Source organism: Melospiza georgiana, chromosome 3 (assembly GCF_028018845.1).
Source record: "Melospiza georgiana isolate bMelGeo1 chromosome 3, bMelGeo1.pri, whole genome shotgun sequence".
NCBI lineage: Eukaryota > Metazoa > Chordata > Aves > Passeriformes > Passerellidae > Melospiza > Melospiza georgiana.
Window position 1 is genome coordinate 86,145,459 of NC_080432.1, and position 144,179 is coordinate 86,289,637.

The 144,179-nt window shown below is 41.5% G+C and overlaps 2 protein-coding genes across 2 annotated transcripts; one reads left to right on the forward strand and one right to left on the reverse strand.

Annotated features, from left to right (window-relative positions):
• Positions 1-2,837: 2,837 nt before the first annotated feature.
• Positions 2,838-116,235, forward strand: LDAH (lipid droplet associated hydrolase). The gene is made up of 7 exons (XM_058020106.1): positions 2,838-2,927; positions 17,345-17,497; positions 35,530-35,664; positions 51,340-51,509; positions 76,395-76,635; positions 100,669-100,751; positions 113,159-116,235. Exons 2-7 carry the CDS (start codon positions 17,350-17,352, stop codon positions 113,348-113,350), a joined length of 969 nt encoding a protein of 322 aa, XP_057876089.1. The 5' UTR covers positions 2,838-2,927; positions 17,345-17,349; the 3' UTR covers positions 113,351-116,235.
• An 11,092-nt stretch (positions 116,236-127,327) lies between these two features.
• GDF7 (growth differentiation factor 7) lies at positions 127,328-131,020 on the reverse strand. Its single transcript, XM_058021246.1, has 2 exons — positions 130,693-131,020; positions 127,328-128,250 (listed from the first exon to the last, which is right to left on the reverse strand). The coding sequence occupies exons 1-2, from the start codon at positions 131,018-131,020 to the stop codon at positions 127,328-127,330; spliced, it is 1,251 nt and encodes a 416-aa protein (XP_057877229.1).
• Between the last annotated feature and the right edge of the window lie 13,159 nt (positions 131,021-144,179).

The window sequence follows — 144,179 nt, forward strand, 5'->3', positions numbered from 1 at the left end:
AGGTATTAGAAAGCATCCAAAGGAGAGCTACAGATATGGTGAAGGTCTAGAGGGAAAGCCGTATGAGAGCAACTGAGGTCACTGGGCTTGTTCAGCCTGGAGAAGAGACTGAAGGGAGACCTCATTGCAGTCTTCAACATCATCACGAGGGGAAGCCAAGGGGCAGGCACCAATTATTCTTTCTCTTGTGACCAGTGACAGAACCCAAGGGAATGGCAGGAAGCTGAGCCATGGGAGGTTTAGGTTGGATGTTAGGAAAAGGTTATTCCCCCAGAGGGTGGCAGGGCACTGGAACAGGCTCCCAAGGGCAGTGCTCACAGTACCAAGCCTGACAGAGCTCAAGAAGCATTTGGACAATGTTCAAAGGCACATGGTGGGATTCTTGGAATGTCTTGTCCAGAGCCAGGAATTGGATGTGATGGTACAGTGTTATAATCTTGTTGTTGTATTTCTAAAGTCCCATACTGTTGCAACCATATTACTAAGGTCTCGTACCTTCTTGGTGATACCTCTTGGGGGCAGTTCTTCACAGCTCTGACTTCTTCTCCTGCTTGTTGGTCCTTCTTTGTCAGGACTCCTTGTCAGCTCAATTCAACTGGCCAACCCCAGCCCCTTTTATCCTAGTTATCTTCACTAGCTACAGCTGCAGCCCAATTAAGGACATCGCAGCTGCAGCCTATCAAAAACAACCAGGGCTTATCAGGGCAAGGCCTATATACAAATACTCAATATACAATACAGATATTTTACTAAGACTCCTACTATAGTACAGATGTGTCCCTTCCAGCTCAGGATATTCTATAATTATATGATTCTGTGTTCACTGGCCTGGTTTGCCTTGGCAGATGAGGTCACTTGACTCCTCCAAAGAGTCACAGAGATTTCTGAGGCACCATGCCCCTCCACGGAAAATGAAGCCGATAGTTCTCAAGGGCACCATATCTATTCCTATTTCATTTCCACTAGTGTTTGTTATTCCTACCACTGATTTCATCAACATGCATACCAACTTCAGGTTTTGGCTAGAGGCAGTACTTCCCAGTCCTTCAACACCTCCTGTAGCATGTGATTACATAGTCCAGCTGCTTCATACCTGAATCCCTGTGTAAGTCCTGAATAAACATCATCCAATCTTGCCAATTTTTTACTATTCAATTTACCTGCTACCCTGGCTTTTACTGGAAACATCTCTTCCAACATTTCTACCCAGAAAGCAGCATTTTAGCATGAAAACCTCCCTGAGCTCCTCTCTGATAAGCATGGGGTTTAGTTTATTCATTACATTTTTTCTGCACTCTTTTCACACCTTACCCAGCAGGCATGCAGACTCTGTGTCAGGTTCCTGGTGCTTAGGGAAAAAATTTACTGCTACTTTTATTATCTTCACAGAACCACAGAATGAATTAGGTTGGAAAAGACCTCTGAGATCATTGAGTCCAACCTATGACCTAACAGCAGCATGTCACCTTGGCCATGGCACAGAGTGTCATGCCCTGTCTTTCCTTAGCACCTCCAGGGATGGTAACTCCACCACCTCCCCAGGCAGCTCACTCTGAGGTCTAATCATTCTTTCTGGAAAGAATTACTTCCCAATATCCAACCTAAACTTCCCCTGGTGCAACTTAAGACTATGTCCTCCTGTCCTCTTGTTAGTTGCATGGTGTTCTTTTGCAAGTTGATCTTCAAAACATCATTAAAAAAAAAAAATTAAGTGGGGAGGAATGTGTGCACTTTAGTGTCTTGCAACAGTCCAGGTGCTCTGGTCCAGTTTCCTCACTTAGATGCAGCTAAGGGAAACATCCTTGGGGATGCTGGATGACAGCCAGCTCAAAATGAGCCAGGAACATGCCTAGGTGGCCAAGAAGGCCAATGGCATCTTGACCCATATCAAGAACAATGCTGCCAGCCAGACTAGGCCCTGGTGAGACTGCACCTCCAGTAGCGTGCTCAGTTTTGGGCTCCTGATTTTAAAAAGGTCATTGATGTGCTAGAGTATTTTCAGCAAAGAGCAACAAGGCTTATGAAAGGTCCGGAAAACATTATGAGGTATTATGAGGAAAAGCTGACAGAGCTAAGGGATGACCTCTTTGCTCTCTAAAACCACCTGACAGAAGGTGATATTGAGGAAGGGGGTGGTCTCTTCTGCTATGACTACAGTGAGAGGAAATGGCTTTAAACAGACTGGGGAGATCCAGATTAGATACTAGAAAAAAAATTTCACTGTTAGAGTGGTCAGGCATTGGATTAGGCCACCATTGGGGGTGTTTAGGAGGTGTCTGGATCTGGTGCCGGGTTGATGTGGTTTAGTGGTGGTTTTGAGGTTGCAGCAGCAGCAGAGGACGGATGGTTGGACCGGATTACTCCACCTTGGTGATTCTACAATTCTAGCCCTCAAACATACTGAAAGATAAGCCTGCACTTCGCTACCCCCTCCTCTGCCATTTTTTAGGCACCCCAGCTTATTTTGCTCTTTCAAAACTACCTATTCATTTTCTCCTTTGCCAGAATTTCCAAAGAAACCGTGACCTGTGAGAAAGAGCGAATGACAGGCAGGAGGAAACCCCCGAGACGCGCGTCCCGGGATGACCTCCCTCTTCTCCTGCTCCTGCCATTCCCAAGCGGGCGGCGGGCGCCGGAGGCCGGGCGAGCACGGCTGGCTAGGAAGGGCAGGGTAGGAAGGGCAGGGTAGGAAGGGCTGGCTAGGAAGGGCTGGGTAGTAACGCTGGTCCCCTCTCTCACAGGGGTCGCAGCCGCCACCCTCATGGCGCGGGCGGCGGGGGGCGGGTCGGGCCCGCCCTCAGCGCGCCCCGCGGCCCCGGCGGAAGGAGCGGCCCGGCCCCTCCTCGCCCGCTGCTTCCGCCCGGTGTCGGCAGAGACAGCGCCGGCCGCCGCCGTGCCGGGAGCTGGAGAGCCTGCCAACGGGGAAGGTGAGTGCCGCAGCGGCCCTGCCCTGCCCTCCCCTGCCTCCCCTGTGCCGGGGCCGAGAGCCGCCCCGAACCCGCGGGCCGTCCCTCGCCGCCGCCGTGCGGGGCTGACCCGCAGCCTCGCCCAGCAGGGAGGTGCCGCCAGCCCGGCTGTGCTGGGTGTCAGCTCTGTTACGGACCCGTTGCAGCGAATAGCGCTGGTGATCTCTAGGCGTTTGCTTGAGGATGGACTGACACATCCCATGCCGAAAGAAACGCTTCGTGCGTGCTCCCTTGACTTGTTTTGTCATGGAGAAGACTTCATGAAACGAGTCCTAAGTGGTGTCTCCTTTTCCAGAAAATAGCTGAGGTGATGCTATTCGTGGTGTTTATTTCTGTGTGTTAGCGCTTATTCCTGGGAAGCATCTCTCAGAGCTGAGTGATGCTTGTTATCTTGGTGGCGTGTTATAAAACAAGAAACGAAGGAAAAGTCTCTGACCTGAAGGGCCTATAAATAGGAAAAGAGGAAAATAAGATTTTAAATTCTTAAAAGCTAGAAGTGAGATGAGTTTTTCTTTAAGCAGAAAGAGGCATATTTTAGTAGAGGAGATACTGGTTTGGAAAAGCAGGGCGTCCTGCAGGCTCACACCCTCTTTCCAAACCTGCCAGGTTTGCTGTCACTGCTGCTTCTGGGGCATCATCACTGTCATCACCCACCTCCATGCCTGTATTTACTACACAGGAGAAGAGATGCCTGTGCCAGACAGGGTGAGAAGCAGGTTCAGGAAACAAGTAAATGCTGGAATGGAAATGTGCAGTGAAAGAAATTAGGATAATGATGAAGGGCTATTTGAGGCATGACAGTTGTTGAGAGCTTTCTTAGTGGTAAGTTTTTTGTTGCATTGCAAAAATTTAGAAACAAACAAAATTTAGCTTATTTTCTTGAGACTTAACTATAATAATAAAGCCTTGAATGACTTGGGTGATGCAGACTCTTATTTTTTTAGGTGTTGAATAGTCCTGGCCCTCTGGGACCTTATGGTGCCCAGTTGAGGCCTGAGAGTCCATCCGCATGGGCCTGTGTCAGAATCTGGACATGAATCTGTAATCTGTGTGCCTCAGGGACTAGAAGCCTTCAGTTACTGATTGTGATTACTGCAGCTTCCTATTTTCTTGTGACATTTGCTTATGATGTCGATGAGGGAAGTTTACACGTTTACAGACCTGGATAAGCGGTGACACTAAGACTTTATACCTTCCATCATGGAATTACTACAAGGTTTATGTCAAAGCAGTCAAAGTCAGTGAATTTTTATGGATCTTGGACAGTACACTAAGCCAATGCCTGTGAAACAGGCAAGCATGTATGGTTCTTCTTTATGTAGTTCCACACTGAGTATCCACTCAACTTGCAGTAAGGTGCAGTCCAGGAACTTTCTGGAATAGATGTGCTGAGGTCTTAAAGAGCCACTGTGGATTTCTCCATCAATGCATCCTTGCCTTTCACTCATAGGTACCTCTGGTTTTCCAAACATTCAGCCTCAAGTAGTTCTGTGGGCCAGAAATCCACTAACTCGCTAACATCTGTTAGTTTTTGACACACTTCCTGCTACTTCTACATGGCATTATCTATTTCATTTGATTCACAAGGACAATTACAATAAATTGTGTATGTGTAATGGTAAAACAAAATTTCCAATATGACTGGCCAAGCCAAAGAACTTGTCAGTAAATTTGACAAAATTTACCCTACAGCTTCCTAATTGTATTGTTTTCAGTGCTGTTTTTTGGTTTTTTTTTTTTTTGTTTGATAGCTTTGATTTCTTTTAAATGAAACTTTATTTTCCTGTTCTTGGGGTTTGTTTTAATGAGGGCACTTTGTCTGGAAAAAGGGGTGGTCCCAATTTTGGATGATGTCTATCTCATTTTTATTGAGTATTAGAATTAGAATTTCAAGGTTTCAGCTTTAGAGCATGCTATGTATGCATTTGTACATAAAACTTGTTTGCAGGATATGAAGACATAGTTTTCCCTTACTTAATTCAGGCATGCTCTTAATAGCAATGTGACTGTTTTTCTGCAAGTGACAAACTGCTGTGTAGACACTGAAATGTTTGACAACACTGGATTCCAGTTTACATGTTGAATGATGACATTTAGATGTCTTGTGAGGCTTGTAAACAACTTATACTGGGGGAAGTAAATTATTCTGGTAAAAAAAATTCATAATAGGAAAAAACCGTGTAATACGAAATGTTTGAGCTTAAAGAACAATTAAGTGTGAAACAAACGGCAGTTTTCACACTGAATACAAGCCTGAGTATATAATCACTGGTGAAATGAATGAGAACTGCTTGTTTAGCTCGCTGGGGTTGCACAACCACCTCATGTAGTGTGACAGCACCTTGTTACCATATGTTAGGTAATCCTGATGTGTCAGAACAATGTCTAACCAGTGATGCTACAACTTCAGGTTTGGCAGGGTTTCTTTCATCATTATCCTTGTTTCTTTCTTCTATTTTTGCTTCCTCCTGCTGCTACCATGCTGTTCACTTGGTTCTTTCTGTTTTCCATCTCATCTCTAGCTTCTGTTTAGATTCTGTTCCCATTGTCTTTTGTTTAGACCAATTATTTATTCAAATCTTTAGTTTGAAAAAAAAAACCAAATCACTTGCGATACAGACTTTTTGCAGAGTCTGAAATTTGGAATGAGTATCAGGTGATAACTAGATTTTTATTTGAAGCTGTGATGAGCACAGGCTTTGTTCTTGTATGTATTTGTTCAAAGTCATGAGTTACGAGGATTTAGCAGAGTTATCTTGATGGGAGGAGCTGGGCTCTTGTGCAAAATGCTGTAATAGAGTAACTAGAAAGTTTCCTGGTGTGGTGAGGAGCAAGCTGCAGTTTTCCCAGCGTGGTGAATTGTCTTTGGATCCTCCTGTGACTGGAGCTGTAGGTCTGTATGTCAGAGCTCTGCGATGTGTAGGCCTTCTGCAGCAGTGGCTCTGGAGAAACCTTCCGGCTCCTGCTCCACTGTGTCGAGCCTGGCTGTTCAGTTCCCTGCCCTGCCCTCCTGATGGCCAGGGCCAGTGCTTCTTCCTGGGAAGGACTCGGACTCCAGGCCTCACATCAGTGGTACAGACAGTTACATTGCTGTAGGGACTTGGAAAGGGATCTGATGCTGCTGTTATTCGTGTCCTCTGATCATTGCTTCCTTCTCCTGTTTGACCTCTGTGTCCTTTGCACAGAGCTCTGTACAGTTTGCTTTCATGTCTCTGCTTGCAGTGCCTTCCTAACCTGTTGGGGTGAGGGGATGAGTATCAGAATGGACAGCTGGGTTGAGAGGTTACTGAGAATGCAGCTGTGACTAGTAAGTTGGTCTACCACGAGTTGATGGGATTTTGACTAATTCTTTTTTGTCCTCATTAGAAAGGAAGAAAACCAGCAGCAGCTGGAGAGCTAAGCTGAAGGTGGGATAAACAGTTGATGTAAGAACACACACAAGTTGAAATAATAAAATGAGAAGAAAACGGTGTTTAGAATTTGGAGCATATTTTTGGTTAAAGGAGAATAACTAACCTGGAAATATGGAAGAAAGAAAGAAATAAGGGATAGTTCTGCACGAGGATTTATGCTGAGCAGCATAGGAAAAGATGGGGGAAACCAGATCAAGGGCAGTGTGATGCTGATTGTACTTGTGGACTTTATTTTCTTTTTAATTTGATATCTGCTTATGCTCTTTGAACTTTGCATTACTTGACAAGACAAAAGGAAGAGTAGTGCTGTCCATGAAGTGGTGAATCTTAATCTGTGATAGGAGGTGGAGAAGGAGTTATCAAACATAAGGGGAAAGAGATTTGCTTTTTTCTGCTTTTTTGCCTGTTATTATTGCTGCTGAAAGATGAATGTTTCTTCAAATACTTAACTTCTGGGAACTATGGTTTCAGTGAATATATAGGTTGCTGTTACTTTAAATTTTTGCATTTTTATGTTTCATTGAATGTTGGGCAGGTTACCTGTATTACTTAAACATCTGTCCAACAGAAATGTGGGACCTGTAGTTCTTTTGATGTAGGAGAAAAAATATGAGTACAGAACATATGGTTGAAGAGCCAAAAAGTTTTTTGGTGTTTTTTTTTTCTTTTGAAAAGTTCTCATTTTCCTTAGGGATAGTAGGAACCACATGGTAAAGAAGCATCATCTTTGTTTAGTGAGCAAGTGTTTTTTTCTCAAACTCTTAGACCACAAGCAGGCTTATTTGCATGAATGTTTCCTCTCTCTCAATGCTATCTTCAGTTTCTTCTTGTCCATGTGTCCTTGATAACCTGTACCTTCATTCTTTTTAAATTTTTTTTTTTTGCACCATATTTTGATATTTCTCTCTCTCCTTAAAAGCAATATCCTGTGAAGGGCCATGTCTTCTTCCCCATAATTCACATTTGTTCACTTTTGAACATGCTTTGGTTTGTGTGGTGATTTGTGTTGAAGTTTAGAGGCCAGGGATGTTTCTTCTGTATCCAAACATAAGCATGATGGGTTCTTGTTCATGAAATGTAACATTCCCACCTCTAACTTCAGGCAAGTTTTAACCCAGTCTTCAATCGTGGTGTTGCATTTCAGTTTTGCCCGCTGCCTCCCAAAATACTGATGTTCCACATAATTCTAATAAACAAGTTGCATACTTTGCAAACTTTACTATATTTGTGACAATGTTTTTTCATGCTGTCCATTCCAAAGTGATTTATTCTCCCTTTGATTTTCTGGGAGAGTCTATTTACAAGATACTCTTGACATGAGTCTGCTGTCTTTGGAATTTGTTGGTCAGAAGAGACCTGGCATAGTTTTGTTTTTTCCCTGGAAACCTTTCTTACCATGTAGACATTGTACTTCAGCAGCAACTTTTTATGTTCTTTCACGTAGATACTCTATTTGACTGAGGTCTTTTGCTAACATTGCAGTTTAGTCTCAGAATATAAAGTATATTTATTATACCTACATGTTATTCATGCCTACTACCTTCTGTTTATTCCCCTGTGAGATTTCAGTTTTAAAAGCCCTGTTTTTTCTCTGGATCCAGTACTTTAATGCAGTATTTGGAGGGAAAGAGATCTTTGAAAGTTACTTTATTTCACTGATAAATTTCAGTACTGCGTACAAATGAGCAGCTTTTTCTACCTTTAAGACTAGAAGGTTTCCCAAAACCCCACTTTCTGTTCTGGAAAATGCTTCATACTACACCAAATGAAGCCATCCTATTTGATTTCATGCAAATGAAACTATCATTACTGCCTAGTGTAGATTTGTTTCTTTAAGCAGCAGCTTTCTTGCTCATTTCATTTTAGGTCATGGACATTCTTAGTTTTATCATCAGGCCTGCACTGACTGGGAAATTGGGAATTTGCTGGGAGAATAGCTACCACTTTCTTGTGATCTGTGGGATTCCCAACCTTAATTTTGCTTATGAAGTTACTTAAGGAAAAAACAAACCAAGACAAAAAACTTGTACTTGTTTGGGGTCATTTTCATGTTGGTAGCTCTCAACAGTTCACAGACAGTTCACTTTTGAAAAAGTGAAAGTTACCATCTTGTTGTGATTAAATAGAATAGCAAGACATGATATGTAGGACCTCTTCCACTGTATCCTGAAATGTGTTTGATAAAACATGCTCCACTTTTAGAAAGTCATGTCTTTATACCTTTGCAGACATTTGAGGTGTCTGGTATTGTGTGAAGCCTCAGCGACCCTGGGCCACACCAGAGTAACTTCCCAGGGTTTCCTCCCTGCTTGCTCTCACTCCAGTGCTCTGTGGTCTGTGTTTCTAACCAAGTGTTAAACTGTGATAGCAAATGGAGGAGCTTTGATCTAGCTGGTAACCAAGGACATGGACTCTGCTCTTGGAGCACTGGGCAAGCATAACTGAGGTTTTGTGACCTTTGTTAAGCTGAAGGTCTGTGATTGCCATAGGAGAAAGAGACCAGATCAAACTTAGAGCGATGTTGCCAGAGCTGTAGTGAAACGTATCTGCTTGCGGTGTCAAGTGCTGTAGACCACCAGTGGATGCTTTCAGAGGTGTGGCTGCTTTCATAAAGGCTCCATAAAGGTTCATGAGTGTGCCTGATCCCCATGGAAGTCTTTCATTTGCTTTTTCACCTTCTTGAGAGTAGCGAGGAAGTCAAGGCCAAGAGTACTGTAGTAGTTCCATTATGATAATTAGCAGAAGCTCTTTTTTTTTTTTAACTCATTAGTACATGCTGAACTTTTCAAAGCTAAAACTCGCAGTGACATACAAAGATTGGTTGCAGGTTGTGATGGGCTTTCCTAATCCATTTTCCCAGGGTTTTGATCATTTTATCTGTTGAATAATTTTGTGCCAGGCCAATGTATCATTGTAGGATCTGAAAATGTTTTCTGATTTCTTGATTCCCTAACTCCAAAACTCTTTGAAATCATTTCAGAGCAAAGCACCTTTTTGGAATAAGGTTGGTGGAAAATGCATCTGTTCCTGATTTGAGTCCTCAAATGGATCTTTCTAAGCTAACAATTTTTTGATTTGTGAGTCCTGTCCTGCTTTGATGAATAGCTGTCTCCATAATTGCATTTATAATGTTTAGCAGTGATATGTATACCTTGTCTGGTAGAAAATGGATACCCAGAAGCTATTTTCCCTGCATCTGTAACAGCGGGACTGTGTGCACACTTTTTTGGTCATTGCTACAAGATTATTAATGGTAGTATCATGTTACAAGGTCTTGCAGGTAGATCCAGTTCTTCAGACTAGGTTTCTCCGGTTTTAGGTCTTTGCACAGTCCCCCATATGTTGTCTCTGAACTAGGTTCAGACTTGAGAAGAGATACCAGTTTTCATTTTGCACTTCAGCTTGTTATCATTACAACCCTAAACATGAGTAATATGTACCTCATTTCCACATGTGTGACTGATATTTTTATACAGTCTTCAGTGAAATTCTCCCAGCAGTTTTACTCCTTGAGGGAGTGGCATGGGGGAATGACACAGGAACAAAACAAAGTGAAGGCCTTGTATTGCTAGCTCAAGTGATCGCTAAAAACAAGGCTTCCTAATTACTTCATTGGTTTTAGAGGAAAGCACTGTTATTTTGTATAACTATGTTGCTTCGATTGATGTGTCTGCAGTGTAAATTTTTTATCTTTGTTCATTTTTACAAATAATGCCTAACAGTTTTTATTTACTAATTCAGAGCTAGTGTGAAAGGGACTTGTATACGACTTTGACAGAGAATTGCGCTGGAAAGTACAATGAAGAAATGTTTCATTTTTATGTGCTACTGGCTGCTGCTGCTGCTTTTCTTACACAGAATTGGTCAAGATTTGTGACTGATGTCACAATGGCTTGCAAAGTCTTTGGCCTGTGTTTATTGTTTTCCCTGAGAAAATCTGGCATCCATTGTTTGTTGTTTGTCCAGATAAATCTTTGATGAGATCTGGGCATCGTGTGTCATGTCATAGCTCATCTCTCACATCACGAAATCCCCACTTCCCTTGTTCCTCTCTTTGCAGTTTTCTTACCAGGTCGCTCTGTCCCTTTCTAGTTCCTAGCTACGAGCATGTAGGTTCCAGTCTGCAGATCAAAGAGCTTACATCAGGTCTGGATGATTCTCCTGTGGGAGTAATGTAGAAATTGTCAGAGCCTTAGTGTAGAAGGCAGCTGAAGGAATTTTGCTGTTTTTCCAGTTATTCTTTTACATTCTAGTGTTGAATTCAGTCACATAAAATCACCTATTAGGGCAGGGTTTCTTTTTTATCTAACCTGGTACAGCTAATCAATAGAATACATCTACTTTAGTTTCCTATATTTTGGGGGGACTGGTCCTGTTTGGATTCCTTTTCTCTGACCTAAATACTTAGTTATTGTCATGGACTGTGTTCATGAAACTCTGCATTTACTATGGTACTAGAAAACTTGTTTGAGATCCTTGTTTTATCTCCTGCTTTTTTTTTTTTTCTGCTGTTTTAGGGCCATAAGAATTGTAAAGTGTTGATTAGTGGAAAACTCTGGAGAAAACTTAGTCTGTCTTTCTGTTGAGATCAAAATTACATTTTGTCCAGCTGAGTCTTAAAAACCTCCAAGAAACATTCTGCTGCCTTGCTAACCAGCATCCATTGCCTTCTTAGCAACTAGTTTTTTATGATGCCTTGGGGTGTCAAGACACAACTTGTGGCTGTTGCCTCTTGTTTTACCACCTTCCATTGCAGAGAAAGGTTTGGCTGTGCTGCTTTTGCTGGTCTCCTTCAAATGGCTCTAGGTTGCAGTTTGATTGCAGCACGGGAGACTGAAAAAGCACAGTTCACAAAGCTTTTCCTCTAGCCTAGTTATTTACTTGACCCTTCCAAGTTTCCTTGTGTTCTTGATGTGGGGGGCTTGAACAGAGCTGGGCTCAGTGTTGGAGGTATGTTTCTGATGAAAATCCTGAGTTTTGTAGGTACCAGTATTGACCCAAGATTACTTGACAGCTGGCAGAACAGTAGTTGATTATCTTTTAAGCTTGTTCAGTTACTTTTCAAACTGTGCAAGTCAGTTTATTCAGCCTGCATTTCCTTGGCCTAGAAAAGAGAATGCAGTGGGAGACAGTGCCAAAATTCTTAATAAGGCAGTGTGCATTACATTTATATATTTTCTTTCGTTCTTGTGGCCAGGTATTTTATAATTTAGGGCAGTTGCATTGCTTAGTATGGTTTGCTCATGGCAGACTGGTCTCTTATTCTGTTTTTATGTGATCAGAGGAACTTACACAATACATGCTCCTGTGGTTTTTCCTGTGGAGTCAGTTGAGCCAGAACTACCTGTAGTACCTTGGGTGCTCTTTCTTGCCTTTTCTGCTGGAAAATAGCTATGATTTTAAATACCTTTTCATCCTTAACCATCAAGACCTCCAATGATTTACAGTGGTTTTTGATAAACAGTATCCTTGCAATAGACACTTTATGGTGTATCTAGTCCAGTCTCATGAATTTACACGCATCCAACTTTGTTATCCCTAACATGTAGTCCAGGTCCTTTCTCAAAGAGGTCAAAGCAGGTCATGTTGCTGAAAGCATTGTCCAGTTGGGGACTGTCCTGCCTTTCAGGGCAACTTGCATTATTTCATAGTCCTAATTGTGCATTGGGGGAAACCTTTACTATTGGAATTTCCTTCTCTGCAACTTTTGACTATTTTTCCTTGTCCTTTGGACATACATCACACGCTTCAGCATCCATATCATCTAATTGGCTTTCTCTAATACATTGATGTCTTGTTTGTCTGAGGAGTCCAAAACTAGACACAGTTCTCCACATGCAGTCTTTCCATTGCCAAGCAGCAGGAGATACAAACATTCCAAGATTGCAGGCTACTCCTTGTGCAGCCTTGTATACACTCCAGCTTGATGGTTACAGGGGCTCATTACTGGCTCATTTTCAGCTTTCTAATAATTTGTGTCTTTTTTTGGAAAGCCACTTCCTAGCTTTTGAGCCCCCAGTCTATTGCTGCATTGGGTTGCTGAACTCTTGGTGCAGGACTTTCTCTTTGCCCTTGGCTTTCATGTAGTTCCCACGTTTCCAGCCTGTCAGGATCCATTTGGATAGCAGCCTTGCCCTCCAGTGTTTCAGCTGGTTTGTCTTCCTCCCCCTGACATTTTGCAGGACCCTTCTGAGAGAGGCTCCTGTCCTGTGTGCAGGTGTTCAGTGGAGACATTGGACATTATTGCCACTTGAAAGACATCATTGGTACATTAATGCTTGTTTCATGTTCTTGGGTACAACTTTGAGTGGGATTTATTTTATTTTATTTTTTTACAACTTTCTGTGAACTGAGATGAGGTTGACTGGCCTAGAGCTCCCTGGACACTCTAACCACGGTGGTTGCCTTTTTTTGCAATTTCCAGACATGTTTTCCAATCATAGAATTGTTAAGGTTGAAAAAGAGCTCTAAGATCATAGAGTCTGACTGTTAACCCAGTACTTCAATGCTCATCACTAAACCATGTCCCCAAGGGCCACATCTACACATTTTTTAACGCTTCCAGGAATTCTACCACTCTCCTGAGTAGCTTTTTCCAATGTCATTGTAACTTACCAGAAAGGATAGAGAGTGGCCTCACAGTAGCCTTTACCATGAGCACCTTGGGGTGTGTCTCTTATGATTTTGTGGAACCTTTTATGTCAAATCTGCTGCAGTTGTTCTTTCTCCTTTATTTTGGTTTCTCCGTTGTTTTATGCAAGTTACCTTTGCCCTTGTGGTTATGATTACATGTTTCACTACAGCATCTTGCTTCAGAATAGGTACACCAACCTGTTTGTCCTGTCTTGTGATTGAATAGTTTGTATGCCAGATATCCATTTAATTACTCTGATTACATTACATGGTGTTTGTCTGAGTTTGTGATAACTCTTTTTATTGAACACTCTTCAAGTGTTGATCAAATTTTGTTATTTCCAAGTTATCTTTGAAATAAAATGTCAAGTCCAAGTAATAGTGTAGGATGGAGCAGTTACAATATGTTCTCAGGAAAGAGGCATAAATAATTATCCCGATGCTTGCAAAGTTCACTTAGCTTTACTATCAGCATTTTACTTTGGAGTCAGTTGAACCAAAGATGAAAAGAATTGGTCTTATGGCAGAGGTAATCTGCCCTTTGTGGATACCTCTATTTCCAGGTACTCCTGTCAGAAAAAATGACTGCAGGTGGCTTCTGGATCAGTAGGGAGACACCTAAATACATGTGTTGGTTTGCAGGTGCACCTGCATGTCTTCATATGTTTTTACTATGGTCTTTGTTAACCAGGAGAGGATTTTTCTAATCTGGAGGTGGCAACCAAGAAACTGATCCCACAGTTATTCCCCTAATCAGTTCATGTAGTGACACCTAAGGCTTTGTATCCTGTAACAGGAGTTTGTTTTGTGGTAGACACCCACGTTAAGGGTGTGTTAATCTGGAGCTAAAGCCCTGTGAATCGAATATTTCAATAGTCTAACAGAAATTTTTACACTAGATTAAGCATTCTTGGCAGAAGCTGAATTTCTTGTAATACTTTTCCTACATTAGGTTAGAGAATTTATGTGCAGGGGTTGAAGAGAAGGAAGAAAATACTTATTGGATGTAATAATGTCTGGTTTCTTAGGTAGATGCATCTCTTTGAGTCTTGTTACCTTTCTCCTTGATAACTTGTGAAACTCCCACCAGTCAAGTTTGTCCTCCTGTCTGCTTAACATTCTTGGAGCTGCTGTGGCACAAGCTGTGCTCTCTCTGTGGGCTGACAGAGGCAGTAGGAGCCTCATCTCTCGAAACCTCTGCCTGTTAAATCTGTTTGGAAATTGATAGACTGTCTTATGATATTTCTAGGGGAAATGCAGGCAACTTGTGCCAAAAATAGATGCCTGTAACAGAAATACTGTTCTTCAAAGCTTCATTTAGGAAGGAGGAAGGAGATCCAGAGGTATTTTTGGCTATTATTGATTTCTTCTTGAAACAGGTCTGAATAGTATTCTGGGAGAATATCCACTATATTTCCCCTGTTTTTCTCTTGTGTCCATTTTTATTACCAAAGGCCGTAAAGTTGTGAATTTAAACTTAACAATAAATTTAAAAAAATCCCTCAGACACTGCATAGAGTTAATACAAAGAAGCCAAATGGGATTGTCTCAGACAAGCAGTTTTTCAAATAACCATTTCTTCTTCTCTGGTGTGCAGTCGTCCTTTCAGGTACTGCAACACTATGTGTTTTTGAAATTATAAGTTAAAGACTGGACCAAAGCCACAACAACAGGTCTGTGTGAACCTGAAAATCCTCCTGTGCCAGTCCAAAATGTATTGCTGAGTTTTCTGTTCTCATTGCTTAACTTCTGACCTTAATGTTGCAAATACTTCTTTTGAATGAAAAGTTGCCAGTGGGATTTCCATTTAGATTTGTTATGTGAAATCAATTCAGAATGAAAATATGCAACAGATTTTATTGGTTGTGATCATGATCAGAAACTTTGTCCAAAACCTACTTTCTTGGGTAAGAACTAGTTACTTTTGCTTCTTGGATTGTAAACACCTCAGAAAAGGAGTGACAACTTATGTTTACTGTGGTTGTTGATGTAACTGGATTTCTTTGTTGAAACTGTTCTTGGCTTCTTTCACCTGTAAATAATGAAGAAATACAAGCAGGGATAATGCATTAAAATGTGCCTCTTTATCGTTTGGCAAAAATGACTTTACTTACATTTCAGTCACTACAAGTTAGATAATAACATGGCAAACAGTGAAGTAGTAAAGGTGTCTGCATAATCATTAAAGTATCTTTTTGGGGATGCTGGGGTGAAGTGGGCAGATGGGGGTACAAGGTTTCATCCAGAGAATTTTGCTGTAATTGGCAGCATTAAAGAACACTTCTCCCTTCCCTCCAAAAGTGTTTTCTGTTTGTACTATATTCAGGTTTGTTCATGGTGCTACTTGTTAGTTGAGAACAAAACATTTTCTGTCTTTTCTGCATTGATCGTTCTTTACCTTAAACCTTTCAAAACCTCAGATTAAAATTTGCAAAAGTAAAGAAATATTGTTTATTCAGGTGTACTTTTCTAATGTTGTCAAGTGTGATTACTTAAAATTTGAGTCAGATCTGTTCCTTTTAAGTTGTGCAGCACTGAGAATTTTTCAGTGACTATTAGTGAGGGTAGTGCCTCCCACTTGATAGTGCAGCAGACCTTGTAGATCTTTCAGGCTTTGGTTTACATGCCTGAAATTTCACAAACTGACTAGGAAATAGAAATTTCACAAACTGACTAGGAAATTTGTGTCCTTGTACTCAAAAATGAATAGTCCTTTTTCACTAAGCAAAAATAGTTGAAAACATAATGTTATTTTTACCTATGCTTTTGACAGTTAAAGAACTTGCAAGGACATTCAAGCACTAGTTATATTTGGTATTTTTTCATTTGTTTGCCTTCAAACAGCTTTTCAGATTAATCGTCTTAGTGAACAGTATTGTCCTGGTTTAGGGCAAATTATTATTCTGTTCATGAGGATTTGCTATTGGTGTTTCCTTGATTACTGATGGGTGCCTGCAACAACCAAAATATCACAGGTAGAGCAGTTATTTCTGCATGTAAATAATTTGACAATTCCAGTGCCTTATACAATACTGTGCAACAATGTCCTAATATTTGGCTTTTCAGGTTACCACAGAATTCAGGGAGGTCAGAAAATGACAGATATTCCCATTATTTTTGGCTTCTCAATTGATATTGTCCTGGTTTAGGGCAAATTTGTTAAAGAATCTGCAAAGGAGGGCCCCTCCAGAAAGCAAAACCCACACGGCCCCTACCCCCAACCGGTTCGGGAAAAAATTCCTTGGAGGGAGGTGGAAAGAACCTGTTTATTTCAGGCACAGCACCCCCCAGCACACAAAATGAACAATACCAGCTGACACCGCTCTGAGAAGGATGACAAAATCAGAAAGTCTCTTTCGGGGGTGGTTGCTCTGTTCTCAGTCACTCCGGCGCTGGGGCAGCTGCTGCAGCCGAACAGTGCAAACCAAACCCTCGGTGTTCCCAGTCCCAGTCCGGAGCAGGTTCGAGATGGTCACAGGAACAGGAGAGGAGAAACAGTCCGGGAAGGGATGTGGAGTGTTTAGCTAGAGCTAGCTAATAAGCAGAGGCCAAAGCAGAGCAGAAGCAAGAGCAGAAAAGGGAGCAAGCAAAGCAGCAAGCTGCAAGCAAGAAGTGAAAAACAGCCCTATGTACTGCTCATCTCTGTGTCCCTGATAAGGGAAACCCAAACAAAACTTCCACTCTTCAGAGCTGGTCTTAAAGGCACAGAACAGATGAATGGGGATACAAGCATCATAACGTCACCCCAGGACATTCCACCCCTTATCCCCATATCATCAACATACTACAACACATCATGCATTATTCATACAAAATTTCCATCTGTTCCCCCAAAATTACAAGCAATACCCATCATGCCTTCATCACATCCCCACACTGGACCACTGAATCCAGGCCCTATATTACAGAGCTGCAGGATTCCCCCTTTTTCACTTAAAGCTCCATCTATCACTTGCTCAGACCTTCAACACTTACACATTTCCTTCTATCTCATGTCTGTATGGTTTAATCAGGACAAGTATGAACAAGAAATTTAAAATATTTGCCTTTAAGGTAGAATAGAGCTTCTTGTCCAGTTCACCATTGTGTATTTCTGAGACAGAAACTGAAAGATGATGCTTTCTCTCATATAGTAGCAACATGTATCACCTTCTCCAGCCCCTTCAAACATCAAATACTGAACTGGGCCTTTTATTACTGGATATGACAGCTGTTGGGGGAGGGGTGGTTTGGCTGGGTTTTTTTGCAGTTATTCTGGGGCAAGGCATAGTGACAAAAAGGCAGCTCTGTAAGTATTGACCTGTTATAACAGTATCTTATTCTGCTCAACAGCAAACATGAGGTCAGAAGAGCCAGTGCCCTTACATGAAGAATTTATCTACTGTTGTGGAGCTGCTACCCATGTCTTAAAGTGTGGGCCCTGGAAAGACCTCTCAAAAGATGAAAGTAAAAATCTACCCAGGCTCTTGTTCATGATTATTCCTGGTAAGTGTCTTTTTTTTGTGTTTGAGTCTAGAAGTTTGTTGATGGAAAGGGGTATGTCCAGTTTCATTTTCAAAATTCTCACTATCTAAGTGGTAAATTCTGGCTCGTGCACATGGCCAGTAACTCAATAATACTACAGTGGTGAAATTTCTTTGTTACATTTGATTGCTACTGTTACCTTTATTTTTAACAGTGCAAGAAGGCAGCGCTTAGAAATTAAGGTGTCTTACTCATTTTCTTCGTGGTGGTGGTTTACTGAGAGCATTGTGGGCTTTTGTTTGTTTTCTTTGCTCTTCTTCTATTTATCTCTTGCACCTTGAAATGTTACTGCAATGTCAGCTGTGTGCCAACTGACAGATAAAAGTTACAGTATTTGAGGAAAAATTCTAGATCCAGTTGTTTCTTTTAGTTTTGGGTTTTTCTAATAGGAAAAGTTTTTTAACTTAGATTTTTACACATGAATTTTTATGCTGAACTTAGTGAACTTAGTGAGTATTGTACAGCTCCTAATTATATTTAAATGTGGCTGTCTTAAAATGAGAGCTCTAAACTTGCCTTTGGCATATGTTAAAATTAATGGAGGTGTTCTAAGTTTGTTGAAGTCTACCAATGAACTGTAGGAATCCTGATCTTAGCAAAAGTAAAGCTTGAACCCACTCAAGCTGTGACTCTTTGACCACCTTACAGTTTGCAGATTTCTAATGCTTTCTATTGTTTATTTGGATGTTCTGGATACTGTTGTTATTTCTCCTAGAATGAGTGGTACAAATAATGACTTTTGTGAGTCCACAACTTTGGTTCACTGTTAGTGTACCTAGTGGCCATTTATGGGACTGTGTGTGGCTTGGTCTTTAGTGGTGAAAGAGAACACAGGTCAAATTTTTCAGGGTTTTTTTTTTTCAATGTTTTGGAAGGTCCATGGAATATTTTATGTTAGTTTCCTTGGGCATAGTGATTTTATGCCTTTGCCTCCAGGAACTGAATAGTAACTTCTTAAGCCAGTGACAGTGAAGTTTAAATTCTTTTCTTAACTGAAAAGAAGCCATCTATGAGTGCATCTTGTTCCTGTTTTGTGGGGAATGACCTTTTAAACCAAATACACTGTGCAGTATCTCTTCAGTACCTCTCTGGAGGTATAAGCCTGATTTCATGCTTTTCAATTGCTGCTTTCTCTCAGCTGTGGAAGGTTTAATTGAACAGCTAAGTTTAGAGTTCCTTTTCCCCACAAGTTCTGGAGCTTTCACCTGTCTTCAGACTGACACCTTCTGTTTGGGGTGATAGTAGAGGCTGTAACAAAGATAAATCTGTAAATCTAGATTATATCAGTGGAAAGATATGTAGGAGAGGAGCACAAAAGTCAAACATTAGCATCCAAGGCATGGTAGCTCTGCAAGGCATGTAATTATTCTGTTCAAAATGTACCAAGTCACATACATTGCATGGTCTCCATATTCATCACAGGAAACTTTTAATGCAAAAAAATGTAGTGGCAGGACTACATGGAGCTGATTTCTTGCTGAACAGTTCTGTGAAGACTCCTTAATAACATCTTAAGATAGATGTTCAGAAATAGACATCAGTGAAATATTCAGTGTACTTCTGTCATGGTCTTCAGGCTTTTGCAAGCAGCTGATTTATGGTTTTGCTCGTATTTCAGAATTATGTTGGTAATAAGCTGGAAGTTCTCTCTGCAAAAACAATTTAAGACCTCAGCAACCACTATAATGCTCTCTTCACTTTAGGTGCCCAAATTCGGTAGTGAATAAAGTTACCCAAGCTTCTTGCTGTGGCTGGCAGGGAGCTTAGTGGGACCTGGCATAACAAAGTGCAGTTTTGCTTCTCATAAAACAAATGGTGAGGTTGTTTTGCTGCTGTTGCATGCCTCATTTTTAGCTTTCAAGGAAAGGCTTATCTACAGTGCAAAAAACACAGCCTTAGGAGAGATATGGACATTTGGTCAATATGTTCATGTACCTAAAAATCAGGATTAGATAGCATTTCCCTTGTGCTTTTGTAAATTCCCGAGTATTAAATGTGGAGCCTTTCTGGAGTCCAGCCATTTTCACACTTGAAAGGCATGTATCCATGGTTGAGATTGTTTATGGAATGGGGGAAAGAGGGGCAGAAGGACAGCTTGGTACACAAGTCAAGGAAAGCAATCTTCAGACAAGGGCAGCTCTGACTTTAAAAAAAGAGAGCATGCACAGGCAAGTGTGAGTGATCTGAGCTGAAGGTGGTTGGTCCTGCTGCATTTGTTACTCTGTTCTGTGTATTAAACTGCTCTGGTACATACTTTTCCAGTCCTAGTGAAATTCAGGCATATGATTTTGTTAACACGTGGTCAAACCAAACAGAGTTGTGGGTGGGTATTGAGAAAGGTGACAAAATTCTCAGCTTCTGCTGGAATTGAATTGTTGCAGGAGATTTGAGAATAAATCCTGTGTATTTATTTTTGGTTTGTGTGAATTCCTCTCAGGTCCAACTTAGCTTTCTCCCTCTCCCCACTTTTTAAAAAAAATACTTCCAAAACATTCTTCTACTCTGAAATCAATGACTTAAAATGAAACAGGATTCTGCCTCTTGAGAACTGATAGCTCACTGTGCTTGAAGCAGTTGAAAAAAAGAGCATGCAGCAGTATTTAATCTCATTTAACTGCAACAAGCTAAATTTTTTTGTTAGTGGCAGTGTGAGTGAACTTACAATTTTAATAAAGCTTTACTTTATTAATTGAAATGTTTAATACACACTTTGTTTCATAGCATTTCTTCTTGTGTCCACAAAACCTCTGAATAGGAGTAATAATGTGTCTACTAAAGTAATGACTGTGTAGAAGGTCCAATTTTTCCTCAGTCTAGAATATATGCATATACTTGTTTGTCTTTCTGAAGATAAATTCTTTTCTGTTAAAATTGATAAGATTTACTCATGAGAGTAACATTAAGTGTGTACAGATGGAGGATCAGGTACGTGGTTTTCTGGATGCGTAGGTGCAATGGAAAGAACAAGAATTACTGTTTTTCCTCTTGTGTCCCAAAGGACTGTTTTCACTTTTACAGTGTTTGTTTAGTGTAAAATTAGCAGTGAAATACAAAATCTGCTACAGCAATATTTAACATGTCTTGTGTTCATTGAAAACCATAATCCACAAAGTGTAATGGAATATTTTTCTGTTTTAATAGTATCTATTTGTGCCTGTGTATTTATGAAACATTTAGTCTTGTAAATAAATACAAATTTTAAAACCACTGTGCTGTTTAGCTCATGACATTTTGCTTTTCATCAAAGTTTTTTCTTGCATTTAATTGCAGGGGTACATTGGGATACCTTTGTTTCAGGCTTCCTCATTTGTGTTACCGTTGCTGTAAACAAGGCAATTTTGCAATTTACAATCTTGTACTTGGTAAACATATATAATGTAAATAGTTTTGTTTGTTTTTTTTTTTGTGGTAAATCATGTTACACAAGTTTCATTCATTAATATACAGAAATAATTTCAGAATCTGGTTCTCTGGCCTGCATTCAGAGTATTCCCTATGCTTTGCCAAGTTTCTTGATCTGCCTGTTTGCAGTTGAATCACTGCTGGGTTTTTGGATCATGTTACTGTTTTACCAACTTATGCTGTCACTTGATGATGTTTAAGGGCTATGAGGACTTAAACACACACCTTTTTCGGGTATAAAGATATTTCTTCTGAACTAATTCTGTGAGTCAAGAATTGATTGTGCACAACAGAAATTGCATATTTGGATTCTCATCTCTTAGGAGTAGTTACGTGTACTTATATCAACAATACTGCTTCACTTGATGACTGCTGAACTATTTTTTAGCAGTGAAAGCAGAACAAACAATTTGTCTGGATTATGACAACTCTTTAGTATACTCTCTCTTGAGATGAGAGTTCCTGTTAGTTTTAAAATCTTTAAATTGCCATTTTTAACTGTAACATACGGACTCTAAAAAGCTTTCTGTACCTTGTCTGGCTTTGTCTTCACCTGCTGTATTACTTAAAGTCATCACCCTCAACACCTGCATAAGGAAAGTTAGAATAAGAATCACTATGTTAGAATACTTCTCAATAAAACTAATTGTATAGTCCTAAAGCTTAGTTTCTCTGTATTTTGTTTCTTTGGCTCCCACCAAACCAGTTTCTTGAAAGCTATTAATTTTTCCCTCTGCTCAGCTGTTACTGGAATGAATTGTTCTTCAGGAGGGTCTACTGCCACCACCGAGACCAAGGGGTAAAAGCATCTATTTCCTCATTCAGCAAACTGTATAAAGCATGTTTAATTCTCTTCAGGTTGGTTTTAGAATGGGCATACAAAATTTATGCGATTGAATGCCCTTGTTGGTACAAAATCTTCCTGTTGTAACTTGGTCTGCAACAACTGAAGTAGATGTACTGAGGGCTCTCAGTATCAGCAGATGAGCTTGCAGTGTGTAGCTTTTGGCAGCCTTAGCCAGGATATAATCTGGAATCCTGCATGGAATCTTGGCACCTGGTGTGGATGGGTCAGACTGTTTATGTGAGGCAAAATCTGATTTTGGAGTCAAGACCATGAAGTTACTCGGGGAAGGTACTTTATCTTCTCAGACACTGCTTTCCAAGTCAGCAGCCAGGGTCTCCTCCCCCAGCACATAGCAGTGTTCATGATTTGCCTTTGAAATGCAGCTGGAGGAAAGGGAATGTTGCTGGCAATGGACAGACATATTAGGAGGAAAATAGATTTCTTACCTCCTGGGCAAAGGGTGTTCTGGGTCATGTGTATTTTGTGCCTAAAGGCACTGACTGAGCTCCAGCAGCAATTCTGTGAACAAAGTTGAGAACCTGTTCTGTCTGAATGCATTAGGCAGTTTTTTCCTCTTTCTGGTTTTGTGGTTGGTTGTTCTTATTTGGAAGAATAGTACCAGAGCATCATCCAGGAAAAAAAGTCTGTCCTTGTGTTCTCTGCAGTTTTGTCACTACTAGCAGGCTTATGAGAGCTCTTAGGAAGTTTGGGTTGGGGGGGGTGTTTGTTTGTTTGTTTACTTTTTCTTGGTGATTTTATGGGTTTTCTTTGGTGGGGGGGGGAGGTGAGGGGTAGTCAAACTGAGTCCAATGACATGACACCTCGTTCAGAAAGGGACTCTAAGGCCCAATTTCACTCAGCCTGATTAAACAGCTAATTCAGATGCCGAAGGAAGGAGCATAAATTTCTGGGTAGTTTGTAGAACCAGAGGGTAGGGATGGCACCATGAGCATTTCTGCCTACTGAGGGGTTAGGTGGCTGCCCTGAGAATCTCCAGTGTGAAGGTAATAAAAACTTTGCTGTGTGTGCAGCCTCCTCTGACTCTGCATGAGCAGGGAGGAGCTGGACTCACATCTTAGATGATCCCTTCCAAATTCAGTGATCCTGCAAATGTGACCCCTGAACTGGCCATCCAGTCTCCATGTGTGGATTCTTGGTTGTTATTGGGATACTTTCAAAAGATAGTAAAATCTATGGATAATCTTAGATAGATACTTGATAAGAATTAGTCATCCTTTCAAAAGCTGTATTTTGCTTCACAGCTGTACTGAACAGTGAAAACCTTTAACAATGAAACTGGGTTTGTTAAGTGTTGGGAACCAAACAGAATTAAAAATTGGTAAGGAATGAAGTATGCTACTTAAATACAGTATAAGCAGAGGATGCCAGAAGAGGGAGCTGTTCTAAAGATTAGAAAAAAAAAAAAGTGTGTTTTGGCAAAGTTATTGCTATAATAGCCAGATATATCATACTACAGGCTTCACGTTCTCCTCTGAATGCACAGGTAAGCATTGACTGATTCTCTACTGTATTATTAGAAAAAAAATAAAATTAGTAGTTTTATAAGACCATGTTACAGTGATTAACCAGTTATGTTAGTTGTTGAGGGTCATACAAATGCCTTTTATTTGCATTAGGAGGAGTGAGGTAAAGCAAGTTAAATTAGAGCAGAGAATATAAGATTGGGAGTGCTGGGGCTTCTGTTCCCACCTTTCCATTGGGTTCCTTCTCAGTATATGGCCAATCATCCTCCAAAATTGTGTCCCAAAGCACCAAAAAAATCTTCATTCACATTTACAGTATTTGTAATTACACAATAACCTAAACTTCTAAGCTAGCATTCACAGCTAACACCAAGTAAGTAAATTAACATAGAAGCACAGCTGCATAGAGTGAGACAACAAATACTTCCTCTCTGGAATGTTTAAATCATTGACCAGCTCTATGGGCAGCTACACTCTTACTCACTGTAAAAAATTCTTGTGCCAGAGCAGGCATCACCTCCAATGTACAGCAATAAATAGGCAAAGGACATTAAGGAAAATAACTCATCACATAAAAGTACTTCAGGTCTTTTTTAAAGGAATCATTCATTTAATTTTGGATTTGGGGGGTTGAATTAAGTAACGCTTCTACATGCAATGAGAATTTTTAGGTGAAATTCTGAAAGTGTAAGTACACTAAAGTGTAAGTACTTATGTTGAAAAAAGCTCCAGAGGTCCCCTGTTCATACAATAACACTCTTAATCCTGTATCACATATTTCTGGTGACCTAAAGCTGAGGTTGTTTCTTATGTGGATGTTTTCCATGATATTAACATTGTATTTGATGTGTTTATCTTTACCTACCACTACTAGTGTAAGGTACAAGTTTTCATGAGTCCTATTGCTTTTCCTCATTCCTCATTTCCTCATCATGCCATCCCTAAGAGAGTAGTGCTTCTGTTGTCCATCTTCAGCTGAAACAATGGAGAAAAAAGAACTTTTAGGTGTTCAGAAGTGAAGATGTTGCTATTTTACACATCTGGTCCAGGGAATCAACTAAAAAATATTGTTTTGTTGGAGTCTTGGCTCTCTTGACAAAGCCTGTGGGGGGTTATGGAGCTCAGAATGGCAGCTAGTCCAGCTGGCACACTTGAGTCACATGTGGCTGATCAGCAGGAACTGAAAAAAGTCTGACTTTTGCATCTGATTTGTGTCCTTATTATATGCTGTTCATATCCAAACAGCTGAGCAGAATTCCTTCTGTGTGTGCACAAATACTCTATTTAGGAAGAATTTCTCTTTTACATTTTATCTTAGTTGCAGCATTCATCCATTCTGTGATATTTGCAGTGCTTGAAATTAAACTTAGTTCTGCAGATACTATGCTTGACTGGATTATTTACTATAAAACATTGTTCCTTACTGCGTGGAGAGGATGGCTGTGAATCTGCAGTGCTTTCCTGAAGAGAGGAAGAGAAATGCTGTGCTCTTTTATCATGGCCTCACCTGCAGCATGGGGATTGAAGCAACCACTTGATCTTTGAATGTGTTATTGGCCTGCTGGGCTGCTCATTGCACTGGCTCAGAGAAAACTACCTGGTGTTCCTAAAATTTTCAATAATGTCTTTCCCTGTACTCCACCTCTCTGTATTATAATCTTACATGATCAGCATAACATAGTTAGAATTTTCCTGGAAAGTCTCTACCATTACCTGCTTTGATTAGCAGGTAACACTTAAGCAATTGAACCTCTATTTAGATGTGGGTGGCTATCGAGGAGACTGGCCATTCATATAGCTCTTGCCTTCACACAGTTGTTAGAACCATGATGTTAGGTGTAAAGCAGATGTTCCTGAGTGTAAAGTAGTGTGGAAGTTAGAAACTATTTGTAGAGTGTTCATTAAGACTCACCAGACAATGGAAATCCAAGAGATTATTGCTTGGAGCACTTAAAAAACTTCCTGAGGCCATTATTTTGCAATTCAAAATGTTTGTCAACAATACTGGCATAAGGTATTCCTTTTCCCACCATGCTGTGCCATTCCACCGCTCAGTTATGCCAGAACAATACTTTGAGAGATCATGCTGTGAATTAAATAAATACATACATTTATTTCTGGGGTCTTTTTACAGCTGGAGCAGTTCCCTGTTTGGGTTCACAGCAGGGCCCCCACAGAGCTGTGCCAGTGTAATTCAGGGGCTGGTGAGCCGTGGTAGGAGGGTGGGAATGATAGGCAGGGGGGAAGGTGGGAGTTCCTTCAGCTTGATTTGTCACAGAACCTTCTGTTGTTAAGTTATGGTGTCAGTCCCCAGCACTCAGCACATACATGAGTTCACATGCTCTGTCTGGAGATCTTGGCAAGAGCTGGTGCCCCACCAGCCTCTCCAGGTGGTAGTGATTCCCTGAGAATGCCTCTCCCTTGAGCCATCTGCTTTTGTTTCCACTGCAGCCCCAGCTGAAGCTGCCAACTCTTTACATTTGACCCTGAGTTCTCAGATTCTGACACCGAGAATTTGTATTTTACATTGAGATGAACTTTTCCCATTTTTCTGAGTAAAAGAATTGGCTTTCCTACTCTCCAGTAACTGGTATGGGGGATGCAAAAGTCATCACTGAGAACAGACTACACTGTAGAGTTAAAGGTTTGTGCCCCATAACAATGAAGGTAGAAGTACATAGAGTAAGATAAAATGTTTTTCCCTTTCCCTATGATTGGTCTTCTTATCAGCAGGTAAGGAAGTAACAGCACAGTTTTTTATTTCAGTGAGACATAAACACTGCAAAACAGTTTTTATTCTTGTGCTTGTATGGGGTGTATGTCATTATATTTTGTGTGTTTGCACTTTGCACAGGAGCAAAAGCATACACACAGACACACAAAAATCAAGAAACAACCCACCCATATCTACCTGATATTTCCAAAGCTGCTCCTCCCTATTTTTCTAGCCATTTCTTTAGCTCTAATGCAAATATTCATGACTTAATTACAAGATCAGCCTTGTTTCCTCAGGTGATTGTGCATGTAAGATACTGTAAGCTGGAGTTGTTTGTGCATGAAAATTAAAGTATTACTAGCCACTGATTATTTGGTTTGTTTATAAAATTTGAATAAGTACCACATGCTCCTCCCCTTTACTTACTGAGGTAAATAGTTTGACTTCCTGAGGACATTATTTGTAGCAGATAATACTAATTTGTCTGTACCTGTTTGATTTCTGTTTTCAATCCACACAAAACTTTGAATATGTTAGTGAATTTTCCCTAGGCTTTTTCTGAGACATAGTGGATGCCAAAAGATAGCAAAATAAAAGCTTGGCTGAAGACATGCATGCTTGTAGAGTACCCCCTGAAGTAAAGGTGTGTGTTCTATCCCACATTATATATTAAAAATTTTGATTCTTAGGACACTATTCTTCATTATTTTTGCTGCTTCTGGACTACTTGTTTGTGACTAATATTTTAAAATATGCTGACAGTTGTGCTTTGTTTACTGCGTCAGCCCATGAGCTTCCATTGTCTTTAGAACAGAAAAAAACATAGTCTTTCATTAAAAATAAAAACTTCCTCATGCAGAGAGGAGCCTGTATGTCAGATCTAGGCTTGAAATATGCCATTTTTTTTTTAATTTCCCAGTGCTCCAGAAGTAACTCTGATGGGGGCTTGGCACAGTTGAGCTTGTTAAGTTTGAGAAGGCAGAGTAATGACAGGATGGTTGAATGTCCAGCTGTGTTTGACAGTACTTCCCTCCACTAAATCTGGGTGGCAGATGGGACTTGCTGAAGTGACTTACTGAAATTTCTCAATCCACAGCCTTCTTTTGGTGTCCTCTCCCTACTAATGAGGCATTTTCAGGATGGATCCTTCCTGCCTGGCTGTGTGAGCAGCATCAGGGGAGGAAGTGATCCCTCTCCTGCAGCACGCAGTGGCTTGAGTTGGCCAGAGTTATGGAAAAGTTGTGTTCTGGGGTATTTTTCTTGATTTGAAAATTTTAAAAAAGATCTGTTTCTCTTCATGGGATATCTGAGGCAGGATGGAAGAAGAAATTGCTTAGTGAAGGACTTACCTATGAAGGAAATCCAGTGTTTCCATGTGCATCATGTACAAACAAAGCATTTAAAGTGTTTAAAGCTACAGCAGCAGTGTATAATGTACTTACTTTCTGGGAGCTGATACCAGAAATACCTGAGCTACTATGAATTTGCCTTGATATTAAACATTTTGACTTAGTTGTATCTGAAAAGAACGAAAACTAAAAATCATCTTTCAGATTCTAGTTAACACATGGTCTTATTTCTGTCTGATAGTAACTCTTATGGATCACTGAATCAGTACTAGAAATAAATATGACCCATTATGTTCAATATCTGGATTATGGAAAACAGTATGACCAGAAACTCAGTTAGTCATAACTGTTGCTCTTGTTTTTCTGTTATGGGCATGGGAGATTTTGTTCACTGTCCCGATTTCCCTTTCCCTTGATTATCCTAGTTGGATTAAAAAACTCTCATAGGAATAAATAAATACATAGTGATACATAAATACTGCCTTCCATCTCTAAGTTTTAGGTATTTTTTTATCCATTGTCGCAGCCTTCTCTTAAGAGGCAGAAACTCTTGGCAATAGATCTTGAATGGGTGAATAAATGTGCTTGTGAAGTGATTTGTGTTTTATGTTTTCCTGAAAAAACTGTTTCAGTTGAAGTCTTCATGGAGCATCTACTTAGGACCAGTATTAATACCCCACCTACAAGGCCTTTTTCCTCAGTCAGAAAAGCAGTGGTGTCAATGCAAAGAGTCTGTTCCTAAGGAAGTGTGTTGGTAAACTTTGGTTTATCCATGTTCAGAAGAGTCTGTTCTTTTATCTTGCATTTCTGAAGACTCAAGGCAGATGCAAAATTAGTTCTCTAAATCATCTTACACTGTTGGTTTCAAATGCAATATTCTTGAAGTTTCAATACACAAAAATTGCACATTTTCAGTCTGTTTTTCTGAAATTGACTGTCTTGGTGCTCTCTGTTGCCATTTATTTCCTGTCTGTTACTACCTTGATAAAAGAAAACAAGCAATAGCTAAAACTAATAACCCCAAAGCACCCAAACCTGTGCGTTTTCTTATTTTTTTTTAATTCTTACCAGTGGTACAATATAGGAAAATCTGATACAGGTTTGAAAATATTCTTTTTGGTGCCTTTTGAGTGTATTGTTTCCTTTCTCCTTGCATATAATTCAAAAGTGATCAAATTTTCAGAGCTGTGTATCTGCACAAAACAAATAATTTGTGGTTATCTTGGGTTTGAATTCTTTTTTTCCCATCTTTGTCTTTTTCCTGCTGCTGTTGTCTCATCAGGGCGTTGTTATTCAGATGTTTCATAGGCTTTCTTGTGAACCCATTTGACATTAAGTCTCGTGTTCGTCTTCATGCACTTCCTTTGTTCTCCCTCTTTCTTTTAGGAGGTTTGTTTTCTTCTGGTCCAGTGCTGCTTCAGACCACGAAGCTGGCTGAAAAATTCCCACTGGCAATTCCAGACCCAGCACAGAACTCACAGTAGCCTCTCTGCCAGCATTGGTTGTAGGATGGTTTGGGTCAGGCCAACCACCTAGTTGTATCTAGTAGTTATATCTGTGTTCATCTGCTTAAGAGACTGTATGTGTGTAGGTGTGCACTAGGAGATCTAACTAAATGTTTTCATTTTTCATTTACTATGGGGAAAACAGCACACAAAAGTTATTTAATTGTAAGCACTAGAAAATTCTGGGTTCTACTATTGAAAAGTGTGAAAAACTGGCTATTCCATTGAGAACTCAATTATTTCAGTTTTATGTCTCAGTCTTAACTCCCTTCCAAGAAACATTAGTTTATAGACATATTAAAAAATTAAAATCAAGGCTTCTTTTGTATTTATGTACCTCTTTTGGTTGAGATGGCAGAAATCATTTTGAAGTACATCTGTGGACTTTATAACCCTTGCAATATTGCTTAATTACAAAGTTCAGTAGGTTTGCAGTGGATGAAATCAGCATTTTGGACTTCATATCTTGTCTGCCTGGATAGATGCTGTTAATTATTGCCATGGGAAAACCAGTATATACTCTCACAATTTTTAGCTGGTAATTTTAATTCACAAGCTTCAGGCATTCTTGTCACTTGGGCAAAAACAGCTGTGTTAGGTTAATTCAGGTTTATCAGACTGTTTGTGGGTTTTCTTTAGAGGTGAACGAACCTACATTTATCCTAAAAGTGAAGCAGCATTAGGGAACAACAGACAAGCTTATTGGCTTTGCAAAATATATACAAAGAATGTGTATTATAAAATCCTATATGTAAGTTTTATAGCTGTGTCAAACTAATAACAGTGTATGTGTGTAGGTATATATGGGGAAAAAATGTGAAATGTTCTTGAAAAATCTCTCTAATAAGCTGTGTTACAGACACCTGGCTGAATCCTTCTGAGATTCCCTATTTTCACAACTCAAGCAAATATCTTACAGTGCTTTCCAGCCAAATTCACTATTCCAGAGTTAGAGAGAATCAAACAGAGTTTTCACATGTGTTTCTGTATAACGTCCTTGTAATGTTTTGCTGCTTGGCTGATGCTGCTCCCCTAGAGTAGGGACTATAAAGGGATACAGGACGAGGAATGCCAGACCCTGAGACGTGTAAACAGGTGAAAGCTTCATCGACATGAGTTTATGATGGTCACTCCAATGTTATTTGACATGTTTTATATGAAATCCCTTGACCTTGCATGTCAGAGAGACCTGTGTGTTGCCTTTTAAGGCCTGCTCACCAGCCACGGTGTCAGATTCTGCACTTTTCTCCCAAGTGTGAGAACATCATTGTGTGTTCTGCATGCTCCATTTAAATTCTTCTGACATCTGCGTGGGCTGCTTTCCATTCATTAACATAGGGGAGTTGCATCTTCTTCCATGGTGGCTGGTCACATGCCAAAGGCAGATTAAGTTTCCTTGAGCAAGGAACTTGTCACTGAAGCTCTTCAAGCTGGAGCTGGGAGCTTTGGCAGCTCTCTGAAGAGACAGTGAGAATCATCACCACAAAAATGATTTTTATGTGTCCTGCTGTGCACCCCTGGATTTCAAATTTACTTTATAGCTGCTCTTTTTATTTTATTTTTCTTTTTAGAAGCTGCATTTTTTTTTTCCGTGCAAGAGACTATACTGTAAATACTGCAGCATACCCTTCATTCTGAAACTGTGGGTTATTTCTAAAATTACATTTATGGTAATTGCTGGCATATTTTCCAGTTCCTTAAAGTTCTCTGTAAACCCACTGCTGGCTGTGTATTTCCCTTCTTGTATTCATGTAGCTGCCTTTATTCTTTATGGTCCTGCTGAGGTCCCAGAGCAAGCAAAAAGCAACTGCTGGAGAAGTTCATAAAGCACCACGGCTCAGTGCCAGCCGCTGCTCCCAGGGATGGTTAGGCTCCTGGAGACACCACTGGGAGCACTGGGGAACATCTCACAGGACAGTGCATGGAACCCAAATGCTTCTTTCAAAGCAGGGTGAAAGAAACTTTGTCACTGTTTGGGATGGCTTAGTTACATGGCAATTTTTCATTCACTCCCTACCACTCTTGGCTTTTACTATATACTGCTTAAATAAATCTTTCTCAATTCAGCTATCCCTTCCAGAACTGCTAAAAATTACTTAGTTTTATGTTTTAGTCTCAATTTCTTTTGAGCAAGCTGTATATATTTTTGACTTACATTTTTTCTGCACAGAAGGCTTCTTTCTTGTTTTGGTGACTGTCTTCATTTCTAACCTGGAACATTTTTTCCATTGGGCTATCTAGTGCTTGTGTTCTCTTACCTGTGGTTTCCATTTGACATGAATGTGTTCTGTTGCTGAAGAATTCAAAATGCTTGGCAATTTGCAAGCCATAAAAGCTGTCATTGCTTGTGAGGAATGGCTATGGTCTGTGACTTTTTAAGAGAGCATGATGTGCTTGTTGTCTTCCATTCATAATTAAACTGATGGAGTTGCACTGACAGTGCACTGTATATAGGTTTAAATTTATCAAGTCTGAATAATTTCTCTTGTGGAAGTGCAGCATCTCAAATATTAGTATTTCATTTTAAGACAAGCCAAGTTTGACTTTGTGATGCATTACATAGGAAATAATGTGAAGTTGGGATAAAGGTTGTTCTTTAGAAGTGATTTCCGGGTAAATATTCTGTTTATAGAAGTTGTTCTCTCTCCACTGCTTAAGTGTCTTATTGAGAAAGCAGATGGCATTTAAAAATCTTGATTTGATGGAAAAAGCATTAACAGGAGAGTGTTTGAAAGTGAAAGGTAGGCAAATGCATCTTTATATGCCATGTTTGTATTTCTACTTATATGGGTGACTAAAGAGTAGTAGTTCTAGTTCTTGGAAGCCTGTATCTGCAGTATATAGAAGTGGAGAATATTTACCTCCTAAAATAGCTCTAGGTTCCACCTCTGCACTCGTGGTTGTTCTGTACTGTTTTGTGTTAGCTGTGGGTGGAACAGATCGGAAAAGGAAACAGTGGATTCCCGTCTTCAAATTAAAAATGGAAAGACTTTGAGCTTAATGTAGAATAGCTGGGTGAAATGTCATGTGTTACGGAGAGAAACAGGGAGTGTGGCAGGAGTCCTTTGCATATTGCAGCCAGTAGGCACATCAGATAACGTAGTCCTTCTCATTCACTGTGTAAGTTGTCCATTTGGCACAGTCTTTCCATGAAGTGCTTGGAAATCTTTTCCAAATCAGACAAATCCTCAGTGTATTACAGTCTTGATTCTTTTTCTGTTATGGTCACCATTTACAGCTATTGTTTAAAAGACTTCTGAAACAACATAAATGCTGTTGAAAATTAAGCACAGTTGAGAGTAACTGCTTAAGATGTGCTTCATGCTTCAGATGACTGCAATTTGAGATTTATTGGCATGCATGAGTGATTCAGCTGCCCTGAGGTGTCTAAGGATTGATGTGGTATTCAAATAACTGGAGTAACCTTCAAATCATGGGGGTTAACACTGCATTTACTTATGGTTTCCATTTTTTGACACTTAGTTGCTGAGTGATAGAGCATAGGCAGTTCTGGTTTACTGTACTGGGAAATCCTTTTAAAGCACAAATGAGCACTGGCTGGGTGCCCTTGCGATTGACCTGGTAGTTCTTTATCTATAAAATAAAATAATTTAATTGAACACAGATCAGTTGCAAAGATCAGCCTAAAACATTATTGATCACAGACTGCTGTATGTATTAAGTCCCAGTTATTTCTATTAGCTGTTACTATTACTCTGTTATATGAAGAAAATCTTAATCAGTCCAGGTTCATTTTTTTTTTGTTTCCTCTCATAAAGTATTTTGACAGCAGCTCAATCAAGAAGATATAAAATTACTTTGAAGACATATGAGATAAACATTATTCAGTCATAAATATTGTAGATGCCAGCTTTCAAGAGCTAGGACTGTTAATCTGCATTTACTTAGGTCACTGCAAATCTGGAATAACTCCATTGGAATTGCAAGTTCAATAAAGAATCAATTTATAACTGCTTTACACATGGCGATTTTTGCTGTAGAAATTTTCTGTAGAAAATTTTGCTGTTAAAATTCTTGTTGATTTTCATTCCCCTGTGTGCCAGCAGTTCTTATTCATACCCATTCAAGGCATTTTGAAATGCCAGTAGCAGTCCTAACAGGTCAGATCTCGCAGATGTCTCTTACCAGGGGCAGATGCTTATGAGGACTGGGGTTTCTTTTGCATTTATGGATTTTCTCTTTTACCTGCCTAAAAAGCACACCAAATTAACAGAGGATAAAAGTCTCCTTTCCCTGAAAAAAGTATTAGATTTTTTTAGGCTTTGTATAATATTTGATGCAAAGCCTCACTGTTCTTCAGCTGATGACCAAATCCTGAGCAGATTTTACATCTTAGGTTTACCTGCTGATGATGGAAAAGAGCACCAAGATGTCTAAGCTGCTGTCATTTCTCCCCATCCTTGGTCTGCATTATTAAAGGAGAAAAAAGTGCAAAGAAAAAATGCTATGATTGAGATTAATTTTGTGATTCCTAGATCTCAAAACTCCTAATGGTGTTATATTCCAGGATTAAACATAATGCAAAACATTATGATCGTTTGTACTACAGAAGACACAATTGATTTTGGATTGCTGCTACTTTTTTCTTCTGCCTTGCTGAAGGACAGATTTCCTCTGTGTAACATCAATCCAAGGAACTTGACAAATGATGTCAAGATTATGTTTTATTGTCTGTGGGGCCCTTCATGTTATATATTTTTGATGTATGAAAACGTGATGCAATTGTATGGATAAGTGAACCTTGTGAATTTTAAATTGTTTTCCTGGAAATCAACTTGCACAAATTTGATTGTGTTCTGGAGTTTTTACAAAACAAGTTTCTTTTTTTAAAAGTCTCCTTTAATGGCAAGCTTACAATGAGATGCTTAGAAATACATAATAACTGATTGTGACGTTTTGGGGTTGAGGATTTTTTTTCCCCCCACATCTGTGTGTGTAATCCAGTAAAAATAATGTTTGTCTAAGATCACTAGTTTTATTAAGATTTAAAACCCCCCAGAGACACTCAGTACATGCAAGTGAGGGGTGAATGTGTGAGATACATTACCTAGAGGGAAAGGCTCCCTTCCTGTGCTCATGCATCATCCCAGGGTGAGCTGTGGTACCAGGTGCCGTGCACGTGGCTCTGCTCCGGGTGGCTCTGGGTGCCTCGGTGGCACTGGGCTCAGGGAACCTCTTGGGACAGCACTGAGCTTACTGTGTGCTACCTGAACAGCAAAAGGGTGGAAGAAAAACAAGAAAATATGAAAATACCCACTACAGAAAGAGAAGAAGTGGAATAACCCTTGTTTTTATTTCCATACGCTGTTTTCACAGGTACTAATTTGATTATAGGTCTAATCCTTCTCTGTCACTATCAATACTTTCACAGCTCAGCTTCTGTTATTACAATCAGATGGATATAGAGGAGTTGACAGAATTTGAATGAAGGCTTTTTTGTTTTGTAATACACTGGTAATTTTGGAATGTTTTTGTCTTAAAAAATGACAGCCTTTTGACACAATACTGCTCATGCTGCCTTTTGCTGTTGATGATACCCAAACTAAGAATTGCCTGATGTTAGAGTTGAAAGACACATAACTGAGCAATCCCAGCCATGATGGTGAGCTTTGCTGGCATCTAAACAATAATAAAAAATCAGTGTAACTACTCTGGAAAACCATCAAATAACTAAATAAGTAAATATGAATTTTATGTTCTGATGTCTGTGTGGAATTTTTATGCATCCTGTGGAAATTAGGAAAGTTCTGCTTTGTCTTCATGTGAATTTCCTCTCCAATTTACATCACTAGTGATACCCAAACGAGAAAGAAAAAAGGAGGAGCAAAGTATAGAGTTTTGTTTGTCAATCCAGAGATCCCTTTCATAGATGTACTTTTATCTTTGGGACAATATTTCTGTTTCCACATCAGCAGTGATGTATGACTGTTGATATTTTCTATGTTTAACAGTGGATTTTAGAGTAGGGTGGTCTGAATTCCCAGGGCAAGCCATGGCCATTCAGACACCGGCCTTTTATGAGAAGCCCTCAAAAGCTGCTGGGACACCAGGAGGGAGGACAGGTTATCCCATGGTTCTAGAGCAGAAGAGTTGAAAAGGAAAGAGCTTCTCCACTGGTGTAAAAAGGGACAGATAAAAAATGAAGTTGCAAGCAGGAAAATATTTTTTTGGTCCAATGTGTTTAGGATAAAATCATCCTTTCTTTTAGGGCCAGGACAGCCTTTTTGTATAGTAATAATGCCACATACCTATTTTGAAGTGGTAACACTGAGATATTTGGAGAGCAGGCATCTGGATCACATGATACATGCTGTAGACTTTGTGATGTTTTAGTTTCACATTCCTGTAACTGGATGGGATAGATAAGCAAGCTGGTTGACCTCTCATGGAAAAAGAGGTTTTCACTTGTGTTGGACTTCAATTTTAGGTTTTGCAATTTTGAAGTAATTCTGTAAAATGCTTCCCATGAGTGCCATTGGTCACTGGAATTAAACAAGTTCAATAGCATAGGGGAAATGAACATAACATTGGGGAAATGAAAACTGGAAATGTACTAGAGAAAATAAATTAGCAAATTGCTGTGTAATGCTGTTTAGTTTGTTTTGAAGCAGATCGCTTGCTGTTGGAAGGTTATTATTGACTGTGCTTCTATGTTTTGTTTTTTGGCAGGTAACCCAGGACTGGCAGGTTATTACAGGACCTTTATAAAGGCCCTTTATTGTGGACTGAACCAGCAGTATCCTGTCTGGGTTGTGAGCCATGCTGGACACTGTAAACCTCCGAGTGGGATGGAAATGATAGAAGGTACAATACTGTAACCTGTGCATGCAATTGTTTATACTCTTCCAGTTTCAGCAGCAAAACTTGTGCTTATTGAAAACAGATTGACATGAGTTTTAAATGTCTCCATTGTATATCCACAGAACAATTTTCAGTTGTATGAGAAGAGAAGTTAGTGAAGTATTTTAGATAAATTAGATTTGCCAGACAAATATGTGCTTTTAGGAGAATAAAAGAGTTTACTGTTGGCAGTTTTTAGAGACACATTACAGTGAAGAAGGTCTAGAATGTGTTTATGTTGAGAAGAGTAGATAGAAAAGTACATTTTTAAATTAAATGTCCAGTTCAGAGATGGAGTACATCAGGAGAGATTTAATTATCTCAGAATTTAAAAATAGCCATACTAAATCAGTGAATTACCTGGATGTAAGTCTTTCTGATACTGGAGTATGGGGTGTTTGCAGGGGAGAGGTTGCTTGTGTATCTGTTAAGAGTCCTTTAACATGCAGATCTGCAGGAAGAGATGGTGCTCCAAGCATAGTTAGGTGGGGGAGCCTGCAGTGAATCCTGTCCTGAGAGCTGATAGATGTTGGAAGTCCTCTGGACTTGGTCAAGCTACAGCGACGTAGCATAAATTGGCATTTCTGATATTTTCTTCCTATATCACACTGTGCTGACACCCCACTTTGGAGACCACTGATTTAGAGAGTGCAAGCATATAAATTGTGCACTTGAATTGTGAATTATGCTGCCCTGTAAAGGGGTCTTAAATGTAGCAAACTACAAAGGAATAATATGCCTGATAAGATTTAGTTCAAGTACATTTTGGAAGTCTAATAAAGACTAAAGTAAGTTTTCCAACAGCAGGCATCAATCACAGACTACTTTCTAATTGACTGGAGAGATATCACTTAGCAGTTTGGAAACTGAACAAAGCTACACCCTTCATTTCTACTTCTGTATGATATCCTTCTTTTCAGAGAACTCTTACAAGCCCTGCTCCACAGAGGCACACACCATTAATTGAACATTTCTCTGCTGCACTTCTGCTCCCAGCAATCAATCCGCTGTGCAAAACTATTTGAAACCTAATTTTACTCATTGAATACAATACAGAAGTTATACCTCAGTTTCAAAGTCCTTATTCTCCTCATCAGCTTTTAAAAAGACATTTCTTTTGAACACTACTGTGAACATAAAACAGGCCAGCATCAATCCTTAAGTGTAGGCAAAATTACAAAAATGAGAACAGTTTTCTAGTTCTCTCTTATTTGATTTAAAATTAGCATAAAACATGCATAGACAGCAGGTGTACATACATAGCAATGCTTAATTCTGTAGACATCTGTAGACATAATTAAGTGGTTTAATTCTGTGGACATCTGCTGTGGCTGGATGAGAAATAAGAACTAGAACATTTCACACAGAAGTAAGTGTAGAATCTTGGGATCATTACATTTGGAAAAGATCAAGGCAACCAAATGCCACTGTACCCACTAAACCACATTATGTGCCACATCTGCTTGTTTTTTGAACACTTCCAAGGATGGTGACTCCACCACTTCCCTGGGCAGCCTGTTCCAATGCTTAACCACTCTCAGTGAAGAAAGTTTACCTGGTGTCCAAGCTGAACCTTTCTTGGCACAACTTGAGGTCATTTTCTCCTGTTGTATCCCTTAGAGACCAACCCCTGCCTGCCTGGCTACACCCTTTTTTCAGGTAGCTGTAGACAGCCATAAGGTCCTCCCTGAACTTCTTTTTTCCAAGCTGAACACCCCCTGGTCCCTAAGCTGCTCCTCATCAAATTTGTGCTTCAGACCCTTCCCCAGCTCATTGCCTTTCTCTGGACACACTCCAGTGCCTCAGTGTCCTTCAAGAAGATGGAAGGCATGCTTTTGTTTGTCCTTAGGGCTGCCAATAAACTACTTTTGGTAGAAAAGTGAGACTGAGAGTAAAGAAAAATTAAATCAGAAATAAATTATTAATTTATTTACCCTAATAGTCTGTGTTTGCCAAGTGCTACAGAAATATGGAATCCTGTGATTCATATCTTAATCAACTAAAGAGGCACAATTGATGTATTAAAATGTCATATACCTAATTAGTAGTTAGTCAGCATTCATTACTTAATGATACCATATTTGGTCAAATGATAAATAATATTAAAGATAAATCTCTAGAACTTTGTAAACAATATGGATGAGTACTGAGTTAGACACAGTCAAATCAGCAAGACATGTTTTTCCTTCTGAATGACAGGAAATTTTGAGTGGCATTCTTAATAATCAATTTACAAAATAAATTTCTAGTTAGATCTTTAATGTTCTATGGACTGTAGAAGATAATAGTGTGTCCTTTAAATCTGCTAAACTAGCCTTAGTTTATGGTTCTTGGTGAAAAAAGATAGGTAATGACTGGTTTCTAGTCCATCAAAAAGAGTGTTTCCACTGCTTGCTCTTTACACAGGGGGAGTAGGGCCTTCAGACCATTTTGAAACTGAATTACATCCTAAGAAACAGTATGGGAAAAGCAGAGAAGTGGTGAAGGAATAATAAATTATCTGTGAAGACATTGATTATGTGAACCCGAAATGTTAATGTACCATCAGTGTGAAGTTTTGAACTCAAATTAAGTTGTGCATAAAAAGAAATAAATTCTAGCGTTACAGGAAAAATTGGAAGTGGTATGTAGCTTAAATTTATTTGATATATTGCTTCTTGGCTGTTGTTATAATTCATCTGAATGGAGTTTGCTTTTGCAGCCCTCTGGCTTCTAATGAAACTGCAGAATTGGCTATGAGTGAGAATCTGCCTCTAGCTCAAGTGGTATAAATCCAGAAAAAATGACTGAAATTGTTTGGGTAAAACTGAATTTATGCTTCAGCAAGTTAATAATCTTGTTAATTGCTGGCTAGTTGTCCACCAAATGACAGATAGAAGTGTGGGCATGATTAGCAGATATGAGCCATAAGTTTTTACCATCATGATATGCTGTGCTGGCAGGAGAGAGCCCAAAATAGTAGCCTGAGCAAGACAAAGAGTGTGGTGTTCTGTAATAAGAGGTTATGAGTTATTTAGGACCATGATTCCCAAACTGTGATCTGGCTGATCAGATGCAATTGGCACTTTTGCTGCTTTCCACTTGCTAAGGGGAATGAATAGTAACTAAGAATACTTTTCCAATAGCACTTCTGTGTAAGCATTTGCTGCTGTGCCCTTGGAGATGTTGTACCACCATGAATGTGTGGTGCTGGCAAGGAGTGGGATTGTGGTCTCCACTGCTGCAAACAGGAGAGGAGGAGGTCATGGAAGTTTGGTGTTCCAAGAACTGGGTTCCTAAAAAAAGGGACTTTTCCTTGTTGTTGAGTATCACAGAATTATAGAATGGCCTGGGTTGGAAGGGAGCTTAAATGTGGTTTAGTTACAACCCCCCTGCCACGGACACAGACGCCTTCCACTAGACCAGGTTGCTCACAGCTCCATCCAGCCTGGCCTTAAACATTTCCAGGGACAGAAGTTACATGGACACAGGGACTCTGTGCATTTGGTAGTTTTTGCTGGCTTGTGACTCATTTATTTTAAGTAGAATAGATGTTTTTAGCAATTGCTGATGAGGGAAAATACCTACATTGCTGAATCAGGTGGATCAGAGATACTGGCAGTTTCTTTGGTCAGTACAAAAACACCTCAGAATTAATCTCTCTTGTACTCAGAAGTTTTTTGACCAGCAAATCCTTATCTATGCTTCAGCCCTATATGATTAGTTATAACAGCAGATATGTGGCCACACTGAGGTATGCAGTGATAGATTTAAAAAGCATTTATGTCTGGCATATTTATATATATGGGAGAAAAGCAGTAGGAAGGCAGCTGGGCTGGCATCTCACATACATACTTTAAGCTTATGCATATTTAATTCATGTTACATACATTTAATTCACATTAATTTCTATTTCAACAACATTTTCTGCTTCCTAGGCTTATCAATTAAAATATCTGAGAATCATTAATTATATTTAGTGTAAGTTCCTTTGAGGTTTAGTCAGTTATATTTCTGTATTACAGATGCAGAAAACTCTGTAGTCATGTTTATGGCCTAGAATACATTAAAATTCTGCTTAACTGTAATGCAGGTTTATATGACACAGTGTCTCCCAGTGTAGTGGTATCACACTGTAGATACAATAAAAACCCCAAGTTTTGAGCATGCCATCACAGTAACATTAATGCTGGTTTCACAACTATTTCATACCAAGTGTAGTTTTTTAATGTATAGAGAGGTGAAGGTTCCTGTTCACGGCGCTGGCCTTGGCACTGATGAATCCCATGGAGCTCCTCACGGGGTGTTTGTCAGCAGTGAGGGACCCCAGGTCAGGGTGTGCACAGAGGGACTGGCTGCTGTCACAGGATGGGACAGGAACTGTCACTGCAGCGCAGTCCTGCTGCCCCTCGTGATCCAGCAACTGCTGCTGCCCAGAAACCTTATTCCTTCCTTGGAAAAGGCAGCCTAAGGAAGGAAGCGTGTGTGCATGTGTAAAAGTTATTAGGAGCCATTTAAATGTTGAGGTTTTTGTCTTAGCCTGGTAAGATCTGAATTTTGCTGTATGGCTTTAATGCGAAGTGTCTATTTTAAGGAAACAAATGGTCAGTTCATCTTATGAACCCACTGGAATGCTTGAAATCTAGATGTGCGAAAAGTAAGCAGCCCTAGGGATGCTGCACTACTCCAGTTACTTTCCTTTAAACCACATTCAGTTAATTATTCATGGAGGTCCCGTAATCATGCCCATAATTATGCAAATACATCCTTAGAGTGATATCTTGGCATTTGGCATTGACTTTATCAGTCCTGCTTAATTTCAAGCATGTGTTTAAAAGTCTTGTTCCATTCAAAATCAAAACTAAGAAAATTAAAATTTTGCCATATATGAAATATTTCTAAGTTGCTCTTGTTGTTTTCTTTTCTGGCCATTCAAAATGTTAACATTTTTAAGTGTTTATATTATCATACCTTAGCAGCCATGTATTTAATTATAAAGCTCATTTAAACACTATTAAGCTCATTTTGATACCACTTAATGTATATCCCATTGAGTTGGATGGAGTAGTGACTAATTTTTGCTGACATTACAAGGACTAGGACTTTGTCTTTACATTTCTTATGGCTATGTGAAAAATAGGTTCTCTGCATTCTCTTATTTCTTTCAGGGTTTTCCACTAAGTCTGTTGACATAATATCTATTGGAATATTACTAAAAAATGTTTCTGTGGAGAGCTTTTTAATCCATTCTAGTATCTTATTCAACTAATTCCTTGGTAAAAAGAACTAGAATTTTTTATCCATACCTACAAATAAGAAAAATATAATTCTCTTTTTAATGATATTTGAAAAATGATACAATCTTCTGGATCTTTACCCAGAAAACAAGATGTTAAAAAAAAAAAGGCAAGAATTCATCCATTAGAGAGCACAATGTCTTTACTGCATTCCAAGAAACTTTGGATGTAGGCTTTGAAATTGTTTATGGGTTATTTTTTGCATTTCATCCCATGACACAGGTATGTTCTGATTTGATACCATCTGATACCAGCATTTCTGTTTAGATGCAGGTGGCTTTTAGTGGGGTGGGGAAGTGCTCAAGAATGTTCCACCTGGTTAAAAGGTAACAGTTCCATCTTCTGGTGTCTGTCTGAAGGCAGGTCACAGTTCCCTGAGATGAGCAGTGCTATGATGTTTTAGAGTAGCTTGCTTAAATGTTTACCATACTGTTGAAGGGAAAGTAAAAACCTAATGTAATTTGAAAAAAAATGCCACAATATTTATATGATCAGGTTATTTTCCCCAGGGAGAATATTTAGGAATCTTTTAACACAACTCAATTTGAAAGATATTCTTGCATCTGCTAACAGAATGACAATGAAGTAACCCCACAGAAGGGAATAATTGTTATGTCTGAAGGTGTAAGAGGCCTGGATTTGTTTTAGTAGTTGAGTCAAAAAGTTTATTCACTTCACAAGTTGGCTGCAGGAAGAAAAGCTGATCAATAGTTTAATTTAGCAATTCTAATTTATATTAGGGACCTTTGATTTAATTTTGATACCCACACAACTTGCAACAAGTGGTGCAGATCTTGATGGGATCAGTACAGTGTTTACTGACATTTTTTTTTTAATTGCTAGTGATCTACATCTGTAAGAGTGAGAAACCATCAGTAATGCACATCATCATTACAGATTCTAAAAATAATTGGGTTTGGAACATGGACTCTTTCTGGTTTTGTTTCAGTTTTAGGAATTTCCTTTCCTTTGAGGAGCAATGTATGTATCTCAGGAAAATACAGGAAACTGTAAGGCAGAGTGGGCAGAAGAAGTGACTGCAAATGGCCTCATTCTTAAATAATCAGTAATGAATTACTGTTACCTCTAGTGTATCTTAAATTTGTAAGATCTGAGTAGAGGCAGAGTGCTTGAAGAAATGACAAAGAACAAAATTATGTGGTACTGTGGATTCAGGTTGAATGAGTCTCATTGCTGCTTGCTGGATGAAGTTTTTCTTTCTTCTAGTTTTGATACCACGTGGCACTACTGCCTTTCTTTTAAGATAGACATATTCTTACCTTTCTAAAGGCTGAATTTGAGGTTTTGTCAATTAATAAATATATAAAAATAACCTAATTTACTACAGTTATTGAATTACTTGGTGTGGTCAGGTGACTACTTGTTTGCCAAGTAATTCCCCATTGGGTTAAACATTGTAGATAATTAAAATTCTTTGGCACTTTCCTTGTCACTTTTTTAAGAACAGAACTATGATTTCAAGCCTATTATTGCTGAGCTTGCTGCCACTTCCTGCCATGCTATGGTTTATGTGATTTGGGGGATTTTTCAGTTAATCACAAAGAGGGCAATATCAGTGTTCCTGAATACACTTCAGTATGAAAGTACAAGAGCATATTTGGAGCTGTTTGTGTCTAGAGTCCAGGTAAAACTCAGGGGATGTCTTATTATATAAATTATAGTGTAAAGCCTCAGGCAGTTTCAAAATGTTTGTATTGAGCTGTTGCTTCAATGCCTGCTGATGTAAATGAGTGAGGAAACCAGACTTTTTACAACCATGCCTCTAGAACTGCTTGTGGTGAACTGATTTACTTTTCATGAAGGATCTCTCACATGTGCAAAAGAACACCAAAAATCCCTCATTCATCCCCTACCATGGGCAGAGACACCTTCCATGAGATAAGGCTGCTCAAAGCCCAGTCCAGCCTGTCCTTGAGGGGTGGGACATCCACAACTCACAGTACAGAATTTCTTCCTTATACCTTAACTAAACCTGCCCTCTTCCAGTTTAAAGCCATTTTTCTTTCTCCTATCACTTCATACCCTTGTAAAAGTCCCTCTCTGTCTTGGCTGTAGCCCCTTTAAGTACTCAGCATCCTTTTGTACTGGTGGCACTTGAATCTCTATTTGACCTATCAGGTAAACTCCCAAGTAGAATAAAGCCATCACAGCAATACCTTGGACAGGTTGCCACGGTTGTATGCTGGGCATTTCAGGTGGGTGGCTAAGAAAGAAACCTTCAGCATTTTCTTCAGGAAGCTTAAAAAGGAAACTGCTATCTTGGTAACAGAGAATTAAAAGTTAAACAGTGTAACAGAACACTGGAGAAGAAAAGATAAAAATCAGAATTTAAAGCAGTCATTTCACAAAAATCTGTTTCTTCCGCAAAGATACAGAATTTGCACTGAACAGCTTATGCAAATGGTTACCTAAAACATCAGCAACTGATAAAGAAACCTGCTACATTTATACAAAGTACAAGGTGAAATTCTATTTGCTCTGCCAAGTTTTACCATTGATTTTCATAAATTCAGACTTTTGCAGGTGCTGTTTTGTCTGTTTCTCTTTTGCCAGTGGGGATCAGTGCTGGGAGTCACTGAGTCATGGTTGGATCCCTCTGCTGTCAGGTCCCACTTGTTGTGTGAGGAGGAGCCCAGGCAGAGATTACAAAGCTTTTCAAGGCAGGTTGGGAGTGTTGACTGAGTCCTGTGAGGTGGCACTGCATTGCAGAATATTTTGCAGACATGCTGTGCTACAGCCCTCAGCACTGCTAGCAGGGGGTCGTGTTCTCTGCTACCATAAACTGACATTTTTGCAGTTTTTGACAGCTCTTTGCAGTCTGTTCTGTGCTACCAGTTTATTCCAGCAGGGAATAGAAGATAATAATTCTGAAGGGTTCTTATAATCTATCAGTTTTGAGGGATACAGGTGAAAGATGGAAATTTGTTATACTTGCCTAAGTAGATCATTTACTCCTTAAAAAGGATGTTGTTGTTAAATAATTTACAATGTGAAATTTAACATTTCTATGGACAAATGAACATAGAAACCTACACTTTTCTTTATACTTCTATTGAAACAGTGTCATCCAAGATGAATATTCACAAGGGCAAAGAAAAAGACTAAGTTTATTGGATGCCATCCTAATGCCTATTATAAGAGCTGGTGAAACAGGAAGTGCATTACTGTTATTTTAGTACTATTCTGAAGAGTCATACTTAATTGAACATGTCAGTCTTGGCTGATACCACGCTAATGAATAAAATTTTGGGATAGATTTTCAAGAAAAATTGTGACTGGCCTGGCAAATTAAAAGTTACAGCTTGAATTCAGTAGAAGCATCACACACTTCAGAAAATGTCGCCCATCCATCTGTCCAATCACTGTGAAGTACAAATTCTGTATTGTGACTTGGGCTGTTGTATGACTGCCCCTCTCAACTCCCTGCTTTTTCCCTTTTCTTTCTCTTAACATCATGGTGTGCACCTTCTCATTTTCTTTTACTTTGAAAATAATTCTTTTTATTTCCTGTCTGTGAAATAACATGGGTTGTCTTACTTGGCCAGCTGTCTTACTCTGCTCTAAACTGTGGCTCTCCCTTGTTTGCTCTCAGTCCTTCTTTCTCTATTTGTATCTGTTTAAATTTCCCAAAGTTTTGAAGTGCTGTTTTCAATAGGTGTGGCTGTTGGACTTGCCTACTGTGGTGCAGCACCTCATTTGTCATAACCAATGGAATCAATGCCTGTGAAGTGATACTCATCTATTTTTGTTCCCTTCAATACTCACACAATTTCTACTGTCCTTTCCTTACCATCTCTGCTACACCTCCCCATTCTTGGTGGTGTGCAGAACATCATTCTTCTGGTTTTCTTCCATTGTTAATCTGTATAAAAGCAAGTTGTGTTGAAGTGTGCAGTTTTGTTTGTGTGGGTGAGTGGGAGGCGTTGACACAGCCTTGCCCTTGGCTTCAGAAACAAGAAACATAGCATGGACAATCACCTTCCCAGGGACTCACACCTCTTTGCTTTTTGCTCCTTGAGCTCATTTTATGTTGGAAATTCAGATCTGCTCCTATACAGGGATGGGTCTCTAGTTTGTACCCTGCAAAGTGTGGGGTTTTTTGTAAGTTTGTTTTACAGTTTATTTTCTCTCTTCATAATACGATGCTGAGAATTATTACAGGTTGCACTTCCTGCAGTTATTCAGCTTACTGACTATGAAGTGCAGTCATTCAAATACAGAGAACTTTACCATATACATTATGTAAATCACCCATATAACATCTGCTTTATGCTCATTAAAGTGGTTGGAATGGAGATGTTGATTGGTGTAGAACTGCATAATAAAACACTTCTTCATGGTGTTTGCCTTGCATTGGGGACAACCAACAAAATTCTGCTTCAAAGTTTGTACTGTTATTTCATAATTACTTGATAATAGTTACTCTGAACAGAGGGGAGCAAGACTGGAAATGTAAGACAAAATAAGTTTCTAAGAGATAATTTTAAAAGTTCAGAGTGCTCCTGTATACTTTTAATAAAAATCTGGGGTTTAGTACTTGTCATGTTTATTAGTTCATTCTGTCAGACTACTCCTGTACTAATTTAATTATAATATAGCTTCCTTTGAAAAACATATTAGGTGTTAAACAAGTGTCCCAGCAATAGGTGTGTAGAAAGCAAAGGAAATCAGTAGTTCAATTTGTAAAATAAGGCCTTGTTATTGTTCTAGTAAAGAAAATAATACATATGACCACTTCAGTATCTTGAGTAAATGATAATTTATTTGTGGAGGATACCTTTACAAAAAGTAATTGCTCTAATAAACAGTAATGAATGGTGTGTTTATCTTAAAAGTTGCATGAACAGTTCCTGAGGGTGCTAGGGCCAGACTAAGGTCTAAGGGTTAATCTAAAACACAATGCTTTAAGACCTGGTACTTAGTGTCAGGAAGAGTTCTTCAATATTTATTTAACATTCTTTCAGGGTTTCCATCCTATTTCTTTGGCATTTTATTGCTTGCTGATACAAATTATCCATGGTTCACTAATCAAATGAAAGTGAAACAGGCTTTGAGCAATGTATCTTTAGGGGATGCCCATACTAGACCCACAAACATTAAGTCTCAGTTTTTAAGCTTACAGTTCTATTTTAACACTTTCAAATGTCATGATTCAGTTTTGAGGAATTATGGTCTTTTCCTGTGAGGGAAAAAAGCATTCAAATTATTTATTAAATTTCCAGAATTAGACTTCATATTATGTACACCATTTTAACAGCTAATCTAAGTAATTCAGTTTTAGTTTCTGCCTTGTACTACATAAAGGAAAAGAGAAAAACTTTCCAGGTGCTGCTTCATCTAAACACAGATTATTGAATCAAAACTACTGCTGCTCCCACCAGTCTCTGTGTGTTTGTGGAGGAAAAAAGAGGTGGTATGTAAAGTCTAAAGCACTTGACCCAATATGTTGGTTTTACTTGGGTATTTGGTGGAGATGCAGAGGAATTTATATGTCCCTGAACACCCCACTGGTTCAGTCTCCAGACATTTACTTGTCCTTACCCTGCAAAAGGTCCAGTTCTGAAAATTCTTGAGCATGAGTTTATAGAACTCATGCTCATGAAGTTTGTCCTTAGCTATCCTGCTACCACTTCTTAGAGTCAATGGTCCATGGAAGAGGAAGATACAGTGCAGGTAGACCAGTGGTTTTTACCTCCCTTTCCTTCATGATGTGTAATTGCAGGTCACCTTTCCTCATGGTTCCTTACTTGTTTAGGAGTAATTCGGTGGCCTTGTTTATGAGCTGATCTTAGGACATACTTCAAAGTCACTCCGTGACAAGTGGATAAGTGTTCATATGTACTGAGCTCAAATACTCAGTCACCTGTTGTGACCAGGGCAGTTCAAAGTTTGGATATGTAAAATTGTGACATTTGGGAAGTGCAAAGGTGTGCAGAAATTTGAAGGTCTTGTTAGAAAGTCAGGCCTCTGGTATCTTTTTGAATCTCCCAGTAAAAAGAAATCTATGATTCAGCAGACTTTTTAATGAAAGGCTAACTTTTATGAATTGGCAGCCTCAAGTCTGCTCATATAACTGCTACACTTTTTTTCTGCATAAGAATTTCCCTTGCATACACAGCAGAAAAGCAAACAAACACAATTCTCTGTTATTTCCCTGAAAACCAAAGTCCTCCTTCCTAGCAAGATTAACTTGTTGACTAATCTTAGAACAAACACTTTATTTTAATCTGTCATTGTTTTCTGCCTGTAGTTTTAGCAGAGGTTAGAAAAAGGCATTCATTCAAGTGATGGCGCATTTGTTTTTCCAAAGTCACATCAGAAAATTAATGCTTTGCCAAAAAAAAAAAAAAGAAATACAGTATTTCTTTTAATGCACCTATAAATAAAGTCTTAAAATCATGTTTTGGCCCAGATGGGGTGTTTGTAGCATAAGGTACAAGTCGTATAATTTCTACTATCTGAAAACTGCTTAAAAGCGCTCTCCTTCAGCCATGGCGTGTATTCCACACCTGAGGTGAAGTCACTCTGGTCTCTTCTTTGATGTAGAGCCATTGGAGTGCTGACTGCCAGTGTGTTTGTGCAAGTCTGTTTGCTTATACAAAGAACTTATTTAAGCTTCTCCACCCAAGAAATTCATGTTGATTTTGGATAATCCCTGGGCGATTTTATTCTGTAAAATAAATAAATAAATCTTTCCGACTTGTGATGCAGCCCAGCTCTTGCACATTTTGGGCTGTTAGACATGTAGCATTTGTTTTGGGGAAACATGAAGTGACACGAGGCGTGGGCAATTTTATGTTTGTCCAGATGTCAAATAGGATGTCTATTTCAGTATTTCAGGGTTGTGTGACACTGGAGCTTCACCTGAGGAGTGTGGGGTTGGTCCATGGTGCGAGTTCTGCATGGAGATTACCAGACCCCACACTGCATGCTCATTCCCCAGTGTGGCTTCTCTAGGAATAGTGCCAAGGTGATTGGGTTTGGCAATAAACCACTATTTCAGAAGAAAAGGAAAGGTTGTACTGAACAGCTGAAACAGTTCTCTGGGGTCAGCCTTGGCTGTCAGGACTCACTGGCAGTCTCAGAGGGGTTCTCTGTGTGTGCAGCACAGGCCAGTAGCCAAGGGAATCAGAGCATCCTTGCTCTGAATGTGTGAGCAGATGCTCTGGGGGTGATTTGGCCCGCAGTAGAATGAGTGTCCATGATCATCATCAATCACAACTGACCCATCCATCCAATTAAAAATCACTTCTGCAGGCTCAACTCTCCCTAGCTCCCTTAAGGAAGCACTGGTGCACAGACTTGAATTGAGTGTTCTCAAGTCTGGACAAAAGCAAGGAGGTAAAAGCCATTGTTTTCACTTTGTTCTGAATCCCCAGCCCTGTCCTTCCTCAGGGTTCTTGCTCTGGCAACACAGCTGTTCTGAACAGGCACGTTTCTACTGGGGCCAATAGCTTTGGATATGTTGGCCAGAATGTCTACACTGCTATTTATTAGGTAAATAAACATTAAATTAGGTATGTAATGTCTTAGCTAATTAACTGTATTTGTCTAACATAGTTAATCTAAACTTGGAAAGGATTGAGATGGGCTTAGACTGTCTCTGCTGTGCTATTTATTAATTTCATGGCAGCAGTCTTCAGCAGCTCTTTTAGCAGATGCTGAATTCGTATACGGAAAAGCCATTAACCTCGTGAGACTGAATAATACAAATAAAAATTTGTCTTCTTTCCTCCTTGGTATTTGGGGTCTTGTCAACCATGAAAAGTTCTCTACAAGATTTATACACCTACTTTACCTTGTTTTCCCTTGCTTTAACTGGAAAATAAGCTGAAAACACTTATTTTCAATAATTGAAATGAAATGTAAAACATTAAAAGATGTGCTGATAAACTGAGATGGCAGGGCCTGAGTGAAACAATACAGAAATGATAGCAAATGATTACAAGGGACAATTGACTCACTCAACTCAACACTATATATGTTACCAACACATATATATTGCAATATCTGTTGTAATATAACTTACTCTTAATATAACTTACACTTTCACTTGTTGCTCTTGCCAATGGGCCATCATGTTTCTAGTATGCTGGTGATTTTTGTGTTACATATACCTGTAATTAGACCTGGGATGTAGACCACCAATTCCTGCATGAGGCTGAGCTGCTGTGTAATTTAATGTAGGAAAGGCAGCTTTTGCTAAAAGTAGAAACTAAATTTAAAACCAGTGTTTTTGCCTTAGGCTTTTATTTAGGGTTTTGGAAAATAGAACAAACTCTTTGTTTTCCATTACATGCAGAAAGCCTAATAAACAAAATATCGCTTCTCATCTAATTTTGCATTCCTTGGGTGTATTTTGCTAAATGCTTTTTTGTTTTGAATAAATTGCTCTAAATTATGCTGGGATATGACCATTGGTAGTTTTAGCAGAAATACTAGTTTAACTGAAGAACAACTTTGTTGGGACTTTGATGGTAATTATTTAAACTCAGAAAAGAACAGTCTTGAGCAATTATTTTGCTTCTAAAGGGTATGTTTCCTACAGATAATCAAAAAGGTGATGTAGTGCCAGCCCACTTGGGCTAAAAATTAGTTCTGTCACTATCAACCTCCCAATAACTTCACTACAGCAGTGTTAGTAATCTTTAGTATTTGAGGTTACTGTCCAGTTGCCATGAAATTTACTGTGTATGAATTAAAGCACTGACAGCCATAATTTGATAAATGCTGTTCACAGTCATAGGCAGTTAACTCATAGTTACCTCTTTCCTCAAGCAGGTGCAGAACAATCTGAAACAGAATATGATTCTGACTTTCTTGTACAGTCATTTTTCAATGCATTTCAGTCTTTTTAATGTATTTATCTTTACAATGTCTTTGCCTGATGGACCCTTTCTTCCACATCTATTTTTCACACAAGGGGACTGTAGCAGAGCTTGTCAGAAGACACCAAGTGGGAAGTTAAGCACCTTACTGGGCCAGCTGGGGCTGTGTGTGCACTCTGTTAGCTGCTCCTGTGTTGTTAGAGGTGGGTGGATTTTGCCAGCAGCCTGGGAGCCATCTGTAGGGCCATGGCTCAGTAACTTGCTGGTCCCCACTGTGTGTCCAAACTATGCTGCCAGGAGGTTTAGCTTACTTCAGGCTAAAACTGCACTGCTAGTCAGCCTGTAAGGAGCATAAAAGATCAGAGGTTTAATCTGTAGTGTGAAACTGAATCCTGAGATAATAGCAAAGATTTAAGAGATTAAGTGATGTTAGTAGCACTCCATCTTGTCTAGATAATCTAGGGGCATTTATTCCTTCATTCTTTTTGTCTCTTTTCTATTACTCTTTTTAGTATTACTTCTTACAGTCATGTGAGTAGAGTAGTCCACCATAAAGTGGAGTGGTGTATCCTTAACTTTGTTTAGTTTAGTGGATAAAGCACATTTCTAGCAGATGAAAAAGCTGTGAACCCCCTTAGACTGGGGAACTTCAGATGCATGTCACCCTTGTAATAAGCAAGTTAAAGATGCCTGAATTGCTGCATATTTTTACAGACACCAGTTCAATTTGTCTTGTTGACTGGCCAGGAAGCAAGGAGCCAAATCCTCATCATGATGGATTGCCCAAGCTCCTTTAGAAAGTCCATGGCAAAGCAGGAATGAAATTGTACTGTAATCTAGAACTTTGAAGCTCTAACTTGATTTTCCTCTTTGCAGCTGAATTGACAAGGAAAAGAACCTGCCTTAACAGGGATATTTTATGTAGGTACTAATGTTCTGTGTTAACATACAGGCATTTTCTCTTTTTCCTCATTCCATGGGACAGGACATTTTTGTGCAACTTTAACACAGGATATTTTTAATATCTGAAGGTTGCTAGTGCATGATGCCACATATGGTACCTTGTCTTCTGTGGGGATGGACTAATTGCTGGGCAGTATTGCTGTTGTAGGTCCTGATCTCTCAATGTAAAGTTGGATTGATTTAAGCTCATCCAATGCCCTGAGTTTGGTCTTGTTCTGAATGAAGGAGATGAAAATAGTGGATGATGTGCTATGAAATCTCCATGTGTTTACATACCTTGTGCTGGTTCCCAAGCTACACATAAGGCTTTACATCCCGTGCATGTGATTTATCAGTCAGTATTTTCCAGTGGTGGTAACTGAAAATTAAATTTTTAGGTCTGGTGAAGTTTGGGTTTTTGTGTGTTTGGTTTATTTCAGGTTTTTTAAAATTAATACATGTTTTTATTTCAGTGTTCTACAAAGAAGAGGGGCAAAAAAAAAAAAAAAAAGAAAGACCTGCCTGAAATTTTATTCACTGAACCAAAAGACTTCTTTTCTTTTATGTTTCAGACACAGATATTAAGGAGCTAGAGGATGTTTTTGGACTTAACGGCCAAGTAGAGCATAAGCTGAACTTCCTCAAAAAGAATGTATCAAAAGATATAAAGCTGGTACTGATTGCTCATTCTATTGGTTGCTACATCACTCTGGAGATGATGAAACGAGCATCAGAACTTCAGGTACATGAACCTTCTGGAGTGGGAGTTGCTTTATTAGCAAAGCAGTGCATGTGCTCAGCCTATGGCTAATGCTATGTATTTCCTGTGGAAACTCTATTTTGTTATACACAAACAAACAGAAAAGAAGGCTTGATCTTAGTTGCATATAATAAAGCAGACTGATGCAATTCTAAATCTGAATTTGGATCTTTAATGCCCTTGGAATATAAATAATTAATAATGATGAGACATATTTATGACTTCCTTGCTCTCATCTTTAAATAATTTATAAGCAAATCAGTAGATATTTGCCAATTGCATTACGTGTTACACCAAAAATTAAGAGTGATTGTGATTTTTATAGTGGTCTCTTATCTTGAGGCAAACAGATTGCTGGTTAGATGTGGGAAAATGTATGGGAATGAATAGTAATATAAATTATGAGGAGTACTACTATGAAAGACACTGTTTTTAAAATTTAATACAAATATCACTGCTTCTGCAATTCAGTCTTGGTTTATGTAACTCAATGGGAGTGAGAGCTGTAACTGCATGTTCTGTATATCTGAGCATTTTCCTTTGTCCCTGTGAGGCAGGGTAAGAAGGCTGAAGCAGGACCATATCCTTGCCCTCTGCAAGTGGCAAACTGTGCTCAGGACCAGCTGTCTGTTAGTGGCTGATAAATGGAGAATAGAGAGTTTTTATTCTTAAACATTCACTCTTGCTAAAATATTGCTTCTTCCTTTACTTTATAAAATCTTCACTGGAAGGAAGTTCCATGTTAGTGGTGACATGAAGTCTGGGGTTAATATATGCCTGTGGTTAATACATGTAATGTATGTGGTTAATATATGCATATCCACTGCTTCATAACCATTTCCACCATTAACTTCTTCCTTTAAAGGTGAAAGGAACTAAAAATGAGAAACATGAGGATAAACTGACACAAAATATGTGCATTAATTTGTTCAAACATGCCAACTTTTTGGGAGTCAAAATCTTTAGTCTTTATTGCTCGAATGATTTTATCTGCTTTCAATTAAACTAAAAATTGTTGAGTAACATTTTTACACCTGGCTCACTGGATGCTGGCAGCTTTTTGTCAGTATTTTGAAACATAGGCATCTTTGGGACCCTCTTAGACCTCACGGTGCACTGTGTGCATAAAGTTAATATATGGCAAGCTACATTTAAGATGCATTCAACAATAGAAAATATTTGTGTAAGCCAGAGTATTGTGCAATCTTTGTCCCTTTGCCAAAAATAAGTTAACTCTTAGGTTTTATAACATATGAAGTGTGATAATAAGAAACTTGTGTTTCCATCTCTCCCTTTATTTTTACTGGAATATTTGATTCCCACAAGATTTTGAGCACATGTGTATTTTAGTAGCTAGATCATTTGATTTTATATTTGTGTAGTTCTTCGTGATATTTTTTCATTATATGAATTTTGGGTTTGGTCTTTAAATTCTCTGCTTTGCTAAGAGCCTTTCATTATTTACAATTTATATTCTGAAATAGAGGTTAATTTGTTGCATTTTTTATTCAAATAATTCAGTAAACATTTATATTTGGATATATAAACATATATAATATGTTTAGCAGATTTGATTTTTAGAATCACACAGTCATAGAATTGTTAAGTTTGGGAAAGATCTCTAAGGTCAGTGAGTTGTTAATGCAGCACTGCTGTGTTCAGCACTAAACCATGTCCCCACAGTGCCACATCCACATGTTTCTTGAACACTTCCAGGATGGTTATTCAACCACTTCCCTGTGCAGTCTGCTCCAGTGCCTGACCTTGCTTCACTGAAGAAATTTTGTTTCACAATTTAAAGCTCTTCTGTAATCCAACCACATACAGACTAGATTGTCACTCCCTAAGCATGCATCAAAAGGAGAAAGTACATCCCCCTTCTCTCTCCTCCTTGGTTCCTCTCCAGCTGTCAGTTGTCACAGAATTACAGAATCATCAGGGTTGGAAGAGACTTTCAGGATCATCAAGTCCAGTCATCAACCCAGGAGCACCATATTCATCCCTAACCCATATCCCCAGGTGCCTTATCCAATATGCCTTTTCAACACTTCCATAGACAGTGCCTCCACTACCTCCCAGGGCAATTTATTTCCATGTCTAACCACTCATTCAGTGCAAAACCAATTTCTAATAACTAATCTGAATCTCCCTTATGCCATTTCCTCGTATGTTTTCCTTTGAGACAGGGCAAAAGAGACTGACACCCATGTCACTGCAGCATCCTTTCAGTTGTAGAGGTCTCCCCTGAGCCTCCTCCAGACTAAAAAACCCAGCTCCTTCAGCCACTTTCTATAAGACTTGTCATCTAGACTCTTTACCAGCTTTATTGCTCTTCTTTGGAGCTGAGTGCTGCTGCTATCTAGGGCCCCTGTGCTCTGCAGCTAAACGGAGTACTGCATTTTTTCCCTTAAACTTGTGTGAAATAATGCTTTCCTCTTTAATTAAGAGAAATGAAATAGGAATTGCCAATTTATTCCGGCATGAATTCAGTTTTGGAGCCCATCCCCATTTTCCCATTGATTCTCAGGGAGGCTTCCATTGAGTGTTCTTTCAGGAGACCCATTAACACAAACTTAGTCTTAGGTTGGTGCCTTTAACCAAGTCTGATTAGTAGAGAAGGGCACGGAGGTTGCATCCATACTCGTAACTGAGCGGGGCTATGGCACAGATTTTAGCACTGGCACAGTGATGCTTTAAACTTGTCTTTAAGTGACTCTGTGGCCCAAAGGAAGTAGCAACTCCCAGCAGCACTTTTACATGGTTCTGGGCTTGGCTGAGGTCCAGGACCGTTTCCAGTAGTTGGTTTGGATGCTAGCATCCTCTTTGGAGGCAGGAGACTCATCCATGTGAGCACAGACCATCCCATGCCCTCCTGTTCAGTGAAAAGCTCCAGAATAGTTCCTGGCTGCTCTGTTTTCTGGCTCACAAAAAACCACAAACACTTTCCAGTTGTCATGGTGGGCTTCAAGTCTTAAGAACATTCACCTCTCCATGGGAAGTAGAGCATCCAGATTTTGCCAGACTGCTAAAAAATTCTGGCACTTGGAAGGAAAAAAATCAGCCTCACTTTGTGAAGATGGAAAACTGCAGTAATGTACAGCTTCCTTGATACTTGCTCTTAACCTCATAATCTTCTTCGCTCTTTATTCAGACAACAGAACTGAAAAATGAAGCTCAGTGACAAAATTATTTTCTCAGTTGTTGGAACATGCATCTGACCCATAAATATGCTACATCCTCCAGGCATTCTATTCTAAAATGGAACTCCTTACTTGGAGAATTTCCTTGTACTTTACTGGCAACACTATTGAGTGTTTCCTAACACACTCCATTTGATCATTAATTTAATCAAAGATTGACAAGTTTCCTTGCTAGTGAAATTCATTCTCTTACAGCATTACTCTTTCATTTGCAGTGATGCTTTTGAAATGCTAACACCTTTGTGGTAGTAAATTAACTCTTGTTGGTGAGTACAATATCAATATTGCTCTTCCTGTAAAACTCATTGAAGAGGATGAGTTTAAAACCTCTGAGTATTATCAATTTAAGCAAATTAAATTTCTGTAATATGTAAATCAAACCCATGCGTTGCTACTGTGTCTCATGGTGTGAAGAAATATTGGGTATTGCTGGAATTTGTTGATTTCATAAATGATAGCTAAAACCACAGAACTTGGAATAGTTGTGCATAAAACAAGGAAACCCTGACACATCATTTCTGTGCACATACTGATTATTTAGTTTCAGTTGCTAAACACTTGATTGTGAGTATGGGAAGCACTTTCATAATGTTAGGAAAGAGAAAACAACCATGTTTTTAAATATGGATACTTAGGAAAACAAAGTTCTTTACTGTGGAACTACTGGAAATCTACAGGATTTGTGAGATTGAAGGAGGGGGATTTTTTTAACAGTACAGGAACTACTAAGCATGTCTGACCTTTGAGATCGTAGGGAATCTTTTCAGCAGGATTAAAGGAAGGGGGAAAGAATATATGAAAGCAGTGACAGTCATTCAGTTTCTGTTTTGCTGAGATTAGAACCTAAATATGTCATCCAACACTCATGGTGTCACCACTACAGAAAACACCATCTGAAAGGATAGCAATGTAGCAGGTTGTGACTAGAAGTTCTTGTGTTTTGTGGAAAGAGAGAAAAGGTGAAAATATAACCAGTCATGAGAGAAAAAGGAATATAATTTTTTATACCATATTTGAAAGTTTCATTTGATGTAATAGCATCTGATTCCAATGTTGATTACCTAAATTAGATGTCATGGTACTTTAAACAAAGTCAGTTTATATAGCTGTTGTCTTGGTGAATTAACTTCTGATGGTCTCACTGTCTATAACAAAATATGCTTAGCAAGGCATATTTTTAGCCACCTTGAATGCTCCTTTTCAACAGTAAGCTTATCTCAGATATTTTGAAAAGTACAGTGAGACTGCATAAAATAGACAAATATTATAGAAATATCTACTGAGAGAGGGAGTAATAAATATATGTATTTCTTGTTAGTTGCAGGCCTAAAATAAAAAGTGAAAAAAATCAGCATAAAAATGGGTAAAAGACTTAACAGTAACACAAACTCAGTGACAATATTTGTAAAATTATTATACTGGGGGAGAAACAGATGGCTATGCTTAGCAGACTTCGCAAGGGAATTGGTGTACGTTTCAGATAAATGTGTATCTTGTGAAGAGAGCTATGATTTTCTAGGCCATGATATAAAACTAAACTGGGTCTGGTGTTGTTTTCTTCTTCAGTCCATCCATCCACATACATGAAATACATATTAAAAGAAACAGCAAATGGCATTGGGCTCATATACACCCACCTTCATCCCCCTTTGCAAGAGGAAGCAAGAAAAGACTTACTCTGATACAATTTTACACAGATTTAAACATCAATATAAATTCAGCTGCCGTCAGTGAGACGAGTGTGTTGGTTTAATTTTATGGGTGTTTTAAGTGGGTCTCTGAGTTGGATTGTTTTTATGAGACACAGAGAGAGATTTGGCAGTTCTATCAGTTCTTGATGTATCAAGTCTTCGGAAGCATATACAAGGAAGCCCAGGCGGTCTGAGACAGCAATTGAAATAAAATTTGCTTTAGTTGACAGTTTACACATTACAGAGTCTGCAAAATCCACCTCAGAACTCTGGATAATGCTTTGGGCAGTATCAGTAATTCTGATGGAGCAGGCAGTAAAGCAGCAATAGGAACGTGGGGCATATGCAAACGTTCTGCAGCTCGCTCGCCTGGGAAAAGTGAGGGAGTGCAGATGATTTATTAAATCTAACCAAATAAAATAAATTATATATTGTAAGATACTTTATTAAATCTAACCAAATAAAATAAATAAGATACAAATAAAATAAAATAACCATCAAAGAAGTTGCTACAAAGATTTGTAGAAAGATTTTTTTTTCCTAAAAAAGATAATATGAAAAAATCTTCACATGAAAAGCTAAGGCAAATATAAAATATGCTCTCTGTTTGGGTGGGAGGCTGCAAAATAAGGAGATGGGTTCATGGCAAACAAAGGTTTTTAAGGGAAATAGTAACTTTTGACTGAGAGACTCATAAAAAGCTTGGATTTAAAATTTCAACAAACCTTGAAAACACCATCGGCGAAAGGCCGATAACTGCAGAATGAGGTTGAAAGTGTCAGCTCACCCAAGAGACTGCTAGCAACCATTATTTTCACTGGCTTGATGACAGACCCTAACCCTGAGTGATCCAGTTATATTCTCTTCTACCTTTCCCCTTCAAAAAAAAGCTTTAAAAATATAAGCTGTAAGAAAATGCAGCAGTCAACAGGCAGACGGCTCTTTTCTGTAACCCTCAATGGACACAGCCTTTGTCAGCAGGAGCAGGCACTGTCCATTGCCATGTGCTGTGTAGGTCTGCTAGAAATTACTTCACAGGCAAACAACCCCATCTTGTAATACAGCGAATAAAAATGTTAAGTGTCTCAAGGATGCAAAAAAAAAAATTTAGGAAACTTAAAATGAAATGAGATAAACCCTGTTGAATGTGATACAGCTCCTAAGATGTGATGTGCCTGAGGGAGGTTTAAATTTTAACAGTTTGCCATGTGTATCCATAGTGTACCTTGTGTGGTTTTTGAAGTGGGTGAGGCAGGTAGGTGTCACCTGCTCTATCCCATATATCCATGGGGAATAATGGATTAGATATACTTCAGTACTCTCTTGAGCCAAGAAAATTTGCTGTCCATAAGTGAAGATGAGATTGGTAAATAGCAGAGTGATGATTTTTGCAATTAAAAGACAGGCTTGACAAAATCAGCAACACTGGATCTGTCAGCTTGTAATTACCAAGCAGATGAATGATAGCTTCTGCTTTTAACACTGATCACATTTTAAGAGTGAGAATTCAGAGTTGATTGCAGCATTGCACTAAGATTTCCTTAGGATTTGGATCTTAAGCCTCTGATCAGAAGGCCTGAGAAAAGGCTTAATTCCCAAAATTTTCTGTGAAAAATTATGTTTTGTTATTATTGTTCACTGAAACTTCAACTTCTCTCAACTTGTTTAATATATTGGCTTACTGCTCAGTTGAATATAGAAATAATATGAAAAGCAATATTTTGATCTGTGATGATTCAATGAAGTAAAACTTAAGAACAATCATTCTGATTTCAAGAGACTTGATTTTTTTTCATAACATTGCGTTTATTTCACTGCTAACGAAACATCTGATTTCAAGTGCATGTAGTCAAAATTCTAATACACCTATAAAAATTATTTTTTCTAGGAAGTTAAAAGACATTAAAGTAGCCAAATGTATAAACAGAAAAGAAAGAAAAATAAACTGAAAAGTGGAATCTATGATCATTCATCAGGAATCCAAAGTAAAACATGAGAATGAGGCGGAAATGAAGGACTAAAAATAAAAAGATGGTTAAAATGATAAATGGCAGAATAACAGGATTTACTAACTACTTTGAATTTTTACAGATTTGTTAATAAAATCTTGTTATTTTGAATCTCCAGTAATTAGATTCATATTGTAATAACTAACTGAAATGATTGTATAAAAATGAGGGAATTGAAAGCAAGAAGTGAGTTTCAAAAACAATTAGGATTTCTGTATTTCTGTTTTAAGAAGAGCTCAACTCAACACCCTTCTACAAGCCAGATTTCCAAAGAACATTTTATGCTGGGAGGTGAGATCTTTTGAAATTCTGCAGATGTGTGCACATAGCTCTTGAAAATCAGAGAGTCATCTCTTTGGAGAATTGGACCAAATGATTGGAATTCAGTATATGTTGCACGTAGCTTGAATTTTTTTAATGTTTTTATATGGCTGTTAATGTGCTTTTACAGAAGACAACAGAGCCAAAAATCTAGCAGTTCTCATGCTGTTTTAATAGGTGAAGGATAACATAGCCAGTTAGGATGCTGAAGAGTTGTTCAGGAAAGGAACAGGTGAAGGGATATTGTATCGTTTTTGAACATAGACTTTGCAAACATAGTTAACACTTTGAGCTCAGCTTTAGCTCTAGTAACCAATATCTGTTCCTAGAAGCTCTATGTTAAAATGGGATCTCACTGCCAATTTAGAGCCCTCAGCAAAGAAGCTAAGCTACTTTGTCAGCTCTTGCCTCATGTTATACGTGGTACAGTTGCTCAAGCCATGAGGAAGAACTTGGCTTGGAACTTTATAAAGGAGGTTACTGAAGATGGACAGGGTTGTAATTGCAAATATTTCCTTCTCTGCCATATTGTTCATTTGTTCATTGCACATGATTCATGGTGAAGCCTAGGGGTACTTCTGCTGCTTTGGTTCCTACCCAAGAGTGGTGTGTCCTGTTTGAAGAGTTCACTGCAGGAGTGAAAGGAATCAGAAAAAGACACAAACTTCATACCAAACAGTTATAACATCTCTGAGCTTAGTTAGCACATCCATTGCATTGAAGGGCATTTTCAATACCCTGTGGAATTAAGTTTAGGCAAATACTGGAGATTTTTTTTTTTCTGTATCACTTTAGTAGTTCGTTGATTGCTGATTATTGTAGGGGAGTTTTTGCCAATGACACTATTGATCTTTTCAGATACCTGAGGATGTGTTCCATGACCATAAGGCTCTCTTTAGGGAACTAAACCAAGCCCTAGATTTCTTCTTAGGAATCCCCATCTATACTCTTATGACTTAAGCTATCTTCAAATTAAGTGTAATAGAAGTCGTCTTCCTTTTCTATTTGTTTCAATGTGTAAGTGTTTGAATACTTAATTTCTGGTGTTTGGATGCAAGTCTACTTATCTGTGGCATTTGTGAAAAAAACTCATTGGAGTTTACTCTTTTATGTGGAATTGAGTGTTGAGTATACATTTTAGCACAAGTTCAGGAAGGACAATGTGTTTAATTAACTTATTACCTTTGAAGTCCTGTAAGAAAGTTGAATTTATGTTAATGAAAATATGTTTTTAATAACTTTGTTACAACATTTTTAGTCACTGGAAAATTTAAGAACATTCCGCTCCATTTCAAATTCCAAAACAAAGCATAGTTTTGTATAAGGAGCAGAATTTACTGAGTCCTAATTGTTTTTGAAAACACTGAACTTCTGCTCCTCTGTTTTAAAACAGTAGTATGACTACTGCAAGTGTATTTTACTGAAATGGAAGGTACAAACCCCAGTTCTCAATAAGTATAATTTAAATTGTGACTTTTAATGGCAGCTGGCATGGCTCAGACTTTTTACCTGCAACTGGCAATTGAAAGATACTCTGCAAATTCTTGTTTTCAGTTCCACTAAAACCCTTACTTACCTGATAACCAGTTTTATTTGTGTGATAAATTAGATATGATAATTTTTCTCTCTTAGCAGATTCCTGCATATATTCAATTTGTTATAATAATTAAGGCTAGCAGTAGTCTCTAGTATTGCTAAGGAAGGAATTTTCTATTTTTCCCTTACTATTTAAAATCCTAACAGTTCTGGAAAGATGAAAGCAAGGATGGAAAAATGAGCTGAGAGAATTCCTAACTCCCTTCTCTCTCTTTTTACCTTCTTCTGATACCCTGACAAGAATTTGGGATATAAGTTCTCTCTCAAACCTCAAATATTCATGGTTTCTTTTCATTCTCTGACAAAAATATGAACTTCTGCTTAGTGTATACTTCCTGACTCATTCATCCTGTTTTTCACTGATATCACAAGGCAGAGCCTTACTGTTCTTCTTTCTCTGGGGTACATCATTAAGCCACTAAGTGACTTTAATTAGTTTAAATGGTAGGGGCCTGAACTCCTTCCAATATTCAATACCAGCTTAGCTTGTCTAATTCCTAACCCTTTGAGCTGAGAAAGACTATGGATCTGGTTTGACTGGATGCCTTTTTGAGGGCTGACTTAAGTGAGTGGTAAAATGAACCGCTTCCAAATGTCATGAGTGGAGCACTTAAAAATACAAGTCCAGGGATCTCAAGGCACTGATGGAAAATCATGGCCTTTCCTTTTCATCAGCAGAATGAGATTATAATTGTAAAGCTGGTTTCTCATTTACTTTGTTCAGCTCCATTTCCTTAAACTGAATGGATTGTCACTGAGATTTATTGGTAGGTATGGCTGTACATCTATGGCTGTGAAAGCAGTTGGTTCAAGACAACACAAAGTCTGATTCCTAATGTTTTCTTTTGGTTGAGCCACTTCTTCACTTTGCTGGTTCATCCTAAGTGGTAGATGTGCCAGAGCATGTGGACAAAGGTCACATATGCCAGTCCCTGTGCCATAAGGGTACCTCTAGATGCAATGTGGTGATCTCACGGGAGTGCTACACTGAAAAAAACCCCACCCTGTTCTTCCAAAATGAAAACGGAAAGAATTTCTGCTGGAAAGTGGCAGCTGCATTCTGACATTCATGTAATGGGAGCAACTGAAAGCTTTATGGCGTGTAACTGTGACACTGCATTCCAACATAAGCTTCTCCCTGCCCTTCTTCCAACCAATAAACTATTCTTCCTCTCTTTTCACTCTCACCTCTTCTAATCTTCTTCTGTTTATATGCTTTAATCATAATAGCAACAAATCCATCCCTGCTGGTATTATCACACCGTTGCAAATTTTGGCTGTCTCCTTTGGCACTTCCCTTGTAGATGGAATGACATTGCCCACTTTGATGGGGCTTAATTCTCTATGTAAAATACTGCCCTGTCAATGAATATTTTCTCTATTAAACTATTTTCAGTCCAACAATAAGATACAGATTTTTGGGAGAACAGTTTTTTCATTAATACCTTAACCCATAAAGAGGCTATTTTTTTTTTAATTCAAACATTTTGGGCAAGTTTTCAGTTACCCAAATATTTGTAGTACAGAGTAATTTGCATTTCAGCCCTGTGAGACTTATAAATGTAATGAACAGTCTGTGTGTTTAATATTTTTTATATTTTTAATAATTTGCAAATAGTTCAGTACGTAGAGCTGACCTGTTGAAAAATAGTTTGCAGTGTCTGTAGAGAATACTTCTGAGACTTTTGTGTATTTAACAGATTCTGAGCTTCAGCTGGAAAAATTCTAGGAGTACTTCTTACTGGAAAATATTTCAAGTAATGTGAAGCAACAGATAGTTTTTTCCTGTGCCATGACCCAGTTGTAAGGTGAGGTACGGAAAGTCCCTCTCCTATTGCTATAAAACAGGTTTCAGCATTGGAAGTAAAGTACACAGAAAATATTGATACCTGCTGAAAGGTGTGATTGAAAGTGTATTTATTTCAAAGGAAATTGTCAAACGTCTCAATTTACTTGTCAGTCCAAGAGATTAATCTCTAACTACCGTGATCAGTGTTTTATGGTAGCCGTGGTCCTCATCTGTCTATCCAAGAATAGATAAGATAGTCTTGGTTTCTAGAGCTGGGAATATTGTGTCTTTGTTCATATCTACATGGAGTGTAGGCTGTCACATTTAATATCTGGGAAATGGTCCTTTGATCAGAATTTATTCCTGGGGCAGAATTAAGACATATTAAATTTTTGAAAATTTTGCCACTAGTTTCAACAGGAGCAATATCACACACCCACCTGTACTATAGGTGCAGTCCCAGAGCAGCAGGAGTACTCACAGGGACATTGGGCACAGTCTCATTAGGGCTCTTCTTTTTGGTTACTGTGTTTGTGATCACTGTTGTCAAAGATGATTTCTTACTCTCAGCAGCTGTAGCTGGATACTGCTGAGATTTCCGTGCCTCTCACTTATCCTCAGTTATCCTCAGTTACCTTTGTCCCATTCCAGTTCTTTTGTAATTAAACTCTGCAGAGCAACTTCTACTATTCTCCTAATAATACAGCACAAAGTTAATACTGTGGAAGCCTGATGGTGACTTGTGTTTTAGCAGGACTCTTCATATGGAGAGTCCAATGAGTTTGGATGCAGGACTCCGGTGCATAAGGCTCAGAATCAAATTTATGCTAAGTCAGTGGAAAGTGGCCTTAAAGTAGACATAAATTTAATCACACCTCACCTTGGTGCAAATGACACTCAGATCCACATACCTAAGGATGTAATCATTGTACCCAGCACTGTATTTGTCATTACACTGGAGATCATGATTTGAAATACAAATACATTAATAAAAATGCTGGTCCTTGAATTTTGTTTCCATCCAAGTGGAACTGCCAGGAAGCACTGGAGGCTTGGGGTCTTACAGGTGTACTTCAAATAAAATTGAATAATGTATGTTAAATAAAAAAGGTGCCAGGACATGGAAAAACCGTGTGATCACTGTAGAGTATTTTAAACAGATGCAAATTTTACCTGCTATATATATCATCAGGTAGAAGCTAAAAGAAAATAGTAAAAAAATAAGCAAAAGTTTTAATCCATTTGAAAAAATGTGTGGATTATAAATATTTTAAAATAGTTGGTCAAATTCAGATGTTGAAGGAGGTATCATTTATATTATAATATTTGATATATTGAATGTAAGAAACAATAAGTTAAATAACATAAAAATTCAGTTTGTTGTGCTCCATTGTAAAGGAAGGTACCAAAAAGGAAGATACCAAAAAACCTTATGGTCAGGAAATATGAACCAGCTTACACAAAAAGGAAGTTTCCCTTAAATTTACTTCACTGTTTCTTAGCTTACATTTCTGCCATTTGCAAATAGTGACTTTGTCTGATATCACTGAGGTCAGTATTGTTCATACAACTTAATTCTCTTAAAAAAAATCCAAATACAACCTTACATTTTGCATCAGTTGGTGCCATTATAGAACATTGTGAAATTATGAGAACTGAGTTATGACCAGTTTCACAAGATGGGTCACAGATGCCCTGTATCTTTCATTATCTTGTATCTTGAAGGAAGTTAATGCTATTGAAATGCTTGGAAACAACATACTTCTGAGGTTTTCAGGAAGATTTATATGTATGTTTTTTTCTTAGAGAAACCTCTCAGGAAGTATATATGTCTATATACACTGTTTCCTGAAGAGCTGATATAGCTGATACTTCTTGCATAGGTCCAGACAGGAATGGCTAAAACCATGGGATATGTGGTTATATGAATTTGTGTTGTCCTGAAGCCAGCCTGTTGTAGTCTCTGGAGTTCTCTCTTTTATAAATCAGGAGAATAGAGACCTGTCTAAGTTGACCACCTCCCTTAAGGTCAGTAATAGTGATGAAGTTTTTTAAAGGTGAGAGGGGTCTGCATGGGCTGTACCTATGATCAAACAGAAACAAGAATGGTTTCTTCCTCAAGCTGAATTGAATATCCCAATCTATTACAGTATGCTATAAGTAATTTTAACTATAAAGACATAAAGTTAATTCTGAAAAAAGGAGAGTGCATCAGACACCAAGAGGCAAAGACATCCTTAACATCAAAGGTAAATGGAAAACAGCACTTGGACTGGAAACAGCCCTTGTCACACAGCCAGCCTGAGCTTAGGTTGTGAGTAGTTAATGGAAAAGACTGTAAAGAAAGCTAAGAGAGTACATCTCTTATTGTGGCTGTAGATGTGCACTATGTAGATATTCTAAATATCATATATATATATATGTTTGTGAAGTTTAATTATTATTATTATTATACCTAAGATGTTCATGGACTTTTCCATAGTCCACCAAATATTTTTTGTCCTGATGTTAAGTATAGCTTGATGATGCCCTCATCTGCCTTCCTTGGAAGCAGTAAAAAATGACCACAGGTAGAGAGGTAGCACTGTAAACCTGTAGCACTGTAAACCTTGTTTACATGCTCACAGTAAAATTCATTGAGTATTTGAAATCACATAGGAATTCTCCACCAACACTGATTTCTGTGTTTTGTTTTGGTAGCATTTTCTTTAGGCTGAAAAAAAAAACCCTTTCCTGGGCTTTTAAAAATATTTTAATTTAATGAGTTCCATATTAGAAAAGGGGGCCCATGAGAGTGATAGTGTTGTGAGTCTGCCATCTTCTCATCCTGTGCTGTATCATCAGTTTTGGGGGTTTGGATCTTTTTCCAAAGCATCGTAAAATATGTCATTGAGTGCTGGAGAATTTCTTACAGCTTGATGGGAAGGAAATACAGAATGGTTGTCAACTGGGTTTAATGATCGATCTTGTGCTGGAGTGTTGAAAAGTTCATCTTATTAACAGAATACGTTGAATTATAAGTATTTTTTCCATGGTGTTCTCAACTTCACTTTTTTTCTGATTTTTTCTCTTTTTTTGGAGGAAGGGTGAAAGCTTTAGGAATAATGTGTGATTGGTTTTCTCCTCCTGAAAGGATATAATTCTTTCCTGAGCATAACGCTGCAGACATTCTGCCAGCTTGCTGTGTAACTGAAACATAAATACATTTTTAATTTTTGAATGTGTTAAACATTTACACAAAAGAAGGAATAGTGGGGAAAAACCCCTCACTTTTTAAGTGAGCACATTTGCTTTTCATCATTCATTTAGTCAACATCTGTAATATGCAGTCCCAGGGCAATGCACTTGCATGAGAAAAGTTGAATATATAAGTAACATCATCAGGCTTTATATTAACTAGTTTTTTACAGCTCCCTGACACAATGTTCTGGTTTGGGAAGTCCAGGCTGTCTGTACATCCATGTAAGGGGGATTTCTCTTTCTTGCACCATTCCTGCTGGTTCAACAGTTCAACAGCAGGGACACTACACCTTGATGCAGCATAAAAATTTGTGTCAATGCAGACTCCTGATACCTGCTTTAGCATTTTAGATTTTTCATTTCTTTCCATCACATTTACTTATGTCACTTGTTCCACCCATAATATTATTGAGTATCCTTTGCATTTATAACCCTTAAAATTTTGTGTAGGTATGATTCTCCACCCCATTATCTTTTTGCTCCCATTTTGCCATACAATTAATGGGGTCTTTTTCTCTAAATATAACCTCTTCCAGAAATTTTATCATCCAAGCCCCTTGTTAATTTTAGGCTGTATTTGTGGCTCACTCTTGGTTGAAATCTTTCCATTTAGGATGTAGAGCACAGGATGCAATCTGCATTATCTCCCAGAGGCAGAGCTTCCTCTGGCATTTGTGATGTGTTTCCTCACTGTGTCTAATATGGAGTTGCAGAGCTTCTGTCTTGTTTGCTTTCTGCACCATATCATATTGCAAACTTGCATCTCCCACTTGTCTTTATCACTGCATTACTTGCCAAGATTTTTGCTACTCATTCATGCTTTAGATTACTTTTACTTAGCATATTTAAAAATAGTAGTAGCTTCTGAGTTTGTTATGTGAGCTGAATAATTAAAATACCAAATTTAACTTAACCTCATTATTACACCACTGCTTTCCAGTTCATGAGTGGGGTGAAGGTGGGTGTTGTTTTGGGGCTGTTGTCGGTGGGCAGGTATTTTCTGAACTTCTGCTTAGGAAAACTGCCTTAAACATCATAAAACAGACACCCAAATTGGATCTCAGAAAGGTGGCTTGGCATGTACTGAAGCACCATATCCATGTAAACTGCAGTCTAGCTATAAGAGGTAGTGACAGTCAGTATGAAATACCTCTAGCTTCTTGCCTTATACTGCCTATCTGCAATTCGAAGATCAGATCTTCAGATATTCACCTGATATCATAGTAACTGCATGTTTTCAGTTTTTACAAAAGTTATACATTCTGGTCTTCTTTCATTGCCATGTTAAGGGGCACCAGTGTATTTACAGTGGTTTTAGTACTAGAGATCATACACTGCTGTGGATGGGCCTCTTTAGAGAACACTTGCTCAGATGCTGCTTAATGGTAGCATTTTGTTTCCAAAATCTTGTTTAGAAGTGTGCCCTGCTGCTTCTCCCTGGAGGGAGGGGTCTCATTTGGTTCTATCTGATGAAGCTCCTAGTTAGAAGTTGTAGGTCCTCTGTAATTAGTGGGAAGCAGATAATTCTACTAGAAAGTGTTTTTAGATCACTTGATATTTTTTGAGGATCTGTCCATGACAGACTTCAGTTGGGAGTCTTGGGTGATTTAAGTCCTATCTCAGGAACCTCAGTTTAGAACCAGTAGTGAACTTTGATAACACTGAACTAAGATGGACTCTGAAAGGGTGAAGGTTTATTCTCAGTTATTTTCCCACCATTTCATGGTGCAATTTCAGCAGATACCTTTAACATCTGTGTTTGTAAATGCATACACAGTTAGTGATGGGCTGTTCTTTCTTTGCTGAGCATCTGATGAATGATCCCTTGATAACAGAGGGGAGATCTTTATATCCTTGCCAAGGTTGCCCCACAGTGTGTTTAGAATCTCATGCAGACAAAACTAATTATTAAATATCACTGAAAAGGTCAAGGTATTTCTGACTAATTGAAGTAAATATGCTAAACATTGTATTTAATTTTTTTTAATAAAACATACCAGGGCCCACCCTGTGGCTCCTGTTAGCAAGTGGCAAATACAGCTTAGATTCCAGCCATGAATATTCCGAGACCCAAACTTGATTGCTTCACAGACGTCCTGTATTTAGAAGAATCCCTGGTCTACACTGTTTTTTAACCTGTGCCCAGATGTCCTGCTGGCTTTGGCCAGAATCCTGCCAGAGAACATACTAAAAAGTGTTGGTCTTAGAGCCTGGGCCCTAGCCTGGTTTCACTTACCAGTACTGAGGTTATGATACAGACTGGAAAACATGGGTTTTATCACATGTTAGGAGATAACATTTTTTGTGCTGGTTTCACCTCTTTCTATTTACAGAAGACATACAAGGGGAAAAAACCATGCTAGCTAGTGAATAAGAAGTGCCTCTGCTCTGATAGAGCTCAGGTTATTGCTGTACTGACAAAGAGTACAGTTTGTTAATACTGCTCTTCTGGCACAGCTCAGCTGCTCTGTGCATGTATGCATGCTTTACTGTATTTGTGAATTTGCTCTTTTAGTGTAAGATGTCATTAATATTCATGTAACCAGTGTGCTGGATGGGATCTCTAGGTATTGCTGTATTTATTCAGGGAAGAATTAGAAGCATGTACCTGAGTATGTGCACGTGTGTGTCTGCATGTGTTGGACTTGGCACATGCCCAAGGTAATGCCAAGGCCTAATGCCTTAGAGGTAAAGGCACTGAAGTTGTCAAGCAAAATTTGATCCAACGTTTATGTGGGAAATGGATCTGTGGACTGCTTGCATGCTTTTATGCTCAGTCCTTAAAAGTTCATTTGATTTTACATACTCACGTTTTATATCTTTGGTGCTATTGTTTGGGTGCATATCTTTCTATGTAAAAGGCAAATAGCATCTTGACCTTGTAAATCATGTTCATCCTTAGGATCATTGCTCTCTGCTGCTGTCCTGTTGCATTTACACTGCTGTGCTCTAACCTACATGAAAACATGAACTGGGTCATTGTATGTTTAAAGGTGGCATAAGGTAGTTCTGCTGAACAGTAATTTCTTCAGACACTGTGAGAGAATTTCTGCCTGTGTGTCTCTGCATCCTGGATGTGCCTTCACAGCCCTGCATGTGTTGATTCCCTTCAACAACTCAATCCCTAGCTGGATCCTCAGTATGCCTATGGAAATTCTACCAGAAGGTCCTGTGATCATCCCTGGATCCTTGATTCACTTTGTTCTCAAACTATGACAATTCAAATACCCTTAGTGAAGTTGAGCTGACAAACATGAACATGAAGCTGTTGGTGACAGTCAAAAAGTCTGTTTTTCTTAGGGAGCAAGAGTTCCTTCAGCCTATCAGAGAATTTAAGAGTGTTAATTTAGTTTTACCAGCATGTTCACAGAGTTGCATATCCTAACTGCATTTGTCTGGAAAATAAATTCAGCTCTTCAGGGAGCATGTTATGTGCCTCATAGAAGACATTTTGTAGAAAATTTAAAAATCTTTCCTTCTGTCACTTAATCTCATAGATTTTATATAATGGAATTAGAAGTCTGGAAAGAAATAAATAGAAAAAAATAGAATGCATCTGGTGCCGGGACACAAAGTGAAAATTTGGGCACTAAGAAACAGGAAATGCAGAAAATTTTAAAGGAAACTTTGAAATCAAGTGCACATGCCTCTGCCCTGTTCTATAGCCCCTGTATGTTGGGAGGGGTCCATAGAAGATGTCAACAGAAGATTCTTGAGCACTAAGCAGCCACTAGTGAACTAAGCCACCGTGACATTATTTGTAACAAAATATACAAACTTTCCTACAAAATGTTGTTTATTTACAATTTTTTACCTCTTTGTTTTACAGAAACAGTTTGGTTACCCAGAAAAGTAACCTTTGGTAAGAGCAGAGAATTGTAATTTACCATACAGTTATTTAAAATATTCCTGCTTTTGCAATGTATATTTTCATGTGAAGTCATCTAACTTCACAAATTTCAGTTTATTTGTCTATAAAAAGCATGCTAAGACTTCTCTGTGGTGCATAATTCTTATAAAGCACTTTGAAATAACAGTTGTAAGATCTTCTGTTAACTATGTTTGAGATATTTGTTTTCTTAACTCTTTAATATGCCAAACATTTGTTTAGAATTACAGGAGATCCATAGGGTAAAGTAGAAGAAAATGCATACAGTATGTTTTTGATTTCACACCAGGAGAAAAAAAGTGTTTTGTCATTTGTGTCCATTCTTTGGCTCTTTTGCTGTCATGAAATCCTGTGAATTTGTTGATATTGAGTTGTGACAGAGTTCACTGGTACAAAAACCAACGACATCTTAAACTGACGAAGAAGAAATTATTCAAGATTTTAAAGTAGATCTCTGTATTTTACATATTATATTCTATTAATGAGTGAGTAAAGTGAAGTGAATGGGCAAACCCAGCAGGTCCTGCTGTGGGGAGAGGACAGCCCAAGCCAGCACTGTCTGGTTTATCCTGTGCGTTTCTTGGAAATCTGCTCGGCACAGCTGTGGCAATAAAGCACAGAATACTTCCCTGATCCTCGTTGTTTTGCCTGCAAGTTTCTGCATACTGAGTAGAAGAAATTGTGTGATTAATGTGGCATTCTGTGTCAAGGGTAGACTGTAGATTACCGTTAAGTGCATCATTATGTTATCTTTGAGAAATTTACTGGGTTTCACCTGACAGATAATAGCTTTTCTTCTGCCAGCACAAGCGGGGAATAACAAACTAATACATAGAGTGACCTAATATATATCAAAAGAAATGATGCTTTTGACAGAGAAGCAGCTCTTGCTTTCTGAAGTGTTTTGAAGGAATTTTAAATTAAACTTCCTCACTTGTTTTCTTTCCAGAGCTGGCTGTGTGAGTGCAGTGCTGTGCTTAGGCTCTCCATTACTGAGCACCGGATGGTGCAGTGACTCTGATGTAACACATCATGGATTGTTTCCTTCCTTCTGCCCCCTGATTTGAAGTCTGAGTTCCCTTTGGGCTCTGAAATGCATAACTGGTGTGGGATCTGAGCCTTGTGATCTTTTTGGTGGTGGTTATTGTATTAACCATTTCTGCCATCCCAGTTATCAAGAATGGGTTATGCAGCAGGAGCAAGTGCTTTCCAAAAGCCTCCCTGCTCAAAAGCCAGTGAGAGCCTCCAGCAACCACTGCTTCTGTCATTAAAGCAGAGTGAACCAGTGATTTATTTCTGAGAAGTTTCACTTTCTGGTATTTTCTTCAGTGGGCCAGAATATTTTTATTTTATAGCTCTGATAGATATATCTGAGCATACCTGTGGTCTGTCACGAGCAGGGGTGGTCTGTTCATTGAGATCCAAGGGATAGGACTGAGAAAGCATGGCTGTAATTACTGTATTCACCTACTTGGAGCCTCCTCTGAAAAAAAATCTTTGAAATGGCTCTTGCTCTTTTCTGTTGGTCAGTGTTTGCCTTTTTGCATCCTGACTGCTTTTCTCTCCTACTTTATTTCTATTAGCAGAATGTCTCTCTGTATTAAGAGCAGGTGGCATGGTGTGACAGCCCTCTCCAGGCCCTGGCTGAGGGAGCTCAGAAGGCACACACCTGGGGGCCTGAGTCTGCAAACAGCATTTCTTGTGTTATCAAAACTGGCTGAGTTCAAAAGCATTGACCTCCTGTTGTTGGCATTGAAGGACTTAACTGCTCTGAAAATTAAGTGACTTCTTTCAGTACTGGTTGTAAGTGGCATCCAGTTTTCAAGCATGATTTTACATTCTCAGCACCATCATTTACCAGTCCGTTAAAGAAGTGGTATTACCCATTCAAACTTCAAATTGTAGCTGAAGAACATATTTCAACTCATTCAGTAGAAGGCACTAGTGGAAAATATTACTGTGGGGGTGTTTTTAACTTTATCCAATTTGCATACTTGTAGTATTTTTATAAGGAAACCATTTAAACATTTTACAAAAATCCTTTGCTGGCGTGGTTGAGACTATTAAATTGTGCAGTGTTAAACAGCAACTTATTGGAAATTTAATGGTTTGGCTTTTTTGTACTCTGTTCTCATTTTAATCAAAACAAAACAACTTGCAATTTTTACTGCAAATCCAAACCCAAATTTGGACATAACCCTTATGCAGTGAAGCTGTGAAGGTACTCAGTTGTCATTTTGTCATGTTGCTGTGGATAGATTTAGATAAAAGCTCAATTGAAAGCCTGGATTGTACAGGAATGTATGTGTGGAATCTTGCTAGAAGTCTTTGCTTTATTCTTTAATATTTATATGGATCGTGGGAAGTGAATCATATTCATTGGGGATTCTTCCTAAACAAAGCACCTTGGTAAATGCCATGCTGTTACAGAATGGGTATTTAATATTCCTTGTTTTGAGAGCTCACTTTTCCTGTAAAATAAGTCGTTTCTCTTCCCTCTGTGTTCTAAAATTTACTGTGCAGGTCATACATTCCTGAAGTTAATGGACTGATTGCTCTAGATACAGAAATATATAAACAGTGTCAAAAGGGAAACTCCCCAAGTCCCCACGCCTTCCTCCTGTGGTGTGTGTTGAAAGAATCAAGAGCAGAACATTCTGGGCTGGTTTGTTCTCTGGATGCATGCTCAGGCCATGCACCATTTCATTCTCTCTGTGATATATACACTCTGCTAGACGAGGGAGTAGGAGCTGCCCTGGCATCCACATGAGTTATGTGAAGAGTTTGCAGGTAATGTTAGCTTTTGGTTCTTAACAAAATGTAGAACTTCTGAGACACTGCATCAGATTGTAGGCCCTTGAACCATTTGGGGTTTGAGCCCTGTGAAATACAGAGTTAAAAATTAATGATTAAATAGAAGCAGCTGCCTTGGTGACTAAACAAAAGAACATCTATTCCTTGAATAGTGAACTTTAGTGTAGGTGCTGTCCTGAGTGTTGAAATCTCATAGTTCAATAGCATGATAAGGGAATAACTGGTAAATAAATTGATAAATTGGCCAGTTTTACAAATACTGTTGGTTGTCAATCATCAGTGGTGACAATTACAGTATAATTTAAGAGTGCTTGTACTGTTTTTAGTGGGTTGACCAAAGTAGAGTGAAGGATAGGTGGTACACCTCCTGGACACGAGGCGTGTTTGCCTTCAGTCAAATCACTGGCCAACTTCCTGTAGTCCCTGGATCCATCTGAGTCTCTGTTTCCAGAGTCTTCTCTTGTTCAGCTCTCTGCCTTTCCATGTGCTTAACAGATAAATATTACTGGACTTTGAATTGGGGGTAGTTTAAACTAGGTGAATCTGAATGTTACTCTCTAATACTGTTAATATTTGTGCATTATATCTAAACTTAGATATATATGTATGGTAAAATATACTATATTTTTATTATATAAATAAATATTTGTAATACTTCCTGTATTTTGACTGATGGTTTTCTCAAGAAACTTGAATTATGAGGAGGGTTACTATAAGTAAAAGGATCATTAACCTTTGCACATTATTTAATGGTATTTATGTGTCATTCATAGTTATGACAATACATAGTGGTTATGATAGCCAGTGTCCTCCATTTTCAGAATAACTGTTTTTATATTAATTCTGAAAATTTTAACTTGAATATAATTCTGTGCCATCTGCCTGATTTCAGGTAGTGTAAACTGTGTGTAGATAAATTCCAGGCATTTAAAAAGTAAAAAAAACCCCAAAAATTATTAACTGATCGTGAGCATTTGAATATTATTAATTTCCTTAGTTTTACCTGAATATTTCTACTTATTTATTTCAAGACACAAATAGGACATGCTTTTTTATATGTGCCATTATAACAAAATGGGTTAAATCTCATATCTACATTTCTGTTGCAAAGAAGTTGAACTAAATCTTTTAAGCAATTCTGCAGCCAGATGCACATTTCAAGATCATGGCTTGGGAATTCAGCAGTAAACTAAGAAATAGTGGATAAATGTTTGAAAAATATGAATTTTACATTTCTCTGTTAATGTCTGCAAAAGGTTTAAAAAAGAAATTAAATAAAATTACCCTCCATTTTTAAAATTTGTGGGTCATTACAAAATGCAGGAATGTACAGGATGGGGTAACAGTTTTCTTGGTTTCTCCCTTTTCTGCCAAGGTTTAGCAGCTTTCTCTGTGGTTCGTACAGCCATCCAAGCAACTAATCCTATATCTGTAAACTGCAATGTCAAAGGATTAAAGTGTGCCTGGAAACGCAGGTCAAATCTGCTTTAGATCACAACAGTTTGGGTTCAGCTCCTAGCTGAAATATCACAAAACTACCATGTAATTTAGTACAAGTTTTGCATTCCAATACTTCAGCTGCTGGTTGCCTTTAATAAAAAGAGGCCCAGGATTGATTTTCCTGAGAAGGTATTTTTCTTTGTCTCAAACCAAAGCAGTATCAGCTGGAAAGCAGAAGGATTTATTAAAATAGTTCTGTATTTTTATATAAATAACTCTTTCAAATTCTCCTTTTAAAATTCTGTAAGAAGTACATTTTCTGATGGTGGGTGCATGACACAGAGGTTTCCCTTCCCTATCTCTGTCTGGCTGAACACAGTGGCTTAGGAGACCAGGGGCAGTGGTGACAAGTTCCTGCCTGGCGCAGCTGGTGTGTCTCCTCTGGGACTTCTCCACCTCTCCAGGTGCCCTGGAGTGACAGCTGTGAGGCTCTGCAAGAACAGTATCCCGAACAATGGTTCAGCTGGCTTGAAGGTGTTGCTGAGGTTGTCAGGCTATACAACCTGCTTCCATAAAAATTGCTACCTTAAAAAAAAAGACAAGTCATTTTCCTTCAGACTCCTTCTGAAGGAAATAGCCCCATTTCTTACAGAAGCCTGCTGCCTCCCTGAAATGGGTTAAAGATGTGAACAGAAAGCCTCCCATCTTCCCACGCTGGTACAGCTCTTGGATTATTATCAGTTATTGATTCTTCAGGTAGATAGCAATGAATTGCAACAAGCAGCCCAAGGACAATCAAGAGAGACTTCAGGGCCTTGGGACAACTGGATAAGGAATCAAAAGCATAGCTAATATTCCCTGTCCTTCCAGCTGCAGGGAATGATGAGGGAAGAAACAGGAAGAGCCAGCAGATCAGTACCTGACTCTGAGCAGTTGTTCTCTGAGTATCCAGACATGGACAGTGAGCAGAATGAAGCCCCCATAATCTATGGGGAGATGGTTAGTGACCTGCTACCCAGCAGAGACACACAGTTGTCAGTGACCAGCAAGACAAGGGCAGTGATTGTCACCCTGTACTGGGCAATGTCGAGGCCATGCCTCGAGTGCTGAGTTCAGTTTTGGGCTCCTCATGATAAGAAAGACATTGAGGGGCTGGAGTGTGTCCAGAGAAGGACAGGAGAGCTGAGAAGCACAAGTCTGATAGGAGTGGCTGAGGGAGGTGAGTGGAGAAATGGAGTTTCAGAGGGTCCATATTGCTCTACAACTACCTGAAGGAAGGTTGTGGCCAGGTGGGGATCAGTCTCTTCTTCCAAGGAACAAGTGATAAGACAAGAGGAAAAGGCTTGAAGTTGTGCCAGGGGAGGTTTAGATTGGATATTAGGAAAAATTCCTGCACAAAAAGGGTTGCCAAGCACTTAATAGGCTGCCCAAGGGAAGGGGTTTATTCACCATCCCTGGAGCTATGTAAATGATGTATAGATATGGCACTTGAGAATATGGTTTATTTGTGTATGTGGCAGTGCTAGGCTAACAGTTGGACTCAGTGATCTTAAAGACCTTCTCTAACCTAAAGGATTCTGCGATTTTATTATATTTCCTGAATTTTTGCAGTTTGTTTTGTTACAATGCCCAGATTGTGTAAGCATCTCTGGGTGGCATTCCCTGCCTTCCATTGGAGGGCTGCTGGGACTGGGAGTGCTGCACAGGTGTAGAGGCATACATCAGCTGCATCTCATCTGGGAGTAAAGAAAATTATCGTAAAATATATTTTACAAAAATAAGAATCTAATTTGCACAACATATAGAATGATATGCGCTAAGCAGACATATGTAACTACATTTATTGATACTGAGTCACCAAGAAAGCCCAGCTGTTTATAACTTATTATCTACCAATGCAATATCCAGATCCTCTCTTACTTTTTTTTTATTGATACTTCTGTTAGATAGGGCTGTGTCTCTTTGAGGGTTATTCCTGTATGAGTTACTGCAATATATTTTTACTTCCAGAAAAAAGTTGCAATTATTCTTTTAGAATATTTGCTTCATGTTAGCATTGAAATATAACTATGAATAAATGTATTAACTCACTTTCGATTAGTATGGGTGGATGTGACTTTAATTAATTTCTTTTTACTTTAAGGCCATAGTGTATTATTATAAAATAAACTAATTACCACCTTCAGAATGTCTATTTCATTATAAGATATAAAAAGCAATATCTTATGCCAGTGTACCCATTGTAGTGAAAAGAGGCTGTATGCTTCTTGTTCTGTCCAAGTTTACCTGTATTAAGCTGCAAATTGAAAACCCTGTATGTTGCCAATTTTTAAAGTTACCATCACAGCAGCTGACATTTTTAAATTTGTTTGTTTGGTTTACTTAGAGGAAGCAGTTTACCAGGTGAAATGAAAAGCAGTGTACTTTTCCTGAGATAAAAAAAGCCCGCCGGGACTGAGCAGAGGGCTCCTGCCTGCTGCCCTCTGCTGGGGTTACTCCTGCCGGTGCTTCCAAAGGCCACTCTCCTCTTGAGTTCTTATCATAAAACACGACTTTGTAACTGTGTACTTGTTTGCTTCATGTTTTAAAAAACTGAATCTGGGCACATCACACACCTTTGGGGCAATGTGCCTGGAAGCTCAGTCTCATGCGATGGAGACTCGTGTGAAGGTTGGGTGTGCAGGCTGGGCTGTGCTGCCGTGCCTGGAAGCTCAGTCTCATGCGATGGAGACTCGTGTGAAGGTTGGGTGCGCAGGCTGGGCTGTGCTGCCGTGCCTGGAAGCTCAGTCTCATGCGATGGAGACTCGTGTGAAGGTTGGGTGCGCAGGCTGGGCTGTGCTGCCGTGCCCCTGTGACGGTGCTGTCTGTGCCCTGGCAGGTGCTGCGCTCCGTGCTGCTGTTCCCGACCATCGAGCGCATGGCCCAGTCCCCGCAGGGCAAGCTCATGACGCCCCTGCTGTGCAAGCTGCGCTACGCGCTCTACATGCCCGTGTTCCTGCTGTCCTTCCTGCCCGAGGGAGTCAAGGCCTCCCTGGTGAGGTTTGCTCTGCGGGGGATGAAGACCTGCGATGAGTCCTCAATAACAACCTCCATAAATCTCTTCAGTGTCGACTGCATTGGTGAGCACCTTTCTGTGTTAAACCACCTTTTGTATTTTTCTCATTTAGTAAATGTTGATTTAGGTTTTTAGTATTAAAGTATGAGTTTAACATACTTTAACAGCAGAGTAACAGATCTGGTCTTTTATAAAATTAAGACCATGGGTACAGGAAAGTCTCGTATGAGTAAATTAAAAAAAATGTTAAAGGCAAAATAACAAAATATTTTCACAAAGAATATATATTTCTGACCTATACTACTGACATGATTTCTCATGTGATTAAAACACTCTTTTTACAATGTACTTTATGTGACTTAATGTCTGCTTAGTTTTTGCATTTCATTCATATTGGATGGTGAATGTAAATCAGAAATCAGTTTCACAAAGAGTTCTTTGCATCTGTTTTTATTAAGCTGTTTTAGCCAGCTGTATAGACTCTGTCATCTGAATTGGAATATTGGTAAATTCAGAAAAGGACCTTCAGTCTGCAAAGACTCATAGAAGTTACTTTATGCACTGAATTTCAGCACTTTTTTGGGCACAAAGAGAAAGATTAACGCTCCTCCGGTGTATATTGTACATATATTTTACACATTCTAGCAAAAGAAACAGCTTTAAGAAGCAGAATAATTTCAGATATATTATGTTAAGTTTAGAATGAAAACCAGAATGTGAACTGTGCTATACTCCAGGTATTTTGGTAAGTTAACAGTTTAAAACAATTTGGAATGGAATTGACATGCTAACGCAGTAATAATAGCAAGAAGGAAGTTTTGATTGCATTAATAGTAGTAAAAACACATTCCTACATTTCCAGTTGGGCTCTGTCTTCTATCAGTTAAATTTTACTTACTAATCATCCAAACAGATGTGCCAGAGTAACTGGGATTGCAGTGAGGGGCTGTGCCTTTCATGGGTCTGTGACTCTGTGTGGGAGGCTCCCTGTAGGACTGTAGGGCTTGTGCTGCCAGCCTGGACAGCCCCACTTTTGTTGTACAGATTGGACATAATGACAGTCACTCCCTTGCAGTGCCCTGTGCCTGACAAAAGCAGACTCCTGGTTCCTAATACACATTTCTGATTGAACTCTTCTCCTTTTGTGGCTCGAGTTCCTATTAATTGATGACAGTTCAGTGGTGACCAAGGAGAAAGCAAGCATGCAGTCATACCTACACGAGGTATTCAAGTGTCTTCCTTTGATAGTTTTGTCTCAGAAAAAGGTATGTGGGGGTCTGTGAGGTCACATCTCCACAAGCCAGGAATCCTTCTCTGGTCCCCACAGATAAACTTGTACCTCTAAAGTACAGGTTATACACAGCCAGGGTTGTATTGGAAATGGTCCTTGGCCTGTGTTAACCTCCAAAAAAGCAGGGCCAGCCATTGTTTGTATGTGTTGTTTGGCCCAGGCCACACTGCAGCCACAGGAATAATTGAGCAGAACGGATTTTGTGTTCTGCTGTTGGATGCTGACCCTCTGAGCTCTTTAGTCCCCAGGTGAATGAGCCCCGTTGATGTGTGCCTGTCAGCCTGTTGTAATTTCCTCTGTGTACCAGTGTCTGACCTGTGTCCTAGCTGTAAGGTAAATTGAGGCAAGAAACCAGGCTGAAGGCTCTTCACTCATGGGATGTGTTCTCTGGCTATGTTCAGTTTGTTGCCTAAATAAATTGTACCGGAATGAACACCCCTAGGAGCCAAAGTCTTGTAAAACTTGCATAAATAGGCCTTATTGATGCAACTAGTTCTTTTGGGCTTGTGATAGCATCTCTCTCAAGTACAATTCCCCTTTGGTTTGCATCTTTGGAAACTGATGGTGTTTTACAGCCCAGTGACTCAGGACCACATGTGTGGATTAATAATCTCTGAGCATCCGGACATTGCCTGTTAACCTTCTCTTTTATTGTTTGAGGACAACAGAAAATGTTACCATTCAGCAAAAATTTGCTAAATCTAGCACAACAACTGAGTGTGTCTTATGAGACTGCTCATCTGTGAGTTACTAAAGCCTCTGAATTTTTGGTAGATGCTTTTCTGAACACTTCCTTTTCCTCTAATAAATTACTAGATATAGTTCAGAAACATTCAGCAAATGAGGTTGTTTCTTCTCTCCAGGAAGGTTGCATGTCAACTCATTAAAAATATACATATTGCCTTTGGCATGTAACTCTGTTGCATTACTGTAATTGTAATAAAAGCTGTGATTAAGGGCAGAAAAGATGGTAAAAGTTTCCTTAAATCTAATACGTCCGTTAAAACAACCCAACCTGCCAGGGATTTGTTACCACATCCAAAGCTTAGTCACAACAATGTTTTCTCTCCTCTGAAAGGAAATGAGATTTGAAAGCTTAATTAGAACAGAACTCTAAGACCAAGTGCTTCTCCCATTGACACTGAGAGTGAAAAGCTCCATTCAGTTGCTGCAGGATCAGGCCCTTGGCTGAAAGAATCAGTGAAGGAAGAATTACATTACCTATTATTGCCCCACTTCCAAATTATGTTTGTTCCTGCTTCTTATCCAAACACGTCTTTCTGTTGTTCTAACTCCATAGTTGATGATATATGGAAGCCCCAGTTGCACAGCAAGAGGAATTGTGATGACACTGTCCAGAAAGGGAACATAATGAAGTGTCTTGTCCCAAAGAGGAAACAACACAGAAGGATAAGAGACAGCAGGGACTGTAAAGAAGATGGATTGTAAGGAAGGATGGGAACATACAGTGTATAAAAAATAAAGGACCTATAAGAAACAAGCAAAAGAGGCTGAAGGGCCTTTGCTTACCTGGTTTAACTTCTAGCAAAGATACCTTAGGGCAGAAAAAAGCATTATAATGAAAAAACAAGCATTTGGGTACTTGTATTTGTGAACTTAGAAGATCAATAGACAGAAATATTAAACATTAGTGACCCTGACTTATCTGAAACATTGTCACACTGTTTATTCAGGCTAGCAAAACAAGGCTACCCCTATCTAACACAGCAGTGGTGGTTCTACAAATCATGTATAGTCCTGAAGTGCTGGAATACTTTGGCACTCCAGTGCCCTGAAATTTGTAAACATTTTTTTGTGACAGATGCCAGTAGCAGACTTACAGTGACAGTAAACCATTCTATCTACATGGAACAGGATTTATTGTCCAGCCGTTTGACTGGCAAACTTCCTCCATTTGTTTCTGTAAAATTTCCACAAAAGCACAGACATTACATAATGGGTAAACACTGCACAGCTTTTTCGAGAGGCAGGCTCACAGGTCAGAGGTTAATGTCTGGATGACAGGGAAGATACAGATAAGCACAATAGCAAGAAAAACCTCTAACTGGCCCAAATGAGGTGGGTCCTTTGTGATCTTGAACCTGTGACTTCCCTGGAGGAATCTCCCTGTTTGTTTAACCTGGTCGGGGAGCAGGGGAGCACTGCAGCCTGGGCCAGGGGCAGGTCTGCTTTGTACTGTTGGGGCAGGTTAGGAAGGAGGGGACTCAGAAGCATGAAACAAGGCTATCAGATTCATTTAGGCTGTCACATAAGTGAAAGCTGGAAATAAGAGATGCCTAGTTAATTTAAGCATCCAACAGAAGTTGTAAAACAAATAATTAAGGTAGAACTCCAGAGTTGTGTTTCAAATTTTATCTTGTTCCAAGTGTGGAAACATTTAGATTTCATGTGGAGGGTTTAAATTTCCCTTGTTTTACAGAGGCAAAGAGGGCTATAGCAGTTTCAGGCGCTCCTCAGGACTGTAAAGGAAGCAAGTCCCAGCTGAGGTATTGAGGCTTGTCTCCCAGCAGTAGCTGCTTCTCCCTCTCAGATGTACAGGATGACAAAATTAAATCCCTGAGGTGCCAGAGAGTAAAAGATTTTATTGTGGGATACATTTTACACAACTATAAAATAGCATCTTTGAGATAAATTTACATCAGAGGCCAGTAATATATAAGCTTCCAGTTGCTATGAAAATGGAACAGAAGTTTTTACATTGACGACTCAAGTTATTTTAAAAGTTTATTTCCAGGAAGCCAACTGGGAGGTAGCATTCTGGGTTTGAATTACCCAGCCTCAGGAGTTATCATGGCTTGAGATCTGTTTCTATTCCAATTCTTTTTATTTATCAGAGAGATTTGAAATCTGACATTGTGGTTGGTCTTCATCTGCTCACTATGAACATCATGCAGTCTGAGCAGCTGGCTTTAAACAGGAAAGGCGAATCACACCCTGCAGTGACCGATGCGTTTTACTGATATCAGAGGGACTCTCTCTACTAGAAACCAAAACCCAAGGGAGATAAATGTCACTCAGAATCCACTGACTGTTCTTTTTGCTTCAGATACCAGAAAATAATGTCTTCCAGGTTTTCTATGCAGCTTTTACCCTTGCTGCCAGGACAGTCAGATAATTCATACTTTGTCTGCATTAGAATTTACAGCTGCTGATTTCTAGTGATAGTCATGGTGTTTGTTTCCTGCCTTCTTTGAAAACTCATTTTACATTTTCACCTCAATTTCCTGACGAGTAAGATGGGAAAATTTTTTGAGTTCTTTTTCTGGGACTGAAGTGCTGTGGAAATACCCATCTAACCAAAATGCTTGGGTAAGGACAGTGCGTCATGTTGTGTTCATGGAACTCAGTAGCACCTCCACCTATTCTGCTTGTATTTTTCAGATATAAAAACCAGTGCTTAAGGTATTAGGTGAGCACTTGATAAAAATCTTCACATGAAATGGTGAAATAAGAGGTTTTGCCTCTGAAAAAAAATCTTTTAAAAAGCTGTATAATTGCAGAGCTAAAATTTAATTTACCTTTCCTTTTTGCTCTGCTTTCTAAATTAAAATGCAACAGAAGTTATGACCAGATTTTAATTCAGCACAGAAGGCATAGTTCTTTTGATTTTTATTTTGTTTTACTGAACAAAATAAAAAGAGCTCTGCCTTCCATGCTGAATGGAACAAAACCCATCCATTGAGGTATGCACGGCCAAGGAGGATATGCACATTATGTACTCATCTAGGTTTTATTTTTCAAATGCTGAACCAGCATGTTTAAAAAAGAACCCAGTGTTCAAGAGAATGGATGAGCAGCAGAGCTCTACATAGACCTGCATATCAGGGCAGTAAGTTGATCTACTGAACCTGCCTAGCCACTAGTTTAACCTAAAAATATATATATGGATGTTAGTCATGAGCAGCTTCCCCAAACCACACTGGCCAGACAGGCTGGTGCATGCAGTGCATTTTAAAATAGAGACAGAAACTGATACTAGAAAGGATTTCAGGTAGCACCTTGCAATCTCACACCTACATCTTTACCATCCTACTGTCATAGTAGGCAGGAGAATAAAAGCTTTCCCTACACTCTGGGCACTGGGTAACTGTGCAGATCTTTGAACCCAGACCAAAACATTTTCAAGTTGGTTTTCCAGGCTGATGGAAATCCAAGTCCTGGTAGTAAAAAGTGATTGCTTTATTTCTTCTGATGAATGTACGTTGTAGATAACTTCTGGCTACAATGCAGAAACCATTTCAAGGATGTTTTATATTTAAATATGTGTAGAATTTCAGACATGATGGATAGCCAGACAAAATTTCATGGTGAACAGAAATTACTGACATGGTGCATAAATTCCATCTACATAAACTAAACCATGTTACATCTGTGCAGCATAGTGCAGTATATCACAGGTGGGCAAAAACAGTGGAGCTCAGCAGGTCTCCTTTCTTCATATGTGCATTCTTTGATGCTCAGTGGGACAGAAAGAGGTCAGAAATTATACAACAGATAGTCTCTCCCTCTTCACTAACATTTGATTAATTAGGCTTCAAGAGAAGTCTGTCCTGAAATCAGGTAACTCTACAGCCATCTCCTGAAAGATGTTTTTTGCCTCTCTGCCAGAAGGCTGCTTTGGTAGCCCAGGAGCCTGGCTCAGTGTGCAAAACCCTCTGGTCCTGCGGCATTTCTCAGCAGCCTCTTGTGTGCTGTCACAGTTGAGTCCTATCCACTTCTGACATTTTAAGTGATGATCGTAATATGTGTTTCTGCAAAGTGTTTAAGAGCGTGTTTCCTTACCTGTGGAAACACAGTAATATTTTATCACCTGCTTCGCAGGAAAAGGCGCCAAAGAATAACAGTCTTTAATATTTTCATGTTTCCTTTGCTACTGTTTATTTTCCTGTGTGATGCCTGACTAAAATGTTTGTTTAATGTAGTCGGACAACTCACCTTACCAAGGCAGCACTTAAGCTGATGGAAAAACCTCACATCTGCTCTATTCTTTCTGTGTGAATAAACTTTTCCTTATTTCAGAGTGGGATGCTCATATTAAATTACTGGAGGAAGGCAATGACTTTTATGTATTTATAGTCCTATTTATTTATTAAAGTTAATCTGCTTCATAATTTACCCCATTTCCAAAAGAAAGAAAGATGTTTAATGAGGACTTTTATTACTTGCAAAAGCTTTTACTTTCCTGTGAAAGCCTTATGAAAATAATAGTAATAATGTGGAAATTTCTCATTTGGTCTGTTTCTGTTAATTATTCCTCTCTTTCTTCTTGGGGGGAAAACCCAACATAAAAAACTCCCATCATAAATATTACTCATAAGGCGTGAATGTTTTGATAGTGGAACTGCTGATCATTTCCATGAAATGTGAGGCACAGTTGGGATTTGGTTGGGGAAGGGGAGATTGTTTATTCACCCCTGGTGAGGCTTCATCCCCAGGGACACAATTTACGCCCACAAATTTACAGTGAGTCTAATGATGTGTTGCAAATGGCATGAAAAAGGAAGAGGTAACATCAACAAAGCAGAAAGGATGTTGAAAATAACTATATGCCAATGAAGTGCTACCAGCTGCAGTTGCTTTGTGTTAAACTGTGCCAGACAGTTATCAGCAAATTGGCACTTTATTTTTCCTGGGCCAATACAAGCCCCCCTGTATTCAGGAGAAGGACTCCCTTCTGCAGTAGGCTCATGCCTTTTGAATGAGACCTGTCTGCCGAAACTCCCCCAAGGAGTATATGAAGTAGAACTCATGGCTCTGATATAACTTGTGTTTACTGGTTAGAAATTTAGCTTGATCCATCAAACTCCTTCATCATGCAGTACCAGCAAAGCACTTAAACTCATGCTAAATCCATACCCATGGGTAAACTCTAGACATTTGTCTTGGAATAAGTTGTTTTTTTTTTCTGAAAATGACATTTACAAAGCTGTTAATTTATTTAGTACCTGTTATTTCATGCGACTGAAGTGGACACTGGTTTGGATTTAATTCCTATGATCAGCTAAAACAATATGGCAATCCTCTTTAATGCTGCTCCTTATGAAGATGTCCACCAGCACTCAGTAATTCTATAATGTGACAATACTGACAAGGAGAAAATTCCTACAGAATCTTCATGGATCTGAGAAGGAAATGCTGGCTTTTCTTAAGCAAACACAGTGGCACAAGACATTGCTTTCTGCTTAGTGCAAATGCCAGGTCTATTTAAAGCGAGCATTAAAAGAATGCATTCTGTTTATGAAGTACAAAGTGGTATAAAGTCCACCTTTCTTATGAATCAAAGCCACTCCAGTTGTAAGAATGTTTACTTTTTTCAAAGGATAAGTGATCCAGATGTTGAATTTCATGAGGCTTCCTCAGTAAAGAATCAGCCCTAGGTCCCAGTCCAGAAGGGCACCTAAACTGACCTCCATGTAGCTACTCCCAAGCCAGACCCCTGTCTAGCAAAGCAGGGTAATCCCACAGAGCTCAGGCAGGAACCACAGGGAGAATGGAGATGCTGAATTGCTGCAGACAGTGTCCATCCTGGCCATTCCTTATGGACTGAGCACCACCTACAGCAGACCCTTCTGTGTCCCTCTTGCAGACACTTTCCATAACCAAAGTCTGGATGCTGTCAGAACTCCCAGCGTCACAGCCATCTGCCACAGAATGAGAGCTTAAGCTGCAGATGAATTTTTCTACCTAAGGGACAGTTCTATCATTTGAAGATGGTGGGAGTTGTTCCAAAGTAACTTCAGGCAGGATTAAGCCTGTGGACATTTCAGTTTTCCATCACATATGCCACTTCATCTGCACATGCTTCATCACACAAAGTAAATGAGTGTTTTTCACACTCCCCAACAAAGCATCTATTGTTTGCAAAGCACCTGGGTATAAATGTTGAATAACTTTTTATTTTTGCCTTTAGCCTCTACTCTGCTTTCTCAAACACAGCTGACTGATTTTCTTGTACAGTTCTGCTCTTCCTGCAACTGTAGTACCAAGCAGATTGGAGAAGGCCGTCCGTAACAATTGCAGCTGTTTCTGCCTCTTCATGTCCATCATGGTTATACATTAACTGCTATGTTTGCATTCTAAATTCAATTGTAAACTTAAGCAGACCCCAAAGTCAATGTTTACATCTTGTAAACCTCTAAACATCAACATTTTATCTAATGTGTCTGTGCATGTGTGGAAGCACATGTTCCTGCATTAGTCATCCTTGATACAAAGCAGTTCCTTCTGTTTGATGTTTTAAACAATAAGTTATACGATATTTCCAAGATTGCTGTTGGCAATAATTACCGGTAGAAAATATGTTTTCCTCATAGGAAATTACAGTGCTGTTTGGTATTATTAGTTCTTACCACTGTTTTCTGACTCCTTCAGAGGAATGACAGAGATTGCTTCCTCAAGAGCAAAGAATAAACTGGAAATGAAACTAATGTTACACTTCACTGAAGAACCTTACAATAAGACGGGCAACTTACCAGGAAAAAATGCGATCAGATAGTAGTATATTTCTTGAGGTAAACTTATTTTCAAAAATTCAGTCAACTATTTGCAGGCTATTTTGATACAAATGCATCATTTAAGAGCTGTATTGCAGCATGTCAAAGCTCAGATAAACTGCACAGCAGATGAAAATCACAGACTCACAGGGAGGTTAGTTTTGGAAAGGACTTTAAAGATGATCCATGCCATGGGCAGGGACACTTTCCATTCGAAAAGGCTGCTCAAAGCCCCATCCAACCTGTCCTCGAACACTTCCAGGGATGGGGCACCCACAGCTTCCTTGGGCAACCCATTCCAGTGTCTCAGCACCCTCAGAGTAATAAATGTGTTCCTAATATCTAATCTGAACTTGCTCTCTGTTGATTTAAAGCCATTTCATCTTTTCCTATTACTCCACGCCCTTGAAAGTCCCTGTCAGCTCTTGTATAGCCCCATTAGGTACTGGAAGGTGCTGTAAGGTCGCCCAGAGCCTTTGCTTCTCCAGCCTGAACAGTCCCAACTCTCATGAGAGAGTCTTTGGCCATAATCATCCCCTTGAAGTCAAATTATTTTATTCTTGTACCCTCTGCATGAAGTCCCTTGGAAGGACAAGAAAAACTGTGTGCATATCTTTAACTCAATGTTCAGCAGTAGCAATTTAGAAATAAACTGTAAAATCTGTGGAGCAGAAATGTTATTTTTCCCGATAGCCTAAGTAGCCTCTGAGATGCTGAAGCCAACTTGACTGGGACTTTTTGCACTCCCATGCAGTATAACTCTTTCTTAAATGCAAAAGAAAAGATCGAGTCAGGCACTCAGGACTCTTTCCTTTGGCTACAATTACTGGAAAATTATCAATTTAATTTTATGTTGTCCAGTTTACCTTTACAGGGGCCAGGAGTGGGAATTTCAAGTTGTCAATGTGCATATTTTAAAATATTTCTGAAGCATTTTGTAATAACAGATTATTGTGAAATTATCCTGCTGTGAGGCAGATTTGCTAAGGGAGGCATCAATTAAATGTTCTGGAAGAAAGAGACTAAGAATTTATGGAGGTTTTGTGGAAGTCTCTTGTGTGACAGAAGAAAGCATCACTTCAGGCTTTTCCATGTCAGTATGGCCAGCACCTGACAAAAGATGTCCCCAGTCTCTGCATGGTCCTTAGCCAACACAAACAGCAGTCTGAGGTAATAGCAGTAATAGAAATTAAATGGCAAATGGTGAAATAGCAGATTCATTCTGTGAAAAAAACCTGACAGTAAATGATAGTTTTGTAAGGCAGAGCATCAGAAGTGTCCTGGGAAGCTGTAGTGTCAGTACGGGAAAGGAAGATGTATGGAGACAAACTGTAGAGAGTGAGAGATTAATGACAGGGTAATGAGGTTGCTTGTTTTTCACAGGGCATAAGACTTAGCTATTAAAATCACTCTGCTTCCTCAAAAGAATATTTTCAAGTATGCACAGTGGTTGAAGCACTTTCAATCAGGCCAGTGTCATGGGAGCTTTGGCTTCCTTAGCCATGAAAAGGTGATTAACATTGAAACATTTAGTAAAGGATGCTTGATGATGAATTCAAGGGAAAAGATAAAAAAATTCCTCTGTATATCACTGTGAGCAAATTTGTGCTCATGAATGGTGTGAAATTATGGTAGAGAAAGAAAATTCATAAGGGAGAAAAGGACTACTGGAAGGTGGTAGATGTGGCAGGTGATGTGCAGGTCATGTAAATTTCTAAAGCATGGAAAGTAAAATCACATTGCAAACCTTTAAAAATCATCAAAATTATTAGTTAATTGTCTTAACAGACACAGGTGGGAGAACTGACAGAGCTGGAATATCAATATGAAGGGATCTAACACTCTTGGGAAAGAAGAGCAGGGAGAAAGGAGGAGGATGGATGTGCTTGCCTTAGCATCCACATATTAAAGACAAGAGATCTGTTGAATATTACATTCACCAGAGCATGACAGATGGATTTAAGGGACTTCTAAGAAAATTTGAAGCTATCCAAAGTGCAATATGTAATATGGTTGATGGTTGTAGAGTAGGGAATCCACAACATACACTGCTCAGCTACTACTCAAAGTGCATTGCTTTACCTATATATTTATATATATAAAATATATTCATATCCATATGAAAATATATGTGTAATAGAGCAGAAAAAGAAATTGGCAGACAATATATGGCAGTTTGATACAGAAGATGATGCCTCATTTGAAGATGAGGCAGATTGGCTTCATATTTTCACAAAAGGGTAACACCTGTGCTAGAACAGAAATGCTTAGCATATTTACAACATAAAGCTCTATTCACTCAATAATCTCCTTAAAATTCTGCCATAGTCAGTAGAGAAATAGGTAACACTTGTCTAATCTCTCTTTGTCAGTACTTAAGGATGAGATGAACCATGTACTTTCGTGTGACTGCGAAGAAAGAAAAATTAAGCTTGAGATACTCACATTTAATCAGGTGAATCCTATGACAGGCATAAAATAGAGTTGTTTGGACTGAACAGGAGACAAATGAAGAACATAGATTTTTCTAGTAAAGGGCAGTAATTTAACTTACATGTCCATGGTAGATGAAGTAATATATTATGGAGTACATTGCAACAAAAGTGATTCAGTTTAGATTTTATTTAATGATATGAGCAGAATTCTAGAGGGGATTTCCTATGAAGATAATGAAACTTTCATCATGTGTGCTTCCTAATGACAGGACACATAAGTACCTGCTGAAAATAACATAGAACCATTGATTCATCTTAAGAAAAAGACACCAACGGAGATCCCTTCCAGCCCTGAAATGTCATACACACTGATTAAATAGACAAGAGTAGCACTGAGAATTTCAGAACCCTTAATGAGGGACAGTTTACCTTAGAAGAACCAAGCAAAACAGGTGAACAGATGCAACATAGAATGATTGAGGAAACCCAAATAAAGGTGAAGCATGCCTAATGTCCGACATTAGTTAAAAGCAACTATGAAAGTTGATAATGTGACTGAATTCTGGTATGTTTTTAGCCTTCTCTAGTTAGCATTCTCCAACTATTCAGGCTCAGTTGAATTAGCACTGCCATGCATCGTCCCCATAAGCAGTTTTGCTGGGGGAAGAATCTAATTCTGTGGAAACAAGCCATTCCACTTGGCCTCAGGGTCCCAGAATAGTTTCTGGCTCCACTTTGTACCCTGGTGCAGATACAGCCTACATTTGTACCTGCAAAAGCAACAAGAGTTTGGTTGTTGAAAACAGACTATGGAAGTTTGACTTCACAATTGTCAAAACAGGAGCTGGGAAGGTGCATTTTGTGTTGGCAGAAGGGTAAAATAGCCTAGGAAAGGCTTTTTACTAAGCTGTTGATCAGTGAAGGAACAAAGGACTATCAAAACCAAGCCAATGTGGAAATGTGTGCTTTACAGCCTGGCCTTTATGGAACATTTTAGTAGATTTTTCTATAACCAGTGAGTACTTGATGAAGGTACAATGAAAGGCACTATAATTTTCCAAACCATCAGGCCATGTTTGGGAGAACTATACTATGCACTGGGTTTAAGAACAAACCTGTAAGGCTCTAATGCCAATGAAGGGCAAACTAATAAAGAGCTATGCTCAGATTTCTGTGTAGGAAATGTGGGAAAACTAAGTAAATTGTAGCCACTCTTCAGTTTTTTATTTCAAGTCTAGTAGAACTGATGTTCAGTACTTGTAATAATACACTAAACAGGAATGTTGTTTTTTTAAGAAATAGTGACAAATATTGCTGAAAAATTAGCTCAAAATTGGATGAATATAAGCACCATCATACCGAGATATACTGTTGACTTACACAGGAAATAATAGCTGGAAATGAGGTCCAAAGTCCATCTTCCCTGGTCTCTCATTTCCAACAATAGTCAGAACAAAATGCTTCCAAGAAATAGGCAAAAATTCTGCATTAGAAAGGTCTGCCAGTTATTAAAGGCATTGTTCTTTGAGGTAAAGGCTTAAAGACTTGAGGCATTTGTAGTTACAGTATGCAGGTCTAAATGATAGTATGTTAAGAGAATTCTAAATATTTCTTGACTTCCAGTGTCTTTGTCCTCTCTTGCTAATTTCTTGGCCCTGAGAGGTTCTTACTGTATTGGGTTAATGTAAAGTTGCTTTCCTTTCACATGTTTTTCTACTTCTTAATATTCTTTTCTATTGCAAATGATTTGCAAAATATTTTTTAATAACTCAAGAGTTCTCTTCTGGGCCTGGTTGCGCATCAGGTTTGTGGCTTTTAACCAATAGTGAGCTGTCTTTCATTAAAAGACAACGTCAAACACAAGGGAGGACAGAGACCAGCTGCAAAATATTGTTTTACTGAAGAATAAATGAATTAACTGAGTGACATTCAACCTGGAAAAATAAAGCTAATGGAATACATAAGAATTTTTTTTTAAGTATGTAAAACATAGGTTCTCTATAGATAGGGAACAGAATCAAGGGAGCCAGAAGTAGTGAGTGAGTGAGCATGGCCAGGAAGGGCCATAAAACTTGTTATGCTGCAGACTCTCAGAATACCCCGCAGAAGTACTGACAATACCCACAGCCTGCACCACAGTCACAAGGGGATCACTGATCTCTTACAAACCCCTTCAGTTCTTTATTCATTTCTTGGTGAAAAAAAGACAGTATCTTGGTATATATGACCTTCACAAAACAGTGTAAGGTGTCTCTCCACTCTCTGTATTCATCTGCTTGAGGGCTTGGTTGATCTGAGTAGTGGCACCGGATTTGCATTTTGGAAGCATCATGAAGGCAGGGCCATGCTCTCCTTCTCCTCTGAATTTGTCCACTCTAGAAACTGTTACAGTCTGTTCTTCCAAGGTTGATGCTGCTGAAACTGTACTATCTGGACCTTGAAGTAAAAATTTGGCTTTGTGTTTCTCCTTGTATCCATTGCAGGGCATAGCTCCTACTAATTTATAAAATAGAACAATATTTTCATGTGTAGGACTTAATAAATTTACACCTACAGCCACAGTCTTGTTGATAGAGTCAACATAATCTAAGGCCAGCAGCAGTGGGGAAATGAAGTGAGCTCGGGTAACCCTTTGTAGTCTTATGTTTGTCTGATGAACAAGCTATTAAAGAATGTGTGTGTGCATCCATTAAGTTGTCTAGATTGGGGCTATCTTCACAGCCACTCATTTTTGTTGGAAAAGGAACTATTTTGATGATTTCCTGAAAACTATTAGCCAATGAAGTTGAAAAGGATTTTTTTCCTTTGTTATTGTCCCTTGTTTCATTAGTATGGCATCTCTTTCTGTCTATTCAATCACAGTAAATTCATTTCCATAGCCCAGCAAAGGACACTGTATCATTTTTATGTAATTAACATACAGGGAAAATTATATTTATGTATAAATTATATGATTTATACATAAATAATATTTAAATAATAAAATAATACTTATGCAATTAATATACAGAGCAAACCAAACAGAATGAGCTCTAGTCATGGCACTACAACACACAGCTATTTTTAAAGTAATCTAGGGCATGTATATCTCTGAAAATTTATCAGGATCAAGTCAGAAATACATTACCTTTTGTATTTTATGGATATGTGTGCTGTGTTTAAGTAATTTTTTTCAAGAGTTCTTTCCATAAAGACATAGTTCCAGATCATCTCGAATTTTTTCAGGCAACATAGTGTGACGCCTCAGTTTTTAGTGTGAGTTCATGATTAATTTAGCCCTAATCTAATCTTTTGTTTGCAAATAAGCAGGCAAATCTTCTTTGGATATCCAATAATCAAGCAAGAATTTTAAAGACTTGAGGAAAAACACATATTTCTGTCCAAGTACAGGAAATCTCTGTATTGCTTCAAGAATCAAGTATAAAGTTTATCTGTCCTGAGTAAGAAATGTGTGCAATTTGCACAACTTCCCAAGTTCTAGCATAGATCTCTTGATATCCAGAGAGTCAGCAGACAAGAAATTAGTTTTGACTATTGTTCTAAAATCTTTAGAAAACAATTATAATAATTCTAGGCATGCATTTCTTAAAAATCAGGAAGTTTTCTATTTCACATGTGGTTTGCTTGGCTACACTGTGGCTGCATCAATGTGTTTGAAGTTTTGCTCAATAGATATAGGTATCCATCTAATGACTGGCTGCTTGAATTGGAGATTAAAGAACCCGAAGCATTGAAAAGCTTGATTGATTTCAGTCATTATTGTTTGTGAAAACTAATAATTTAGCTGAAGGATATTAAGTCCTTGCTGTGACACTTTGGGTTAAAGAGCTACCAATGATATAAAGCACTCTATTCTTTTCTGGATCCTTGATTTTAGTCCAATCAGGGTTCCTCTATCACAAAACCCCAACAAATAAATCAAACACATTTTGGCACAGTTTGTCGTCTCTGCTTAGCAAATGTATGAGACTGAACTGACACTGATCCTTAATCACCTTTAATCCATGGAGAGGGAATGATCCTACCAGGGCAGGAAAAAGGTCACTGGCAGGATCATGGGGAGAAGCTAAGTTGGCAGTAAATTTCATAAGCCTGACCTGGGAATAAATGAGGAGCTTCATTTTCAAAGTAATCTGTGTATATAAAAGATCTGCAAAAGTTACAGCATTTTAAGGTATTTATGTGTTAAAAACACTATAAATATGGTATTTGTCTGTTTAAACTTTGATTCACTTTGAAGCTCTTGGTCCTAATTGTTTATAATAGTTAATTAACACTAGCTTTTTTTTTTTTTTTTACTAAATCTTGGTAACCTGGTTGTGAATTACAAGGGGTATCAGCAGCTTAAGATGGAATAGAACATGATAAAAACTTTGGGGTTCTACAGCTGTCACCAGGTACCTTGGCCAGTTTCTGTAGGTTTGCAACCACATTTTTTTGTTTGTTTTGTTAGAAATAAACCATATGAAGGAATATTTACAAAGGCCATGATACTGCAAAAATTCATGTTACAAGCTTCACTTTCTGTGCTTTGGATTATCCCACTGACTCATACTGACTCACCATGCATCAGTCCAGTATATGCAAAAGTACACATTTGAAGGAATGGGATTATGCCATGAAAATGAAGAACAAAGCCCACTCAAATTTGCTTTAGACTGTTAAACCAGACCAACATATTGAATAAGCAAAAAGATGTTTACAGGAAAAGCTAAAGAGCTTCTATATTTCTTTTCCTAGAAATCCTTGACTGGTTCAAAGCCAAATTGTTAGGAGCCTGTTTCCTAGATAGGAATTTAGAGTGCAGGGGCATTGGACTTTTGCCTTCCATGCAAAGGATAAGAAAAAAATAATTTTTGTTCCTTTCTTCTAAACTCTTTTCAGGAGAGAACTGCAGTTTATGTATCCTCAGCAGGTAGGGAGATGGCTTCATAAGCCACATCCTGGCAAGACAGGATTTAGGATTTAACTCCAGCCTTGATACTGCAAACCATCCTTGCCCACTAAGGAGCTTTCAGTCCACTCTGTGTGTGTCTGTGACTGGAGCTGTGGAGCACTCACACTCATTTCTGTGAGAACACCCTCCCCGTTTCAGGGTCTGGATATCCACGTTACCAAAAGAGCTGATGTGAGTGGTGTACATCTCACTTACACATCCCGTCACAGCAGTGCTGTGGTTCTTCAGACACTGAATGTTCTCATGATTTATCACTGGGTGAAGTCCCTCCTTCAGTCCCTTCTTGCTTTTGGGAGGAAGCTCTACAAGTGCACAACTTCTCATGAAGCTCATCAGCCACACCGTACACCTTCATTTTATGGCAGGATCAGCTTATTTCAGTTGAACTAAATATCAGTTAGGGACTGGTGGAAGGCACACAGATTTCAAACTACAGGACAGTTGTCATCCTCCAGATATTTAACACTGTCACTTCAAACATTCCTGCTGAAAGCAAAGAGGCAGAAGTGTGTGTGTGCAGTATTAGGTCCTCCAAGCCTTTGGTATTGGCTTCATTAAGCCAGTTCAGAGAAAGATTTTAAGTTCGAAAAGCACGGTTTTCTCACAGAGGCATGTTTTGACTTTGGGTACTTTCAGACTAGCCTTTGGCTCTGTTTTTGAGGTTTTCTTCATCAGATAGTTGTGAAGATTTTGTTACTTGATCACTGTAAAAAGCAACATTCAAGGTAGTGGTGAACAATAATAAGGGAACATGATGAATTTGGCTCTGTAATTTCATTATTGATAAAGAAATATATTTTTCAAGGACTAATTGATAGACATTTCTACACAATGTTTTTCACTTGCAGGTATTTTTAAGACAGTCTACAAAACACACTTCATTGTCATAGCAGCCTGAAATGTGTTTTTAAAATGAGAAAACTGAGACATAGAGATTTTTTAATTTGTACTGGGTCTCAGAGGATTTCAGTGACAGTTCACAAAAATTCCAGGCCTCTTTTCCAGAATACTAATTTCAGTCTTCTTTTACCTTTACTGAGCCCTGGATATTTCTTTCTTCAGTGACAGTGGTGGATGCCAAATAGATGGAAGCTACACACTCACCCTAGCCCAGGATGGACACTGAGGTCTCAGTTCCAGCAGAGCTTCCACACAGCCCATTAAGTGCATTTCCTACATTTGCATTTTGAGCCACAGTGTTACAGTTTGCTGGATGTGCTTTATTTTTGTGCAGTGAATGGTTCTGCAGGCTTGGGTGAAACAGCTTCACACAGGAAGTTCAGCATGTGGGCTCTACATTGTATTTTATATTCTACTTGAAATCATGACAATAAAACCCAATAAATATTTTTTCCAGGACTCTTGGTAATGATTGTGGGATTCTAGAGATTTCCTGCTAAAGCAAGCATTGGCCCAGGTTGGAAATCTTTCCAGAGTCAGTAACACCAGGTAGCAAACACTGTGCAGGTGATCGTACAGGACAACCTTCCTCTTCAAACCCAGTGACAGATTTCAGACGCCATTCATTTTTTAAGTGTCAGCATCTGGTTGTGCCCAGTTCACAGCCTGATTTTCAGAGCTGCTGAAAAGCTCAAAGTAACAGTCCTTGAGAGCTTTTTTAGATGGCTTTCTAATTGCACACAAAAGAGGTAAGTTCTGAGGTATTTCCTTAGAAAAAGCCGTTTGGTATTCATGAAATTAGGAAACAGAGCAAGTTTTTTTTTCAAAAGGAAAGAACTAAATATTCAAAAAATGCCAAGGTTAGCAGAGTGTAGTATTAGGAAATAGCAGAGAGATTTCTCCCTGAACTTGTGACTTAGCTTTTGAGAAAAATAGCTTTTTTGAAGAAGCCCAGATTGACATTCCATAGCAGCCAGAGAGAAGGTTACTGTTCCTGCTTTATAATTGTATAGCTTTAAATATAGCTTTCCCCAGACATTAAACATCTTTCACTAATGTGGATTAGAGGGAAGCAGTGGATTTAGGATATTTTGACTTTAACAAAAATGTTTACAGTGTCTCCCATTATGTTCTTACAAAGTTTAGGAAATATGACATACCTGACAGCACCTACTAGACAGATGTATCACTGCCTGGAAAACGGGATTCAGGAAGATTTTTGGAACTGGAAAGATGTATCTAGTAGGATTTTGTGACAGTCTTATCTTCATTCTTTTAGTATTCAGTAGCTGTTCCCTATGTGAGCAGCGGAACGCAGTGTGTGTGTTTGCTGAGGTTACAGAAAGCACCATGCTAGAATAGGCTGCAGATGTGCTGGAGAGGGACGGGATCAAAGTGACCTTCACAAGCTAAGACAAGTGCTGGGGAGCAAGGAGAGGACAATGCTGACATTCCTCAGGGAGCCAAATTGTTCTGTGTGTAAATTTCTTACAAGGGTGCTAAATTACTGGTTAAGGAATAGTTCCACAAGAAAATATAATGGGAATATTGTGTGTCACAAGTTCATGTGGGTTAATGTGCTGTAAAATGAAGCATGATTCTCATACATATGAAGAGGTACAAGGGCTGAAAGAGCTGCAGCTCTGCTGTTGAAGAGAGAGAGATTCACTGGCATGAGCTGAAATTCAGCATCAGTAAAATTCAAGAGAGAGATGAGCCACTGGTCATATCTATAGGAAACTAAGTAGCAGATGTAGAGAATGGTATCTAAAAGGTGGGGTTGATGTAAGTATAAGGTATCTGGCCTTTGTAGAGATTTGCCCTAAAATTTATTTTATTAACTGTGTTTACAATTAGAGGAGCTCAGGGCAACACACCTAAAGTGAATGCGTCAAATATGTGTGCAGATCAGTTTCCTGTGGCAGCAAGGTTCATAATTAATTGCATATGACATTAAAAAGTATTTCCTTTTATTGTTTTGTATTTAAATGTTTTGTGCTCTAAGAGGGGGAAGACCAGTGTGTCATAAAGTAACACGAACATGATGGAACAGATGTTTATTGTACTTCTTTGATTGTTTTCCCCACCATTCTCAGTTTTGCAGTGTCCCTCGGGGGTTGTGGCTGTCAGCATAGAGTAAATGGTTTTTCAGGTGTGACCACATGGTGTAGTGGTACTGCAGAATTCCATAGTGGTACTGCAGAATTCTGCATCATCTTCCTCCTGCTGTTCAAGAAACTTGGTTTATGGTGTGATTGGACTTTGGAGTTAATGTGGGTAGTGAACACCAGTCATCTTGGGGATCTCTGGATTCTGATTGCATTCTTTGCATTGATTATAAGCTTGTAATGGAAAAAACACTCTGGTTTTTTTCTGCGTGTATCTTGCTTTCTTTAATTTGAACTTCATTACTGCATTGGTTTTTTTTTCTCTCTTCTAATTGGGTCTGTCTCATTCTCACTGCCTGTTCCTCACAACCTGACTAACATCATGTCCTGTGTAAATGGTGTCAATAAAGGACTTATCTGTTTACCAGATGATTAAGAAATCAGGTACCCATTTGTTTTTAATATTGACCTGGACTGGAATCTTTGGCCAGGATTCATTCCACTTCATTTTAGTAATTAATTAATTCAGTAATTAATTCAGAATAAGGTCTAAAGGTTTTATCCCTGAAAATCGAGTCATCTTGAGAAGTGATTTAATCCATAGCAGAAATTATTAATTTGCCAGGTGTGCTCAGTAATTATTTAGAGATTTTAAAACAAAATTTCAAATTGTATTAATTTATTAGAATTTATTTGCATTTTATTATAATAAATATATTATTTTTAAAATTGTGATGACTCTAGAGCTTCTTTATTGTTATGAAGACCAGATTATCTAAGCCTATTTTTGTATTTGCTTCCAAACTCCTTATCATATTACAGCCTTTCATTTTATAGATGTTTAATTCCAGCCAAAGTTTGTTGTGTCATATGTGAGAGAGTTTTTTAAAGACCTGCAGTTTTTGTAATCTAGTTATGCATACTTCAGAATTTAAAGATCAGTAAAATCCTATTTTCCTTTGTAAAATCAGTAGCAATTAGATAGTATTTTCCACTCCCAAAGCCATAGGACAGGGTGATTCTTGTGTAGCAAGATTGTTATTAACTCAGCAATTCTCAATTTGGGGTTCTTTCAAACCCTAAATATACCTTCTAGCCCTGATGTATTTTGTGTTCTCTCCCCACTATTGCTTCTTCTCAATATCTCACTACTCAAAGAGAAATTGTTATCACCAGAAAAAGAATATAGAGAGCAAAACCTCCTGAATGTATTGAACAAGAAAGTTGGATGCCATAAAGGAAAGTCATTTATCTTTCAAACAGCATCATTATCTTCTTTAGCTGCTCCCTTAGCCTATACAAATTCTGTTGTAGGCCTCTTGTTCCTGATATACCTAAGGAATATTTTATTGTTTATTTTTAAATCCTTTAATGTTTGTTCTTGGAAACCTACTTCTGCTCTTTGCAATTTCCTCTTACTTAATGCCTGCTGAAGTTTAAGTTCCTGTTTATTGGTTTCCCTAGGATCATGTTTCCAAAATTTGAAGGATTCCTGTTTGGTTGAAATAGACTCTTGAACCTTGCTGTTCATCCGGTTTAGCTTAATCCTGCCTTCCTGGTTCCCTTTCTTGCACAGTGCCCAAACCTTCAGAGACATTTCCTTTTGAAGTACTGCCCTTGCTGCCTTTGCTGTCCTACAGTTTTACTTTTAGTATCTCTGTGACTCAGCTTACTACTTGTGTGAATTTCACTTCAATTCTTATTATTTACTGCAAAAACCACACAACCCACCCAGGAGTATGAGCAGAGTGCACTGAGAACAGGGGACAGAGCAACCAGGAATATGGGAGAAGGGGAGCAGGACAGTACTTCTGTTCCCACTGTGTGACTGAAGTTGGGGTGGAAAGCTGCCTGCAGCATCCCAGTAGTGTTGAATCTGTCAGGTTCTGCCCTGAGGGCCACTGCTGCTGTCATCCCTGGCCTCCATCCACTGCAGGTAATGCAGCAGCTCTGACTGCCCTTTGCTATCTCCTGTGGCCTGCTAACAAGAATTGAATGTTGGGCTGAAAAGTAGAGGTCTTGACATAGTGAGATCCTCATACAGGGTGTTTGGTACAAGTCCCGTTGCCACAGATATCTTGCCAAATCCAGGCTATTGCACTTAGTGCTTTGTGAAATCCTCTAAATCCAGGGAGATAACTTGGTCACCTGAATAACCAGCACTTAGAGTAGCAAGGGCTGCTCTCCACATCTGCCTTCTGACACAGAGCAGGGCTTTTGGCAAACAGCTTCAGTTACAGGTAATAGTTCTGAGCACTAAAGTCATATAGTTACCACATTGGAAACAGAACTCAATCAGAAATTAACTGCATTCCTATGGAATTCCTCATTATGGACTTACAGAGTGGTCTGGATTGGAAAGGACCTTAAAGATCATCCAGTTCTAACTTCCCTGCTATGGATAGGGACACCTTTCACTAGACTTGGTTGTTCAAAGCCCCATCCAACCTGGCCTTGAACACTTCCACAGATGGGGCATCCACAGCTTCTGAAGCAACCTGTGCCAGTGCCTCACAGTAAAGAATTTCTCCCTCACAGTAAAGAATTTCTTCCTAATATCCAATCTAAACTTGCTGTCTTTGAGTTTAAGGCCATTCCCCCTTGTCCTGTTACTCCATGCTCTTGTGAGAATTCCTACTCAGCCCCTTTGGATACTGGAAAGTGCTACAAATCTTCCCAAAATCCTTCTTTCATCCAGGCTGAACGGCTCCAACTCACTCAGCCTGTCTTCACAGGAGAGGTGTTCCAGCCCTGTGGTCAGTTTAGTGACTCTCCTCTGGACATGTTCCAATTGTCTTTCTTATCTCTTGTTTAAGTTTTTCCTGGATGATTTTTGAAGATGCATTGAAGATGTGCATCCTTGTAAAAACAAGGAATGTAATCCATCAGTTTGGAGCTGAATTGAGAGAACAACAAAACAGTGTCAGGGTATGAACTCAGCAATGCTGTAGATGCACAGATTTTGCCAGCTGCACCACAGGATTGGATGGCTGGGTTGCTAGAAATGAAACTGCACAGAGACCCCTTTTCCCAGCAGTGTAGGGTGGGACCAGCAGATTTGTTGGATTGTCTATGACAACCCTTTCATTTTGTCAAGGAAAGGCAGAACTTGCACAAGCTGCATTCAATGTTTAATTGAAGAAGGCAGAGCTCTGCAGGCCTGTAACTGAATTGCATCTGCTTTGGCTGGCTCAGAAGTAAATATTACTTTCTAGGATTTTTTTTATTCATTTGAGACCACTGGCTTTGTCTGTTAACATTTGAACTGCAGTGGCATCACTCATCTCTCCAGTGGCATTCTGTTTCCTTAGAGCACTGCTGGTATTTCAGCCAACTCCATGTTCTGGGCACCACCAAAGACCTGTGTGATTGCCACTTCCTCCCCTGTCCCACAGTGTGAGAATGTTTTACTCCTGTCTCAAAGCAGCATCAGATCCAACACTGTCATTAACTACTTGTGCACAAAACTTCATTGGTTCTGATTTTTAAAATTATCAAAGTTTTTCAATTTTCTCCTCTTTTTCAGGAGAAGATTTAGTATCTTAAAATACTTTCCATTATTTTGAGACCTTGAAATTGAAATGTTTTTGGATAATTTAGCCACGTTGGTTTTACAAACTGGTGAGAAAGTAGAATATTGTCATTTATTCCCACATATAGGTTATGAATGTCTCTGTGATCACAGGTCAGGAGAGGCTTGGCCATTTTATTAGCCCAGTAAGCTAACTGGTCCAAAAAAGAGCTAAAAGAAGTACTGATTCTTTGGCTAGCTTCACATTTCTTCAGTACAGCGTGATGATGACAGAAATGGATAGCCCTTATTAAAACACTCTCTCGTATTCTGGAAACATAATGCATGGAGCAACTCCCAATTCTGCAGTTGAATACAAGGTTTTCTCCAGCAGCAGAATTCATAATCTGCAGTGCTTGTTCAAAGCCAGGCTTTGGACTGTATGATGAGCTTCTGTAGGGTCTGTTGTATGAGAAGTCAGGCTAGGTGGGCAGTGTGGTCCTTCTGTGTCAGGATGTTTAAATTGGTGAATATTCAGACATCCAAAAAAACCAACCCAACTAAGCACTTTTCAGAAGTTCTTAGTTCCCATTGCTGTCTAACATTATAAGGGACATGCCTGAACTCAAGACTTCATAAAATTAATTAGGTGTCCAAATGTTAGACTCTGTCATTTATGTCTCTAAGACAGTGTCTTGCAGATCAACTGAAAATAAATTGCACTAAGCTATTTTTAATACTTTACATTCCAGAGAGCTAAGACTTAGACATTTGGTGTCCAGTCCAGTCTTGACTGGACACATGCCATCAAATTTATGAAGGACAATCACATATTTGTAGCTGCCATTGTTTTTTTTTCATTTTTTTATTTTTTTGTGTTGAATATTTGAATGACTTGCATAATGATATGTCAATAATTTATTAATCTACTGATTAATAATGCCTTGTAATGTATGTTTTGTATTTAAAACCCAGTCTTGAAAACCCTCCATATGGGATTTTCATGCTGACCTTTACTTTTCTAAAAGCATGTAATGAAAGCTGGTCATTAGAGTTCTTTCTCTGGTCAGGAGAGAAAGTCATCACCATGGGCTGATCTAGAAGTCTGTAGGATAGATGGATAGAGTTACAATTGAAAAATCCTTTCCCTCTCCATTAATTATGGAATTAATTAATTAACAGGAGGTAAGTTAATTCATTCTGTATGCCTTTTTAATTGTTAGGTGAGATAAACTCTTTCTGTCTGTGGCATTATTTACCATGGGATTGTCAAGACAATGACTGCTCTAATTGCTCTGGTTCTTTGCAGAGTTGTGTCTGTATTGTACTTATTAGCAGTTTTGCTATGTATTTACATTATTCCCTGTTTCTTTTTCTGTAGCCAACATCTTGTACATGGCAAGCCAAGAAATGATGAAGGTGGTGGAGCGAGACAGTACAACCATAAAGCAAAATTTAAAGAAGGTAACTGTTTAATCCTCAGTTTTCAAAGGAAGCCCACATACATGAGATGTTACACACAGTTACATTTATGCAAAACCAGAATTCCAGCAGGCTTGATTCTGCTTTTTTGTGAGTGTCATTCCATTAAAGGGATCGCTGATTCTTAAAATGTGTTGATCCACACCTTTGTAGATGTAGCATTCATAACTATCAGATGTACCAACCCATCTGGTTTGTTTTCCTTGCTGGAGGAGAAGCAGCCTGTGTTCTGGCTGGACATGAGGTGTGGCTCCCAGTGGGGCCTGTAGTTACCTGGGTTCTGATCACACAGGTGGGGTGTCAGTTATTACCATGGGATTCTCCTGGCTCAATCTTCCATGGCTTCAGAATTGAACAGAGAGGAATCAGCAAAATTACGGCTCCACCCTTTCACCCACTGGACTGTAACATAAGAGAAATTCCTCAGAGGCTGGAGGTGCTACTCTACAGGTGAATTAATTCATTTCAGGGACCTTTCTCACACTGAGCTTTCTTGTCTGTATGGATTTAATGTTGAAAGAGATTCTGTAAAGTTCTTATCTGCACCAGTCGCATTTTCCCAGTCACAGTTCAAGGGTTGGCACAGGCCAAGAACTGTTCTAATTGGAGTTCTGATGTGGTCACCCTGTGGTCACCATGTTTTGGAGGCTGAAATAATTTAAAATGTGACCATGGTTAGACAATTCCAGATGGGTTATGAGCCAGAAAACTGTCACATTTCATAAATGTCTATTGTGATAGCCCCTGTGAAAGTAGATAATCAGGGTAACATATTCTACTGTGTTCCTTTCCTTCTCTACAGTTTTCTGTATCATCCCTGTCTTTTTGCTGGAAGAATGATTCTAGCACTTTGCACTGGAAGAGATTTTCCTCAGAGAGTGGAGTTTTCTAGGACAGAGGTCCTAGATCTCTGTAAAATTACTCTGTGCCTTTTAAATAAAAACAGTCATTCTTTTTGTGGCTGAAAATATTTATTTTTAGTTAGTCCATTTGCCTTCTCTGCACTTTGAAAGGTATGTTCATATTTTAAAGGGGTTGAAGTAGCAAGTAGCACACAGTAACAAGGATCCCTGCACTGTACCTGGCATGCCTGGGCTTTCTCATTTTTGTTGCAGAGCACTCAAAGTTCTGCACTTTGTGGGAATCTCAGAGAAGACACTGAAGGGCTCATCTTGCAGACTGCAAATACTCCCATTGTCTTTAAAAAGCTTTCCATGGGTTGACCAAAAGCCCAGTGAATTCAAGGGAAATGGTTGATTTTATTGACTGAATCACTCCTCTGAGTGTCAGGGAGCCTGTTCCCTGCCTGTTCCCTGAAGCATGAGCCAAGGCTGACCCCACACAGGCAGGCAGTGCCCTCTCCAAGCAGGATGCAGTCCCACAGCACCTGAGCAGAGCACAGGAGCAGGGTCTATCAACTGTCCCAGACAAGGCAAAGCAATGAAACAGATCCAGCATCCCTCCAGATAATCCAGTCAGGAGCAAAAGGGGACAGGGGCAGAGGCAGGAGAGGAGACAAGGCTACACATGGGTCCAGAGTCTATCCAGGAGGGATTACCAAAGATATGGTAGAAGGGAGGCTGCAAGGTGGGAGCCATCCAGGTGTCAAGCTGTGTACAGTGTAGATCTGGTGTTGGTGTGGGACACAGGGCCAGGGCTGGAGTCACTGCACAGTGTAGCTTGGGAGGCTGAGACTAAAGCAGGACAGAGCTGGAGAGCCTGGAGCCCTGTGCAGGAGGTGTGGGCTGGGGCCAGGCAGGGCTGGTGAGGCTGTCAGTGCCCTGAAGGGTGGCACTGCAGGGCCCTGTGCTGGCAGGGTACAAAGTGAAGAGGGCAGGAGCAGGACTCCAGGTGCTTGAGGAAATGTTAATCACAAGCACACGTGCTTGAAGTTAAGCAGGAATGCTTTGTTGGGTGGGACAGTGGTGGTGACAATCAGCTGCAGCTCCAGTGACTTCAGGTGGTCAATCAGATGCTGCACATTACAAAAATTCTGATTTCTTGTACTGAATGAAGGCCCATAGCTAACAGTAAAGTTTGCAGGTGTCCTAGTCTGCTCCATCTGTGCTTTTGTTGACTCTGTCAATCTAAGCATGGGCTTGGCAGGCAGGAGCTGATTTAAACCTGTGTCAACTTTCTTTTATTGATTCTTCTGTGTCCTCATACATGTGTGGCAAACATACTCAAGAAAAAAAAAAGCTGAAGCAAGCTTGTAAGAGTTAGCTAACTGAAGAAAAAGCAAGCCTTAAAGTGAAGCTAAATGCTTCTCTTTTTTCATCTTCTAGTAATTTCTGGGAATGTAAGAATTAAGGGAAAAATTTTCAGTTGGCATCATGTTAAATTTGAAGAGTATTGACAATAAAAATGGGCTTAACATATAAAGGTTGGAAGTTTATAAAAACAGGAACTATAGTCCAAGTTGCTATAGAACTGGCAAGCTGATACTTCAAAAAATTTATACTGTTTAGTAGTCTCTGTGATCATATGGTAAAATCCAATCTTAACACCTGACTTTGCCAGCTGCTGTGGAATAGAAAAGTTATTTCTGGATCTTATTTGCATTCTGTGATCTGAAAGAAGAGACACAAAATTATTCCAATCTTTCCATGTCCAGGTTTAACTATAATTAATACTAGCTAGGGACCAGGAGAAATTTTATCACCAGACTGCAGATTCTTAGTCTAACAAAGTTAATTGCTTGGATTTATGTTGAAAGAATGGTAGCTGGAATATTGTTTGGATAATTAAATGAGGTTTTTCACTTAAACTATTTTGAAGTCAGGACTTGTGCACATTAGATAGCTGTGGAACTGTATGAGGAGGATGGAGACCTGTCTTCTAACAAAGTAATATATGATAGAGCCTTTGAAATATTGTCTAAAACTATTTGTCCAGATCAAGCAGTACATGGATGTACAGGAGTTTGAGCTTCATATTGCAGTGACATGGGGGGGTTGTGATAAACCAGAAAATCCAAACAAATAAGGTGAGGGATACTGATAAAAAATTTCCTCAGATCTGGAGGTTAATTATTAGCTGATCATGTCTAAGCTGAGCTACCTGTGTTCTTTCACTGTAATAACACCAACTCCCTTTCCTAGCAGAAGCTGGAGGCAAAGATACTACTGAACTAGAGGAAGTTTATTGTAATTCCTGCACAAAAGGAAGTGGGTGTAATTCCATGTTCTTAAAAGATGGATCAGCACTAGGCATCATGAAACTTTTACAAACAGAATAAAAAAAATTTAAAAGGCAGAGGAAAATGGATGTATTGGGCATTCACTAGCATGCCTGGAATGGACAATGATATTTCCTTATAGAGATTCTCTACAGAACTTAGATTTTTAAGTTTGCATTGTGTCCTGTTTATTGCTCTCTTTTAAGACTTAGCCTTATTGACTCTTTTTCTAAGCATTTAAACCTGTTACAATAAATATAACCTTATATGAATCAAGAAGATAATTGCATGAAAATGTAAAACTAGGTGCTTACAGAGGAACCCCTCTTAAAATAATCACCCCTCAGATTTTGTGTTTATTGAGAGATGTAGCTGGTTCATTAGTCCATGTGTATTACACAATAGTCCTATTTTGAAATGTAGGATCTGCTCCAAAGCCCTTTTAAACCCATTGAAGAGCTTCCACAGGGTTCAGCAATTTTTGAATCAGTGAACTTTTGTAGTGGTTCATAATTTTTTAAGATGATAAACCACCTCCTCCAACTGCAAATCAGGATTCTTTTGGTTGGCATGTTAATCCAAAAACATTTACATGTTTCTTGAGTTTTTTGCCAGTGGTCTGGTGTAGCAGTTGCATTGATTGCATAAGGAAAAAGACAGGAAACATCTGAAGTAGAGATACAAAGATGAAAAAACCCAACCTGTTGTCTGATAAGAAAGTTACAAACTGGAAATTTATCAACATATTAACCTATTTTCACTCAAACTGTGGAAGTTTGTATTGTAGGTGGCTTATAGACCTTATAGATGATTAAGTGGGGAAGAAATACAGTTTTGAAGAAATTGTATTAATGAAGTCTATGTTTACTACTTTGTGCTTATTCCAGTGGTGTATTTAGAATTTAAAACAGTGCAAGTTTATATCACACCAATGATACCGTAGATAATGTGTTCTCCAAAAGTATCAACTAAACAGTGACCCGCAGAGGTTTAGAATAAAGGCTGAAGAATGAAGTATTTCCTCTCCACAGAGAAGTGCTAGGCTTTTCTTTTGCAAAACTGTCCTTGCTAGAGAATTTTTTTTTAAACTAAGCAACCAAGAACTATTTTGACCCCTGAAGCAACTGTTTTGATGTTTCCTAGTCTTTTTGTTTGAGTCTCTGTGGACATCCATATGGGTTAGTAGTGATTCCCAGTGACAGGAGCATGATCTGAAGGTACGTGCTTAAAAAAATGTTACAAATACTTGGCCTGCCCACAGCGTGAGTGAGGTGCTTGCCTACATTTGTGAAAAACCTTCCAAACACTGTTTCTGAATAGGTGCTAAGTGTTCTCTCTAGCCAAGAACACCTCTTTTTTTGGCAGGTCTCACATCCTTTTTGGCTTGCCCTCCCTGGAGGTGCAGAGTTGAAGCCAGGGAAGTTGCACATCTGCTTGGGGATTTTGGTGCCCCTGTCATTTAACCAGAAGAACCAACTTTTCTTTGAAGTGCCCAGAATGCCTAATCAGGGATCAGCAGCTTCTCTCCTTGGTGGAAAAGGATCCCAGTGGGCATTTTAAAAAGTCAGTATACCACTATATACTTACCTGTGATGTTTCATGTACTCTGTAACTGAGTGCCTGTTACCATCATTTGTGTTGTGTGGTATTCTAGTAAAGAAGAGATGACAAGAATTTCCAAAATTTTTGGTGTGAGTACAAGGTGTGTGCTGCACACAGTGAGCAAAGATAGCAGTATTTCCCCAGCCTTCTGAAGAATATTTAAAAGTTACCATCAACCCCTTACTACCCCTTTATTTCTTAGTTCCCCTTTGCAATGCTTCCCACTGGGGAGCATTGCCTTTTACAGCCAGATTCTGGTCCTGCTGTTGCAGGAGACATTTGACTTACATTAAGTCCTAGTGAATGCAGACTGTGTCAGGCTGATACTCAGAGGGAAAAACTGCTTGCAGTAAATACAGTTGGAAGAATCTGTCCCAGCAGTAGTATTGCTTAAATAAGGGTTTCAGGTCTGTTTGTTTTTATTTTGGTATTTATACAGACTTGACTTCTGAAATGTTCATGTTCCTGACACATCTAAATATATACCCTCAAAATGCTTTTAAGTCTTTAAAAGTAACATGGATAATATAAATAAGTTAATCACTCTGATTTGTTGATAAATCCTGTGCATCCTTTTTAAAAGCACAGTTTTACTTTGCATTGAGTTTGACCCATCATTATCTGTGAGAAAGTGGAAATAAAAGTGGTCTCTGTTGATCTCATGGGTCTTTGTGCAGAGCAGCCAGTCGTGTTGATAATAAACTGCAGCAGAGTTAGAGAAGCCCTTTTCCTTCCCTTTGTTGATTTACCAAGTCTCAACGTTGATAAAGGCATGAAAACTGTGTGAGAATACTTGAATATTCTTACTGGGGAGAGCCCTCACACACCTGGAATCACATGCAAAATAGCCACTACATCAGGCCCCATCTAAGGGACTGCATCCTAATTTTTCTGATAGCAAAATGTTTCTTCATCTCCTTTACAGAGAGGGAAGCTGGTTTTGTTTTTTATTTATGCTGGCTTAACAACACTGGCCACCATTATGTTAAATAAACTCAGCACAAACACTTGAACTAGCCATTCCACCTTCACTGCAGGTCCTACAGGTGGGGATTTAAAGAGCATCAGGACCCCAGATTGTCAACTGCCTTTTCTCCAAACAGTCCAGCTGAAAACACTGGGCTTCATACTGCCCTTGGAAAGCTGAGAAAACCCAGTTCTGATAAAAGCTGAGAAGCAAGTTCCCCAGGACCTTACCATCAAACTGGCTGATCCTCAACCATAGCAGCATCACAAGGGAAAGAGATGGTATCTCAGAGAACCATATCCCAAAGCATTTAGGGCTTCCTAAGGCAATGCCAGCTCTTTGAATTCCCAGAAGCCAAAATACAACTGAAGCAAATTTTAAAAAAGTATGTCCCAAACCGTCTGTTCCCCTATTCTTTTGGCAGGCTAAGGTGGAGACACTTTCATAATTCCAGAGAAGCTGAGTAATTTTCTATAAACCTTGACTGAAACTAAAATTAATTCTGGGATAATGCCTTTTAAACTAGTTTTCATCCAAGAACAAATAAAACTGGTTACTGTTGAGAGATGTCACCCAGAGAGAAGCTGCTGGAGCAGCCAGTGAATGCATGTGGGAGTAATACTGATAACATGTGAATGTATCAGAGACAAGGATTTCAGCAAGGACACTGGGGCAGTCCTGCTATTGCACGTATGCCACTCCTTTATATCCAGAGATCAGTCCTTCACTTTGGCCATCAGCTGCAGTGGTGCCTGCCCATGTAATAAGATCCTAAATTTGTTATAACATGCACCAAATTCCAGAGAAATAGAAAAAAATTCAATTAATATATTTTAACTTTTTATTTTTTTTCAGTGCTGGTCTTTGACAGTTACAGAAGAGGCAGAAAAGAAATCTCTCTGTAATTCACTTCTGTGAACTGTCATACATACGATAACAAGTGCCAATGGAGTCAACTGCAGGAAATCTTTATTATTTTCTTAGAAACTCTTTAAAATGTAAACATCCTGTTGATACAAATCTCAGATCCTTCTGATGTTTACTTAGCAGCTGCCATCATTGTGCAGTGTCAGAGTACAAATACCATATTACAGGGTATGAGGCTGACAGAGCACTATTTGGACTTGTGTTTTATTTTAGAGAAGCTAAGGATGAAAATACTTCTGAGCCATTTAATGATAAATCATCATCTAAGAATACTGCTGTTATTTTAAAGCTATTTGGAGTTTAGAAATTGCATAACTGTTTCAAATGCAGCATTGAAATGGTGGCAAAGACAGCCCACGTGCCCTTCACTGTGCCTTCAGGATCAGCAGATCCTGAAGGAGGACATGTTTTAGTCACTCATAGCAAGCAGGATATTGCATCAGGAATCATAAAGTCTTTGTCAAGTCCAGTGGTAGGTGCCATTTCCCTTCTGAGTCAGGAATACCTGGAAGTCTCACCATTCAATATTGAAAAAGTATAAAAGATAATCCTCTCACCCTCATGGCAGAAAAGTTTAAAAAAATGCAAATATTGGAAAGTTTAAGCCCACAGCAAAACCAGAAAGAACTTCCTATTTATTATTTTGCAAATCTGTTTATTTTTAAGCTAGTCTAATTATTTTGGGGGCCTGACTCATCATTTCTGAATGCTTGGATTGGCAGCAGCTTTCCATTGCTGGTGCAGTGGTTGTGCTGACTCAGGATGTCTTTACAGCCATCCACCATCCACAGGAAAATATGCATTTTACAGATCCATGCAGGCCATATATTGCATGCCAGTGTTCCCTACATTAATGGAGATCCCATGTGCCTCTGGTTACACATGGTTTGTTAATTATTCCTGCCTGCCTGCTGCAATAGCAAAGCTCCTGGTGTTAAAATTAAGATGCAAAGATGGATTCTGGAAACTTTCATTTAAATATATCTAAAATTGTGCTGCTTAAATGTATTAGGAAAGAGAGGGACATTTTAAAATCTGTGTATTTCTTGTCTGTGTGTGACACAGGCAAAGAACAGATACATTTTGTTATTCAAAAGGAGATGGTCAATCTCATAAATGGCAGTCAAGTAGCTGTCAGGTTTCCTAGGCCCTGTACCAACATCTGGATCACTGAAAATTTACACCTTGGTTGCAGTCTTGCTCTTTCTCATAATCCAGTAATAAGGAAGAAGTTGAAATTAAAAATCACTTCTGTTAAAGTTTTGGATGTGCAGGTGTGGGCACATGGACAGAGTGCACACACCAACACCTGCACATGAAATAAGCAGGAAAAATAACTGCAGCATCAAATCAAGTTCCCCAAATCTTGTTTAAAAACTGTTCTTAGTTGATTATAACAGACAGAAACCTTACTTAGTTGCATGTATGACACACGTGTCTGTCCTACTTTGACTGGTTCTGTTTCAGTCCAAAGGATTCTACAATGTCTGCAAATAAAGCTCAGGGAAAATGCACTGTTTTCTCATGGTGGCAGTTCCTAGCTTGGAGAGGGAAGCTTCTCATTCCAGTGTAGAGGAGACACATGCTGAGCTAGTGAAGAGGTAACTAGTGAGGGAGCAGCAAACAGAGAGGGGGAGGAGGAGGAGGAGGCAGGAAGAACCAAAGGCTCTGTTTGTTTGGCCAAAGGAAAGCTTCTGGTGCTACAGGAGGTGGTGGATTGGAACCACCCGAGCAAAGCCATCTTTCCTGAATGTGTGATGGAAATTGTGGTGCCTGGTACACATGTAAACACCACAGTACAGTCACCTGTACATAGATGTTTTTATGCTGAACTGAACCCAGCTCTGTTGACAGGAACAACTGCTGCTCTGAGAGGTGCTTGAGGAACAGTGCCAGGAGTATAGGCTCTAGAAAAAACAACTAGAGTTGGAGTGGGGACTCAAAACGAGGTGGAGGACCCAGGAGACTAAAATCTGGACTTTGCAGGGCAAGAATGGGGGGGACTAGAACAAGAAGCAGAAGTAGTACCAATTGGAAATAATGAGATATGGAGAATAAAACTAAAATAAAGAACCAAAGTGGGTGTAGGGCAGTCTTGAGACCAGAAGGGTCACAGAACGTCACCTGTAAAGAGTGAGCAAATGACTGGACAACAAGACCAGTAGTTGGTAAAAGTTCTGCCCTTTTCTGGTTGTAATGGAACCTAAATTTCCAAAATCTTATTGTTCTTGTTCTCAGCAGATGCCATTTACTATGTTTGCCTTAAGAACAGAAGCAGAACAAGATAAGAGAATTGTAAAGATGGATAGCAAGTAGTGAGGACTTGGTGTTCCAGATCCTGAGGTACCAACAGTTGACTAAATGTCCAGTGGTGACTGGAGGTTTTTAAGTGTGATCCTGAAGAGCATCTTTGCTTTAGTTTCAGTTGGAAGGACTCCATGTGGTCCAAAGTATGGTAACCAAAGTATGGTAAATATGGACAAACTGGACATTTGCTTCAAAAACACACTTTAGATTTTCAAACTAAATCATTAATTTCTATGCTGGATGCCTCCAATGTGACAGCAGGAGGAAGGTGTCCCATGCTCCTCTGGCCAGAAGCTGACAGCGCTGCTTCTTTCAATTACACCTTGACCTTAAGGAACAGAGGCCTAAAGCAGCAAATCTGGAGGTGTTGACACTGTTGGCAGCATTTGTAGGTGCCACATGTGAAATAGCTGAGGTTTGGTTTACCTCCTCAAAGCCCAGCAGACTGTACACACAGGTTCTGCTAAAACCAGCTGCATTACCATGCATTTCACAGCTGGGGAGCACTGACCTCAAGTCAGACACCTTTTGTGTAAGTATGCAGCACTGAGCTTTCATTAAAACATCCCTTTTCCTTTTTCTTCCTTCATTAACCAAAAGAGCTGTGTAATGGAGGAGACAGCATGCTGGATGTACAAGCTCTTCTGTGGCAGAAGGGGTAAAATGCCTATTGAAGTAAAAGGGAGTAAGCTGATGGTAAAGGCACCTAAACTTTGAAGAGAATAGGCTCTTGGTGAAGTCATCAATATTTTTCATAGATAGTCACAGTTTGTTCTCATTTTTCTGAATATCTCATTTAAGACCTTGAAATGTGTATTACAGACAGATAAACAGTGTTTCAGAACACCTGCAAAAGCAGTCCAGGAGTGCTGTTCTTTGAGTACAGTTGATACTGTGTAATGCTGCACACTCTGGAAAACCAGCTTGAGGTGTTTCACTCTACACTACATGCTTTCATATTAATAAATGTAGTTTGACATTAATTTCTGTGCTCCCCACCTGCAAAATGAAGATAAATTGCCACTAAGGTGCTGCAAAACTAAATTAATAAATGTGAGCATGTGAATCCTGTAGTAGTGCATGCCAGAGGAATGCAGAGCATAAAGAAAATAAATCCTGTCTGTAAACCATGAAATATGTAGTAAATAAATCCCCAGACCGCACACAGAATTTAAAATGAAAAATACTATCAAATAGCAGCTCATCAGCTGAATATCATCCTGTCAGTGGATTGAGTGAATCAAGGATCCTTTGGATCATGCAGTGAAAGATTAAACTGCAATGCAAATATACCAGGGGCAAGCTAAGAATGCGCATAAATCTTCTATTTAGGCATTTTCAAATCTGTGAGTTCTCAAGTTTACAACCCTACCTGGAGAACAGCCCATTTCACAGTCCATGCAGACTAAGCCAAGTATTTCATCCACCTTTGTAAGTGTAAATGGCTTTTCATCTTTTTCTAAATGATTGTGTGATGAGTCTCTGTAACTTGCCTTTCAAAAAATCTAACCATTTCAAGGACTACTCCATTAAATTGGAGCTGCTGCATTGCTTTTTTTTCCCCTCAGTTTCATAATCTTTAGTTCTGTATCTGTTGGTAATGGAGCCCAGGGTTGAACATAATTTGGTCAGATGTTTTGCTTCCAAAAGGCCTGAGTGCATCTGGACATTTTACACTGGCTTTTCTGAAGAACTTCTGCTAGTTTGATATCTTGTGATTGATGAATTGAAGGCAAGATCAAAAGAAATTTTCTGCTAGAGCAAACAACACACACCTTGTTTTCAGCAAGTAGTGAGTGACAAAGGAAACCAGTAATGTTTGTTAATATGGGATGGTTTATGTTCTATGTTTTGCACAGAAATAGAAGTATAACTGGGGTTGGTGTCTGTGCAACTGAGATACTATATTTTGGATACAGCCAATAGTCAATAATGTACAAGATTTGGGCAAACTTCAGCAAGAGAAAAGTGAGTTAGACAAAACCTTGTAATAGTTTGTGAAATGCAGTCTGGGCTCTTAGCCCACCTCTACCCCAGTGGATCCATTTATTTATATTCCACATGGCTACAAAAATGATGGAATTGAAGATATTTGTGATGAAAGGAAAACTTCTTGTCCCCTAATTTATGTTAGCATTGCTCAATTATTCACTGAAGTACAGAAATGAAATATGAAACAAATGTGAATAATGGAATTGGGCCAAGCTGTGTGTGATGTGTTGAGCAATCAGCATCCTTCTGGTACCTGCATTCGAACATTTTAGTATGAAGAGAGCTCCTCATTAATCTTGTTCTTGTACAGTCTGAAATCCACAGGTTTTTTACTCTCTCCCAGAAAACTAATTCCCCCTCATATACTTTATAGAAATCGAAAAGCATAGCTATAGCAGGCAAAGTTGAGCTGAAAATGAGGAGAAGTGATGACTTGGGGAAATGTGACATTCACTGCTTCTGACAGAGAGAAAAGTCACTTCCGTGAAGATGGCATTTTCCTGGAATTTACAACTTTCATGTTTATGTGGGCTCTAGGACAGGTAGCACCTGCTTCATGTATGTCATCAGCCAGGGTTATTTGGGCAAAATCAAAGCAAAATGGACTTTTTCAGAATTTTAGTTCCATGTTACAACCCAGAAGAAAGTTGTTTGTTGGTCTCTGGGAGGTGCCTGCACTCCACACAGGCAGCACTTCACAAGGATAAGACAGAGAGTTGGGACTGTTCAGCCTGGAGAAGGGAAGGCTCCAGGAGACCTTAGAGCACCTTCCAGTATCTAAAGGGACCTGTAAGAAAAATAGGAATGTAAGAAAATTTTTAGCAAGGCCTGTTGCAATAGGACAAGGGGCATTGGTTTTAAACTGAAAGCAGATCAGTTCAGACTGGCTGACGGTAGGAGGTGTTTTCACAGTGAGGGTGCTGAGACACTGGCACAGGTTGCCCAGAGAGGTGGTGGATGCCTCAGCCCTGAAAAAATTTAAGGTCACGTTGCATGGGGATTTGAGCAATGTAATATAGGTGAAGTTGTGCCTGGTGATTGCTTTTTAAAAATAGCTGGAAAGCTAACATGAAAACTGCTAGCAGCTATGAAAAACACAACAGCTGGGCTGCTTGCGGGGTGCACTTCATGGACAACTCCATGTTTTGAGCCATAATAAGAAATTTACTAAGTCAGCCAGGCTTTCATCAGCAGATTTCTGTTTTCAGAGTTAAACCTCTATTGTGTTCCACAATTTTGCAGAGCATTTAATTGTCTTCATCATACCTGCAGACCTGGAAACAACCAAGAAGTACCAGTCTGCTATTCCTCACAGCGTATCTGAGGATTTGATGCGTTACTTATTTCCAAACTATTGCATTGGTTGCTCCATCAGTAACATTCCACACTGATTATTTGATGTGCTTTTCTTCCTAGCTGATTTTTTACTATGGAACTGGAGACAGCTGGTGTCCACAGCACTACTACGACGAGATCAAAATGGATTTTCCAGACGGGGACATCCGGCTCTGTGAGAAGGGGCTCCGCCACGCCTTCGTGCTCGATGCCAGCAAGGAGATGGCTGCCATGATCACAGACTGGCTACAGGATGATCTGACCAAATTATAAACACTAATTCAGTGATCAACAAGAAAAAGATGTAATTATTTTGTGAACGTGTAAATTTTTTTTGTGAGAGAGTCTGTCTTTTTTTTTTTTTTTTTCTGTTTACTATAGATTATGGCTTGTTTTCTATTGAGATGTTTTAGAGAAAGTTAAAGAGAGACTGGCTGGTCCAAAGTATAGTTTTGTTGACTCAGTGCTTATGTAGTTTCATCCTGAGTCTTCAGGACTCTGGAAGACATGGCAAAGGGTGGAACATTTATTGTCTGCTGGCACTTTAGACAATGCTGACACAACTGTACCTGAGCTGCTCCCACCCCACTCTCTGCTGCAGAAGTGTCAGCATGTGGGTGGGTCCTGGCAATGGTCCTGGGCAGCCCTGACCTTGTCTCCTCTGGGTCAGAGGGGGTCGGTGGTCAGGCTGAGTTTGGGATGGGTTCAGGGAAGATGTGGAGATCAGGTGTGCAGTTTCTCCAAGTCTCACCATGGGTTTGGGGCACTGCCATGACTCCACAGGGTATTAGAAATGCTGTGAGGTATCTGTGACTGCTCAGCAAGGGAATATATAAGGATCTCTTACCTGGAACATGGCCAAGTGTTTCATTTTTCAGTTGACTGTAGAGAAGGGAAAGTACACTGGTCAAAAATGCCAGTATTTAAAAGTTAAAATGGATTGCAGAATCCATGTATAACAACTTCTAGGTGGCCTAGCTCTCCTAATGAAGTCCATGAGAACAGTGCTTGCTCAGCAACTTTAAAGAATTGAACCACTTTTGAGGCATGTCTGAATTTCAGTTCTTTGCTTTAAGGACTGAAGTATGAAATTTTCTGCCAAGCCACAAATTAGGTACGTTCACCATCAGAAAACATCTGTTACTGTGCCATGGCTGCACCCATGACATGGCATGAATGTTACTGTTGAGAACCAGACCCTTGCATGGTGCTGACAAGTTCCTTGTTCCTCACATTTGGTGAACCCTTTCCTTTACAGATGGAAAACAAAAAAAAAGAAAAAAGCCTCCTACCAGTTGTGATAACAAAAGAAGTTGCAGGGAATAGCTAGAAATGAAAATATTGCAAGTAAGGGGAACAGAGCCAAGTGTAATCAGGAAAAGCTTTCTAGCCATGAACCTGTGAAAAAGTCTCCCTGTGGAGTTCATAAAGACATTTATAAATAAGCAAAACACTACAGCGTAGTCAGGGGAGGTCCAGTCCTTGCAAAAAGATGAATTTAGATGATGCACTGAGTATCTCACTTACATGATTTATTACCAGTTTTGATACATGTGAGAATGGTATTGGAGAATGTTCTCTGTGATGCAAAAAGATCAATTAGTTGCTTTGTTTTCTTACACAATTATTCACACCCCTTCCACTGCTCTCTAAACCCCCTTGAACCTTTCACTAATATTTAGAGCAGCTTGTGATAGAGTTCAGTTCCTGGATATCTGGGACTAGTTTTCAAACCTGCAGACTGACACTGGATTTAAGTGACCTTCTCTGTATCAGAAACTGGTTTAGCTTTTGAGACTAGCCAGTGGTTTTTCCAGTCACACTGCCACGTAAAGAAATGGCCATGATGAGTGGGGCAGGAGCACTGGGAGCACAGTTTCAGCAGCATGGGGAGGAACCAGACGCACTCAAAGTGAGGAGACTTTGCCCATGCAGCTGATTCTGCCTACTGGAGAGTCACGGGACTTTCCATCTTTACAGGTCCATATTCAGTCATGATCAAAACAATCCTTGTGCTCACTGCAGAAATCCACAGTTGTGTGTGTGTGTGTGGTAGTCCCCAGATGCTGGGATCATCCCAGCTGGATGGCCTTGTGGCAGATGCTCCCTGCATCTGCTGGCTGAGGTTTTCCCTGGGGCAGAGCCAGGGAGGACGTGCCCATAGGTGGAGATACTTTAATGTACACATATATGTGCATGTGCACCTGTCTGTATGTCAGCAGCATAAAAATCACAGCTCACTTGGTTGTTTTGGTTTGCACATTGGTGTGGTTGAACAAAACATTTGTTCTTTGAAGTATGTGGAGTCAGGGAACGGACAAAGACTCAGTTTGTGGGAGTTCAGCTGTTGTAGTGGGTCTCCTGAGACCAGACAGATTCTTGCATTAACCAAAGATGACAAGCAGCTACTACAGCCTGGAAACTGAAGCACCTATGAGAAGCAGTTGTTTACAGTGCATTATGAGTATACTTTGTATGAGGAATTAATTTAGCAATACTTGTACTTGACTTGTGTATGCCTTTTATACAAAAGTTAATCCATTATACTAAATCCTAACTGCATTAAGACCTAAACTGAGATTAGGTCTGGTCAGTGATGACCAGATCTACTGCAGAAGAATGCCTTACAATTTTCTTAAAAGAATTTTCTCTAGTATTAAAAATAAAAACCATATTGATTCAATTGCTACCTTCTGCCTAGAAGCTGTTACTGTAAGGCAAAGATCTGAAAATTTGCTACTCTGTTCATTGCTAAAACACACGGGCCTACTTTCCACAGCTGTATTTCCTGAGAGGAGCAGATCCCACACAGTGAGAATCCAGCTCCTCAGAAGCCCATGGTGTTCATTGTCACCCCAGGCAAAGAGTGTCAAAAGTGCTTGTGGTCCAAATGTGCCAATTTACCATGAAAACACAGTGTGGTTTTTGCCTGTTTTAGACTATTTAAGAATTCTTGGAAAACCTATCACAAATATATTGACTGTAAGCTGTAGCACCTACTCACTGTCATCCACATCTGTGCTTGATTCTCACCACACGAGTAACCCTGCTAGTGCAGTGACTTTGACTCATGTGCAAGTGTTTTGCTAGATCGATACCTTTTAATAAAAGTACACAGCTCCAATAACAAAAATAAAGAAATTTATGGTAAAATGTAACTTGAGTCTTTGTTTTGGTAACTTGTTTAGTTCTAGTTCAGCTCCTTTATTACTTCATGCATACAAAATCTACAAAAATACTTTCCAGACCCCAAATTTCACATGCAATGCAGACATCTGCCAAGTGCACAGAAAATCCGTGGGTGGTAGGCACCTGACTCTCTTAAGCATTTTTATCCAGAGCCTCTCCAAAATAATCAATCAGTTTCCCCTTGCTGCTTCCAGCTCCATGTTTGCTGCTCTGAATGAGCTATAGAGTGTGTGGATCAGTGAGGCTTGTCCCTTCAGGAAGCTGGATGAGTGCTTGCCCAGTGTTTATGGTGAAGAATTTGGAGTTGGACTCCAAGCTAAACACCAGATTCTTGACTCACAGAGACAGATTGCATACATGAGCCACAGCAGATAATCTCTTCTCTGCAGCTGAGGTCATTTATGTATTTATTTTACAGAAAATGGGTTTATATGTGCATCCACCCCCATCCCTTTCTTTGGTCCAGCTAATTGCCAGCAAAGACTTTAAACAAGATGTTCAATGTTATCATTTTAAAGTCACTCAAACTATTACTGGGTTTGGATAGACTCACTAGACCCAAGAGATTTGTTTTACTCTGTGTCACAGGTCGTGCCCAGACTCCCAACTACAATAAGTTTCTGAGGCTCTTCACTTGCAGGCAAATGTTCTCTTTCCTGGCACATTTACAAAATAAGGATCCAGAGAGCGTTTGTGAGTGACCAGGAACTATTAAAACAGCATATATTTCTGGAACAGCTGATGGGGGCTGAGCACGAGCAGCAGACCCAGCAGTAACAGCACAAGCAGCTGCCAGGAGCGATCGCTGCTCTCGGTAGCATCAGGCAGAAGTTCTGGAACAGGCTGACACTCGTGCTCAGATGGGACAGGCAGGGAGGGATTTCATTAAAAACTCTTTCAGAGTGCTTGAGCTGATAGTCAACAGCCTGGGTTTTGCCTCTTGCAGGAATGTGCTTGCAGGAGAACAGTTGTGTTGCAGAAAGTAGTTTGCAGCAGCTAATAAAATACAGGTGTTGCCTAAAACATCTGACTGACGTACCTGACTGCAGGGTTTGCCAGTCAGGCACTCAAAGATCTTTTCCATCCTGTTTGAAGCAATTCACACTGAAGGAGGAAATGAGGGGGGCCTCCTGCTCTCCTCCTTTGTGAACATCTTCAACAAAGCCCCCAGACTCGGAAATACTGTGCTTCATACACTGAGAAGGAATCCATGGGATGAGGTAACTTAGAATTAGGAAAAACAGGCTTTCCTAATGGCAAGACTCATCTAGTCCTCTTCCCTAACCAGCACCCTTAAAATTTGGAAAGTATTCCACTGTTCTGATCTAACTTGTAGGACGCAGGAATGCCATTTTCAGGACATAAATGTTTTAATGTCCTAACATGCTCTCATTGTGAAGGGGGTACAGCAACTCATTGGTGATTATAGGAAAGAACTTGTATTTTCATCCACAAAGTAAACCCATAGAATTTTAAGTATCCAGAATGGTTCAGCCCCAATTCAGATCCTGTCCTGTTTTACCAATGCTATGCATTTTCTTCTGTTGTATTCATGTTTGACCTTGGACATCTCCTCTGTCCTTGCTGTGCCTTTGATTTCTCTTCAGTTACACACTGCCTAGTTTATGTTGTCGATCCCTTGAGTAGTCTGCAGTGCTGTGGAGTGAAAACCATTGAACACAAACCCCACCACTCCCACTGGTTTCAGTGAAGATGTGGTGCAATGCCTGTGAACAACCATTTGCTCTCACCCTTCACTGCTCTGTTGAAAATAGCTTGTTAGGATAGCACATTCCTGTAAAATGCTCACAGAGTGGGCCAGGGGCAAAATGCCATCCTGCCTGCCTGCCCAGAGAAGCTTTGCCAAAAGATCTCCTCTTAGGTCAGTGTCACCAAAAAATGGGCATGTGGGGATGCAGAACACTGACCAAAAGGTGGGTCCTGCTTGGTCAGTCATTCAGTGTGCACTGGGAATAGAAATGACCATGCCTCACTCCAGCTCAGTTCTCCACATTTCTTCTGGGTCTTGAAAGCTGAGTTTGGTTTGCTATGTCTAAAACACAAACCTCCTGCCTTCCATGCCTCCAAATGTGCCTTACTCCACACCTGCATGTTCACAGTACTGTGTGCTTAGGGATGTAGGAGAGAGCCATAATCCCTATTGCCTTCACTCTCTGTCTCCAAGGCACCTGGGTGATGTCCATTGCAGGAGCACCTGCTAAAGCACCTCACCCTCAGTCCAGCCTGTCCTTGAACACTTCCAGGGATGGGACATCCACAGCTTCTCTGGGCAACCTGTTCCAGTGCCTCACCACCCTGACAGAAAAGAATTTCCTCCTAATATCCAATCTAGATCTCTCCTCTTTTAGTTTAAAACCATTCCCCATTGTCCTATCACTATCTGCCTGTGTAAAAAGTTGCTCTCCCACTTTTTTACAACCCGCTCTTTAGGCACTGAAGTCCACAATGAGGCCTCCATGGAGCCTCCTCTTGTCCAGGTTGAAGGAGGGAATCCTGGCTGGCTGGCTGGAGCTGGATAGCTTCTCATCATGGCAGGTGAACACTATTCAGAAACACGGGGAAGAAAAAGGATGTACATTTGATGATAAATCCATCACAAACACTCACTGTTCTGTGACTTTATTTAATGGAAAATACCTGTGGCTTCCCTGGAAGGCAGTTTAAAATGAATGGGTATTTCATTTTTGGTTTAACACCTTAGGTAACCCAAGGAATAAAGGTGGTTTACAAAGGCTGCTCTTGACATCTGGTTTTAGGACACAAGCACAAGTCATCAAAAGAAAATCTTACAGAGGTCTATTTATCAATAAAATATTTAATAAACTTATCTGTACAAAATATTAAAAAGGTTATTGAAGAGTATACAAGAATATTTATTTAACAAATATATACTGCTATATAATATATTCAAGAAAATATAGATTGCTGTTTACAGTTCATTTACAATCCCATATGTACAATCTATTTAAACTTTAGATACATACAAACAATGCATTTACACCATCACGCACAGAGCTATCTTCTTCAGAGATATTTCACCCAGACCTGAAAAAGCTGCACAAATACATGGATAGTTCAGAGGCACACACAGGGATACGAGTATTGCTTCAAGAATCATAACTACTAGAAATACAGCTGTTGGAAACTTTTTAATTTTTTAATATTTTCCTTTCAAATCAAAGAAAAGAACATATAAATAAAACCACGACTGACCAGCAGAGAGGCTCGCTTTGTCAGAGGAACTCCAGAAAATGTTGACTTGACTCCAGAAACAGAGAACAGTGATGAGATACAAAGGGACTGGGCAAACTGGATCAACATTGCTCCCTGCTTCATCTGAGACAGGGAGCAGCAGGAGCAGAGCAGGTCTGTGCTGCACAGACCAGTGTCCATTTCCTTTGAGCAGCATCTCCACCAGCTTTCCCAGTGGAGCTGCAGAGCTGGATAGAGCTGGTGACTCCAGGTGGGCACAGCCCCTGGCTGCTCCTCAGGCTGTGGGAGCTCCATTTGCACAGGCACTGCACAAACCTGGCTTCAGCTGAAGCTGAAATGTGGGAGCTCTGCACCTTCAGCACCTCAGGAACTCAGACATTTCTTTAAAGGTTCATCCCTCACAGCAGGTGGGATGGATGTAAGCACGATGATCACCCCCTCCCTGGGCAAGGACAGGTGAGCTGCTCCTACAAAATGCCCCATCCCAGCTGATCGCTTCCTACACAGCAACTCTGGCACCTTCAAGGACCAAAGCCTGGCCCATCCCTGTGTGACCATCCCTTCTCCTGGCCTCTGGGTGCTGTTCCACACTGCTGCTGCTGGCTGAGCTCCTGGGAGCCCCTTGGTCCTCAGCAGTTCCCTGGCACACAGCTCCCTGGGATGACCAGCTTGGGAGCAAAACAGCCCTAAGCTCTGCCTCCTGTTTATTCCCTGCTGTTCTCCTCCCCTCTCTTCACCAAGGCAGGATGGAGGAAATGAATGAAACCCCACAGGGAACACTACCATCTCCCCAAAAACTGGGACCAATGCCACAGCTCCCAGGGAGGCTTGGCCCAGCCTCTGGGTCTCATTCCTCTGATGATGGAGACCAGGGTGGCACCAGCACAGGCTCATATTGTGGCAAAGAGAAGGGGAGGAGAGACCCAAACACTCCCAACTTCCATCAGAAAGGCTCTTGAGTGTGTGACCCATTGTGAGCAGATCCCCTCCTCTCACCAGCTTCAACCCTGCCAGACCCGTCCCCTCTCTGTCCCCTGCCCAAAGGGGCACTGACAGACTGCACCACAGGGACAGACTGCACCACAGGGACACACTGCACCACAGGGACAGACTGCACCACAGGGACACACTGCACCACAGGGACACACTGCACCACAGGGACACACTGCACCACGTCCTCCTGCTGCTGAGCCTCAGCCTTCCCTTCCTCACCTTCCTCCCCCCCTAACACCACAGCAAGCTTCCATGCTCCCCATCCTGAAAACCCAAAGCACGAGCACAAGTATCAAAGCAGAAAAATGAGCTCACAAAATGTATGACTGAACTATTAAGTGGTGATGACAGAAAAATGGAGAGCAAAACCTGCTGAAAAAACATTGAAAATGTGTGTTCCGGTTTCATCCATGGAATGGATGGGGATGGATCAGGCTTTGGTTTAAGATTTTTCAATACCAGTTCCATGCAAATGCTCTGCTGCCCAAGCTTCCCACCCTAGTCCATCCATAGAGCAAGAGTCCAACATGTTGCATCCATCAGCCAGCCCATGCTCCTTCCCACCACCACCTGTACCAGGCTCCTCTCCAACACAGAAAATTCAGGGGCTGTTTGAGGACTGCAGTCAGTGAAAGTGAAAAGCAGACACAGGGATATTTGTGTCTTGAGGTGCAAAGATTCAAAACATCCTTTAGACGTAGGGAGGTCTCCTTGGTCAGTAGGCTACACCGGCATGAATTCCAAATTTTCTGTCATTTTCTGAAGGCCCAGATCACTGGCTGGTAGGACATAAAGTGATTTTCAGAGACATCTTTGCACCTCTATGTACCTCACAACATGTTGTGCTGGGAACAAAGAGCTCAGATGGACTGAATGCAGCTGGTTTTACCTTGGAAGACGTAAACCAGCTTATGACAAAACTGAAGGTGTCACACACACCAGCCTGGTGGAACATCTCGCTCTTGTACCAGCCATTAATTCAAAGATAGGAAAGACACAAAGCTCTCCCCCTCCCACACAAATTCACAGGCTCCTGACCATCAGCAGCACCCCACCCATGGAACAGGCACTCCCCAGCTCCTTTCCTCATTGTGTTTCCATGGAGGACACACTCCCACAGTGGGGACACTGCCACTCTGCTCCTGCCACCCTGCCACTCCATTCTGACCCCACACAAAGGGACCCCTGATGCCAAGGGAGCTGCTCTGAGGCCAGTGGGACACACAGTACCTGCTGGTCATGAGCAGAGTCACACTGCTCTCAAAGACCTTGCTTTTTCCCACACAGGTCTTCCCATCCCCTCACCTACCCCTCAGAGCATGATGTGAAGAGAGAAAAACTCACCCCAAAATTCCAGCTGCACCCAGGAGAGGGGACACAGGCAGTGATTTGGTGGAACTGCCCAACCAGGTGCATGGGACAGCCCTTTGTTCTGATCATCTGTCACAGCCAGATGTGGGGCACACAGCCCCATTCCAGGGGGCAGCCTCTGTGCAACGCCCAGGCTCTCAGTGCCATTGCCCCACAGAGGCTTTTTGGGTTTTCCTCCCTGGCACATGGCCCTGCTGCCCCAGCACAGATAAAAAAGAAGGCACTTGGATTTCAGAACCCAGCATGGATTTCCATGCTCAGCAGGAAACCACAGCATTTCCCAGCAGTTTTAGCCCAACACAAGTATGAGCTGGGCTGGCATGTATGATGTATCTGCCCCCTTAACGTGGCTCCTGGGGTTTTGATGGAACTACAAACACTGCCATTGATACAATCATGACAAAACTCCTCTTAAGGCTGGAAGCAAAGCCATGGCAGCCCCTCAGCCTCCAAGGTGCTCTGCTCCTTTTCCCTGGATGCAGCCCTTGGCACCTGCATTCCCAGGGGTTCCCAAGGGATGCCCCAGCCTGTGCTGTCCCCTCCCTGCCAGCAGCAGGGTGTGTGTGTGTGTGCTGCTCCGTGGGGGCCAGCACAGGTGACTCTCCCCAAACACCACTTTAGTGCCTGTGGGATAAGGGCTTAAACTGCAAAAGGAGCTGTTGGTTTTGCAAGGGGAGTGTGATGGATAAATCACTGCCCAGTGAGAGCTGTGCAGCCAAGGGCTGGGTTAAAACCCACGGGGTGCCAACACACTCAGGAGCCATTGGCACTCAAACTTGAGCAGAAGGCTCAAGGCTTGGGGTTTGCTTTTAACCAGAACTGGATTTTGCCTTTGCAGCCTTTTCCTCATGGGTATGCCAACCATCAACCAACAGGCAAAGAGGATGTGGCTCCATCTGCCAGTGCTGATCAGGAGTGAGGCCACTGGGATCAATGCAGCTGTGCCAGGATGAAGCAACATCAAGCCCTTTTCCATATGAATCCTCTTTGCCAGAGCATACTGGTTTCCCTCCTATCATTGGATTTGAAGTATGATGTAAAAGAAAACAAAAAGGGGGCAACACATGGTTAGAAAAGCCTCCTATTTTAAGAGAATTAAAAATAAAATTTTCCTTAAAAAAATAAAATCTGTGATTCTTGGGAAGTATTTCTAGGCCAGAAGCACCCCTGGTGACCAGGGTTAAACAGGGCATAAAGTAATTTTGCTTCTGACTGTTCCTGAAGGCAATGGCTTGAGCACAAACTCCAAGAACCTCCAGATAAGGCACACACACCAGTCAGTCCCTGTCCCAACTGGGCAAATTCCCCAGATCCTAGCCCCAGTGCTTCTAATTCAAATGAGATCACTCTGCAAGTTTCCCTACTCCTGTGCAATTACATTGCCATGTCAGAGAGGAGGGAGACAGTTAAGCATGGATACACAGTCCTTTGCAAATGCTTAATATTTCTAGTTTCACTGTAATTATATCCTGCAGATAAAAATGGTGCTCAAGGTCAAACAAATCCTCCAGGAGAATATGCACTGCATGGAAACTGTTTGGGTTTTTTTTAAACTGGAAAGGTTGTATAAATACTGCAGATTGAGAACCTATAATTATCCATTAAAATCACTCTGAGACTGCTGAATTAATATTTGTTCATGTTCAACCTCTAGTCTCATAATTATAAAGTTTACATGTGCCCAAAAATCAGCTCAGGCAGGAGGCAACTGATCAGAAATACATTTTTCTGGGCCTTTCCTTTGGCATTAGAGCATGATGTTCTTTGGAGAAGCAGCTCCAGGGATGGGGGCTGGGCTGGGCCACCCCTATCCTGCAGCCAGTGCCTCACCAACCTCTCCAAAGGCAGGATTCACTGCTCCATGGCCTCTACTCACACATCCCTGTGTTGCCCCAACAGTGCAGGGCTGCAACAACTCAGCTGAGAGAGCCTGGGAAAGGCTCTCACACCCACCACTCCCATTCAGAATCATGCAATCATTAAGGCTGGAGAAGATCATGTCCCTACCATCAACCCCACTTCATCACCAAATTCACCATTAAACTGTCTCCTCAAGTGCCATATCCACACACTTTTTGAACACTTCTAGGGATGATGACTACAATTCCCTGGGCAGAGCTTTACAACTCTTTCTGTGACTTTTTTCCCTGAATATTTAAACCTAAATCTCTACACACATGGCTCTGATGGTTGCTGCAAAAGACTAATCCCACTGTTTGGTGCAACCTCCAAATCTGCCTGGGGATGGAGAGGCAGCCCTTGCAGTCATCATGCAGGGATTCATAAGGGGGACAGTGGTGGCTTTTGCTCTGGAAATTCTCCCCTGGGAGCAAGGAGCAATGTGAGAGCCAAGCTCTGCAGCTGATACACTCACTCGGGGGGAGCAGCACAGTTCCCCACCCAAGCCCCCAGCTCCACTCCCCTCCAGCCCTGCCCTGCTCATTCCCATCCCCCTGGAGCAGTCCCAGGCAGGGAGCTGCCACCCCTGGCTCCTTAGAGAAGCAGAAAGAGGAGCCAACTCCATCCTTTGCCCACCCCTTGTCCTCCAGAGGTTGTTTGCCCAGGAAAGGAACAGGAGGCACTTGGCACACTTGGCACAGGCCCAGCACCTCTGGGCTCCTCTCGGGGGGATGAGCTTTGCTCCCCCACCAAACACTCCTGTCCAGGGGTGCCCTCAGCCAGGAGAGCCAGGCTGGGCTCCCAATGGGTGAAACCATGGACAGCATCATTGCCAGCAGCAGCAACATCTGTGCTCCCCCCAGATCTTCCCCTCTCATTTATCCTTGAGCTCCAGGCCATGGAACTGCAGCAACTGAGCCACTGCTTTTGTCCCCAGCAAAGCCATCACTGGGCTCAGGACAAAAGCCCCAGCAGTGGGCACTGCCCCAGAACTGGGGCTGGGGTGAAGAGTTGCAAGACCCAACCTGTCACCCTGCTCTCCATCAGCCACCTCCAGACATGAGGTGGATGACATCTGTCTGTTCCCTGCAACTCTGGATGAAAAATACCCACAAGAACTGGGAGCCACTGGCATTACCACCCCTGGGACACAGTGCCACAGCAGCAGGTCTCGGGACACCTTTTTGGTGGAGGCTCACAAGAGCCACCAGCCAGCAGGGGCTGCCAGGAGCTATATATATATATCTTGCTTGGATGTGAACTGCCCATGAACCCTCACCACAAATATTTGGAGGAAGGGGAGGGGGTAAAGGAAACAAAAACATTTAAAAAAAATTGTCTCAGCAGTGAGAAAAACTATCAAACAACCAAAGGCAATTGAAAAATTAGGTATTTCCAGAGCTTGGTAACTTTATAACTGATGTGGAATCTGGCAGCTCGAGCACTGCTGTGCCAACCTCCTTCCCCAGCCAGCTGTGCTGAAGCCAAAGGGAGGAGGAAATCCACAAACCCTCGTGCTGACCCCTCCTCACCCACTCAGGGACCTCCCCAAATGCTGACAGGGAGAAAACCCATGGCATGGACCTGATCCTTCCTCTTCCCCCCATCTCCATCTCTCAGCATCCCCGTGGAGCCCTGGAGGCAGGCACATCATTAGCATATATTTACATGCATGCTGAGGTAGGGACATGGGTTTTCCTCTTGGATGCACGGATGTAAGGCCAGAGAAGCTCTGCAGGTGTCAAGTCATGAGACTTATGGGCGCCACACTTTCTCCCCTGAGCTGCCACCAGCCCCAGCCTGAGGGTGCAGAGCAGGCTCTGTGGGCAGGGATGGAGGGAGGCTGGGCGTTATCCCAGTGGATCTGTCACTGTTTTCCATGGACACATTCCCCTCCTACTGATGCACTTGGGGGGAAGGGGCTGTTGAACCTCACCAAGGCTTTTCTGATCTTTGAAATCAATTGGATCTCAGCAGAGTTCTTCAAGGTGACCCCCTCTCTGCCCTGGCCAGGCTCAGCCCTCCCAGCAGAACAGCCCTGCCATGGAGGACAACTGGATTTATGTAGGAAAACCCCCATGCTTCCAGCAGGGATTTACCTCCTCCAAAAGCTTATCACCACCGTTAATAAGCACTGATGCTTACACACCAACACCCTGGCCACAAGAAAAAAACAAACCATTAAACACAAAATCTGTGCAAATACATCTCTGGTCTAAGCCAAGCCACCCAGCAAAGCCAAAGTTTGGTACCAAAACCCACTGAGGTGCAGCAGAAAAGCCTCCCAGCATCCAAAGCACACCCTGGCATGGATGAAGAGCTTCTCTGGTTTAAAGGTCATTTATTAACTCAGCTCCTGAGTTACTGAAACCCTTCCTGCACATGTCAAAGCAGCCCACTTAGCATAGCAGTCCCTGAGGGCAGCACTCAGCCCTCTGCATGGGAAAGGTCTGTTCCTGGAGGATCCAGCTCCCCTAATGGAGCAGGGAGCAGCCAGCACTCCAGGGAGGGACACAGCTCCCTGGGAAATCGATGCCAAAGGAAGACAGGGTGGAGCTTTTATAGCGATTATTTGGAAAGAGAAGAACGCGAGTGAAATGGCTTTTCCCTAGGGAATCTGGAACCTTTGTTTCTCTCCAGACAGGCTGAGGATGGCTGTGTGACTTGCAGGCCTGATGCTGGGCTCCCAGTATGCCTTGGAAACACAGTTTTGTGCGGGAAAGGGAGGGGACTCACCCACCAGTACCTCCTGCAAGACACAGCAAAGCCAGCACTTCCGAGCATGTGGAGTGGAGGCAGCCCCAGCTAACGCCTCCCAGGGCCACTCCCATCTTTGTAAGAGCACAAGCTCTGCTTTGCACCTGACTCTTTTAGCCTCTGGTTCTCCCTCTTTCCTGTCTCTGCCAGCAGACTCACAAGCCTCTCCCCACTGCAAAAAGGCCTGCACCAAGTGATTACAGCCCACGACAGCCACAGGTTCTCTGCCTCCTGCCTTCCCCCAGGGATCCCTTATTTTTCCACCAGGAAACTCAGGGCAACAATTTGAAGACTGCCAGAAAAAGTCATTTGACTCAAGAAAAGAGCATTCCTACCTCACCTCCATCCCACTGCCACAGCCAGAGGGTGATGCTGGCCTGATTCCTCTGCTGCAGACACCACTCCAACCCCCCCCACCCCAGGTCATCATTCTGGCCAAGACAATTTTGGCTAGACATTTTCCAAAACCTTTGGGAAAGAAGTTGTCAGCTCCACTCAGGCAAACCAAGTGTATCAGGCAGAGCTCAGAGGCTGGGGAGACACTCCCAAGGCACAGAGATGGTGGCAGCCTCAGTCTCAGAGGGACACCCCCATCCCTCCTGGGGTCATGGCCAGGGTGGCCCAAGGAAGACAGGGGACACCTGCTCTGAGCTTGGCTTTTGGGAAGGCACACACCAAAATGTGTATGTGTGTATATATATCTATATATATATTTTATATATATATATATTTATATTTATATATATATATAAAATGAGCAGGGCTGCTGAGCAAGGCCAGGAGGGATAGGGAGAGCTGCAGAAATTGCTACCTGCAGCCACACGTCTCCACGACCATGTCCTCGTACTGTTTGTAAACCACGTTGTTCCCAGAGTCAATGTAGAGGATGCTGATGGGGCTGAGCTTGGAGGGCACGCAGCAGCTCGGGGGCGTGGACTCGGGGTCCATGGAGTTCATCAGGGTCTGGATGATGGCGTGGTTGGTGGGCTCCAGGTGGGAGCGCAGCGGGAAGTCGCAGACCCCCTCGCAGTGGTAGGCCTCGTAATCCAGGGGGGCGATGATCCAGTCATCCCAGCCCAGCTCCTTGAAGTTCACGTGCAGGGGCTTCCTGCTGCAGCGCGTCTTGGCCTTCTTGCCGTGGCCTCTGCCCCCGGAGCGGGCCGCAATGGTGGTCCTCCTCTTCCTGCGCCTCAGGAACGCCTCCTGCCCGGGATCGGGGGGCTCCAGGAAGGGGGGGCTGCCCAGGGCCTTGATCTTATCCCGGATCTCCTTGAAGAGGTTCTCCTTCCTCTGCGTGCGGGAGAAGGCCACGAGCAGGGCCCGCTCGTGGGGCTGCGGCCGGGGCTTGCCGAAGCCCAGCTGCCGCGGGGGCAGCGCCTGCCCCGAGCCGTCCGACACCACCCGCAGCTGGAAGCACAGCAGCTGCCCCGAGGCCGAGCTCTCCCTCCGGGCCCGCAAGGCCTCCCGCACATCAAACACCTCCCAGCGGGAGGAGCCCGCGTCCAGAAGGTCGGCGGCGCGGGAGTCCAGCAGCCGGGGCTCCTCGCCGTCCCGGGCGGGGCAGGCGGCGAGCAGGAGGCGGTGGAAGGAGCCCTCGGGGGACAGCGCCAGGCTCCGGTTCTCGGGCACCGAGCGCAGGATCCGCAGCTCCGCGCCCGTCACCTCCTCTGCCTCGGGCAGGCTGGAGATGTCAAAGAGGTACCGCTGCTCCGAGGCCGACGGGGAGGCATCTGGAAGAGATAACACAGAGAGAAAAAAAAAAAAAAAAAAAAAAAAAAGATTTCAATATCAGCAAGCCAAAGCCAAGCTCTCATTAGGGAGGTGCAAGGGACGCAGGGGTAATGGGGGAGATGTCGCTGTGCAGCACGGCTTCCTGAGCATCCCAGCGGAACACAGGCTGTGTGTCCTGCATCCAGGAGCGTCACTCTGCCGGGGGGCACCGAAAACAAATGGGAAGGAGAAGGTATAGAGGGAGGGAGGAATCAATTCAAACAATTGGCTTCTCATCAGCACTCTTCTCCACATCCTGAGGAGGCTTCTCTGCTTCCTCCCAGGTGTTCCAGTGACCCCAGATGCACCACTATTCTGTTTTGGCACGGAAGCCACACCTGAACCCGTGCAGCACATTACCACCCCCAATTGGCAGTTTGTCACCTATTTCTTCTGCCCCAAGTGTCACTCACATACACATGCTGTTAAAAATTCCACTTTCCCCTCGTAGACAGGCACAGGCACACAGGTCTGACAGAGGCACCCACAGCGGCTGAAAGCGAGCCCAGCCTCAGTTCGGTGCTACTTTTAGTGCATCCAAAGACCTGACACAGACTTGTGCAGTTTCTGGCACTGAATAAATACACTCAATGTGAATTTAAAAAGAAGCACCAAAGGAGGCGGTGCTGGGAAGAAGAGGTGAATTGAGTCCTGGGAGGGTTGTTTTTTTGTTTTCTCCCTCGTTAACGAGAAACCTGACCTGGGCATGCTGCACACATCTCTGCTGTGCCCGGAGCGCCCCGACCCGCTGCGGCAGGGCCTGCCTGACCCCCTCGCCCCGCAGCGCCGCTGGGCACAGCCTGCACCGCCCGCCGGGGGAAAGAAACTGCTTCTCCCCGTCATTGGCTGCTGCTGCTGCTATTATTATCATTAACGGTACCATTATTATTCATTATGGTTATTAAAATTACTATTTGAAAAGCAGATCTAAAATTCCTATGAGAAGCAGATAAGAGCAGATAAGGAGATCCCTTTGAAGAGTTCATCTGGTTTCGTTTTGCGCTGAAATTTCCCAGGACCTGTGCTCAGCTTTCGCCCAGGACTCACAAGCTGAGCACTGCCCACCCTCCCACCGGAGCATCCTCCTCTCGGTCCCGCCTCGCTCCCCCGACGTTTCCCCATCAGCTTCCAGTAAACCTCCTCCCGCAAAGGCTGCCGGCAGGATACGGCCCCTTCTGGGTGTGGGAATGGGGCTGTGGGGTGCGGGAATGGGAATGGGACTGGGGGGGCTCTCCCGCCAGCGACAGGGACGGGGTGCGGCTGGCGCTGCTTTTCAGTTTGCCTTTTCATTTTATTCGATCAGGAATGTATTATTTTTTTCCCCCGCAGCCGTGCGAACTTGGCCGGCAGGGCGCGAAGTACATATATACATATATTTGTTAAAGTTTATTATTAGGTGCGTATGTGCATTTGATTATTATTATTAGATTTGCGGGTATGAAGAGAGCAAAAGAGGGCGAAGAGAGGGAAGGGGACCGCGATGCCGAGCTCAGCCGGCGGCGTTAGCGGAGTCGCTCCCTGCAGAAATTGCTCACCCAGTCGCTCCGGAGCCCGCGGCCGCCCGGGACCGAGCACTCCCCAGGACACCGCGGCTGCGCTCCCTCCCTGGCCCGGCCCGGCCCGTCGCGGTGCCCCGCGGAGTTTTTCGGGCTGCAAAGGCTCTGGCAGGACGGGGGATGCGGCGCGGAGAAGCTGCTCTCAAAGTGCGCCGCACGGCCCGGCCCCGCATCAGGTGCCGGCAGGTCCCGAGAGCCCCGCACCGCATCCCCAGCACCAAGCGCCATCCTCGACACCGACTGCGTGTGCAACCCCACCGCCACCCCGGAGCCCCGCTCTGCGCCACGCTCATCTCCGCCGGCAAGCCCCTTCACCGGTGCCAGGCACAAACCTTTTGCTGTCCCCATCGTCAACCCTCCTCACCGTATGCTCACGCACAACCCCACTCCCAGCCCTGTCCTCGCCCCCAGTGCCACGCTCAGATTCGCACACGGCTTCGTTCCCGTTAAACAACCGGGATGCGCAGCCCCTATCCCGTGAAGCCCCATCCCCTGCAACCACCCCGTGCGGAAACCAGCGCACCATCCCACACCATTCCCCAACCGACGCACAATCCTATCCTGGGCACAGCCCCGTGCTCGGACCAACATGCGAGCATCCTCTTCGTGTGCCACCACGTCCCCAAACTCACGCTCAGAGTGATGCACAACCCCGTGTATCCATCCCCACAGGCACACAGGAGCCCGATCCCCACACCCGTGCACTGTCTCCATCCCCAAGCAGCATCCCCATTCCCAAGCGCATTCCGAAGCCCAAGCATCGACTTCTCTCCCGCCCGACGGCGGAGTCCCGGCGGGGCGGTCGTTCCGCGCTCGCCGGTCGGGCCGCGGCTGCCCCGCACTCACCGCTGCGCGCCCGCTCCGCGAAGCCCGTCACGGTGTCGGCGCGGCGGCCGGGGGCGCGGCGGGCGGCCAGGCGCTGGTACAGGGCCACCATGTAATGATGCGGCACCACCGTGCCGTTGCGGAGAGCCCGGTCCCTCCGCGGCGGGGAGGAGAAGGGGGAGGCGGCGGCGGCGGAGGAGGAGGAGGCGGAGGAAGGCGCGGCTGCCGAGGGTCGCTGGGGAGCGGCCGCCGACGGGCCGCGCACGGCGGCGGCCTCCAGCCCGCGGCGAAGGCGGCAGGCGCCCAGCAGGCAGAGGCAGAGGGCGGCGGCGGCGGCGCGGAGGCGCATGGCGGCGGCCCGGGGCTCGGCGCGGAGCTGCTGCCGCCGCCGCTCCCCGCCCGCTTTTGAACATCGTCTTCGCCGCCGCCGCCGCCGCCGCCGCCACCGCCGCGGCCGCGGCCGCCCGCCGCCCGGGGGCGCCCCCTGCCGGCCGCTCGCCCCTCCCCGCCCGAGCGCCGCCCGCGCCCGCGCCCGCCCCGCCCGCCCCGGCAGGTGAGAGACACCCCCGGACCCTCCTCTGGCTCCGCTCCGCCCGCCCCGGCAGGTGAGAGACACCCCGGACTCCCTCTGGCTCCGCTCCGCCTGTCCCGGCCGGTGAGGGACCCCCTGGTCACCCCTCTGGCTCCGCTCCGCCCGCCCCGGCAGGTGAGAGACACACCCGGGCCCCCCTCTGGCTCCGCCCCGCCCGCCCCGACAGGTGAGAGACACCTCGGACACCCCTCGGGCTCCGCCCCGTCTGTCCCATCAGGTGAGAGATCCCCCGGATCCCCTCTGGACCTCACCCCGCCCGCCCCGGCAGGTGAGAGACCGCCGGATCCTCCATCGGATCCCGCCCGTGTCCCCCGGCAGGTGAGAGACCCCTCAAGGCTCCGGGTCAGCACCTGGTGGGGGCACCCGCACCCCTCGTTTGGCGGGGGGAGCTGCGTCCCACAGCCCCGTGCCAAGGCGTCACCCACAGCCTGGCTGTGTTTGACTTTGGAAGGTGACCCCAGTTCGGATGGCGGGAGGTTGGGGGGCACCACCACCTCTGTTTGCAGGCGTCAAATTTCGGAGCGGGGACTGACCGGGAGACCACCAAAGACTGCACCGGGAAACTTCTCCCCGTATTGGAGCGGGTCACTCAGCGCCCCGTACTGGGGCGGGGGTCCCGGTCCTACACTGGAGATGGGGCTGTCCCGGCTCTGTTTCGAACGGAGGAACCGCACCCCATGTTTCGGGCAGACCCCTTTTCCCCGACACTGACCCGCGGGGGTGATGCCGGCGGCGGGCCCGGGCCGGGAGCGGCCGGGGGAACCGGAGCGACCCGCTGTGGGGCGGCCCCCGGGCCCCGGGCTCCCCCCGCACCGCTCCGAGATGCCCCGGGCTGCCCCGAGCCTCCATCGGCCCCGGTAATTCCGCCTCGGGAGTCCGACACCGGAGCAAAACAAAGACCCAGCCGGGCTGCGGGCTGATGTTTTCCCTCGCGCGGAGGGTTTCCTTGGTAAAATTCAGATGTTTCCTTGGGTCTCGATTAAAATAACAAAGTGGGGTATTTACTAGGATGTTATTTCAAGTCTCTTAAGTCCCTGGTTATGTCTGTTGCGATTTCTCCGCAAATACAAAAACAAGCGCTGCGATGATTTATTTGAAGGAATGTAGGTGTTTCGCCAAAACAAACACGGCTTTTTTTTTTTCTTCTCCCCCCCGAAACAATCGCTTCTCACGAGCATTTGTCACTGCAGCAGCCTCTTGGATTTCTTTCTGCTGTAATTTTACAGGTGTCCTGTCACCACATTGTGAGCAGGTTTCTAATGCCAACCAGCGGCTTTGCTCGGTATGTACACGCACACTGTGCAGAGGCACGGACGGCATTCCCAGGACACCATCCCAAGAAAACCCCACCCCAACAAATTCTTGTCCCATGCACGCTGGATGGCCAGGCCTGAAGCCATTTGCACACCTTGCACAGCACTTGTGGAGTCTGCACAGCCTTTGCACAGGGCTTGCACAGCCTGCCCATGGGGTTGGCATGGCTTGCATGGCATTTGCACACCCAGTGTGTTCACACGGGGCCTTGCACACACCACCCCCTCCCCAGCAGCTAGTGACCCCTGGGAGCCTAACCCAGCTGGGCTCGCAGAGGAAAGCTTCATTAACTGTTATTCTTCTGTCAGCCCCTTTTTAAATCCAGCCTGATGCTGTTCAGATAGTAAAGGTCATTTTAAAAAACCATCTGACAAGACCTCCCAGCCCTGAGGCCTCACTCCCCCCTGGCCAGGGTGCTGAGGCTCCACTCAGAAGCCCTTCCAGAACTAGAACATGGCAGCACGGCTCAGGGCATCTCTTCCCAAAGATGGGAATGCTGAAAAGCACTGTCTGGTCCTGTCCCACTTAATCCCACCTCAAAGAGCAGCCCCAGGCTCCAAACTGTGCTCCTGATGCTCTCTCTGCAGCACATGGCAGCACTCAGTGCTGCCCAAGGAAGGGAATGGCAGCACTCAGTGCTGCCCAAGGAAGGGACCAAAAGGGTCAGCAAAAGGATGGAAGGATGGTGGGATGAGAAGGACTGTTCAATGGGCAGACAAGTCTATCCATAAACCTCCAGGCTTCTTGCAATGGTTTCTGGAGCATCCTGCCTGGAACCATTTCACACAGTCAGTTTTATGGGAAACATGAAAGGGACAAAAATGGTGAGTGTGGGCCTCAGTCCTGCAACCCTTCAGCCTCAAGCTCCAAAGTCTGCACATCCTCCTGCAGGTTGGGGTGCATGTTCCCACCCCACAACTGTGGAACCCCAAGCTCCACTAAATTCCCTGGGACTGGAACTGTCACTGTCACTGCATTTTTGATCTGTATGTTTCAAAAATTAAAGTTACATTGATGCCACAGACAGCTGTGCCTCCTGATTGTTCTTCCCCCACAACTTTTTTTGCCTACAGACTAGTCCTTTTCTCAGCCCCCAGTGTGGGCACCAGGGCCAAATCCCTGCCTGCTGTGAGCTGGCAGAGCTGAGCAAGGGGTTCCTGTGCATCAATTTGCACCACACCATCCTTGTCCCTGTGTGCAGCTGTCCCCATGACAGAGTCTTGTGCTGCTGGGTGACAAGAGGCAGATCCCTGTGCTCATTGTCTGTATGGAGACCCAGACACAGGCACACAGACCCCCACACAACCCCAGTGACATGGACACATGCCTGTGAGCACCAGAAGGCACGTGAACACACACACACACACACACACACACACACACACACACACACACACACACACACACACACAGGTACCCCAACCCAAGCAGCAAATCCTGCCCAGCTGAGCCAGAGGGAAGATGTGAAACCCCACAGCTCATCCTCCCAACCACACAGCATCTATCGAGACGCACAGGCACTGATTTTCCCATCTGTTCTCCATTGCAGCCTCATTTAAACCCTTTTGGGCTTTCTTGAATTTCCATCAGCCCAGCCCAGACCAGCTGCAGGACCTTCCCAAGCCTCCCGAGCCCTGCACAGCAGCACAGCAGCTCCTGCCCCCAGTCCTTCCCTGTGCTGGGGATAGGCTCCCTTCTCTCCCACTGCAAAACTTTTGTGCATAATTTCACCCTGGCAAAAAGCCACTTTCTACCAGCCCCCTTCCAAACCCAAATTAGCACGCTGCTGCAGCAGCAGAAATTGGAGAGGAAAGGCTGCAGTTTTATTTTACAACTCAATTAGCAAGTTTATACAGAAAAAAACACCCACATAACTGAGGGAGATTTTCTGTCCGTTCAGCTTCACCAGTAAATAGACTGGTTCCTCCTAAGGGCACTCCCCACTGCTGTGGGCACAGCAATGTGCTCCTGCCCGTGGGGCCCCTCAACCAACGTGCTGATCCTGGCTCCAGCCCTGCTCACTTGCTCCATCTCTCTTTGCTTTTACACTTAAAAATCCTCTGAGTATCTCCATCATGGGCTGAAAACACAGTTTTGAGACTGTCCTGACACCCTGTTCACAGAGCATTAAATCGGAAGTGTGCCAAAACCTAAGATGAAGATGAAGGGCCACATTTGCCTCTATTTTTTCCCTAAGAACCAGTCCCAAGGAACATGAAGCCAATGGCTGTATGCCCAGGAGGGATCCTGACTCCTGAGACAGCTTGCACCAGGTCCCACCACAGTCTCTCCCTTCCTTGACCAATACACCCTTCTGGTCAGATTTCTGGAAAGAAGGGGACAGTCTTCTCACTAAGCCCGTTTTCTTACTCAGAACATTTTTTGCATGGTGGTTGCTTCAGGGTCAGGTAGAAATCATTCCTGCCTGGCTGACACTTGGGCTTGTCCCCTCTGTTGCAGTCTCCCTTCCTGAGCTCCCTATTTTTGTGCCCAGCACTTTCCTTGTCCTTCTGCATTGTCCATGGCAGCTGGGTACCTTTGTGTGTGGAGCACTGGATCATCTCCATGCTCAGGGGTTGAGTCCTGGTCATGGTGAATCACCCTGCCATGGCTACCTGCTCTTGAACAGCTGTGGGCAAGAGCCCAGCCTGGCAGAAGGGCTGCCCTACTGATGCTCTTCAGCACAGGAGTGAATTTGATTTAATTAGAACCACAACAGGCATGGAAGACCACTTCCCAAAGTAGGAAACTGAGGCAGAAGGGAAATCCTCAAGGTATAACCATGTGCCTCATGTCTCAGCTACATTCCCAGAGCTCTGCACCTTCCCTGTTATCAGCCCTTTCTGATGGAATAGAAATAAGCTGCAGTGACAAACCCCCTCCACACCTCAAAACTGGAGGTGTTTGCAGCTGTTAGCTGAGCCAGTGGGGCTCCATCAGATTTTCAAGTCTTGAGCAAGTTCAGTGATCAAACCATTGATGCCAGTGGCTATTTGGAAGAGTGTGTTTTCATGTAGTGACCACACAAGAAGCCTCTTGGGGCTTCACTTAACAAATGTCTTTAGCGAGATGGCTACAAGTGATGGCAGGGCCAGCTCAGCAAGTAGCCAAGCAACAGCAGCGTTTTCTTTCCAAATCTTCCAGCAACTCCTTCCAAAACTTACTTAAACTGAAGCCAAGCTGAATTCTTTCTGATTGTCTGCTCAGGGATAGCTAGGGAAGATAAGACAAATCAAGGTACAAACCCCATGCATGAAACATCAGATGGATTCAAGGACCCCGTAGGCTGCTTTGCTTCAGGCCCAGAGACCTGACGTCAGCTCAGTCTGGCTGCCTAAAGCTGAGCTTGTCTCACTTCACTTTCTATTTGAGCAGTTTGAGCACTGAGCTCTAGCTAGGGGACAGGAAATGCTTTGTGGAGAGTTCAATCCTTCTGGAAACAAAAAAGCTTCTTGAAAAAAGCTTTCCAATATCCCCTCAGGGAAAATTGTCCTATTCAGCATCTGGTTGACAGGGTCTGGCATAAGCCACCTGAAAATAGTGAGTCAAAACACAACTGAGCACTCAGTCAATTAAAACAAATTTTAAAAGCTGACTCTGCTTTTTGAAAAGTGCAGAGTCAGCAAGTAATTTGTCAAGGCACCAGTCACAGATGCTGGATCATGGTGATGACTCACCACAAGTGTCCTCATGGTGGTAGTCTAGGCCAGCATCTGGTTGGAAGGGGTGGGATTCACTTCATTTTGGGTTCCTTTTCAGTCTAACTAACCACCTTCTTCCCATTACTAGTTCCTGGAGGGAGAGCAGTACCTCCAGAAAGCAGTTCCTGCAGCATGAACACAGAGCCCAGCTGAGATAGCTGCCACAGAGGTCAAGAAAGCTGTCAGCTGTCTCCTCCCACCCCTGGATGAACATGCTACAAGGGGAAGCACCGTCCTACAGCTCTCCTCAAGCTCTGCTCCATGATTCCTTATTCTTATGTATTAAATCCTTTCATCTCCACTCAGTCTTTTTTTCTCTCATCAGTTTCCCACATCACATCCTCCCCAGTTTCTTGTCCTACAGCTCCCAGTCCCTTTGTCAAGGCTCCTGAGATCTGGGGGCATCAGGAAGGAGAAGGGGACACCTGGCTGGGAGAGTATTTGCCAGCAGATACCTAAGGGAACACCAGGAAAGGAACAGAGTACCTCACCCTGATCTTTCCAGCTCCCATCTCCTCCTGGGAGACTCCTTCTCTGCCCTCTCCCCATCCCTTCCAGCCAGTGCTGCTCATGACTGCTGTGTCAGGCTCACTTCAGACAGACATTTCAGACAGAATTCCTCCATACCAAACCAAGTTCTTTGCTTTCCATTGCAATGCAAAGTCTTACCACCAACTCCAGTTATGGGTCATAACTCAAATAATAACTCCAGTTACCTCACTCATAACTTTCTGTGCAGCTGTTCACCACTATAGACATGGAAGGAAGGTGACTGGGGTTTTTTTTTTCCTCCTGTAAGTTATCCTCCTATCCTTTGGTATTGTTGTTACCTTTTTTCTCTCATTCACTTCAGTGTTCTAATCCCATGCTTTTATTTTCTGCCACAGGCCTGACAAATGGAACTAAATTCTGGCAAATTTGGTTTCCTGGACAGTTACTGGGGACACCACCAAGCCCTGGGGGTTGGCTGAGGTGTGCAGATGGCCAGAGCAGACCTGCCACCCTCAGCCCCAGCCCAGCACTCCTCTGCGCCTGCTGCTGTGCTGGGCTGTGAGGAGGAGGAGGAAGAATGGAGGAAGGTGGGTGTGTGGGTGGGGGGAAAGATGTGGTGAAAAGTTGTGTTTGATTGCAGCTTTGCGTGGTCTGCATCACTCCCATCAAAGCTTGTCCCTGACCTCCCTGCCAGGGCAGCATGTCCTTCCATGACACACGTGGGGGCTTTGGCCCCACAGGAGAGATGGATCTCACCTGAGAGGCCCCACAGACACCAGCACACGCCATGGGGCAAACTGAGCAGCTCACAAACCAATTCTTACCACTGATACCTCCTGGTCTCCTACTCAGTTCTGCACTTTAAGCCCACCATTTCTGCTTCCCTTTTCCATCTTGCCTTTTCCAGCTTTTTCTAAACAAAAATCCATGCTGTGTGCCTCTTTCTCCTTCAGCTGCCGAGCAGCATGAGAAGCTGGGAAGAGAACGCATCCCACGGAGCCATCGCCCCGTCCCAGCTCAGCAGAGGGGCCGGGGGCCGCGCTGGGACCGAGCATCCTCTGGAAGCGTGCATTCCTGGGAAGGGCTCTCCCAGGGCAGGAGCACCATCTCCTGGAGAAGGGATTCATAGCACTGCGGCTCCGCGGAAGGCGCTTTCCGAGGCGCGGGTGGGATGTGGAAGGCACTCGCAGTTCGGAAGGCACCCACTCCGGTTTCTCTCCGCGCAGGCTGTGAAATACTCATAAAGCAACCCAGCACAAGTGTGTCCTGTGTAAAAAGAGGGGAGATGGAAAACTGGCTGCAAATGGGAACACATTTTGTGGGCACACCCCTTCTTCTCTCTGCTCTGCATTAGACAGACTTGAGTGTGAGTTGCAGGATCAGGTGTTAAAGTTTTTACTATGGGTATGTCAGGTGAAGTTGCATTTTATTTCACATTTGAGACTCCGTCTCAAACAGTCACCAAGTTCATACAAAGAGGAAATCACATATTGCTTAAGGAAGGGTCCTTTGCAAAGCTTTGAGGTGTAACATAGAACAAGCTTTCTGCCTATGTATCTTTCCATTGGTAAATGCAATAAAAGGAGATGTGTGCAATGTTGTTGTGGTGTGCTGTAAGAGCCTTTTTCCAATACAATGTATTACATCCTGCAGCCCCTGCAGATTTATTTAGTTCTCCCACTAAAGCTAAAGGCATGCCTCTGGACAGGGACAGCTGCATGGATGGAGCTGGTGACACACATCAGTGTGGAATGTCAAGTGCCCTGTTGGGCATGACCTTGATTGTGTGTTCACAACTGCCTGTCTCAGCTCTCTGCAGACAAGCTGGTGTAGGCTGACATCAGTATTTGGGTAGCATCTGTTTGTGCCTCAATAAGAAAGGCACAGATCTGTTATTTATAGTAGGACACAAAGATGATCCTAGGGGTGGAGCACCTCTCCTATTCAGACTGGCTGAGAGAGCTGGGGCTGTTCAGGCTGGAGAAGGCTCTGGGGGCACCTCACTGCAGCCTTACAGTACTTACAGGGGGCTTACAGAAAATAAACAGAGCCATTTTTTATATGTGTAGACAGAGACAGAACAAGAGAAATAGTTTTAAACTACAAGAAGAGAGATTTAGATTTGATGATAGGAAGAAATTATTTACTGTGAGGGTGGTGAGGCACAGCCACAGGTTGCCCAGAGAAGCTGTGGATGTCCTGTCCCTGGAAGTGTTCAAGGTCAGGTTGGATGGGACCCTGAGCAACCTGACCTGGTGATGGAAAGTGTCCCTGCCCATGACAGTAGGGGGGGAGAACAAGATCATATTTAAGGTCCCTTCCAACCCAGGCTTTTTTATGATTCTATGATTTATATTTAATGCAGGCAACACACTTGCTTTGCCTTGCCCACTTGTCTGTCCTTACCCACCAGAACACTTATGCACAGGTTCAGGCACCTGAGACAATACCAGATTCTTTAATGTGAATATATGGTGCTACCTGAGACACCCAGACCTCCAGCTGCTGCCTCAGAAAAGGGGGGGGGGGCTTCTAACCTTCTGCCTCCTTGACCAGCACGATGTCTATAGACCTTTTCCTAAGGTCTATAGACCTAAATGATTCTGTGAGTCCTGAGTATCCTGCAGAGAAAGCCCAGGTACTTATTTTAGCACCTGAGCACGTGACCTTTTAAAAAGATCATCAGAATTTAGTAATTTTTTAGGAAAAAAATAAAATAAAATGGGACTTTCTGGTACTAAAGAAATCCTTGAAGAGCACAGCACTGTGTGCGGGTCACTTCAGCAGTGTACAGGGAGCTCTGCTTATTTCTGTGGTTCACACATTGATCTCAAGGTTAGTAAGTCAAAATATGCCATTCTGGGCTCCTTCATCTGTGTCCAGAAGAAAAGTACAGCTCAAAATACTTAATATGACGGAGTCCTGTATGAAATTAAATTAAATTAAATTAAATGATTGTTGGAAGGGCAGCTGCTGATTTTCTAACCAGCACTTCACACTTGGAACATGGAGATGTTAAATTCTGCTTCTGTCCTTTCTGTGGGGCCTCACCCTGCATGCAGATTCAGTCTTAGCTGACAGTTTTCATAAGAGTCAAAGGCACAAGGATAGTTAAAGGTTTTCCTGGGCCTTGATGAATTACCAATGTGGAAACTGCAAATGAACCCAGATCTGAATCTTCTCTGCAGCTTTTTCCTCTGAATCTTCTCCACAGTTTTTTCCTCTGTACAGTACTGGCTTGTGGATACAATATTTATAAGACAGGTTATGAATATAAAAGCTCATGAGCTCTTCAGGCAGACATAATTGTGCAAGTAGAGGTAGCCACTTGGGCCACATCTATAGATGTACATGAAATGTTGGTAGGAACACTCATTGGTACCAGGGTCACGTGCTGTGGATCAGCCTATGTCCACATGGATAAACTCCCATCATCTCCAAGACTGATGGTGATGTACAAGCTGTCAGCTGAGAAAGGTCCCCAGCCTGCTGCAGGAACTCTTCATCAGGGTCTGAGTCCAAAAACACACCAGAGACCCTCATAACTCTGTGACAATGCTGAGCTGGCTCCCTGGCATTATTAGTTTTATTGTGTAAATGAAACACTGCAGACCCTGGAGATCAGGGCGGGGTACCTGACAGGCTTGTGTATAGAAAACCTAGGTCATTGTCAGAATTGTCTGTGGCACTGCCTTCATTCCTTCAAAAGCTGATTCCAGCATGGCTGGGCTGCACCTTAGCCAGCCAAGAAACAGTGGCTTTGCTTGTTGGAAGAAATGTCTGGGTCCATGGTATTAGGTGGGGAGCTGAGAAGCTGCAGCAAGAGCAGTGAAGAACACTGCCTTGGGAAGGGCTGGTGGGGATCCTGGGGCAGCCACACTCCTTCCCACCTTAGTTTTGCCCTCTCTTTTGCAACAAGTCCCTGACTGCTCTTGTGGGCAGCTTGGGAAAAGGACAGAGGAAATACTAAAGTTGTATTTACAACCTTGCACAGGATTGGAATGGATGTTCCTGGTGGAGTGTCAGAAGGGAAGAGCACCTTCCATGCAAACAGGCTTTTTTTTTCAGTTCCTGCATTTCCCAGTAAAAATACTTCCCAGTTCAGCACTGCCCAGACCACTTCCCCTGACTGTGCAATGCTCAGGTAGCAATTACCATTCTGGTTTTGTAATTGTAGCTTTGAATGCCCCAGTGACTGATTCCAGCTTAGGCTCCATCGTATGAACGAGGTTGTAGGACCAGCTTGAACAATGTGCTCTCCCAAGGAGACTTCATTTCCATTCTCCTCAGGATGATTGTTTCTCTCACCGCGTGGTGGTTGCTTCTTACACTAGAGAAAACTGAAAACTTGACTCATGAGAAAAATATCCAAAATGTTTGCTACACCACTGTACCCTAAAAGGCTACAGCTCTTTCTGGGGACATTTTTCCCTCTGTCGTTCTGAAGCACAATCACCCACTTCTCTAAAATCTCCAACACCCATGGAGGGCCACTTTAGTGTTCACTGTTTTGAAGGAATGTGATAAAGTATTTAGGATAGATTCATTTCACTTGATCTACAACATGAGATTTGTTAGACACACATCAGCTGTGCCATTCCTTGGATCAGAAGTTTTCCTTTTGTCTATTGACTACAAAGCCAGTCTACCAGATCAGCACAGAGCAAGATGCTGTGCAGGTCAAAATCTAATTTAAAGCAAGAATAATCTCCCTGTGTGACACTAGATAAGCAAGTAGTTACTGCTTCATAACACCTTTACAATTGCAGTCACAAATATCTTAATTAAAAACCCATGAATGTAAATACCATGTCCATATTACCCAGAATCTGTTCGCCATTTTCTAGGTAAGCATCAGAGCATCTGACTCAAAATGCTTGTTGTAAAGTATCTGTGGGCTAAACTCAGCTCCTGAAAGAAACAGCAATGCCCTGGAAAGATGCTCACCTTCCTACTCCAGCTGTCTATGAATGGCTGGTTGATGAGATGGGTTGTACTGATGGTGCTTTGAGACAAAGGCATCTTGCAGATCTCCTTGGACAACTGAGTCACTCTATCCTGGCTTGCTGTCACCTAGAAAAGGTTGGGCCATTGAAATGGCTCTCATGGCATCTGCCAAACTAGTTATCTTGGATTGAAAAAAATGCAGCAGAACCAATGTGACTCAGTTTACCAAAAAGCCTGCATTGTACTTGTATTTTATTTCCATCACATTAGAGGTATATGAGAAGTGGCTGGTGAGCCAAATCAAACAGGTATCTGCTGAGTTTATGCCTCAGCTTTTCCCTTAGAGGGACACAAATCCTGGCCTCTCACCTACTGAGCTGCCAGGTTTTTACAGTGGTTGGAGGAGCTGAAATTTGTCCAGCCATTCCCTCCTGTGTTGTGCTTGGTTAAAATGGGTCATTGAGTCACTGCAGTGTTTTTCAGTGGGGAGCAGCCACAGAGACTGGCAGATACAGGGAGCAACAGACAGAGCAATGGCACACACCTTTTTAGGAAGAGGTGCTGAAGAATAACATACTAACACCCCTTCACCTCCCAGCCCTTTTTGTTTTGCTTGCTAATTCCAAAAGTTGAAATTTTTCCTTTTGGGAGAATTTCAATTAGGTCCAGAATCACTCATAAAAAATGGAGGAATTGCTTCAACAATGACCCTGAAATGTTTCCTAATTTTAAAACGAAATCCAGGAACAAAACCTGGCCAGCTCTGACCAGGATGGCTCACACTGTGCCCTGGTGGGCAGTTCAGCAGAGAAGCCTGGGTCTCCATCACTCTCAGCCTTTACACTTCCTTACACAGTCAGGAATCTGCATACAGGGAGTCATTTCCACACTTTCACACAGTAATGAGCAACCAGGAGCCAACACCAAAACCAAGCAGGCCTTGGGCTCTTGCTCATCTCCAACTAAATAACTTAGCACAAACATAAACACCTCCAGAGCTTATTTGGTGGGAGCGAGGGAAGTGATGATAAAATCCTTGGGCTTCGGTCAGGTGTGTGGTGAAGACAGACTTGAAAATCTTGGCAACATATTTAGGTGGAAACTTGTGCAGTTATTGACTGTTCCTTCACTTTTCCTGGACTGGGGAAATACTTTCCATTGCTGCTATGTAAAGACTTAACTACCCAAAACCTATGGTTTCTTTGGGGAAAAAAAAAATTAAAATCGCTGTATCTCTCTACTGTAGATGTGGTTTTTGAATAAGAGAGACAACTTTCTGCATTTTAGGGTTTGGTTTTATTAAACTGAGGGAAACCAGGAAATCTCATCTTTTCTTCCTCACTGGCTACCGTGAAACTGATCCATGATTTACCTAGTACCCCCAAATTTAAGAGAGGTGGAATTTTAATTCCAGGGCTGCAGCAGGTCAAGAGCCAGGCTTATCTTTCAGCAGGGATTACCTATGGTTTATACTAGATTATTCCTGACATGTGGCTCATCATATTACAGGTTAAATGTTTAAAGCAGGGAGGAAAGCATGAGGCATAATGAATAACAGCTCTATAACTCTGCTCCTTTCTCTCCAGAATAAATCTATACTGAGTTTAGGAGGTGTGTAGATTAAAAGACTGCCATGACAGGCTATCAACAACCTTACCACATCATATAACAAGAGTGAACTTTAAATCTACCATTTTGGCTACCTTTGAAACTCACTGAGAAGCCCAGTCCTAATATAAAATCTCCTAGTGGTTCACATCTGGGTTTTGTAATTGTCATCTGAAAACAAATAGTGTTAGGAGTGATAAGTGAGTGATCATCTCACTGGACTCTTAGCACAGCCTTTTTCAGTAATGAAATTATATTGCATCTCTCCCAAATCAAGGCTGGAAAAAAATTCCATGTTCAGCTTTTAAATTGTGTTTCCATAGCTGATTTATTTTGTTTTTAAATATGTTCATTTGCCCTTGCTTTTTCCCCCACATTTTATTTCCTATACCCTAAGCAGGGCTCTGATTTCCCCTCATCCTGCCATGATTACAGCTAGAGTCCTCTGCCAGGGATTCAAAACTTGGTGGACAATTTCCTCTGGGCTTATAAACCCACTGTTGTTCTCCTGCTGCTTTGAGGAGATGAAAAGCAAATCCATGAACTGCCAAGAATCACACCCAGGCAGGGATGCAGTGCTGCAGGAGCTGGTCCCTGCTCAGTGTACAGGAGACAGACATGACCCTGGGATGAGTTCATGGGGTCACACCTTGACCCTGATGGAGACCCTTCATCTCCCCGTGCCCCTGTGAAGAACAGAGAGGGATTAAACTGTAGGGCTGCAGTCCATTCACATTGAACAGAATGAACAGACCCCAGCCACAAATCAGTCAATGTTCTAACAGGCTCTGAGAGGTTTTTCTTCCTTGCTTTAACCCTTTGTGGGACCTCAGTGCCTGCTGGAGATGGCTGGT

Coding starts and splice junctions, on each gene's coding strand:
- LDAH (XM_058020106.1), top strand. CDS start 17,350: ATGAGGTCAGAAGAGCCAGTGCCCTTACATGAAGAATTTATCTACTGT. Junction 35,665..51,339: donor TGGGATGGAAATGATAGAAG/GTACAATACTGT, acceptor TTTATGTTTCAG/ACACAGATATTAAGGAGCTA. Junction 100,752..113,158: donor TAAAGCAAAATTTAAAGAAG/GTAACTGTTTAA, acceptor TTTTCTTCCTAG/CTGATTTTTTACTATGGAAC.
- GDF7 (XM_058021246.1), bottom strand. CDS start 131,020: ATGCGCCTCCGCGCCGCCGCCGCCGCCCTCTGCCTCTGCCTGCTGGGC. Junction 128,251..130,692: donor CGCGGAGCGGGCGCGCAGCG/GTGAGTGCGGGG, acceptor TATCTCTTCCAG/ATGCCTCCCCGTCGGCCTCG.